Source organism: Amblyomma americanum, chromosome 6 (genome assembly GCF_052857255.1).
Source record: "Amblyomma americanum isolate KBUSLIRL-KWMA chromosome 6, ASM5285725v1, whole genome shotgun sequence".
NCBI lineage: Eukaryota > Metazoa > Arthropoda > Arachnida > Ixodida > Ixodidae > Amblyomma > Amblyomma americanum.
In genome coordinates this window covers 94,193,392-94,334,589 of record NC_135502.1, presented here as the reverse complement: position 1 = coordinate 94,334,589, position 141,198 = coordinate 94,193,392, and the positions used below count along the sequence as shown (strand labels likewise).

Below are 141,198 nucleotides of genomic sequence, written 5' to 3'. Positions count from 1 at the left end.
CAGCGTATCTGCCTGAAGGGTGCATATTATACACGGATGCATCACATTCTGCAGAGAGGGGAGTTACTGCTGTGTATAGTCCATCTCATCCGCATCTCAACTCTCGCGCGACGTATACTGCGGATGCGTGCACTCCCCTGGCATTGGAACTTCAAGCCATTTACAATGCCATTGCTTCCCTTCCTCTCGTTCCAACATTCAATACAGTTCATATTTACACCGACTCCCGCGCCGCCCTTAAACAGCTTAAGGCTGTTCGACGGACGTTCCAGATTTCGCAATCAATTCATGTGCTCTGCGCAAAGTATCCATGTCCTGTGCGCATACACTGGATTCGCGGCCATGCCCAGGATCCACATAACATTCAAGCGGATGCTATGACTCATCTTCATACATTAGACGATCTGCCACCTTCCCCTCTTCCCCCAGATCCGTTCCTGTCCCATGTTTCCGATTCCGAAGTTCTGCGCCAGCGAACACGCGCTCTAATTCCTCCGTGTTCGCACCCTCTCCCCTGATGTCTTACTCGACAGGAGGAGGTATCCGTGGGCCGGATTCGGGCAGGGGCGGCTCTGACACCATCTGTCCGTCATCGGTGGCGTGCCAAAGATCTGCCACTACCTGACAGGTGCCCTCACTGTAGCGCTGCACCAGACATTTGTGATGTGCGGCATTTGTTATGGACGTGCCCAGCGACGGCTGCTATTAGAAAACGGCTCCTCAGGGAGGTGGGGCTGCGGTGGAACCGCGAAAGTGACTACGTGAAGTGGACTATGGACAGCCGTTTCATTAGCAACCTGTGCGACTACCTCAGCGCAACGGTTCTTCACTCCTTCTTTTAACTTTCAATCCCGTGCATTCCTTCCCTCCGCCTTCCTTTTTCAACGTATGCCTCATGGCACACTTCTCGAATAAAAAAAAATACCGACGTTTTATTTATTAATATTCCTTTACTACACGGTTTTCTGGCTTGGAAACAACATATTAAGTAATGTCACGACACATATAAATGGGAAGCGGTTCACGTTTCGGCGTCGATATGGAGGAAATAAAATTTTTAAATTTACTATTTTCACTCTCCAACGCGACAAAAAAAAAAACCACTGGCATAGCTGCAGCCTCATCTTACTTCTCGGTTTAACTAGATTTTTTCGAAAGTAAGCTTCTTTACAGAAACCAAAATAGCCAGAAAAACAGCAACGGAACTGATTTTCCTGAAAGCTATGTCTTGGCCCCTTTTACACGTGCTAGTTATAATGAATTTCTTAGCTCATAGTGCTAAAGAAACGATGATAGAACAAGCACGGAAGACAAGCTGCTATGTGTTTTGCTTGTTCATATGCTTTTCGCTCATAACAGCATTTTAATGCATATTCAAATCATCATTTTCAAAACCGATACAAATAAAATCGTATTAGCCGGGTAAGCAATCGGATATTCGCCCCGCTTTGTTTAGCCTTCGATATTTGTGCAGTCGTCTTTTTTTCTTATAGAAGACGTGAGCGAACTGCGGAATGATTTTATTGAACTCTTCGACTCTGCTAAGCAGGTCATAAACGATGCAATATCAGACCGAGCTTCCAGGCACCTGGTAGCAGTAGTCCTTATTGCAGCTATTGCGGCAACAAATGAATCCCAGCTTGGTGCAGTTCAGCTGTTCGCATGTCGCGTTGCTTCGGGGGCAGCTCTGGTCTAGAAGAACCGCCGTCGGACAGATCTCCGGGTATTCAGATGGGGGGCCGATACCTGCAAGTTGACGCAAGCATCTGCATGTCTCTGGGGCAGTCTTCCCTTGGTGTCCTATATTATGGTTCGACAATTCAAATGAAGTTATCAGCTGTAAGATGCACTCACACTATAGCTTTTCGGCGGCCCTTGATTAATTCAAAACAGGTTGGAGTACGCTGACCTGTGCTGAGAAGCGGGTCCTACTACTTAGCCCAAACCTATTCGCTTTTTAAGGGCACTTCCTACTTTTTTGCAGGCGTGCAAACAATCACCGCGAAAGTTTGACATCATGTGTATAAAAATTAATCGTTTATTTGTTGCAGTAATACTAATTGGTTGAAAGAAAATAATTTTCGTCGCTGCTTGTAATAATTTAAACAAACAGCTGTCGGCTGCTTTTTATATGACTGGCAACAATGATATATCTGCCGAAATTTTTTACAGCCGGTCACTTTTTTTGTCGGCAAAATAACGTATGTTCGGAAGCAATATTATTTTTTGTTTGTTATACTTCTCTCGTTTTATTTATCAACGCGTAGCCGTGACGGGCCCTCGTCCGAGAGCGCATGCTCCCATCGAAGACCCGCCAAACGTCGGTATAGAGTTCCGCGCTGCACCGTTCACTTGACTGGCTTTTGACTGGATTGCCATTAGAGCCACCCGTATGGCAGCGCTCAGCAGCTGTTCGAGGACCTCCGAAACACCCGTTCAACACGGGCTCTCGCATTGGGTCCGTTCTATACATTGCAGTCTATGACACGCGGTAAATCTGGCTTGTCCTAAGCTACACAACGGCCCGAAGATGGCAGCCATGGCGAATGCATGTTGTCGCCGCTGCCTAACGACTGCTATTACCCGCAGTCTTCTCTCTCATGTACGGATTACGATTGCCGCCCGCAGAGTACAGATTCGTCCATCATTAACCCTTTAAATTGTAAATATATGGCATCCAACCTTTTACACTATGAAAGCCTAAGCGTTGTGTTAGATGGCGACTAACATGCAACACTTGTGTAAATGCTTGGGTGCATAAACCATACATTTAATACCTCATTAGCATTTTGTTTCTGGATTTCCCAGGTGGTCGAAGAGAGGCACACTTAGGCGTAAGTGTTGTAGCAACGTTCGTAGCGACACAAGAGTGGCCCTTTTAAGAAAGCACGGCTGACCAAAGGGCCAATGATAAAGCCACTCATACAGCGTTGTGAGGAACGCCACGGCCAATTACGGGAAACGAAACTGTACAACAATAACTGATGGGCACGTTGGTCTGACATGATTTCCAGTGAAACAGCGCAACGGCACAAGGCCAGAGGACAACAAAGGACGATACACAGCGCTGACTAACAACAGAATGTTTATTCAGTGAGCCATGCTTATAAAGGCGCCAGGGACACTGAAAAAACAGAAAAAACACACATAGAACCGTGACAGATATCCCTCCAACCAGGCACGTATTTGATAACACAAGGCTAACACGTGTGAAAAAATCCATGTTCTTTCTGCAAGATAGCGACAGAAGGGGTGCTTACGCACCTCTGACCCAGCTTCAAGATCTCAGACGCTTCGATAACTTCTCTAGTCAGCTGATGTTTGTGTCTATCAACAATTCTGCTTTTGTCATACAGAGGCTGGCACGAACAATCACGACAGCGAACACCAATGTGGCGGGCAGCATTCTTGACATCATTTTTGTGCTCCCTCAGCCTATCGTTCAAACAACAACCAGTTTGTCCAACATATGAACCACCACAACTCAAAGGGATCGAATAAACCAGATTCTCTACGCACTTCACAAATTTTACCTCATGCTTTTTTGTGCAGATGGGTTCACCTTCATTTGACTTTTTGGGGCCATTTACACGCGCGCACAGACTTCTCAATTTCACAGGAGCTGAAAACACAACATCTACTCCGGCTCTCTTACCTATTCTTTTCAAATTATGCGATACAACATGAATGTAGGGTATCACAGACACATTTTTTCTTCTGGTACTATGGTCGACAGCGGCGGAAAGTTTTAACTTTTTCAGCATCCCCTCCGCTACAGCTGCTAAGACGTTGAGGGGGTATCCTGCAGTAACGAGCCTCTGAACCTGATAATAAAAACTATTGGCAGTCCTGTGGGTGCAAGATTTTTTCATGGAGTTACTAAAGCAAGACGCTATGATGCCCCTTTTTACGAGCTTCGAATGAGAGGAACTGTACGGAAGCAACGGCTTTTTGCTCCTAGGTTCAAAAGACCAGCACATATGGGCAACAGTGAAGTACAGGGTCAAGTCAAGAAATTTTATGCAGTCATCAACAGGTACTTCGTGTGTCACTTCAAGAGGCGCGAGGACTTCAGAAAAAACTGAAAGAATGGCATTAACTTCTTGATCAAAATTCTCCGCATCGGATTTTATCAGAATCAGGTAGTCATCTACAAAACGGAAAACTTTTTCAGCATTTGAGCTAATGAGAGGATTTTCAAGGGTCCTGTCTAGCATGGCTAAGTAAAAATCGCTGAGCAATGGAGCAATGCACGCTTCTATGCATATCCCTTTCTTTTGAATAAAAACACGCCCATCAAATTCAGCGTAAGTGGACTCAGGGTATGTTTGTAAGAGGGCCAAGAAGCTTTGTACGGAGATGCCAGAGGCATTCTGAAAAGCAACAGCTCCGTACCTGTCAATTACGTCTTTCATGCACTCTAGCAGTTCTTCATGTGGGATAGAATAATACAAGTCTTTTACGTCAATTGAGAAGGCACGCAGCCGTTTGTCCTGGTTATTCTTCAAAAAGTCATATACATCGTCCGATTTTTTCACCTGATAAGGGTCGTCAATAGTTAAGAGAGCTAAGTTCTTTTGTAAAAACTTCCCCAAACACTTTTGCCACGCGCCATTCTCCGAAATAATTACACGTAAAGGCTTACCTAATTTATGAGTTTTTGCTGTAAAAAACATGCTCAGGCTCATTTTTTTGCACTTATCTATCGAGGAGCACAGGGTTTCTAAACATTCTGTTGTTAGTCAGCGCTGTGTATCGTCCTTTCTTGTCCTCTGGCCTTGTGCCGTTGCGCTGTTTCACTGGAAATCAATTACGCGAAAATATTAAGAAACGCCCGCCCATTATCCCATCATCACAACCAACGCTGTCTTTTCTGGCGCTCCAACAATGGAAAATCACCCCTGACAGTAATAGCCTATGAGAAAAAAATGCGGCTTTATCTCTTGTAAGCAACATGTCAATGATAAGTGGGAAGAAAATGTCAACGAAAGTAAAGACTGACGTCATGGAATCTCATCCTAACGAGTGAAACACGCCAATAAACTACAACAGCGTATGTGTTCAAAATGGCCACAAGAGCCATGGTGCGTAGCACCTCCAAAGGCAACATGCCAGTAAAGGACTAAAGGCACCAAGTTTTTTTTTCTTTTTTAAACTACCTATAAGCGCTTATATGCGGTTTTTCTCTGCCTCACGTGACGTAAAGTTCAACTGCACGGCACAGCCATCGTTTGGTTGATGAAATTGGAACAGCATGAGACAAGAAATTCAATTATTAATTATTTAGCGGTTGTAAGCGAATAATACATGTCGATCCATGTATTCTAATGTCTAACGTACATTTTGAAGAAGAAAACATGCAATAATATTAGATGCCTATTGTCCCTTAAGGTGAATAGAGTTGTGAGTTTCCTTTCTCTTAGTTATGGTTCCCCCGCAGTGGGATAAAGATATCAGGTTCCTTTTTGGTGGTTTCTGAATTGCTCTTATTGGTAGCAGGTACCATTTTAGCAGCGCTCAATTTTCTTCCTGTCAAATATCTTTCACCCAGAAGCTGATTTCTGTCTGTTTGAATTGTTTTTGCCGGGAGTCGGCCCATTTTTGTACTGGTTGATTCCGTTTTATTGATGTTCGAATTCTTCTCAGTGGTGCTTGACCCCTCTTTGCAGGAATCAGATTATTTTGTGTCGGTGCTTAAACTGGTTTCACCGACAGTGAGTCCTATTTTCATGGTGCTCGACTCACTTAAGCCAGCATTCGATTCTTGACTGCTAGTTCCCGATCCCTTTTTTTTTGCCGTAAATCGGTTCCTCTTTTGTGGTGCTGAATACTTTTTCCCATTCGTCAATAACATTGTGGTGGCACTCGACTCCATTCTCTTGCAGCTCAATTTCTTCTTCAAAGAGCTCGATTCCTGGCGCGCAATGCTCTTTAATAGCGTCTGTCGTGCGAGACTTAGAGTGCATTTGTATATTAAAAGGAGGACTTGTACTTTTTTTGTAGATGGCCACCAGTGTGCAACAAATATATGTGTAACTTTCGTGACTGTGCCCACCTTTTCCTTGCACAGTAGTGTTCAAGAGCTCAAGCAGGACTTTAATTTGAGAGTCACTGTGTTACTGTATTGCTAGCAGCTGATTTGAATAACGTGTAAACTAGTGACTTTATATGGAAGTAAGGAGTGACAACTAGCGACTATAAAAGGCAAAACAAAAAAACACCACGCCATAAATAATACGGCTGTTCACTTTAGAGACAAAGAAATAATACACCGTGGCGAATAGCTGCGTAGTGAACCTGGTTGCTTGGAAGTGTGTGGCTTCTCTAACCCGAACTCCAGCACGAAGACGACTCCGTATTCGGGATTTACCGCCGTACTTGTCGAAATCAAGAGGAAGAAATGGGCTTGGGCAGGGCATGTAATGCGAAGGCAATAGAACCGATGGTCCTGAAGGACAATGGAGGGGATTCCAAGGGAATGGATGCGTAGCAGGGTGCGGCTGAAAGTTGGGTGGCCGAATGAGAGTAAGCAGTTTGTGGGGATAAGGTGGCCGCAGCTGGCGCCAGACAGGGTTAATTGGAGAGATAATGGCGACGCCCTTGCCCTGCAGTGGGCCTAGTGAGGCTGATGTTAGGGATGATGATGTTGCCCTTTCTTCCGAACTAGTAGTTTTCAAGCGTCTCTTTCAGCGCCATGTTTCAGGCATGTGCTCGGATCTTGTTCTCATCATAACCAATTAAGCAAAGGAGCCGCCGCGGTGGCTGAGTGGTTACGGCGCTCTGCTGTTGGCCCGAAGCACGCCGGTTCGAGCCCGGCCGCGGCTGTCGAATTTCGATGGAGGTGAAATTCTAGAGGCCCGTGTACTGTGCGATGTCAGTGCACGTTAAAGAACCCCAGGTGGTCGAAATTTCCGGAGACCTTCACTACGGCGTCCCTCTAGCCTGAGTCGCTTTGGGACGTAAAACACCCATAAACCATAAACCAAAACAACTAAGCAAAGCCCACCGCAGGACAAAATGGTTTTCCCAGTAACCTGCACCTGTCTCTGACTTGAGACTCTTGACAAGGGGTCCCGGTAAGTTCCGAGACTTCATCACGGCACCCTATTCTCGGCTTTCTAGTGTCCTTTGCTAGGTTTGATCCCATACTCTCTGTACTTGAAACCTCAACTGAACCTCCGGTTTACTGTCCTACACGCTGCAAGCACTACCCAAACCCACATCGGCCTGTTATCTTCGTCGAGGAAATCACCAGCTCGCGTTTGCTTTCATATGCTTCACATTCCTCTAGCCACCGTTTACTTAAACACAACGCCAGTACCCTACCTTTGACGCACCAGCTGCCTCCGCATGGTTTGGGACAGCACTCGAGACCCTGGGCTGCGCACTGCTGAGGCGTGCATACGGTGTAGGCGCAGTCGCTGTACACATCTGAACGGGATTTCGGACACGCACCGAGCACTACCTCCGTCGCGACGAGTGTCAACAGCGCAGTGACGCCGGCGAATGGTAAAAAGCGGCGAGCGCATCTCTTACTGACAGGTGTCATCGTGCTGGTAAAACAAAACCGCCTGTTTATACAACGAACAGACTGAATCGTAGGCCGCGCCATACTGGGTTATATACGTTGGCCATCCTGTGCTTACGACCAGGAAGGAGGAGAACCTCATCGTGACGTCACGGACTGCAGCTGTGCTCATCTGACGATGCTGTGGCGACATATCTCACATGTGCACGTGCATCGCTTCTATGACCCCAGTAACGGTTGCGATCCTGCACATTTGCTAGGGTGAGCAAGAGCTATAGTCCTGCATTTTGCCGTTCCCGTGGAACGGGAAAATTAACAGAAGAAAAAATTGGCTCATTTTGTGTGCCTCGGCTGTGCAGTAATTTCTGTGGCCGGACATATTTTTCAAGAAAACCATGGCCGTAAACGAGCACATCAGGCACCTTTTGCGCTTTCTTTCCTCTTTTAATATATATGCTCGGAGTACGCGTGTACAATGTCCTGTCCTCTGTTTCCTTGAAGAAAAAAACCACCTATGAACCTGGAAGCAGGTCATCGAGTTCAGACGCAGTCTGTTTCCTGTGGAATGCACGCAGCTTTTATCGTGTTTTTTTTTTACTCCTCTGCGCGAGTAAAGAAAGAAATGTGCACTGTAAATTGTAAATTGCGGGGTTTAGTGCGCCGCAGTGACAGACGGGCTATGAGGGACGCCGTAGTGGAAAGCTCCGAATTGATTTAGACCACTTGGGGTTCTTTAACCCACGTTGACACCACGCATCACATGGGCACTTCTCCATTTTGCTTCCGTTGAAATACGGCCGCCGCGGCCGAGATCGAACTTGTCACCTTGAGATCCGCAATAGAATGCCAACGTCACTGAGTCATCGCGACAGGTGAGGTAAGGAAAAAGTATTGGGTATTTCCTGAATATGGGTAACAGACTTCGACGCTCGCAGATTGGAAACACCGAGGTAACCCCAGGCCCTTAAATAAAAAAAAAAACACTGTGCGGTTTTTCTTTCCTGCATTATCGCAAGAATGATTGTTTCGGTCAAATATGAAAGGACAGTTGTAACCGCTCGAAAGGTCGTGCTTCGTGTCTTCCCCATGCGTGCGGAGGGGAAAGAGAGAGAGACAAGCGGCAGCAACGAGCTGCTTCGGGCGAGCGGGAGGCTGCAGGGATGCCCCGGGCACAAACAAAATGCGCGCGCCCGAACGATTTACTAAACGCTTGCAATGGCTCACACAATGGGAGCACAAGCAGGATTTAATGCGACTCTGCGAAAAAATACGCCGCAATCACCAGGAGCATGATATTTTTACTACGTCCGTGAAACCCCACGCCGAATTATCTGTGAACACGTGAGAACTCGACGAGATACCAGCAACAATGGAACATTCCATTGTTGCTGGTATCTCATCGAGTGCTGCTGTCACTCATTGTGTGCTCTGGAAATCGCTTCTTGGTGGTATGTGAATATCAGTGGTTCACACAAGTGAGCAAGCAAGGTGGGTTAGTGCTGAAACCGTCGTTGATGTGTAAGGTGCAACTAGAAATGCCCATATGGTCAGGCGCTAATGCAGGCATGCGTCCGCTGACGACAGCGCCTAAGCAATGCCGCGTGGGCGCACGCACTTGTCATTTCGCGTCAGCGGATCCCGTTAGCACTTCGGCCTACGATAAAACTCTCCATTGCCACGCACAGTTGATAGGAAGCTTGCTGGAAGGTAGGAGAGAAACTCGAAAGTGAATTTTGCTTCCAAAGGAAGGAACTCGGCGGAAGTCATAGCGATACGCGATGGTTTCGACCATCCGTCACAAGGTTGAAAGCTGAATTTTGGCACGCGTTCACAGTTAAAAGAATAGAAAACAGCGCTATATATGGACACAGGCTCTAGCTGCCACAGAGCAGCTGGAAATTTTTTGCTTAGAATGGTATTTGCCATGTGTCCTTCATTCATGCTACTAACAAGTACGTAGTCTTGGTCAAGAGTATCAAGGCCAAAGGCTTTTCACTTCAGTCGCATAACAACGCCATTATGACGCTATTAAATACCTAATAACCTTGAAATGCTAGCAGGTTTCTTCTTGCGGTAGAGAAGCTTCCTTTTTGACTTGTGTTTTGAATGATCCCTTACACGGGGTATTCTAGGAACGTTTATTTTGCTGCAGCTGGGCGCTGTGGCCTTAAGTCATTTGATCGAGGCTATAGCTTGTATCAATGTATATTTTCGCCTTTAAGTTTTGCTGCGTGCAATAGTTTCTCTTTACTTGTTCTCTTGTGTGTCATGTTGTATTAATTAGCTTCTTTTGTACATTTGTCGTTCTTTGTCCCCATACTCAATACCCTTCTGGGCCCTGCAAGGTATTATGAATAAATAAGTAAATAAAGCGCAACCAGTAAGTAATCTTTTTATTCTGGATACATTATAGTGTGCACACTGTATACAAGCCAACGAAAAAAAAACGGCCATGGAAGTAAGAACGAGCTCGTTCAAAAGGCACGCGCTAAGTTATTTGCAGTTAGTAGTGTGTCACGCGCTTCGCAACGCAGATTATGTGATCGTGCGCTGCCTACAATAACCGTGCAATACAGGAAACAGGCCGGAAAATTAAATCCCCGTGGCACCAGGTGCTCACATCAAGAAAGGCATAACTGAAAGAAAGCAAATGAAACAAAAATGAGTGCTCGACGTTAGCGTATAGATCTGTTAGCGGTCGTAGTACGGTTTCAGTCACACAACACATCACACGCGCGCGCACGCACGCACACGCACACACGGTCACGTTACTCGTTGAAGCATCTAGCGAACGTGTCGCCGCTGGCCTTTTTTTAAATACCGTTCCCTTTTTCGTACTTTGCAATGTCTTCATGTTATTGCACTTGTGTTTACCGATCCCCCCCCCCCCCCCACCGCTTCCAGCACTTCCAGTTTCCTTGCATAATACGATTATATGGGTACTCTGAATATATAGATAAATAACACTCTCGGGTTGCATCTGCAAGCTGCACTGGGGAAGAGAAACCGAGATTAGTTTCGTCAACAATGTTCGGCAGCCTGACTTCCAGCGTGGTCGTAGCTTTCCTGCTACAGAAGAGCTGGAAATGGCACCACCTGCGTTGTTTACTGAACAGCAGTGTTGAAGATCGCGTAGGAGAGCATGGCGTTCAAGCTATGTCCTGTGTCCGCGGTTGACATGCATAGTAAGCATGCCGGCAGAGGTCATGCTCATTCATTAAAGCATGTAACATTGCGTTTTCAAACAGCTCTCTAAGTCACGCTTAAAACAGCACGGTTAACGGGACACAAAGCATCAGACACCACGAACTCTGTGATGTCTGTCCTTCGCGCTGTGAACGTTGATTGACCAATAAACCCAATTCGCTACACATGCTACGAGACTCAACGCACTTTTCTGGCATGTGTTCCAACTGAGCACTACTACTGTTCCTGTACGAACCGCTAATGTTGGCGCAGAGATCCCTCTCTTCTGCTACTCAGCACGATGTGATGTCGTGGGTTCGAGCCCTCGTAGAATGAGGTTTTTGGCGCTTGTCAAGAAACTCCAGCAGGTCGTAATCAGTCGGGAAACTTCTAATACAAAACACCCCACAGCCGTGATGTTGCTTCGGTCCGTAGGAATCAAGCCGAACCAAACAAGCTATCCGTCCCACTTGCTCGCAGTGGCAAGGAAGCTATTCAGGCATGGAGCGACCGCTTCCTGCTGGTGGTTGGCTCGCGACTGCGTGAAGCCGTCGCCTTGCGCTCATTGCTTCCACTCGACTGAGGACAAGTTGTCACACGGGAACCATCACGGCGGCGGCAATATGAGCTTATCCTCGATGCACCACGATCTGCCACACATCTTAGGGCAGCCCTCTGGACCCTTTTAAAAGAGTGTTTCTGAGGTATGCATGTGGTGTAGGAGCTGTCTGAAACCACTTCTTGCTTCGAGCACTCCGCTTCGCATTTGGAGGTTTGATAATCAATAGCCACAGCATGGCAGTATAGGGGCGTATTGTCGACCGTTGAGGTTGCCTATAGTGACCTGATCATCCGACTTTTATGCGAGAGATACGGGAAAAGATCCCAAGCGCCTCCGGGTATACTCACCGGTTTCCAATGAGTACAAGCTTCCATGGCCTTGCGCTCGAGTTCTATGCGGTGAAATGCTGGTAAAATGGGCCTCTGATCCCACCTTGTGTAGAAGACCAAAACAACTTATGCCATGGCACTCCTTGGACAAAGCTGTCCTTGCGACATTGAAATTTGTCACAAGCATCATCTAATATCATCGTGGCGGCCTTAGTTGCCAATGTGCCATGAAACCCAACTCATCTAATATCATCGACTTATCTTCTGCAAGGGCCGCCGTGGTGGCTGAGTGGTTATGGCGCTTGGCTGTGACCCGAAAGACGCGGGTTCGATCCCGGCCGCGGTGGTCGAATTTCAGTGGAGGCGAAATTCCAGAGACCAGTGTACTGCGCGATGTCAGGGCACGTTAAAGAACCCCAGGTGGTCGAAATTTCCGGAGCCCTTCACTACGGCGTCCCTCATAGCATGAGTCGCTTGGGGACGTTAAACCCCTATAAATCAAATCAATGTCTTCCGCAAATGACTGACATCGCGGCTCCGATTCGTGAGCGTTTTTCTAGCACAGCTTATTTTAGTTTCAGAGAATGCGCTCGAGTTTTTACCGTTTTTACAGGACTTTTTAGACAATTTCATGAAGACGTGCATCCTCATTGCTATTTCACCCTGTGCAGGAAGGGAGAAGAGTGAAGCCTGGTTTACGGTCTAAAATTGTAACTGCTAAGCGAAAGACAATGCATCGCCGTTAGAAAACAGAAAGAAGCAAAAGCTGGAAGAAAGATGAAAAAGGTATTTGCTATAAAAACTGCTGCGCATGCTGGAAATATTGTTTTGGACGACACGTGCAGGATCACTATACTGTATATAGCGCTGTCGGTAACGCAGCTGCTCCAGCTGTCTTGCGACGAGCCGCCGGCTGCACGAGTATACCATGCGATCCGCCACGAAAGAAGGCTCGTCTGTTTCGCTTTCTTGTTCCCAAAACTTTGCTGGCGAATCCTGCACCGAAACGATGTTAAAGCGTATGTTTACAAAAGTGTCAATGTGTATCAATGCGTCATTCTGAGCGATGCATACTTATGACATGCCTAGTCGCTGCTGGTGTCAGTTTTAAGCGAAAACATTAAGGCTCCCATTCTGCAGAAAATCTGGCGTCGTCGTTGGCGTTGTGAGCGAAAAACCACCGGAGAAGCAACGCATAGGTTTTCCACATAGGTCATGCGACCTTGTGGCGTCTTCGCAACCTGCCCACTGGATTGTGAGTAAATTGACCACCGTGGCAGGTGGCAGTTAAAATAATGATTGGTCATGAGATGTTGCTTGGGAAAAGCAACCTGTGTCGCGCAAGCCTCACCGGTGGCAGCACCTACCATCGTAGGGCATTGGCGCATCGTTTAACCCATAGAGTTGCTTAGTGTACCCTGGAGGGAAATCTGGCGGCTTTTCACTTCATCCACCATGGACGCCCGAGGCATGTTGGGAAGACAGCAAACTGGATTGACATCTAGTGGCTTGTTGACTGTGCTACGGATTAGGTTTTTCTGTTGTTCGGTTTCGCTTTCACTACTGTAGTTTTCACTTATGTTTTGTGCGCTTTGTGGTTGTGTACTACAGCTACGTACGCAGTTCACTTGAGATCCGAAGCATCCGAAGGCGCTTGACTCGAAGTAAGCTGAGAGCAGTGTCTGGTGCCTGCTAGGCCTACATTCCGTCTGCCCCCTCACTGAGAGCCATTTATGCAGCAAGCTGGGTTTTGCTCAGCGGAAACCTGTGCTACCCGTGCACTGAAATGTGAAAGAGGGGAACAAGTTTTTTTGTGTGTGAACTGAGAACGCAACAGTCCGCTGCTATAACGACTCTGCATGCATTTCTCGCAGGAGTCTTGGAGACAACTTAAAAGCGCAAAATTAAGTATACTTCGACAAGCGCAATTTATGTTAACCGTCCTCGCCGAAGATTGCGTTTGATTCCTTTCGAAAACTGGCGGTGGCCGCGCATTGCGTGCAGGAACGACTTGCACTTCATGAATTAATTCGCTTAAATATCCGCATGTTGCACTTGTCAGCATCAACACGGCCGTCACTTACTTGAGGTAGGAGAGGTTTGCACTTCCTAATCCATGTTTTTTCTTGGCAAAATCTGTATACTGAGAGCCGGCACTAAGCGCGCGCGAACTAGACTCTCATAGAAAAGCGGGGGCTCGGGTAAGTTTCTCGCAGCACGAACATATCCTTATGACCGGACATAGGGCGCCTAACGCATTTGCAGACTTCGTTTCTGTTTTTCTCAATGCAAAAAAAGAAGCTTTTAAATTGCGATATTTTAAGAACTAACAATTTTTTTTTGCAAGAATATTCGCTCTAAAATGCGTGTTTCTTAAACGCAAAAAATTATTTTCCACGGTTCGCTAAAATTTTGGCGGCATGAATAGAAAGCCCTCTCTCGCCATGGGCAAATTCGGTGCTTGTCGGCTTTTCTGCTCACTTGTTGCGATATATAGTTACCATATTTTATTACAGCACATACTAATTGCAAAACGCTTCCTTGCAACATATAATTTGCAAAATTTTGTATTTATGCTGTCGTAGTTACGTTTTAGGGCTAAGCCAAGTGCGCCTTGCTGTCTTCGCGGCATTCCCACGGTGAATGAAGTGCTCGTTCATGGCTCTTTCAGAAACTCGCATAGAAGGTGGCGCCAGCTTTCCCTCTAGATAATATTTAGAAACTGTATGGTTTAACCGGTTTAACCGCTGCACCACTGCTCCAGGAGTGGTATGAAGATTCCCAGTGATCTGTCAATGTGAAGTAGCGAATGCTGAATTCCGCATATATGGCCACTGACCCATTAACGCTATCTCTTCGTACCTTTAAGGCGGACCTTAAGTGTCCCTTTAATTTTTTTATTTTATTTTCTTTAGGTGAGCGCTAGCGGAGGCATTCCTCTTACTCGTTTTTGAGAGCACTCCGCTTGATTTTGAAACGCAGGCGGTAGAGCACTGGTTTGCAGAGGGTTGTCCCAGCTTTCTGTAAGCTCTAATTTGCACATTGGTACCGGAAAGCGTCAGCAAGGACTTCACTGCGATGCACGATGATGGCACAACAGGAGGAGGAGGAGGAGGAGGAGGAGGAGGAGGAGGAGGAGGAGGAGGAGGAGGAGGAGGAGGAGGAGGAGGAGGAGGAGGAGGAGGAGGAGGAGGAGGAGGAGGAGGAGGAGGAAAGGCAGGGAGGTTAACCAGAAGAATAACCGGTTTGCTACCCTGCACGGGGGGAAAGGGGTGAGGGGAGAAAAAGATAAAGGAGAAAAGACAGTTGCAGGAAATTACAGGGCACGCCGTTATTCGAACGAGCCCTTCTTCGAATACTAAGGCGGCTGAATTGAGTCATGGAAGCCCCTTTCTAATTGCAGCAAACTGCGCAACGAAGAGAGTGCTGCGTTTTGCATTTTACGAAATGCATTTTACAATAAACACCTCAGCGACCTATTGTTTCCAGCTGCAAACTGACCAGTATGGAATAACACAGGCGGCGCTAACACTAGGCTTCATTTGAATATTTATTGAAATCACTGCAGAAGGCTTGACAGAAGCATGCGCACACACACAAAAAAAAACGTCTCTCTTCGTTCTTGCTTTATAGTGTTTATTTTTATTCTGAGCAGAAAACATGAGACAAGAGGGCGTCATTCAGGGAAGCCTGCACCGAGAACAAGGAAGCATATGCTTAGATGAGTGGCACGTATCTAATTTTTCTGTGCTTATTTCTTGTCTTTTTTGTTGGTTTGTTTTCGCAGGAGAATTGGAGAAATGGAGTGTGTTTGATGCCTTTTTGTAGTTAAATTTGCAAAAATACTTTGATGAAGAGATACAGAAACTTAAACGGCGCTTAACCAACTCATAAGAGTACAATGCGGTAGCGTTACAGATCTCCCGCGCAAGTGCGCCTTCTCTTTCATAGATTCACATATCAAGGGGAGTCCTAATGAAACTTCAGGCGCAATGTTCATATTAGTTTCATATTGATTTCATAATGATTAGTTTATATTAGTTTCATATTGATTAACATCACAAATTAAAAAAGAGAAACGTTCTTCTATGGTCTCCTTGGTTTAGGTCCTTCATATGCATCTTATTATGAACCCCTCATTACCGCTACACTTGTCTGCTGAGAAGGCAAGGCCAGGTTTTGCATGTGCGCTGGCTACACGAAGCTTGTTTTTTTTTTAATTTCCTCACTTCATCGCGACTTTTTTTTTCCTGTTTTATTGTCACAGCTGTTGCTCTTTCGCTTTTGCCTTGTTCATTGGGCATGATATTTGGTTTCACTTCAAATAAGTAAACTCGAGCCATTGAACGTAATTGTAGGTCGGACCTAACATACATTGCTCCATTGACAGAATGTGTTGTACGAGTAGCCGCTCTTGCCCTCCGGAAAAGTGGGCCGCTCAACTTACAAAGAAATTTGATACAATTACCGCCTTTGATATTCTCTGATTTTATTCGCTGTTCTGGTAGTGGGCCCCTTTAGAAACACCAAAAGGCTAAATGGCATCAGCGCTTCTTAGTGCCCTCCAGAGGCTTTTTATCATGTTCTGCACGTTAGTCGCAAATCTGTGCTTTCCCTTTGTATGTCCATACTATCCTGAAGTACCCTAGCTCGAAGATGAAGCCTTTGTCCCGTTGACACGTTTTGTCCCGCGCGTAACCTGTACCTAATGTAATTCTTTCTTAACAACGCAAAGCGGAAACATTCTCAAACTTTCCATAAGAAAATACCAATGGCGTATTGCACTAACTGTACAATTTGGTGTTAATCCAGCACATTGGGTTGGTTGGGCTGCACAGTACCGAATAATGTGACCCACTCAAGTTCTCTGCTTTTCAATGTCTCTATACCGCTCACCAGGGCTCAGTTTACAATTATAGAAACATCAGTCTTGTCAGTCTTACAACTTCATTAGCAGTGGACACGTGGTGTGTCATACCTGATAAATGAAGAGTTGTTGTTTTTTTCGAAGTGAGCCAAAGCCACCTTGACAGAAATCGAGAAAAATTCAGAAAGTTTTTATCCGCAGCAACGCATTTGGAGCTGTTACATGTTATGCTTTCAAATGCTAGTTATGTGGCCTATTTACTTTTGATACTTTTTTCACAGGAAGCATATGTAGGCAAACTTACAATTACAGCTGAAATTACTTAAATTCGGTGACTGAATTTGGCTCATTTTGAAAAAAAAAATGCTCCTCGAATATTTAATAGCTTTGGTTCTACGTTCAAAAGATGGGCCTTGATAAGTACCAAAATGTCGCATTTTACCTCATGTCGTGCTTCGCCCCACTCTACCCTAACCCTTCAACTGATACCAATATTATATTACGCCTCATTAACGGCTGGGGTAAAAGCATGTTTCTCTCTGCGACAACAGAGTGCCTTCATTGGTGACGTGTTGCAGTACAGCTTTGGTTGTGTTGGACATACCGCAGGGGGTCCGACCTCGAAGCGATTTTATTAAATTTTATCACTAATGTTTTCCTCGACATGACATTGAACATTAAACTGTTTGCCGATGATTTTATTTTGCACCAAGAGGTTCGCACTCAAGACAATCTGACTCTTCTAAATTTCTCGACATCCAAAGAAGAGTCATGGCGTTTATAGCGTGACAGGTTATGGTAAAGGAGATGAAAATATATCTAGCAATTGCAAGAAAACGGGCACCCCTATTTTTTTCAATATTCCATTAATGGTCGCTGTCTTCATTCAGTGAAACTTATTTAGGTGCCATGATCACATCTGATATTTTGAGGAACGCATATGTTACTAGCATTCAAAAAGACGCGACGAGGAAGCTTTATTATAATTATAAAGCTTTATTAGGAAGTTGAAAGGGTCGCTGCGACAGTCGACCAAAAAAAAAACAAGTTACTGGTATATTAAACATTGATTAGACCTATCTTCGAACATGTTTTCGTCCTGTTCAACCCGCATGCTAAAGCTGATAAGAGCACATTTGACGGCTTCCAAAGGAAATCAGTAAAGGTGCTCTGTAACTCATATATTTGGCACGCAACTTTGGAAGAAGAAGACGGCGATTAGTGGGCCGGCTGTCTGACACCGGTCCGTAATTTTCAGCTTTATTTTCTCACTTCAGAGGTTTTCCAGTCTTTTTGGCGTGTGTCCTCGACGTGCGACGACCTGGGGGTCCCTGGCCGCCGGCAAAAGCACGTCAAGCGACCTCCTCGGCGCTGTGCGCCGTATCAACGCCGACACGGAACATCACCGCCAGCTGAACTCCATGCTGCACTGATGGCAACAGCGCCAGCGGCGGGTCCAGCGGCCCCTGTAGTTGCGGCTACAGACCAGGCCCCACCAAACAAGAGACTGCGCGACGACCAAGCCAGCAACGAGCCTCTGACCGACCATCCAGAAGACATGGACCAAGCATCATTTACAGTTGTATCGTATAAGAAAAAGAGAGCTACCGGTGTTCCTGTAGTTTTCAGGCCCACTGAGGAAGGAGGAAGCCTATGGAAAGCCAACCCCAACATTGTGGCTTCGGCGGTTGTAGCATCGGCTCAAGAAAAAGTCCTCAGCCATCGCATTCACAAGGATGGGAGCCTGATGGTTACAGTATCGACGCTGCCCGCCACCAACCGTCTGCTTACGGTAACTAAGCTGGCTGGAGTGGCTGTAGAGGCCAGAGTCCCATACTCTTACATGGCAAGCTATGGCAAAATCCAAGATGTACCTGTCACCTACACAGACGAACATCTGCAGGAATATCTACGCGACCAAGGTGTCCTCTCAGCAAGGAGGCTAATCGCCTACACTCCTGAGGATGGTGGAAAGATAAAAGCGGTACGCCGTCACACAGTTATATTGGAATTCGCAAAAGATGCGCCGCTACCAAAACGAGTAACGCTGGGGTTCTCTAGTTACCCTGTAACTGAATACGTCGGAGCAGCAACTCAGTGCTATAAATGTCAGAGGCATGGCCGCATATCAAGACACTGTAACGGCCCCGTGCGCTGCAAAGTGTGTGCTGGCCCCCACTCGCACAAAGAATGCACTTCGAGAGCGCAACCTAAATGCGCTAACTGCGGTGGCCCACACCCTGCTTCCTATGGAGGGTGTTATAAAAAGAAAGCAGCCACAGTTGCTCACACGGCAGAGCAAACACAAGGGAAACCCCATAAGCGCCATGAACCACCACCTAACCCCGACGTGGTTTTCACGACTACGGCAGCTCTTTCCGAGAATCAGTCAACACAGCGTGGCAGAGCAGCTGACAAGACCTACGCAGATGCGGTAAAAAAGAAGCGTGGGAAGTCCGTTGGTTCTTCTCCTTCATCAAAGCTACTGCAACGCACTACACAAGACCCGACAAACAGCGTCGCTTGCTCTGACCCTAGGGCGCCACAACATGACAAGAAGATCAGCGGCAGGCAGCAAACCGGAAGCTCTGAACAAGATGTCACATGCGTACTGATTCCGATGCTGTTTGCAGCCATCAAGGCTCTTATCCGTGCAAACCCCTCGTCAGGAAGACTCCCAGAAGTAGAAGCTGTCCTTGCAATGGAGCCGTTGGTGTCGGTCTCCTACGCTACGCAGGGGCGTAATACCACACTTCAGTAATCATGGCTTCCACAGCGAGATCTTCACCGCAGCTGACAATCCACAACATCTTTCGTACATGCACCATTTTCCAGTGGAACGCTCGCGGGCTACGCTCTAAACTCTCAGATTTCCGACAGCTCGTGCGAGCGTACCGATTCCCCTTCATAGTCATCTGTGAATCACGCGTCGAGGAAACTTTCCCACTCAATGGATACTATTTCCATCATTCACAACGACCAGCTAACGTCAGCAGATTGCTGATAGGCTTTCGAAAGGATATCCCGGCCTCACCGGTTGATGTCCCGCCTCACAGCGACAATGAATACGTATGCGCTGTCACAGTTATTGCCGGACAACAGTACACTCTGATTGGAGTATATCTTGAGCCAGGCACGCCATTTGATGCTTTGAGACTTGAAGACTTGATAGCAAGGACGCCCTCTCCGCATATTATTTGCGGAGACTTCAATGCTCATAATGAAATTTGGGGCAGCTCACATACATGTGCCCGAGGTGCCAAGCTTGCAAAACTTCTCTCCAAGCATTCAGTTCAGCCATTAAATGACGGCAGCATCACCTACCTCCGAGGCCCGACGACTACCAGCAGCATCGACGTGACATTTGTCACAAGTTCATTCGCCCACAACTTTGGCTGGTGCACTGATTTGGAGACACGTGGAAGCGACCATTACCCAATCCTCATATCGGCTTTCCATGCGCAGAGGAACCCAAAGAAATTCCTTATAAAATCTACAGACTGGGACGCATACAAGGACGCTGTAAGCAGAGGAGTTACTGCGGCAACTCGCAATGAGGAATTAGCATCGACAATTGCATATTGCCTGGGCGCGAGTACACAACTTACAGCTAAAAATGATAACCTACCTTCAAATGATGACACATTCCAAAGGCTTTGCGCTATACGCAGGCGAGCTGAAAGGAAAGCTCTGCGCACAAAAAGCCTCGATGACCTACGTGCATGCCGACGGGCACAACGTCACATTCGACGCTACATGGATAAACTCAGTCGGCAAAAGTGGCGTGACTTTTGTTCTACGCTGGATGTGCGCAAACCAGTAACCAATATTTGGCGGATAGTTAGAGGTATGCGCACGCCACTTCAACAACTCCACCCCTTCGCTGCACTCTCCCTTCACGAACAAAAATCTATAAAAGAAGTCTCAGAAGAATACTGCAAGCTGCTGTCGGCAGGGTCAGGGCATTCGACACTCTCCGCAGATGGTCAAACAGGCATCCCAAAGGCGGCAGTGCCAGCGTTAGACCTGCCTTTCACTATGGAAGAACTATCCACAGCTATCGCGGAGACAAACAGGCACACGTCTCCGGGTCATGATGAGGTGACCTATGACGCCATTGCAAAGCTACCCCACACCTCCCGTCTTCGACTCCTGGAGTATTACAATTCTTCCTGGATGGCTGGTGAGGTCCCCACGGAATGGAAGCTGGTGAAAATCGTGCCCGTTTTGAAACCCTGTAAGCAGCCAACAAGCTACGCATCATTCCGGCCCATTGCCCTACTGAGCTGCGTAGGTAAGCTCATGGAGCGCATGATCTGCAAGCGCATAACTTGGTTCCTAGAAAGCCGAAATGAGTTCCCCCAAGAAAGGAACGGGTTCCGTCAAAACAGGTCTGCGACTGACAATATCATCGCCCTCGTCTCATCAATTGAGGAGTACCTTCATGCTGGGTACATCCCAACAGCCGTTTTCCTAGACATCAAGGCCGCTTTTGACTCCGTCTTTCACCATGCCATTCTCGCAGCCTTTGGCAGTCTTGGCCTTGGAGGAAGGCTATACAAGTGGATTGGGCATTATTTAAAAGAACGACAAATTTTTATTACCACTCCAAACGGTCCAACACGCTTTCACGCAGTGGAGAGGGGCGTACCACAGGGAGCGGTGCTCAGCCCTCTCCTGTTCAATATTGTCCTTATTCACATAAGAAGACACCTTCCGCGAGGGGTCCGCATAACAATTTATGCTGATGATATCTGCATCTTGACCGCGTCACGTTCGCGCTCTATTACCCAGCAACGTCTTCAGAGAGCACTATTGCACATTTCGATGTACCTGGCTTCCAGAGGTCTTCGTCTCTCGCCAGAAAAGAGTGTTGCAATGGCGTTTACAAGAAAAACGATGACCCGATATCCGCTGCTCCTAGGCGGACGATCGCTGCCATATGTACGATCTCAGCGATTCCTGGGTGTTGTAATCGACTATAATCTGTCTTGGTCACCTCAGATCAAAAAACTCCGTGCGAGGATTACTGCAGCATCGCAAGTGTTCAGGTTCATGGCGGGAACAAGGTGGGGTAGCAACTGCCGATCAATGCTTCTGCTTGAAAAAGCCTACGTTGAAGGAACCTTGCGCTACTGTCTACCAGTGCTTCAAAGATTATCTACATCAAGCAATAAGACTCTCAATGCCGCACGGAACAACTGCCTGCGAATATGTCTTGGCCTCCCAAAGGGTTCCTCTGCATCAGGAACAGTAGCGGAGGCAGGATGTCTCCCACTAGAGGTAATTGCCGCCCAGGAAACTATGCGTACCCATCTCCGCCATGTCCTGCAAGGGAAGAAGCACTTCCTACACCGTGTCCACCTAACTCACAGCAACTCTAGCTTTGGCCAGGCAATGCAGCTCCTGCCCCTTCCTACTATTAATCAGCCTCAGAAACTACTACCTCTTACCTTTCCTCCATGGACACTCTCTCCTCTAAAGGTGAAGAAGTCTGTTCCAGGTGTGAATGCAAAGAGCCGCATGCCACAGGCAGCACTTCTGCAAGCTACTCTCGCCTACTTAATCGAAGAATATACGCAGCACACCCATATCTTCACCGATGGTTCAACTACTAAAGAAACTTCTTCTTGTGGCCTTTATGTGCCCTCAACAGGCCATGCCCTTTCTTACCGGCTGCAGCGGAGGACCTCCTCTACAACAGCTGAGCTTCACGGCATTAAGGAAGCTGTTTCTTACATCCTGCGCCGAAACGCCGGCCGTTGGGTTATCTTCACCGATTCAAAAGCATCTCTGCAGATCCTGGCCAACCTACTGAAGAAAACGAATCACCAGCCAGTTTCCCTGGACATTGGGTATATCCATCATTTAGCTATTGCCGCAGGCCACTGCATAACATTTCAGTGGGTACCTGCTCACTGTGGCATTATTGCTAACGAAAAAGCAGATGAAGCGGCCCGTAAGGGCCATCAACATCAGAGATACATTCGAAGTTTTCTCACGAAATCTGATGCGTCCCAAATGGCTAAAAGTTTTGCGTACGAAGAAACGTATCGGCTTTGGAGTTTGCCGACACATCAGTACCAATTTCTTCACTCAATCGACCCACATCTTATATCAAGACTCTCACCCAGAATTCCTCGACAACTCGAAACACTTTACCACCGACTTCGTCTGAATGCTGCATATACAAATGGCCTGCGATACCGTTTTGGACAAATGAACAGTCCGCATTGTGACAACTGTGCTTCGATAGAAACTGTGGAACATATCCTGCTTGAGTGCCCTGCGTATGCTAACGAGCGTGCGTACTATGAACATTGCATGCAGAAGCTCTGCCCAGTGCCCCTAACAATGGACAAAGTTTTAGGCCCCTTAGCCTGCTTCAGGCAACAGAAACTTGCAATGAACTTTCTTTTTACATATTTAAAAGACATTGGACATCTCGATAAGCTCTAAATTCACTTGCAGGTTACCTTCATGCATTCTTCTTGCAGTGAACTTCGTCAGCCCATTCGTCGGACTATGCACTCCATCATTCCATAGGTTACATCAATACTCGCCACTGCATCCTTAGTAGCCATTTCATGGCTGCATTTTATCTTCGTCTTTTTTTTCCACCGCTTCCACGCTGCTCTCCTTCAGTCTTTATCTCCCAAATTCCTCTCCCTACGCAGAGTAGCATGCCAGCGATATTGAAACGCCGGCTAAATTCTCTGTTTCATCTATAAAGAGTCTCTCTCTCTCTCTCTCTCTCTCTCTCTCTCTCTCTCTCTCTCTCTCTCTCTCTCTCTCTCTCTCTCTCTCTCTCGCACGCATTCACCCAGTATCAAGTTAATTGTGACTTCGTCACTACAAAACCTCACCATGTTAGACTAAATATACCTTTCTGTCTCCTGCATTCCATTCCACTTTCTCAACTTATGCCTCATGGCACACTTCTTGAATAATATATATATATATATATATATATATATATATATATATATATATATATATATATATATATATATATATATATATATATATATATATATATATATATATATATATATATATGTCCCCAATTTTTTATTGTATATCCCACAAACCCACATGTTAAAAGAGGCTTCAATATCTAACAGGTTACACTGCTTACTGCAAAAGAAAATCGCTGAAAGGGTTAAAAAATTCACATGCAGTACGTAGCCAAAGGAACCTTCCACTGCGGAGGAAACTTGGTAGACGTTCCACTGTATACGAAGCCCGACAGCTTTTGCCGACATTGCAATATTTTTTTTTTACTCCGTCAACACTGATTTGTCGCGTGGATGCCGTATTACGTGAGCCATCTCACGGATCCATGGCAGCCGATTCGTGTTCGACGTCGGTGCTGAGAAAACGAAAATCTTACTTTTCACTTTCCCAAGCGACGAATTGACTGCCCCAGCCGCACAGACGACCCCTACACTACGTAGTAACCTTTGTGTAGAAACCTATTCCACAGAATCGCAGCAGCGCAAATGAATCTTCCGAAAACCCGAAAACCATGCGTTGGCATCTTCTATATCAGGTGGTCGGGACGTCTTTTTTGCGAGCAGTAAAGCAAAGACACGTCGATAGAAAATTCAGGGAGGGAAAATTCTTATGTTTTTTTTCTTGCGACATCTTCAGCGCCATTTGCAAAAACTGTACTTGTTTCGCTGTTTTGCGGTCTGCATTGGAAGACACCATTTCAACGAAAATGCAAATCGTCGTTCTCAGTAACGATCTGAATCAAATCATCTAGTTGAGTAGGCGATCAGCCATTTCACCTTAGATATTAGTACGCACACTCTCAACAAAGCCATGCACGATTTGCTGAATGCTTTTATTGAACCGTTCGACGGTGGTGCGCTGGCCATAAATGATGCAATATCAGACCGAGCTTCCAGGCACCTGGTAGCAGTAGTTCTCTTGGCAGCCATTGCGGCAACAAATGAAGCCCAGCTTGGTGCAGTTTAGTTCCTCGCAAGTCGTGTTGCTCCACGGTTCGGGACAGCTCTGGTTTCCAGAAAGCGCCGTCGGACAGATCTCCGGGTATTCAGAGGGGGCACCGACTCCTGCAAGATGAGCAACATTGCTTAAGAAACGTGGGAACAAAAGCATCTTCATATCTCTGGGCAAGCAATCAGTTAGCGCATTCTTCCCCCAGTGTCTATGTTCGAGTTCGAGGATTAAATGGAAATGTCCAGCTGTGGGATGCATTCACTGCACAGTTTTGTGATGGTGCTTGCCCAATCCAAAACTGCTCAGGATACGTGGTCGCCAGTTCAGAGCAGGCTCCTGTAATTTTTCTCACATGCAAACAATCAGTCCAAATCTCTTGATGAAATGATTATTCGTTATAGTAACATTAGTTGACCTTAAAAATAAATTTTGTTTTGGACAAGATGCACTCGCATTTACACACTTTTGAGCAAGCATATGTCTGATTTTTTGGCGTGACAAGCAAAAATGATGTTATTCATACAGTGTTTTGAACCTGGTGAATCTTCTGTTCACAAAATAAGTAACAATTCTAAGCTAATTATTTGCTTGTACTTTTTCTGGCTTCATTTTTCAGCGCCCAGTTGTGAGCACATGCTGTCACTGCTAGTATCGAAGTCCCTCGATATCTCGGTAGAATTCTGCACAGCTCATTTAACTAGGAGCAGTCTAACAGTAACAGTTATAAAGCTAACTATTCAATATTAGTTAACCAGCCTGCTAGTTAGCATGTCTTGGCTGCATTGCGACGTACATACTAGACCGTTGGCAATGCTACGCCGAAAAAAGCGCTCTTCTAACTCAAAAGCCTAATTTTTTTAATTGTGTAAAGTCTTAGTTCAAGCACCCTGTATATACGAGGTTTTTCAGGCAAGCCCACCGCTAAGTTTTAAAAATAGGGATCTTGAGCTAAAGAGAAGCTTTTGCGGCATAGCAAAACCAGTGTTGGCGGACGTCAAAAAAAAAAACAGGCGAATCATATTTTTTAACTAGTAATGCGATTAATTAAATTCTAATGGTTAACTTTTCAACTATTGTAGATAGGCGCCCGATTGCATTTTGAGATTTGCAGCGCGCCGTTAGTAATAGCTAAGCCAGTTTTTTTTTTATAATTTCTAAAAAGCGATTACCCTCGCCGAAGTAATCTGGGCCATTCCTAGAACCATTCGAAAATCGCGCGCCTGCGGTATGCGCAAAGCGACGTCGATCAAATCGCGTCTCACCGCATGCACTACGCGACAATCTATGCCCCGCCCACATTGGGGCAGCGAAGGAGCAAGGATCGGAGAGCAGCGCAGCACGGGCAGTGCAGAGATTTTCGTGTAGCACACGTACCTCGTGCAGTGACGCGATTTATTTGAATCTTTGAGTCTTCCCGCAGGTTCGCTCTTTTCGGGTGGCTCTAAAAATGGCCCCAAATTAGTTCAGTCACAGCAGCGAGGGTAATTTTCAAGCAGCTTGTCAAGTGGCTCAACGCAACTTCCATCTGCAGGTAGTGGCAATAAAGTTTTCACACAACTAACTGAGTCGTCATTACCGCAGTGTAGTGAAAATGTGTAATCTTTTTACTTTTCCACGTGAGAAACCTACGTAGAAAACAGGAAAACTATGCTTGTTGCTCAGTATTTAAGAGTAATCATGGATTGGATTATCACACTGTGTTGCCTTTAATTTTGGAGCACCTGTACGCATTGAAACTGATCGCTGTCCCAGTGAGAACAGCCGCGGTGTAGTCCGGTGTTCTGTTAGTGAGCCCGAGGTAGCGGGTTCGTGTAGCTCGTGTACTGAGGTTTGGGTGCTTGTTGAGAAACTACAAGCGATCATAATTAGTCCAGATTCTTCCACCACAGCTTACCCTGTAGCGAGCGTACTGCTTGGGCGCGTAAAAATGACTCCAACAAACAAACTGTCCTTCTCACAACTCGTTGGTGAAAAACGCTATATACGAGAGTGGGGCGACAGCTTCCTGGTGTTAATTAGCTCGCGTCTGCGTGAAGCCGTCGCCTTGAGCTCGTAGCTTTCACTCCACTGCGAATGCAAGTTGCGAGACGGGCGTCGTGAATGCAGTATAGCAGATATGAGCTTACCTTTGATGCACCAGGATCCCCCGCACGGCTTGGGGCAGCACTCTAGGCCCTTCAGAGCGCATTCCTGTGGCGTACATGCGGTGTAGCGGCAGTCTGAAGCCCCTTGTTGCTTCGGGCACACAGCTTCGCATTCGGGAATCGGGCAGCCGGCAATCACGAAAAGCGCGACGGTTAAGAAGGACGTCGACATATCTTCTCTCCAGGTGACTGACTCGCGGTTTCTATTCGTAAGCGTTTTTTTTTTTTTTGAGGACAGCAAATTTTTTGTTTAGCCTTAAAGAGCACACGTGAATTTTCTGGGTATTTACCGGCGTGTATAGAGCGTTTTATAAGCAGTGCGAGATTGTTACTTCGCCATATGCTCGATAAGAGCAGAATGTAGTCCGGTTAACGGTGTACAGCAGGAAGTATGAACCGAAAGGAAGATGAAAAAGGTATGTGCTACCAACAGCTGCATGCACTGGAAATGCTGTTTTTAACGACACGTGCCGGCTCTCTCTAGTACAGCGCCGCTGCAGAACCTGCTCCTGCCTATGAGCCAGGGGATGTGACACAACCAGCGATCTGTCAAAGAAAGGATGCTCTCTGCTTCCCGGTTTCTTTATCTGTTTCAAAAATTTTGTGGTGAATTTCCTGCACCGAAACAGGGTGAAAGCGCAGGTTCACAAATGTATCAGGTTGTGTCAATATGCTGAGCTCTGCTATGGCTACTACGACGTGCGTAGGTCAGCTGTTTCTCTGGGAATTGAAACTAGGTGTGTTTGTAGAATTCTAGGGAGGGTGTTGAAAGTTGAGGAGAAGTAGTAGTAATTTTTTTACTTTTTATTTGAATAGTTGATGCGTCGCGTAGGGCTTGCAACGTTTGGCTCCAACACTGATGACAAAGGTTGCGAATAATCACTTCATTTTACACAAGGTCTAAAGTCCCATTTATTCACGGACAAAACTAGAAGAACAAGGACTATGTAAAATGTGTCGAGAAACTACGCGCCGGATCAGACTACCGGTAATGTACCTTATAAAAATATCTAGCTGTTCAACGTCCCTCGCGTAAAGCACACGTGGAAAAAGGTGTAAAATGCGCGCCTGTGCACTATATAAGCATAAAAGATCAACTCAATATATTAAACACGCACACCAGCAAGTCTAATCTATGTTCAACACTGCACACACAGGCGGAAGGTGTATATCGGAGCTTTGATATCGGCCACGACGATTTGCATGACCCTGACACATCTAGATATGACTTTACGGCTATTGCATACATTTGCTTGAATACGTAGAAGCACACACACTTTGCACATCCTGACCATTCATTCAATAGCTAAACTAGTAAAATAAATAAAAACCAAGACGTGAGCATCCATGTACTTCCCACTAACATAGAAACCTAAACACCAGAATTATATGCGCACATTCTCACTACATTCCGAATAGTTACGTCCGCCTGGGCTTCTTCCTATAACATCCGACCACTTTCACGATAAAATCCATAAAACACATCGGTCATCGTCAGTGGCATCTGGGATGTCCGGCAGTTCCGGGCCTTCAATGGTGGTGCTCAGTACCTCGTTCGCATATACTGAAGCCGTAGCAGCCATTGTGGTTCCTTACAAAACTATTACACTTTGTTATATATATCTTGAGCCACACATCGAAGTAACACAATATGAATTATAGAACCCTTTAGAACAGCTACCGGAGCCATACCTGGTAGTTGGAGATTTTAATGCACACTCTTGTTGTTGGGGCAGTGAGAAAACTGATAGCAGAGGTCATGTCATAAAGGATTTTATACTATCCAACAATATTTGTTTATTGAACACAAGCAAACCTACTTATTGCTCTACTAGTTCCGGAAAACTTAGCGTTTTAGATTTGTCTTTTAGCTCTACATCAGTTTTTAGCGACTTTAAATTAGATGTTTTAGACAACCGATATGGAAGCGATCATCTCCCTGTTGAAAGCTGACTGTCATCCCCACCATCAGATACCCCCCCAAAACCACAACGTTGGAAGCTCAATTTAACAGATTGGCAAGTTTTTAGAACAGAAGCCACGTTAGAAAATATTGCGTTAGAAAATCCTAATGTCAATAAAATAAATGAAAAGTTCAACAATTGTATTCTTGATGCCACACACTTGGCTATCCCTCAATCTTCAGGAATAGTACGACGAAACCATAAAGCGTGGTGGACACGAGATTTCAAAGAAGCAAAAAAAAAAACAACAAAATAAAGCTAGGGATATATTTCGCAGATATCCCACGCAAGAGAACCTTATAAACTTTAAAAAAGCAATAGCTAAAGCGCGGTACGTACGTCGAAATGCCAGAAAATCATCTTGGCAGAGTTTCATTTCTTCGATAAACAGCCAAGTCTCATCGAAACAAAAATGTGGAAGTCAGTGCACAAACTAGATGGTCGCTACTCTCCGTTCACGGTTCCTCTTCTTACAGCCCCTGGTGTACAGACAAATATAAAATAACAAGCAGACATATTAGGTGAACATTTTTTCACTGTGTCTAGTTCCCCTCACTATGCAGAATCATTTATAAAATATAAAGACACAGCCGAAAAACAAAGACTGCCGACAACGGGCAGTGCTCACGAAGCATATAATAGCCCATTTACACTACAAGAAATTAACAGTGTACTTTCTTCCGGTAAACAGACTGCGCCAGGACCAGATTAAGTCCATTACGAAATACTCGCCCATCTGTCCGAACCCACTGTGGACTCGCTTATGAAATTTTTTAACAAAATATGGTTATCAGCAGAGATACCGGAGGCTTGGAAAAAAGTCATTATTGTACCATTGTTGAAGCCGGGAAAGGTACCTACCTCCCCTGGCAATTGCAGGCCTATAGCCTTAACAAGCGTACTTGCAAAATCCTTTGAAAGCGTCCTTGACATCGGAATAATGTTTCTATTATAATCCCGTTATCTTCTTGACGTCCATCAGTGGGGGTTTAAAAAGGCGTGCCCTACAACCGACCATCTAGTCCGCCTAGAGAACACGGTCCTAGATGCATTCATACACAAACAACATTGCCTTGCGGTGTTTTTCGATTTAGAGAAAGCCTATGACACCACTTGGAGGTTTCGCCTACTTCGGGACCTTGGAGACCTCGGCATCCGCGGTAGAATGCTGAAATGCTTGAGTGACTTTCTGACCAACCGTTCATTACAAGTACGCCTTGGTGCCACTCTTTCTAAGAATTTCATTCAAGAGAATGGCGTGCCTCAGGGGTGCATTTTAAGCACCACGCTTTTTATAGTAAAAATGAATTCCCTACAGAAATAATTTCAAAGTCTATCATATATTTTCTATTTCGATGATCTCCAGATTGCTTGCACATCATCTAGCGTTACATCGTGTGAGAAGCAAATACAGCTGACAGTAAATAAGCTGATAACATGGGCAGATAAAATCGTTTCAAGTTCTCTACACAGAAGTAAGTAGCTGTTCTATTCTCGCTTAGTAGAGAACTGCACACTGATCCCTCCCTGTATCTAAATGAATTCACACTACCAGTTAAAGATGGGCACAAATTTCTATCGATGGAAACACATTTAGAGGAAGATTTTGTTACACATCACAAGAATGGACCATTACCTTCAATATTTCCATGACAGTAACTTAAAATTTAAGAATTTTATCCGAGAATTTTGGCATTATAAGGAACAGAATAGGGTAATATTCGCGATATCAAAGTCCACTTTTATCTGGCGCGTATATACGCTGAGGTTGCTCTGGAAACATCGATTCTGCGCGTTGACGATCATGGTGCTGAATTTGGCAAATATGCCTGACGTAGGGCTCTATAGGTCTACCACAAGTTCTTATATTCTTCAAAACGTTCGCTGTAGGCGATTGAATCTTCAGCAATTTTGTTCCCCTTCCCACGTGTAGGGTAGCATACCGGGCGCTGCCTAGTTAACCTCCCTGCCTTTCCGTCTTTCTATCTCTCTCTCTCTCTCTTGTTTGAAGCAAGCTACAGGGCCTTCAAACATTGGAAATGTGCAGCATGCGATGCTTCCTTTTAACGATGGCAGGATTGCCCGAGCCGACATGTTCAGGTTGTTTGATGTTTGACTAGGACCCTGCACGGCGCAGTGGTTGTCTGAGGATGAAGACTGGGGGTTACTTTACTTTGCGAATGGGCTACAAAGCTGACCTGAAAATTCATTCATCGGCGTGAATTTGTTGAATGCAATTTTATAACCAAGCTCTTCTTTTCACTACGAAGCAAATTATCTGGAAACATCAATTTTCGGAACATTTGAAAAAGTAGCTACTTTTTCCGCTTGGAAGTAAATTTTACTAAAACATCAGTTTTCAACATATTTGACCTTTTTGTTCAGGAACCGCAAGAAACACATAACAAACACACACCTAACCTAACAAACTCAGGTAGGAGTCTACTGAATTGCAGAGTTATAGAAATGAATGCAGGGAATTGCGTTCCGCAGAATGTCTATTGCCCATAGGGCTTGAAGATAGGGACGGACCAGTGAAAAAAAAAGCAAAAATAACCAATTGGTAATGCACTATGATTTGCTTCAGTAAAGACAAGAACTCTAGTAGTAGTAGTAGTAGTAGTAGTAGTAGTAGTAGTAGTAGTAGTAGTAGTAGTAGCAATAGTAGCAACAGTAACAGTAGCAATAGTAGTAGTAGTAGTAAAATTAATTAGAACTACTACTACAAAGTTATTAATACCAACATCGCAGACCGTAGAAGCTCCCTGTTCCGAGCCAAGTTTCCTTGAAAGAAAATTCGTGGGGTGTGAGTGAGTGAGTGAGTGAGTGAGTGAGTGAGTGAGTGAGTGAGTGAGTGAGTGAGTGAGTCAGTCAGTCAGTCAGTCAGTCAGTCAGTCAGTCAGTCAGTGAGTGAGTGAGTGAGTGAGTCAGTCAGTGAGTGAGTCAGTCAGTGAGTGAGTGAGTAAGTGAGTGGACGTTTACTGATGGTGGCTTACTGATGGTTTACGGATGGGGGCTGGAGCGCATGCGGGTGGACCCTCAGTCCAAGCCTGCGGAGACCTCTGCCGGCGTTCCGGCGATGAGAAGGAGCGCTGCCTGATATGCACTGGCAAACTTCACCTCCCACGGCTGTCTGTAGATGGTAAGGTTTTTGGGGACATGTACACGTGATATGTGTTAGGGCTGCGGTGTCGCCGCACCATGGACATTTGTCTTAGTAAAGTGTTGGGTGTAGGCGATATAAATAGTGTAGGTTGGGATAGGTGTTTTTTGAAGACGCCGTAGGAGGAAGGAGTCTTCAGAGGAGAGAGAGGGATGAAGGAGAGGGTAGAGGCTTCTATTAAGGCGTTTTGTTTCGAGCCGGGCGGCGAAGTGGGATGATAGGGGGTATAGGGCAGCAGGAAATGACCCCGCTCGGTGAGTATATTCTCGAGGTAAAGTGTCCGCCCTGACGTTGCCATCAAGGCCCTCGTGGCCGAGGACCCAGGTGATGACGGGCCTTCCAGGACATCCTGTAGAAGGGCGAGACCGGGAGGCGCTGCGACGATCTATACTGCAGTGCGTATACGCCATGGTGGTCCAGGAACAAGAGGCGCTGTTTCACGGCGGACTGCATCAAGTCGTGACCAACCACCTGGTGAACAAGTTTCGTCCAGCCGACTTGGCATGCGCTCACGACGCCTTCGTGCAGACACTAAATCAGTCCTGGAACGACCATGAGTCAAGAATGAGGCAGATCAGTGACATAGCTTGTACCTAGAGCAGATATACGTGCCAGACAACTATGTGTGCAGTGTTCAAAACCTCGGGCTGGTTCTTTGTCGGGACGAGGTGGCGGGCCGCGGAGGCATACCAGACAAGCTGCAAGCGAGTCTGCTTCAAACGATGAGCCGCGAACGCGAGGGCGAGATGGTCGACAGGCTGGCAGTCAAAAGCGCCTGCCAGATGCTGGAAAAGCTGGTCTACGAGATCGTTCTACGAGGAAGACTTCGAGCGTCCCTTGTTGACCGAGTCAGCAAAATTCTACGCTCTCGAAAGCCAAAAGCAGTTGACAGAAACGAGCGCAATCGACTACATCGACATGGCGGAGCATGAAAGAAGATTCGGAGCGGGCACAGCTTTGCCTGGACCCCGGCACCGAGCGCCTCATCTACCAGGAGTGGTCTACCAGGAGCTGGTTGCCAACCACATGGAGGCCATCGTGGAGAAAGAAGGCTCGTGGCGTCGTGGCCATGTTGAAGAACCAAAGGGTGGGGGACCTCACAAGCATGTTTCGGCTGCTCAGCCGTGCAGAGAACGGCCCCAAAGCCGCAGCAGTACCTGCGATGTAGCTACGATGGCTGGGCCGATCTCTCATGGTGCAGGACGGCGACAAAGGAGACTCACTGTGCTTAGTTAAGAAGATGATGGATCCTAAAGATCACTGCGACCATCTTCTGAATAGCTCTTTTAACGACAAACGCTTCGTCAAGCAGATTATCACTACTGACTCGACTCTGCCTCTTTTTTCCATGCCCCCAAAGGGCACATAAAATTAAGGTAGGATGTTGCAATGACCTCCGGATTAGTGATTCCGCACTAAAAAAGGCGGTCTCGCGTGCAGCATCTAAGCGCACACTGGCGCAGCCGGGCAGCTCCGCGCCGAGCATTGGCCGAGCGCGCAACCGAAGCCGAATCTTCCGCACGCGGCAAACAAGTGTCTTGGCCACTCTCTGCCAAGTTCGCCGAGCGTGCTACCGGAGCTCCTGTCGAAAGATAAACGCTAGGGCGACCACCCGTCCCGCGACTCGCGAAACTGTCCCGCATTGAGGGCTATTGTCCCGTGTCCAGCAAGAGATACGAAGATGTCCCGCATTTCACACTGTTGTTATTGTTCACGGCGCCTTAAGTTCAGCTGCATCTGGTGTTTGAGGACGTACGTGTTAGCTGCAAGCACTCCAAGCTTCCGAAAAAGTTAGCTAGCCGCGTGGCTCAAAACTGCGACGAATGCTTTGGCGCCAGCTGCGTCGTTCCCTCCGATGTGGGCCCCATGTTGAACACGCGCGCGCCGCCGCGTCTTAACACCGGTTGGCAGTGGTACGCGCGCCTCGTGTCAACAACTAGGAGGTGACCCCCTTCGCCATCAGATGAACAAGCTGAAAACACATCCGAGCTCTACATCTACCTGAGGTTTCTGGAGAACGTGATGGAGATCTTCCACGACGCTGTGCTTTTGGTCGGGGGCGACGAAGTGAGTCTGTGAGCTGTACATCATGAGCACTGTCAACGAAGCAGAACCCAGCAGAACGAAGCAGCGGCGTGTCGACGACTCATTTTTTGGGTTTCGAAGCTGTCAAGCCCTTGTGAACCTCGACGGGCCACAAGCGACAATGGCGAAACAAGACTTCCTGATATTCTTTTCACGTACTTGGAGCAAAGGTTTGACTACAGTGAATCCTGTCCAACGAAGCAACTCCAGTGCTTTGTCTTGCAGCGCGAACTAACGTTCAGTGACCTTGCGAAAGTTATAGTGTTCCAGTTGACATCGCCCATCAACATGGACTAGCTGCATGATGAATTGTGCTGTCTGCAGCCAGCAATCAAGCAGCTAGTCGCAGCGAAATGGAAATAATGTTTAGGAAACAAGTGGCGCAGTATGCTCAAAAGTGCATGCTTTTCCAAATATAACTAGTGATAGCTGTGCTGAGCATTCCAGTGACTGCTTTCTCGGAGCGACCCTTTTCACTCATGACGGGAGCTTGGAGCAGTGAACGAAGCCGATATGCAGCATGGACCTTATCAAGGCCGATATATTGGTAACTTATGAGCAAACCTGCCAGGAGTCCTACCAGTTCGTGCGATCAGACCGAGCCAGTTTAGAGGCTGTTCGATCTGACAATATGGCTTCAAGAAAGTAAAACAAGCGGCGTCGAGTACTACCCGGGCTCGTAATATCAGTAACATGTGGAAACTAAGGCACAGCTCTTTTGTGAGTGCCTCTTTTTTGAGTTGCCTAATTTTTATGTTGATATTTGTTTCGTGTCGAAGCATATTACAGTGATGCATAAAATGGTTTTGTTTATTCAGATATGCATTTGAGCTTCAACATGTATTTGTCAATTATTCTGTTTCCCCGTTTCAGAGGTGACAAAATATTGTAAGAGAAAACTCGCCAAAATTTAAAAAAATGGTTGCACTTTAGCTCAGCTAAGCGTTGTTTAGAGAAATCGTCCCGACGACGTAGGCGGCTCCGGCCGACACCCTCTTATCCCTTCCCTTACGGCGCGGTTCAGCTGTCTGCCGAGATGTGAGACAGACACTGCTCCATTCCCTTCCCCTAAAAACCAATTTTCCGACTCGTTCCGTCCATAGCGAGAACTGCAATGCGAATGCCACGAGAGCGCCGCCGGGCCTTTTTCCTGCAAACGGCGAGTCACGTAGTTAGTCACGTGGCCACAACTGCCAAGGCAGGGGTAGGCGCAGCGGTCGGCACTGCGGCGGCGCGCGGTTGCAGCTGCGGCGACTGACGTGGTGTCACGTGGCTGCCACACCTCCACCGCTCCTCCTCTTGAAGGTCAAATTGCGGCGCCGATGACCTTTGGCATGACTAGGCCAATAAAGCTTTCTCTGTAAAATACATACCCCCCCTGGCCCCGATCAGAGTGTCCCGCATTTCGCTAGTAGGAAGGTGGTCACACTATGTGCAGCATCTTTGCACGCTGATAAGGTCTGCAGTGGGATGGAACGAGCCAAGTAAAGCTAACGCTTTAAAAAAAATGTGATCTTGTGTACAGACACAAGTGGCAGTCAGGCGTCCTCACGTGCGTATTTCTGTGTCGCAGAGTGAAAATCTGGTGTGCGATACAATGAAATTCGTTGCACTTTTCTTCTTACCTTGAAAAACGATTGCACGTTGCAGTCGAGTAAATACAGCAACTGAAAACTACATGCCCGCACGTGATCAGCTGCCAGCTTTAGCGCACAGATACTTTTCAATGTGCCCAATCCAACCCGGAATTCACTGTCGCATTTCACTAGCAGGAGCAAGTCCGCGATGCGGCCTGTTCAATTTAACTGTTATATAAATTCATGCATTCCAATTGAAGGGAGCGAAGGCTAGTTCAGATAAATGGAAGCTTAAATTAGTGATGCATATGGCTCATTTGTTGACATACCCTTCATAATTCTCCTTATCCGATGTCCGTCATTAACGCCACTGGGGAAACAATGAACACGAAATGATATTCACTATGAACCAAGGATACAGGGAAGAAGTGCTAACATATAATGAACGGAGTTTATTAATGTACATAATTTTTTTTTAGGAATGACAGCATATATGACGGACAGTAAAAAACTAGAGTGCTCCTCTTATAGCACATTCATCATGACTCGCTATTTCGTCAGTGGCGTTCCATTCACAGATTAAAATGTAGAGCTGCGGCAGCTCTGCAACTGATGCAGTGCTTGTCTAAGAATCACGAATGTGGTACTTCTACTGCTGTTGCCTCATCTGGAACTCCAGGAGGAGTTTTTGTGGGTTTATATAGCGAACGGCATTCAAGCACCGTGCAGTTTGTCTCCCTAACTTAAGGGCCACTCGGCTGAAAAATTCACTGCATTCAAATAGTGACAAAAGCAGGTCCACCAAGGTTACCCTCCCCTTTTCAATATATAGACACAACATACTATATATCGGTTTGCATCATAGTGCCAGTTAGACACTGGACCTTATCACCGCTAAATGGCAGCAGCAGTGCTGTCGTATTCCACATGAAAACTCTGATTGTGGCTGTTTGTTGGCAGGTTATCCGAGTGGGCTTGGAAGGTTGCTTCTCTTGCGATGATAAAATAGTTACCATTGCACATTCATCTAAATGAATGGTGGAAAGTCTAGTTTTATGATCTGCTAACTAGCTACTGCTATAGCTTTGGCAACAAGATGGTTTTTTGTTTTACAGGGTTTAAAGTCTCAAAGCAACTAAGGCAATGAGGGATGCTGCAGTGGAGAGCTCCGGATAATTTTCACCACCTGGGATTCCTTAACATGCTCTGACATGACGCAGTACATGCGCCTCTAGCATTTTGCCTGTCGAACTGCGACCACCCTGGCGGGATCAAACCCACGTTTTTTGGGTCAGCAGCTGAGCACCATAACCACAGAGCCACTGCAGCGGCCTATGGCAACAAGACGTAGGAGAATAAAGAAATACTGTGATGACTAATAAGTAGACTGCTTCCATGTCTTCAACAAAAATTCTTGGCCGATTTTCTTTTCCATTCTGCAATGCTGCTTCATCTTCCTCAGTTTATATCAACCTCTAAATTTGATAAATGTTTTTGTTGTGAAACTCTCATCAAAGAATTTTGTTACTTTGTTACACTCGCACCCAATTTGGTATTTTTCAGAGCCGAGAATTAGTGCAGCACTCAACTGAGCTACATTATTTCTTCATTAGCTTTCTTGGTTTCATCTTTGCATTCAGAGTATTTTCCACTCACTTGTACTGGACCACATGCCTTTCGTAATGCTTGCTATAAGACTGTCAGGTAACGCAACTATTGCAGTGCTTATGTTGGCAACATGTGGCTCAGCGTAGTCAAAGCTAAAGTCACTCTCAAAACATGTTTTAAATTTGAAGGACCTTGCGCACGATGCAGAATGGCTCACTGATCAGAATAGACAGTGTGTGAGCAACACTGATAAAGAAGACAAAGTCGTGGTGAATGGGGCAAACAGCACAGCTTTAATAAAGCTACTTCAGTATGGGGACAAAAACAAATAATTTATGAACTGCTGTTGCAAGTTTGTATACACAGGAATTGCACTTTGATAAGGCAACATTGGTGACATTGAAGCTGCAACAACGCGGCAGTAAAATGATAAAAGGGCAGTAATGAAACATGGCTCAATGATACAACAAATGCATATGCCGATTTTTTGTACACCTATTTACAAGTGCAACAGTACTTCCTGAGTTTATAAGAAACTATAGGAGTCAATCTTCACCACAAAGCTGCTGTTCACGTTCAGGACACACCAGGCACCTGTTGACAGCTACGTCATTTTTTGAATACACAGCCACACTAAAAATGAACATGCACACAAATCTACACTTCACTGTAACAGCTGCAGACACTTGGTCTCCTGCATAAGGGATGATAGCGTGGCACTCATGTCGTTGATCACCATGTTGCTGGTGCACAGGAGAGGGGAATGTGGATGTGGTCTACTCTCCCTCGCACTCAAAGCCCTGGCCGAGCTGATGGGGCTCTTCTGGGTGGTCGCCTTGTTAGGTGAAACCTTGGGCGATGGCACTGTGCTGCAGTTTTCCGTCGCACCTGGCTGTGTTTGCTGCTGCTGTTGCTGCTGCAGTCCTTCTAGCAGGGGACACTGCGACGCCTCTGACTTATCCGTGGTGCTGGTAACTTTGTTACATCCAGGAGACAAAACCATTCCCACCTGAGGTGGAGCCTCAGAAGGCTGGAGTGCAGTGCCAGTTTGCTGTGCTCCAGCTACAGGTGGCACAGGCACAACTGGCTGCGTGGTAGCCGGCTGTGCAACTGGCGGCACAGGCTGCACAGGAGGTTGCGGCAAGTCCTGAATTGCAGGTCCATCAATGCCATTTGTGGCAGCAAGCTGCTGGCATTGCTGCACATACTCCAAGGTTCGTCGATACGTGTCCGGAGGCATGGCTGCACGTGAAGACTGGCTAACACTGCGGCACTGAATCTCGGGCTGCGACCTTGAGCAGTTGCTGCACCTTGAGCATTTGTGGTTGCTGAGGCTCTGGCTGGCTTGGCTATATTGAGCATGCTTTTCAAAGCAGCTATTTCTAACAGATGCTGGGTAGCTGCTGCACTGGTTGCTTTGAGATCTGTGCAGGCATGCTCCCTGGCAGCTGCTGGAGTGCGACGTTCCGTATGTTGCTACAGCTGATTGCACAGATGGTGTCTGTGGGGCTGGTGAAGGAGGAAGCGGAGCACTCATGGGTGAAGCAGGTGGGTGGCAGACTTGCTGGGGTTGTACTACAAGATTTGGTTGAGGCATGTGGACTGTGTTGTTTGGCATAGCCCTGTATGTGCCTCGATTCTCTTGATAAGGTTGCACAAGATTTGTTTGGTATGCACCATGAGAAGGCGGCTGCTGATGAAGCAGCACATTTCTACAGGTGGTTGCACCACACTGGCAATAGGTGGCATACTGCTGCTGCTGCTGCTGCTGCTGCTGCTGGCAGTGGCTTGGCTGGTATGGAGGAGGAGGAAGAGGTGGTGGTGGTGGTGGCGGTGGTGGTGGTGGCAGTTGCTGCATCTGGTTGTATGCTGGCGGGGGCATGTGTCTGTTCACCTTGTGCAAATGGCAGTCTTGCGGCAGCTGATGGTTTGCATGCTGCTGGTGACAACAGTTGTTCACTGGCTGGCTTTGAGCATGGCTATAGCTGCCTGCACAGCCACGGCGCTCCACCTGTCCAGTAGGTAGCATTCTGTGCTGGTCACCACCATTGTGCCCAAATTGGCTTCTATCACAGTAACTAGGAGGCTGCACATTGTAAGTAGGCTGGAAATTGGAGTGCTGTTGCTGTTGCTGTTGATGATGGTGGTGATGATAAGGTACTGAAGCTGAGTATCCTGGCTGAGAGATGTGGCCTGGTTGCTGAGCCTGTCCAAAAGGCTGCTGCTGCTGTTCCGGGCCATAGCTGGATGCTGGCAGGTGCATGTGTTGCGAGCTCTGGTGATTGTGATGGTGATGACCTGGAGACTGTGGAGCTTGGTTTGGCATTTTGCTGTGCTGTGGGTGAAGTCCCTGCTGGTGCATGCCAGAATGATGGCCAGGCTGGTGAGGAACTTGGTGTGGCGGTGGAGGTGGCATGTGGCTCATTGGAACAGTGTGTGGTTGCTGCTGCTGCTGATGGCTCTGCTGCTGCATATGCCAGCTGTTGACAGGCTGGCAGCCTGGAACAGCTTCCTGACTAGGTTGATAGAAGGCCTGGTTGCCTGATACGGCAGCGGGGACCTGCACAGGCACTGGACATGCACCACTGCTACAGCTCTTGAGCTGGGAACCAACTGAACATGCAGTGCTTGGCTGCACGCTGGCTGGAGCTGTGTGTGTCTGACGGGAGTGCCTAGTGTAAGAGGAGTTGGAATAGCAAGAATGGCTGTTGCTTAGGGGCCCACTGGCATTGGTTGCTCCGCAGTTCTTGTTCCGTATTTCATCATACTGGCTCACACTGGACACAGCTTGACTCATAGCAGAGCCTGGTCGCTCTCTCTGTGCTAAGTAGTTGATGAGTTCATCTGGTAGCACCAGGTCATCCAGCTCTTCCACTGGCTTGTCAGTGCCGCAGTTGAGCACTGCTCCCTCGTTTGGGTGTTGATGGTCCCCTTTGTACTCCACAGCTGTGGGTGGTGCACAGCTCGGCACCCCAGCGTTTCCTTGAGCACAGGCGCCAACCTGAGTGCTCTGAGAGCCAGGAGAGCCCAGCTGCGACTGCATGCTTGAGGAGTCCTCCTGCTCATGCAGAACTTCCATGTTCTGCGGTGTTGCTGGTGGTAGCATCATGCTGGCAGTCATGGCTACATTCTGGGGCTGAACAACGAGGTTCGACGTGTTTGCTAATGTTGGTATATGCACTCTACGAAAATGAGTGGAGAGGCTGCTGATCGGGTCATGAGCTCTCCTCGATGAGCAGCCGCTGGCAATAGGATCGCAAGAGGAATTGGTAGCAAGGCTGCGTGAAGCTTCGCTGCCAGTTGATGCTTGTGGGCTAGCATCAGAGCACATGCTGCTATAAAAGGAGCTGACCGTACTCGTACTGCTGCCTCTGCGGCTTATCAGCAAAGTGGTTTGGCGAGGAACACAACCTGGAACAAAATAATAAACATCTTCAGAAACATGTCTAATTCATATGGTTACATGAATACAGTTGTCAAATTATTTTTACTTTGGTAAAGCAATGAAACATGCCATAATTATGGCTTCAGATTAAATTAAACCACCTAGAGTGGAAAACACCAATGAAATCTCAGTACCAAGCTGCTTTTGCATTTTGCTTCCATAAAGGTGTGGCCACTGAGGCCACTGAGGCCATAATGCCATGGCCCCTGATCCAGTGAGCAAAGCAATACAAGTTTGATTAACGACCACTGAATCTCAGCTTTCACAAATTTTCACATTGCCTACATAGACCCAACCTTCAATTACCCAATGTACACCTTCCCCTTTGTACAAGATATGCATACATGTTGTGCAGGGAACACATATGCATCATGCAAGATAAAGATAGATACAAAATTCATACATGAAATGCATAACATTCCTTGTATGCAACTTGTGTGGCTCATGAACTATTATGTGAGGCTATCATCCCTGCTTTGCCAAAAAAGGGTACAAGAACCATGCAAGTTTTTCTTATAATAATCTTTTCAATGTTATGATGTCTTGGTCACAGAGAAATGAGCCACTAAGGAAGGCACTGACAAAATTTTAATTTCACAAAATGATATCACCTTCACTGCACAACATATTATTTCTCAAGTGCACTCACCACTAGCTAGAAGATCTCACAAAAAGCTTTTTGTAAACAGTTATTTTCAGATATTACGCTTCTCTTTTTGACAAATCTCCAAAACTTAGCACCAGCCTTCCCCTCCTTTGTATTCTACTTCCAAGCAGGGCATTAGCGGCTAAACATAAGAAGCCTCAATATTTCACCTGGAGCCTGAACTGAACTTGCGGAGTTGCATAGGTTGGCCAGGTTCTTCTGATCACCACTGTACAATGGCCGGCTCCCACTGTGTCTATGTAAATGCGTTCCTGTGAAAAAAAAAAAAGGTTATTAGCATGGTAGAAAGCATCATCTTGATGGCTCAATCCTAGCATCTACTAATCTCTTGACGAAATTTATATAAGTGATATTACAGAATAGCATTTGCATTGCACAGAAAAATTTGGTGTTCCATTTCAATATACATTCATTTGAGGAAGAGAAATCATGCTTTTTAAACAGTTACGCATTCACAAAATTAAAAACATCTGTTTTAGAGGTCAAGTAGCTGTCATTTCTATAGCCAAGGACTGAACTGATTAAATTGGCTGCAGTCTCCTGCTCACGGCTAAATAATATGTAGAGAAGAAATGGAGAGCTTTGGGCCCACTAACTCGTTGAAATGTTTGTACTGTGCAAGCTCAGTTATGACCTCCGCATCTCTGGGCAATGATCTCACCACAGATGCAGTATAATAATTAGATAGAAAACCACTTGTAGAAGCCAGCATAAGAAACACAGAACTGCTACCATTTGCCATTGCACTCCCCTTTGCAAGTGTCTCACCCTCAAGAATGAAAATCCTGCATTAAAATAAATTTAACCTGGATGTAACAAACCTCCATGTGGTGAATTCCTGAATATTACTAAGTTCCTCATTCCCCAATGCTGCCCCCTTTGAACCATGTATATTTGTGAACTCCATGTAACAAAGGTGTTTCAGCAGCTGACCTTGATATAAAGAACTCGATGTGATATAAAGAACTCGAACTGGTGCCACGTTCCTTGTTTGCGAAAAACTACAGAGAATGTTTACTACATTCGAATCGGAGTGAAAGCACGGATTTGCGCTACGTAGAAGACGACGATGAGCAGACAGTGCCATGGGACGGAAGTTGATGAAGACGACGCTCTACAATGCACAGCGCGAGAGTGTGGTGCAGTATAGCACAAGGCGTGCTGGCTGCGGTGATAGGCTAGTGGTCTCGCTAAATGGCCCTTAAAGGAGATCTGTTCACGCAGCCGTGGGTTCGACTCCCGGTCATGGATATTGATTCAATTTCTTTTTCTCCTTTTCATGGTTTGACCTCTCACTCAGCCGAGGGTGAAAACTAGGCACACAACGATCGAAGCACGAGGTCCTGTAGTGAAGCTTTCGCTTCAATAAGTTTCATGGCGACAAAATACTAACCATCATAGCAGGGACGCTTACAACCACAAGTGAATGTAGCTAAGAAAATCCACCGTGCTCCAGGACAATAGGCATGTTTCCGTGTCAAACACAGAAGTCACCACAGATTTCCCTTTTGAAGCATTACACAAAGCGGTGCCAAAACAGTTCATGTTCATAGGCAATTCAAAGCAACAGGACATAGCAAAAAGACGCTGGACAAGCAACATGTGTCGAACACCACTGCTCATTTGTTCTCATGATTCTGGCGCAAACACAGCAGGAGCGGGGAAGGTGGGAAGACATAAGATTCGATTTCCTGGGCCAACGGCAGCGGGGCGTACCGAGAGGAGGGACACGCAAGAAAAGGAGGGCGCCTCTGACTGCTGCCTACATCACTCTCCTCACCCACATGCACTGCAGTCTTGTGTGTTATAAACGCAATCACAAAATGATTTTCCGTGTTTATGAGTTCAAGTAACTGCGGTTTGCTGTAACGTTTCCTAGGTAATTCCGCCCACTTTTTTTTTGGATTTCCATCCTGCATTGTGGTCTTCAGGCAAGAGCTGTGAGTAACGGAAACCTCCACATAACGTAAAATTGTGGACTTTTCTCAATTTTGTTTCATCCGGGTTGAACTGTATTTAACTGTACCATGTACATGCTATAATTGCAGCGTAACTGGGTATAGCTGCAGCATTTACATGCTACAGTCATACCCGTGCCATATGGTGAAATTTAATGCCATGAAGTGTTTACTGCCTTAAGGGCATCTTCCATCTTCCCATTTTACAACTGTGAAGCTTATTTTTCAGCATCTTTACAAGCTTAAGAAGAGGATGAGGGTCTTTAAAACTTGATTTTTTTTTATTTTTTGACACAACTTGTTGAAACTTGGCATGCAGTTGTATCATAGAATGCTGATATCAAATATGTATTTAGATTTCAAATATCTCGCCTTGAAGGAAATTTATGGCAATAGAACATCCTAATTAGGCCATTTCTTACAAACCTTTATGATAATTTCTCTGTTAAAAAAGCTTTTTTAAGAATATCCAGAAATCTCCGAAGGTCCACCGCATATCCAAAAGCTTTCCTTTTTCCTTTAAACATTATAGATTAGCAATTAGGCCAAGTGTGGGCTAATTACTGTCACATTGTTTTCTTTCCAACTTTGTTATTTATGATCAACAAAAAGACTTTATAGGTACTTTGTTACATTTAGAATGTGCTGTCGGCCTGTGCAAATGTTTGACTGTTCTTAAAAACGCTTTTTATAATTGATATATTATTATAAAGGCGCATAAGAAATGACCTAATTAGGATATGTTACTTTGGATTACATTTCTTTCCAGATGAGATATTTGAAATCTTATTGAATATTCGAAATCAGCTTTCTGTGATATACCTGCACGCGAAGTTTCAGCAAGGTATATGAGAAAAAAAAATTTTAAGACTCTCATCTCCCCTTAAGTTTTAATGGCATTTGTGTGGTGCCACATGGATAAATTTAATGGCATTAGCCTTACTGCCGTTCCCGACCTACTGAGTTTGCGACAACTCATTCGCCCAAGCAATGTGTACCTCTTAGCCATCATTGCACACACAGTACAGCATGCAACTTTGTTAGTAACAACTTCCTAATCAGGACCAAATAGTTAAATGGTTAGCTTTTAGTCAGATGAGGCATCTCTACTGCATTTCCGATGTGAAGAGCATCATTTTTTCCAGCAATTCTGGCAGATACTCTCTGCTTGTGTGCTGACACGCAAGTTTGTGGCTTCCTTTTTGACTTGAGAAGGAAGCAAAGAAATATTTTCTGCAAAATAGTGTTTATATTACACTTGAACAACATTCCTGAGATAGTGTGCTATAAGCACCGTTTATATTTAGGTGAAATTTTTACTGCCTAGCAAGCGTTATCTTTCTTATAATGAAATGAAATGTTGACATGTATCACCAGCTCCGAAAATAATGGCATTAATAAACCAAAGACCGTAAGCATTTACTGCCATTTCTTGTGTGGGTGCGGCACGGGTATTAAATGTATAAGCCATGTTAGATGTCTATGCAGTTTGTAATGAGAACCACTGGCTAAAGCACCGACCAGATAAGTGGGAGGTAATCACCATTTTCACCAACGTGCGGTCCCGGCATGAAAGAGCCTCCACCTCCAATGTTCTTGAACGGTGCATGAAGTTTCCCTCTGAGTCTGTTGTGAGCATTTCTTTCAGCTTCTGTGTGGTTGCCTGATGATGTTACGGCACAAGTGATCGCAGCTGCAAACTCGTCAACCTGCATGTGAAAAAGTACACGGTAAGTGTCACGTGGTCACAGTAATAGGAGACAGTAAGAAAATGCAATACAGTTTTGTACCTCTTTTAACCTCTCATGGCACCAAATGCTATTCAAGACCACATTGCAAGGCAGGTCTTGACAGTGGACTAAGTTCTGGCAACACATCAAGCTTTAAAGCAAGGCAGAATAGCACCAATAAATTGCATCCAGGACTCCTTCCAATCCCCCAGGTACAAGCAACATTTGTACAAACTTTTTTGCAATTTACATTCAGGGAAGATTACAATATAGTACATACTGAAAAAATGGCAGCTCTCAGCTAAACATCTGAGGATCCTTTAAAACTGTTGAGCTCTCTTAAGTTCCTACTTTTGAGAGACCCCAAATTACTTGGCTGTGTGATGAAATCAAATGGAGCCGTCAGTGCATATGCGTCTAATAAAGCCAAACCGCGTTATAGCAAATGGGTAAAAAATTGAAAAATAGTTCAATAAAGCCATAATTCGTAATAAAAAATTTCACCAAAAACTTACTTTAACTAGTGAAAAAAAAAAGCAATTGGAAAAGTCCTTTCCCAAAGTTTCAGAGCTGTTTCGAAGCCACCCACTACAGTTGCAGAGGTCACAAAAAACCAACGGCAAACGTCAGTTAGATTGACATCCCCACACAGCACTCCCGGCATGTAGCAACAACAGGTCAACAACAGCTATGGTGGCTACTACCAAAGGCAGAGACTTCCTCAGCGAATCAGGAGAGCCCATCAAATGAATTCCTCCATGCCCAGTTCTCTGCTTGCGGTGTACACAGATATGTTAAGAAAGGAGTGCAAATCAACGCGTCCTACATACCATAAGTGTAAGCACACTTACGCACGCTAAACGCATGCATGTTGCGGTATGTTAGCCATTTGTCACATTTACACATTTAGTTAAGCGTATGCAAATGGAGGCCAAACGACAAGTTCAGTCCAGTGGTGCGGGAAGCATTTTTGTCAACAAACCAACACTCCTCTTTAGGACTAAATGCGGCAGAATCGCCCCTCTAAATAAAAATAAAGCAAATTTATCGGTCAAGCATTTTGTTATAGACGAGCTGAGATGAAACAATAGCTTGGTGCCCCATTTATGGCCAGTGAACGCACTGAAAACAGAAGCACTAACAATGATGAATTCAGCCCAAGGTGAGGGGTCCTGCTTCAGATAGAGCTGCCATTTTGGAAATGATGTTTTAGAGCACGCAGGAGTCGCGCATGCTAAACTCGGGAAATAATGTACGTAATGCGAGCATATGTTAAGGCTCGAAATGAAATAGCGTTTGGCGTATGTGCACTTTAAACAATGCTATCCCATATGCCCGTATACCTATTTTATATTGGCACTATATTCCGCAGCATCAGAATTTTGGTGGTGCTGTGAGGAACTACTGGGACAGAGTATAGCTACCAACTGTTCACTCCAATAACTCTGCCATTGTGCTCTTGGCGAGTGTGAGATATGGTGCGTTGAAGCTGTATCGAGGCACCCTAGAGTGAGACAAAGCGTGAACTATGGTGCCAATGCTTGCGGTACGGCCACAAGTCACTCGTGTAGCGAGGCAAAGCCTGATCCCTGTCATCCAAGCAAGCAAAGCTTGACATTTGGCAGTTCGATATATCTGTTTTATGGAAAATTGCGTTCGATACTTAAAGTAAGAGTAACACTTGTTTGTTAAAAATACTTAGGAACAGTCTGATATAGCTATAATTCACAACATCTGCATCCATTATATCGAGGTTTGTCTACACTGCAGTACCCCGTTGTTATGTTCCCGTGTGGTGCATTTTCCCGGCCGCTACATTTTTGTGACCCAGTCCTGTCCAAGTTGCCATAAAAACCCTTGAAATACAGACTTGGCTGTTATGTTGCAACTGTGCAGTGTTCATGCATGCTACATCGCAAATAACACTTCGCAACAGTAGTTTACCTGCATGCAGGCAACGCAACACCCACAAAAATGGAACTACATAGGCTCCTCTGCCACTTGGCTACTTGGCGGCTTCTGGCATGTTGCACACCGTGCTGACGCTAAGCACACTCACCATACAAACCCATATACCTATACGTTGCCATACAAACCCTTGCAATGCAGACTTGGCTGTTACATTGCAACTGTGCAGTGTTCCCGCATGCTACATCGCAAATACCATTTCGCAACAGCAGTTTACCACATGCTGGCATTTTGATAGCTAACATTTAGTGCTCACGAAATGGCAATGTATCACCCACAAAAGTTGGACAACATAGGCTTCAATGATATTTGGCCATCACCGTGTTCGGCGGCTTCTGGCGTGTTGCACGCCGTGCTGACACTGGGCACACTTAAGCGGCGTGTAAGTTGCTGTGGACATTGGTGCACTTTGACTGCCGCGATGGCGCAAAAACAAGATGTGTTACAGCTGGTTGGTTCCAAAGTATAATTCTGTCACCTGCATTTTTCCTGTCAACTGCTACTTGAAAACACAATTTCTGGGTTGCAGTAGATGAGGACTGTGTAGGATTAAAGCAACTGCAATGAAATGAGAGCACAAGTGTGTGCACATGCAAAAACTTTGCCCGCTGCACAAGCCCTCCCTCTTCGCTGCTGCCTCCCTTCCACCAGCAGCCGCCCAGGTAGCCATCACAGGGAATCTAGAACATCCTGTGCACGCAAAAGACCACAACAGCCACGAATCCTTGCGATTGCAGGATAAGCATGAACCCTTACTAGAAATGCAACCCTTAAAGAAATAGCAGATAACAATGTACGTTTTTTTTTTTCACGCACACTTCCCAGCTCGTACTTTTTTTTGTGTGTGATAGCACTTATAGTGGGCATTCCACACATTTAGCCGTAGCATGCTTGTTTGTTCGTCTGAAGCCTGCTTTGTGGCAAGCTTGTGGGAAAGAAAAGCAGCAGCGGAAAGCGCTTTGAACTGGTCGCTGACGATCACAGAAATGTCTAATCTTGTTACTGCCTCTACAATAACTTCATACTGGTATGAACGTACAGTTTATTTCTCTTCCCTAACGCCTTCGTCAGCGAAGTGCGTGGAAAACCGGGCCAGACGAGCTGCCTCGCATCAACGGCCGCGTGTCACACATGGAAGCCTTCAGCAGAACTGACGTTACAGGCCATCATGCACTTGATCGAACTGTCGCAAGCATGTCTCTGTCCCAATTCTGATATGGAACAAACCTGGTTGACATCACGTCTGCCAACAAAGTGCTCTGCCAGCGTCTCTCATTCCGGAAGGCTCCCGTCAGCAGTCGTACGAAGCGGGGCGTGCATATTTTTCTGTCGTATAATGAAGGCTTTTAATGCATTATACCTACGAGAGAATGACCGGGACCGCGCCAATTCGACGTAAAATGCGGGTCGTCGCATGAAGGGGCAATGCATATAATCTGGGTTCCCCCGTAAACACATGTATGACCACTAAAAAAAATGGTGATAATCGTCAATGAAAATGTTGGTCATGTAGCGAAATGGTCAACTATGAACAATTACAGAACTGACAAGATTCCATGGTAAAATGAGTAACAAAAAGGAGGGGGAGAAGCATGTACAGGTGAGTGGTTGAGGAACCCGAAAAGATAACCCGTGGAATTTAAGGGTCTGCCAAACAGAGCTGGAGAACCTCTGTCACATAGTATAACATCTTACATGTACTGCCCAGGAGCTAAAAATCCCCACTGCTTCAAGAAATGATAAGGAATAGAACTCAGAAGCCTCCCTTTCTAATCAATATTCTGATGATTTCTGTACATTGGTGCTGCAAAGGAGCAGAATACAATTACACAGTGTGACAGATGCAAGGTTTAAAATGGATACCTTACCTCAAGATCTGCAGGGTCCATGACATCCCAGCCATTGTCATTGGTGTCGAGAGCTTCCAGCTGACCACAGGTGGTGGAGACACTGTTGTCACTGATGGGGGCATCTAGCGACCCTTGATCAAATGAGCCCAGGCCGTCCGTGGTGCTTTCTTCACAAGGACTACTGTCATGCTGTGGTGAGCCTTGGTCCTGAATTAGGACAAAAAAAATGTCATGGGAGCACAGTTAAAAAAGGCACCTGTAAGTTCCAAAAACACATTGGAAAGAAATAGAACTCAAGTCGTTCCAAACCTACTGTTGGAGCAAAAGCGGTGCACTGCATTATGAGTTTCGGTTAGATTGCATTGCCAAGCTGCTTTCCAGCAGCACTTTATCTTCGAGACAGGTGAGAAGGTGCTGTTTTTATCTAGAGACATGCCACCTTTGCCCACCCATCTAGCAAGCAAAAAATTCAATAGTATGTGTTATAGACTACTCTTGCCCCCAACAGTACTTTCATGACTTTCCAAATTTTCAAATCTTCCTCCTTTGTATTTTTTTATTTTTTTCAGCTAGAAAACGCCAGTACTGTGGTAACCTGCAGTTAAAGATTTCATTTGATGAAATGTCATCAAACAAAGTGTTCGAATGACAATGAGCCAGAGTTTCTTTCTCAAGGTTTATACTTATTAATGCGAAAAAATTACTTGGCTATGTCAGTGAGGTCGTGTCCGCAAAATGTGTCGGCAGCCGTTGTGTCGTTCTCCGAACAGTTAGAATCAAACGAATTATTGTAATCAATAAAGAATGATGTGAGGGTAATGTGCAACAAAATTTCATGTCAATAGGATGATTAGTTAATTAAAGCCAAAAAGTTGAAAAACTGCCGAAATAGCATGGACATCGATATAGTGAGTGGATGGGAAAACATACGTGGATGGCAAAATAGTGGAAAAATAGGCAAAGATGGATATAAAGCTTGAAATCGATTGAAATGAGTTTGATGAGTGACAAATAATTGAAAAGGTTTGATTGACGTACAGTAATTAGTTAATTAATTCGAACCAGAAGTCGTTGGATGGCCAAATAGGCTGGACGGGAAAGCAGCAAGGGGCACCAGATTTGAAAAACCGAAATGTGTGATTGAGACGGAAACGGTTTATATGGTAAATGCGACTTCTGTATGACTTGCTATTTTTGACCTAAATATAAGAAGCCTGCTTCCTACAAACTTCGAATACAATGAACATAATCTGTGCAACCGTCAGGTTTGCTGTCAGTAAGCTTAGATTTAGTATAGTCAAATAACGCAAAATTTTAGCATGCAAGAATATTACAGAGGAAAAAAAAGGGAGAAAAGAAGGAAAAGACAGACAAAATGAAAAATGAAAACAAAAAGTACAAAAAAAGAAAGTGAACTGTTTCAAATTATGCGCCTTTGCCTCTCAGACACAAAACACAGTGCCACTTCATTCACAGAAACAAAACCAAGGTTGCATGCAACTTTCAAAAACTTTAGACCCACCTCTGACTTGACGCTGGGACTTGAAACACTTGCAAGCTTGCTGGCACCATCATCGGACCGAGGACTGCCTTCACTGCTTGCAGCTGGGTCCATGCCATCTCGGAGTGCCCCACTGCCATCTCCAGAACCGCCCTCAGAGCCCTTGTGCTTTTTGTTGGCGTAAAACTCTGCCCCATGCACTGTCTTCACGTGCTTTCGTAAGGAGCTCGGATCTGTGTATCGCTTGGTACAACCAGGGGCCTTGCACACATAGGGTTTCTGAAGGAAAGACAGGGGACACTGTTCTTAACACCCCTTACACAAACACCTCTCTCCCAGCACAACAGTAATGCATGCAAGGATATAAACACTGTTGGTCATTTTACTCTGAATTTCCTTCATCCAGTCAAATAAAACCAAATCAAATCAAACTCGTCCAAAAAGCCAGCAGAGACACTGAAGGCTGCTTATGTGAGAGAAGGCTTAAGCCTACCCGCTCACTTTATGAATGCAGTCGCAGTGCAATGCGGTGCAGCTGGCAATTCTACATCTGCATGGCTATATGTAGCCAATGCTGAGACACCGCCGCACCCGGTCTGATCTACAGTCTAACGTCGTGAAGGCAGTCGCTGCTGCACCGCGGCCCGACTCAAGGGTATGACGCGATGGCTAATGCGTTAATGTCCATATGTGCAGAATTTGTCTTTTCCTACTTAACATCTATAAATCCCTGAGAGTCCTCATACCACTCCTGGCACAGTGGTGCAGCAATTAAGGAGTGTGCCACTGCCCTGAGATGGCAGGTAATGGCAGTGGGACTTGTGTGATCCGGGTTGTCACGAGAAAGCTCGCATGACCAATCATCAATTTAACTGCCACCTGCCAGATTCCATGAGGACGCCATCTTTTATGGGCACTATCGAGTGTTAACGCACATGGGGAGGGAGAGAGAGAGATGGGTTGTCACTCAGAGACTGCACAAGGACCCTCGATAAAATTTTATAAACAAAGAAATATAAGCTAACATCAGACTAACAACAGGGAAGGCGATGTAAATGCTAGATAATAGAATGCGAATAAGAACTGGAAGAAGTGGTTAACATGTGCACCAAACAAAAAAGTTTAGTTTACAACAAATCTTCAAGGGAAATTAATTTTTTACTCTTTTAAAATGATACAGGGATGACAAAAAGGACATTGACATGTTAACAATGTGGAAAAATTCTGATGAAAAAGTTTCAGGATAAGAATAGACATAACATGTAACAAAGCAAGACCACAATGAAATTACAATAAACTACCTGCCCACAGCTAACACTCAACTTAGAGTTAGGGTTTTTCCATATTTCCTCATGTTAACAATGTGGAAAAATTCTGATGAAAAAGTTTCAGGATAAGAATAGACATAACATGTAACAAAGCAAGATCACAATGAAATTACAATAAACTACCTGCCCACAGCTAACACTCAACTTAGAGTTAGGGTTTTTCCATATTTCCTAAAGCAATAAAGGCAGCCGTCACTGGAATGACAGGAAGTGTGAGCTTGCATGGCTTGGACAGTGTTCAGTAAAAAACATGGCTTTGGCTAAAAAATTGCAGCTTGCACCACAATTCCAGTAAATGGATATCTTGATCAAAAAATTAATACATGTACAAATATTAAAATAGCAGTTATATGGTGATTAAGTCTGAGATATTCATGCAGCCTGACAAATTTCTCAGTGTGCACGGATAAAATTCATTTCAGTTATTTGTTTGTCACTTTAGCATTACATCTCACATGGTGAGATATTTGTTACGTGTGCATTGAAATTGAAAACATAATTGATAATAGCATTTTTCTTGAGAAAAGGCTATGTTTCTGCTGCCAAATCCATGTTTTCAATGCATGCCCACTTTCAAATCTAGTGAAACTAACAACAGCGAACTGAAAAGCTCTAGAGCCATATTCAAAGGTGAGGTGAGGAAGACTGCACATTCCCTTTGATATCTAGAGCTAAAGAAAATGAAACATACTCTATCAAAGCAAGCTCAAGGTACAATGGCGCAACAGAACGGGTGCCCACCTCATTGGAATGGGTACGATTCTGGTGTTTGGCTCTGTCTGATGCATTGCTGAAGGCCTTGGTACACCCTGGGAACTCGCACATGTATGGCTTCTCACCAGTATGTGACCGTAGATGTGTCTTGAGGTTCTCCAGACGAGAGTAAGCTTTGGAGCAACCTTCAAACTGTTTGGAAATGAGACACAGAGAAGGAACTCCATTTAGATAGAAAATACAGTGCAATACACATGCCACAAGAACAGGTTCCGCGATCTTTACGAATTAAGGCAAAAATGTGCAGAAATGAGTGTGTAACACAACATAGCACCAGCACATTTCTAGCTGCTGGAAATGCAGCTACAGGCATTTAAAGCTACAACCATTTAAAAGGTACAGGCATTCTCATAAAAAAAAATTTATTTCCTCCACTATCAGCGTCATAGGCTACACCATTCTCAACAGCACTACAACAGTCTTGGTGAGCGAGCTTTAGGTACCGTGACAGAAGTCATTTTTTCAAATGGATGCAGTCAGAGTGGCACAGCTAACAACATGGGCAACTCGTTAAAGAGAAGCCGGTTCTTCAGAATTCTACGAGATTCAAAGATTCGAATATGTGAAGCATGTGGATAAGGCATGAACGTTTTTTCATGCTAGCATTTAAAATAGTGAGATAATCACCAAATAAAATTTTGGCTTATCCTCACACTGCCGGGGGAGTGCAGAAAAGCTCAATGATGAAGTCGCGGGTGGGGAGGTTTCAAATTTTCATTGCCTCCACACCCATGCTCTGATGTGTGTCGTCGGATACCACTAAACAAAGTTCTGCTTGCTTTGTGTTCAGTGGCTTTGGTTTTGCTCATTCAAAGCAAACATTTCTGCATTGGAAGTGGACCGTACCCACAGATTACATCATTGTATGCCTCTGAACCGGTGCTATATTCTACAGAGAAGCCTGAAAGCTGTCGCGGCTTTATCCGGCCATTACATCACCATTTCAAATGCTAGCACAAAAAGACTTAGCATGCTAATATCACTCCTTCGACCTGTTGAAGCTCATAAAATTCTAAAATCTCTTCAGTCGTTCTTTAAGTACCGGCGATGCTGCCAAAGATTTTTTGCATCTGTGCATCGTATAAAACGGAGATTTTCAGACTAGGTACCAAAGAGTCCGTCGGCTCCTAGGAGTGCTTCTTTGGTCCCACGAGTGCCTTAAATCATTTAAGGATTTGTGCATTAGCACACTCTGTTTTGTATGCATATTAGGTTAGAAGCGACACGAGGCAAGACACGTTGGGTTTCTCAGCATCTTTCGAAAGCCACTGCGGCAGTACCAAATGTTCAATACTGTGCCATATTGTGCGATATATACAACATGCAGTCGTAATCAAAATTCACAGGAGCGTCCCTTTCAAAGACTGGAGCACTTACAGTGCACTTGTGAGGTTTCTCTCCCGTGTGGCGACGCATGTGCACAACCAGCATGTACTGTGCCTTGAACGGCTTCTCCTCACGAGAGCAGTCTTTCCAGTGGCATATAAAGGATTTCTTGTTGCCATGGATGTGGTCGTTGTTGATGTGCTGGAGACAAATGTAACCATGATGAACACACTGACAATAGAAATACAACGTGTCAGCCACTATACCTCAGCTGCATGTTCCCTTTTTATGTGCGTTTGTTGTGCAACATGAAAAACTTGAATAACTACAAAGATTGAACAGGACAGGCGGCCACATAGTCCGTTAGTTTTACAATTCATATCTTCACCATTAACTTTTTTTCCATTATTTCTAACTTTCATGCATCAAATTAAAATAAGGAAACTCTTCTATTATTCAAAAGGCACAATCAACTGCCAGTGATCACTGTACCAGCAGACAAACCGTTCTCTTACAAAATTACAGGTGCCTTGGCTCCCACGTGTTTTCACAAGTGCAAATTTAGGACAGTGTCAAAATTTAAGAGATGATGAATGGAAAGGAAAATCCGTACACAATTTTTTACAAACTAACTTCTGAAGCGAAATCTTGAATCACTGATTTGCCGTCACCGTTAAAAAGAGTACCTAAGCAAGGAAAGTATGAACTCTGCGTAGGCAAAGCGTATGCAAGGCAAAGCGTATGAGCTGGCATAAAGGTGAGGCAAGGTGCATGGCTCAAATCAAAACGGCGCCCCCTACCTTGACCAGATCATCTTGTGTGGGGAACTCGCGAGTGCATTCCTTCCAGTGGCAGTTGGTCTCAATAAAGTCGCCTGGTTCATCTTTCATGTCCCCTGAGCCATCTCGGTCATCGTCAACTGATGTGCCATCCATTTCCTTCTTGACTCGTCGCCGTGCCTCCTCTGTGTCCACTGTGCTGCTTACAATGTTGCTGGCTGTTTCCCGACCACTGGCAGCATCCTGCAGGACAAGGCAAGGCGCTTGTGTTACATATAGAGGACAGCATGACAACAAATGTGTAGTAATTTTATCATGATAAGAGAGTTTGCTTAAGGTTAGAAAAGCCAGCTACAAAGCTCGCAGACTCAAACGGCAGTCCTGAGAAAAACATTTAATGAAATAAACATTGCAAGCAGCTTATTCCCTAGTAGCACGGACTCGAAAAAAAAAAGTGTTTCTCACCTTTGTGTCAACTTTTCCCGGCGGGGTTCCCAAAATGACTGGTGCAGACAGTATCGTCTGAGGTGTGAAGGTGCTAGCACCAGGCAACAGCAAGGGCCTCATCAGCTGATTCAGTTGATGCAGTTGCTGCAGGTGGGTAGCCACAGTGGGTGCACCCATATTCATGGCTGGACTAAGTGTTCCTAAGGAAGGCAATGATCACATAACAATGAGACTATTACATGATGCTCAGGTATCCTTAAAAAGGTTTGCATAAGAGAAATGAAACTGACCCCTTTTAAGTAGTGGACTAGACAACTGTATACTTTGCCAACACAAAACAACGATACAAATTCTGCTGCTTTCAAGATAAGGGTGACCAGCACAGTGACAAAGCTTTTGACATTCTCTGTTATGCACAAATACAGTTGTGCCCCATTAATACAACCCCTGTTAAATAGACAACTTGAATTGTCGAAAAAAATTTTCCTGTAAACAAACTTTTTCAATGCATTTATGCCCCATTAATGCGAAAGCTCACTGCTCGGGCAATGCTGAGTGAAAATGCACAGAGCCCATTAAGGCCCATTCTTTTGTGTCACTTTAAAATGGACAGGATCAAGAACAAACCTCAACTGCTCGAACCAGATATTTCTATTCCTGTAATTTGAGTGCACGACGCCAGCAAAAGGCAGTGCGAAAGTAAAAATGCTTGAGTGATAACCTATTTTTCCGTATTACACAGCCAAGGTGACCAGTCAACATGCATTACCATTTGTCATATTACATGAATGCTATGAAAAAAATGTTCTCTGCAGCTTGTGCAACCGTTGGTAGGCAACTGAGCACAGATATGTACTAAAGGTTCATGGGATGTGGAAAACCGTAGCAAGAGATATGTCGTCACACCATGAGATGCCATCAAGTGTCTCATGAACCACTAGGTGCTCCAGATTGCAACACAATATTTTAAATATAATGGCTACTAGAATAATGCACTTGCAGCCCCCCAAGAATATGTCTAATTTCCACCTAACTGCTGACCAGTATGCACAGAGGCATACCTTAGTCATAATAGGTTTTCTTTACATTTCTTTCTGTTCTTTCTCTGATTCATTATTATATGCAGCTTTCTCTAAGGGGAGTTTCACTCTTGCAGGCTATAAGCTACAGCTTTAAATTATAATATATGCATGTCATTTACCTTTGTGTTAATTAACACAAGGAACACCAAAGCATATTACTATATAAACACTGCTCTATGTAGAATTCCAAGCACTTACCCATCAATGTTTTTCCAACATGAAAGCACAGTAAAAGAGTGGAAAATATTACAGTCAGAACAATAGGCTGCAATTTAGTCAAGTCCTTGCAACTTAGCCCTAACCCTTAGCCCTATTGTAACCCTTAGCACTTAACTTAGCCCTAATGTATGACACAGAGCAGGACAGAGCCAAACCTGACAATCTGTATATAGTGATACAGACAGAATCATACACGCAAGCAGTGCTTGTTTTATACATGCACAGTGCAAGAGCTGCGATCCCAGGTGAGAAAAATCATGAGGGTTGTACCCGCTGAGAGGTGACCATAGGAGCCGCTGGCACTGGAACTCCGAGAACCGTTCATGAAGGACACCAAGGAATTTGGAGACAAGCGGATCATAGAGCCAATGTCAAAGCTTTCCGAGTAAGGTGAGCTAGAGAGCGCCCGCTTGCGACCTCGCGCTCCTGCTCTGGGACTAGCGAGCCGAGACCCTGCAAAGATATTGTGAGAGAGCAAAATAATTGTCAAAAACAAACATGAAAGTCACTACAATTAACAACCATCACAAGAACTAAAAAATAAACAGATACTAAAATAAACTTCCCAATGCACAAGTTGACCAAATGTTGCTTTAAAATATGCAACACTATTTATGGATGCCACTTAGTGATGTCAATATGAGGTTAAAAAATTTGCTACAAGCTATCAGTGGAAACCGCAAATGTGCAGAAAATAGTGCTTAGATTGCAGTTTTTTTCTCACCAAACCACTAGCAGGTTGGAGCACTGACAGTAATACCAAAACCCTTATTTGTGCTCCTCTATTCCACCATTAATTTTCTACAATCAACAAAGCGTATGAACACTGGTTACACTGCCACTGTTCTGAACTCCAGAATGAATACTGAATTCCCAAATTCTGTCTTTCTGGAGGCATGCCTCATGTTACGCTGCCATAGTCCTCTCTGCCACCATTTTAATAACTCGCTTAGAAAAGCATCATCATGACAATGATAGGTCATGACAATCCTGCACATGCCAGTACTACTAAGATTCATGCAGTTGTGAATGCAACTGAACGACCGTACCTTCAGCTGAGAATGCAATGTCTGGTGTGACAGCTACGCTTGCATTATGGAAGTCCATGAGGCCCCGTTGGCCCATGGCTGCCATCTGGTGGCTGATGTACTCCATATGGAGTCCTGAAAAAATAGAATAAGAGGAGAAAGCATTGCATTTATTCGACAACTTCCAACGCATGCTTACCACCACCACTAAAGTGTAAAATGCTTGCTTGTTATGAAATGAAAATACCCAACACTGGCAGGTTACATGTCAGTGGTTGATATAATTTTCCCATTCAGGTTGAATAACAAACCCCAGGTGAAAAAAAGCCATATTTTCAAATGGGCTTTACAAAAGATTCCAGTTGGTTTTAGTTGAAACTTCAAATTGGTTCCAACTGGAAATGTTCCAGCTGGGGCTTTCAATTTGTTAGAGATACACAACTGGAACCAATTGGACATTCCGACTGGACACAGTCAATTTTTTCGCATGGGGCTTTATTTTCCAATGACAAGTTGCGTATACTTGTCAGGAAACACCTATCACTGCACATCCAAAGTTATGAGGCTTGTACAAGCACTAGAAACTTACAATGGAGATGAGATAAACATCATTACTAATAAGCATCAATAGTTTATAGTTCATGGGGGTTCAACGTCCCAAAGCAACTCAGGCTGTGAGAGACACTGTAGTGAAGGGCTCCAGAAGTTTTGACCAATTGGGGTTCTTTAACGTGCACTGACATCACACAGTACACGGGCCTCTAGAATTTTGCCTCCATCGAAATTCAACCTACGCGGCTGGGATCAAACCCGCGTCTTTCGGGTTAGCAGCCCAGTGCCACTGCGCCACCACAGCAGCTATTAAACATCAATAAGAAAATAAGCAATTATCAGACTGATAGCCACATTTTGGTTGGAATCTTATTTTTTAACACCGCCAATAGCAGTGAGTGCAACGGTACTAGCTTAAGAATTGCCTCTGCTTCTACAAATGACACTCATCTGCTTTTCAGCTTTGCTCAGTCTCCCACTTTCAAAAAAGAAGATGTAAACAATACCACAATTGCAAGTGCAAAGTTATTGCAGCTGTTCCAGCTGTTTACAGCCAACATTTCATCGCTAATTGCAGGCTAAGATGAATGAAAAAATGCTTTAACGGTGCCAGGAACACCTTAAGCGAGCCCTAAATTTTGGACACTGCAAGACTGCATACTTGTGTACGCAGTCTTGAAGCTGGGCCAGCTCGACTAGAAACGGGACCAGCTCAGTTGAATGGTGAAAAATCTCGTCTGTGCAATGGCTCCTTCCCGCAACGTTTGCGGCAGCAGGCCGTAAATGGCCATTTGTGGGGACCCCCTATCGTTCAAAATGAAGGAGAGAAAAACACAAAACAAAGAGATGGTTTTGAAACGAAATCCTCGCCACCGGCGCCACGAGCGTTCTCGCGGGCCTACAATCATCACGCAGCTCTCGCACGCACTGCAGCGAGCGAGATTGTAGATTGCAGGGGCGGCGGTATGGCTGCCTAAGCAGCGGTGCACATTCGCGCCGAGATTCGACGGGTTTTGTCGCGACAGTCCGTCGCGCGCAACAAAAAGGGACAACGGCAGTATATATGGTACACCATAGGAAAGGGCAGTATATGGTTGCACGCGCGCGCTCAACTGCTCATTTGCGACTGGCCGGTTCACCCGAAATTGGTGCGTTTTATGTAAAAAAATAGGGGACGAAACGCTAACCTAGATACTGAGATCATTGTTGGCGTCCAGGAAGCAATCTACTTCGGCCGTCTTTCCTCCATAAAAACGTTCTTCTATACTCCGTGCTTTATAAATTCGCGCATTTGATTGGTGATTCCTACCGCAGGCAGGACAGCGTGTGAGTGGGCACGATACGCACGCACAGCACGCGCGCAGACACTAATCCTTCCTTAGTTTTTGTAACAAGCAACCACTGTGACTGCCATTGACGAAAGGAGAAAATAGCGCGCAAAGTGCAATCCATCCAGCAATCATTGTCGTCCACACCGCTATTTTGTGCCACTACATGACGAAACTATGCTTCGTTGGGGTTGTTTCCAAAGGCTTTACTGCACTGTTTTTATGAATTTTTGTCAGCGTTTCGTTCAAACGACGAATTTCGCGGGAAACTCGGCAAACACTGAAAACGGACGTTCCCTGTCATCCAGGGCCTTCGCACTAAGCAGTCAAGAATTATTTGTCGCCGTGGAGGAGGTACCACGTGGCATTGCACAGTACACAGGCCATTTCGCGTCCAACGGAATGCCGCATCAGGGATTCCGCCGCAATAGAGAGCGCGATCCGCTTCCGCGAGTCGCCACTGCGCGTACGCAGAACAGCACGAGGGCCCCAGATGGCGCCAGCTGTCCCTGTTTAAGGACAGTGAAGGAAAAGTTGATTTTATGCGGGTAGGAGCAACCAAGCGAAGGTTATCTAAAATCAAGACGAGAGTAAAATTTCACAAGTCATGGCTAGGTGGCTTGAACCACCGCAAGATTTAAGGGTTCAGCCTTCTCCATCCATCCTTCCATCCTACGTGAGTGCCTGCCGCGTCGGGACCAATCAACGCGTATCAGTGGTGCCCCGCGGAAGTGGATGACGGTAGCGGATCGCGGATAACGCTATGCTATAACTCTCTAATCATCAGAGGCATTTAGCACAGCGCGTACCGCGGCCCGCCGCTATGCACGCGCTGATTGCTACCAACGCTCAAGGTGCACGCGCTGTTGAAGGGAACGTGGCGCCATCTAGTGCCCTCAGGGCGATCTGCACATGCGCAGTGGCGGATCGCGGTAAGTGGTAGCGGTACGTGCTATGCCAAAAGTATATGGTAGACACCTTTCGCGTACCGTGTTACCGTTACCGGAGAACTGGGAGCCCACGCGCCGTCACTGCGCATGCGCAGGTCGCCTTGAGGGCGCCAGGTACCCGGAAGCTGCGCGCTCGCCTGTCGCATAGGGCCCAATCAGCGCGTGCGCACTGGTTGGGGGCATGCTCTTGGTACTCTGGTAAAGGTAACAGTAACACGGCACAAGTCCTTCAATGCTTTGTCTCTACTTTTAGCATAGCGCGTACCGAGACCAGCCACTGCGCTGACCGCCCTGAGGGCGCCAGTTCAAGTCAACAGAGCGCCTTGCCGCGTCTGGACCAATAGCGCTTGCGCAGTGACAGGGCACAGTACGCGCTGTGCTAAAGGTATCTAGTATCTGTTTGAGGCATTTAGCACAACACGTACCGCTACCGCATGCCACGCGCCTCCAATAAGTTTTTTCACGAAGCTGGCCGGCACGTGGTGCCATCTGGCGCCCTCGGGGCGATCTGCGCATGAGTATGCTGACAGCGTGCTATGACGCTTAAGAGGTAGTGGTACGCGTTACGCTAAATGTCTCTATTGTAGGACAAAATGCCTTCTCTGCCGTTCTGCCCAGTAACGGCCGAAATACGCTGTTGATGGTACTGGCAAGAATTAACCATAACTGACGTGTCCACCACCTCGTCCACTTACGACTTGGATAGACAAATTAGGGCAGTCCAGCATGTATACCGCTGCCGCTTGCTGCAAAGACCATGGGATTTTGCACAGACTGGGCAGTTCCAGCTGAAGACTAGAGATAAAACTGTCTACAAACGCGCTACGCTCTCATATTCATTGCGTCCTCTCAAATTTCTGCCCAATTACTTCTCAGTAAAGCAAAGGCTCCGGCCTCGGAGGCGTATCAATTGTAACCCGAAAACACGGAACAAATCCACTACGCTCCGCTCCGCTCCGGCGTAGACACAAGCTGGAGGGGTATCTAACGCTAAAATGGCGAGAATAGGGCCTAGTAGGTCGTTCATGATGGTTCCACGCGCTTAACTTTTTTACCACGCTCTGTGTTGGTAGTGTTGTCTCTCTCGTTCTGCAAAAAAGTTAAGCGCCTTCAACCATCAAGGTATCTAACGCCGTGAAGCACTGCATATTTAGCTGAAAATTGGTTATAAGGGAGCCAAAGGCGCAATAATTGCCAGTGACGATGTCAGTCAGGAAGAAGATCCGTATAGTGGAGAACAGCCACGAGTAGCCTAAGGGGCAGAATTAGGACATCTGAATGGGAACGCGAATCCCTACGTGATATATCCGAAGGCCCCAGGCTGCGCGAGCACGCGTTCACAGTCCGTTCCGTATCACTTCGTAAGCACAGGCGTGCGACGCCCACGCGGCGGACATTCGCAGGGCGCGGAGCGAACGCAAGCGTCAGTGAACTGCGGCGCGCGCTCTTTCGGTCATCAGCCGTGGGCGGCGGACACAAGCGCCGCACTCACTGGCTCCTCCGAAAATAGACACGCGGCCGGTGAAGCCCGAATGGAACGCTTGTTTTAGAGTCACAGCCGTTCTGTTCTCTCCGTCGGAGCGTGCTGCTGCGCGCGCCCGGTTGAGGAGACGCGCATGCCGGATGGGACAACGCAGCACGTCTCGCTCACCAGGCGCGCTCGGAATGGGAGCGATGCCGCGAGAGAGAGGGTCGCGGAATGATGATGCGCCGGCAGCGGCTCCTCAGCGATCAGCGGCGCGGAGAGGAGACAGATCGAATAGGCCGCAGCAAGAGTCGGGAGGGTGGTAACGCGATGCTAATGCGCGGAAACACGAGCTGAGGGACACCGAAATCAGGGAGCGAAATAGAGGGCCGGGGATGCCGTTCCGGGCACCAGCGTTGGGCGCCGACACTGGGGAGTCACTGGGCGCGTAGTATTCCGGGGCTCGCAGGCATCGCTGCTCACGAGCAGTTGTTTCCAAGCCCGTATATATCGGGGGCCTTATCTGGACCGGCTTCTCAGTCTGCTACAACGGCTACACCCCTCTTCACAACTGCCGAGATTGGAGGCCCCGATGGAAAAAGACGTTCGTCACGACGTGGGATTCGGGACTGAGGAATTCCTTCACAGAGCGTCGGAAGAAATGAAAGGCAGAAAGCCGGGCCTTCACTAGCGTCTGTGTGTGTCCGAGAACATTCTTCGAGTCGCAACAGGGATCGCACACAAGCGACTGAGGAATGCGTTTGCAGCTTAAACGAAGCAATCGCCGCTCCACATCAAAGGGGCGCGTGGCAACAAACGAGCGTGATGAAAACTTTGTCGCTACACACGCGAAACTATGGACGAAACTGCTACACAAAAGCTTTCCCGCCGATTGCTCATAGAAGCCCCTGCATTCCAACGATGCTATCTTCGAGGTCTCTCACATCGTGTACCCATGCATGACTCCTCACCTGAGTGGTGATCATTGCGAAAATCACTCCTGGTGTTTTACAGGACAATGAATGGCCTTGTGGAACAGTGGCAGAGCCGCAATCATTTAAATCAGTGATTTAGGCGCAGCTACTGCCGACAGGCCACTCTAAGGCTAATGCTGCATCTACATTAACACCACAACCCCCGCTACCATCGTCTTCTCCTTCTGTTACCACTTCTTCATCCCTCTATTCTTCATAGCTCGCCTGGAACACACGTACTGTAAGCTAATTTTGGGGACAACTTCATCCAGTTTTTTGTCGCTCAACGGTGTTACTCTCGCAAAAGACGCATTTATTGCTGAGAAAATTGGATACGAGAATAGAGCGTTTTTTTTTTCCTCCTGCCACTCCATTGAAACTCATGACGTCCAAGACCGAAAATGACTCCCGTACCAGTTTCCAAGCAAATGACGATGTAGCGTAGGGGTGGTGGTGGTGTCCTCCAGAAACCTAATGAGTACTTGTGACACTGATCGCCGCTTAAATCGGGAGCCCTCAGGGGACACAATGCGAGAGACGTCGTCCAATGGAGCGTTAAATATCCTCAGGTTGACCAGGAGTGTCTCACATCACATGACTCGCATCACCCCCAACGTCGCACTCAACGCACATAGGTGAGGCGGCGCGGTGAATCTTGCACATTCATACCGGCCCAGAGTCAGGAATCAGCGCCCAAAAAACCTAAGTCAACGTGCGCAGTTCATTTGCAAAGTATTCAATTGAAATTGCGTCTTCGTCATTATGGTAATCGACCGGTACAGCCAAACTTTAGTTTGTTCTCAGTGTCGCCTTTGAAGGCGCTCGTGGCCTCTATTATGTAAAAGTAGACTAGGAACCCCCACGACATCGTTACGGTAGTGCCGAAACTATAGGTCATTCGGCATTCGCCATCGCAGCATTATGCCTTCGACGTATATGATTAGCACACAGCGTGTCAACTCTCTCTCTCGCTCTTTTACACCATAACACCGATCAAAAACACGTTAACGCTTCTCAAATGGTCAGAAATGGAGTAACTTTCCTCTTTAATTATGCACTTCTGGAGGCCTGCCAAGTCGCTTGATTGATAACCCATTGTGTTAAGGCCAAAGTTAGCGTTATCGGGCTGAGCGAAGGCTCTGGTTGAAATAGGGACGCATTCTTTCTATAGCGGATACGAAAATCGCTAAGCGGTGGCCTAGAGTGCCTTATGTGGGTCACACAAGGAAACTTCTTGCGCAAGATAAACAGTTGGAACCCTTTACGCGAACTACTACGGCAAGAGGTGCGGTAAAAAGAAAAAAATCTGTATCGCTATCTTATAGAATGCAGAGGGCCTGTGCAAAGCAGTGACGGCAAGAACGCATTCTTGAGGGACCCCCTTCAGTCCATTCACGCGGGTATTTCGATGCGAAAGCTATGGCTCTCACTTGTACTATCTCGTGCGTGAGAAGCTCGCCTCCAAGGCATTCACAGTGGACCCTTGTCCGAATCGACAGCCTGCACCTGGGCTTACTTTTGGAAGAGGAAATAGATTCTTCTGGAGTAACCACTAATGCAAGTAATCTGCAATGGGTGACTAAGTGTCCATTTCCAGAGCGAAATATTTACGAAACCATCAAGCACATCAGTGTGTCGCTGTTAATAATAGTCGTGCTTTAGAGCTGACTTCAAAGAGCAAGTCTTGACGAGCGGTCTCCAGACATCATTCGCTGACATGTTGCTGAATGAAGGGAGAACACTAAGGCGATCCTCATGGATGTACAGGCGCCCACATAAGTTTGCGAAACACCGAAACCAAGAAAAAGTTGAATTCTCTGACTACCTAGAGGTGCGGCCAGTAATTGAGGGGTACATTGTGCATGCAGGTCGAGCAAGCAGGAGCAAAGCACATCCTTCAGTTCGTGTGTGCATGCCTATACAGACTGCGAAGCAGTTTGGGATTTTTCTTTAATTTCCGTGTTCCGAAAACTTTTGTGGGCATCAGCACGTACCCAAGAAGACACTTTACGACACGACGTAAGGACCAGTGGGACTGGTAGAACGCAGCAAACACCCAGCCCCACTTACCCCTGTGTTCGATAGGGCTGAGCACCCGCATGGCCAGTGGAGAGCCCGGCTGGAACGGACTGTACATCTGGTCCATGTATGGGCTGAGCCGGTACTGCGACTGCAGCGCCGCCGCCACGGCCGCAGCGTCGGCGCTCTGACGACGCTGTTGTTGCTGTTGCTGCACCTGCTGCTGCACTTGTTGCTGTTGCTGCTGCAGGTAGGCCATGTCCTGCAACCCCGCAGTCGAAAGGCCAGCCCCTGGCAGTCTGGAGAAACAGAAACAACAAAGACACGTTAGCAACCTTCAACAGGCGACGAATACAAAGAACAAAACACGCATCACGAGAACTTCGCTGAGTAGATTATTACACGCCCGTGTATCCCAAAGTGTGCCTGCTTAGTGCCTGTAACATAGGCAGGGAAAATAATCACGAAGTAACAGAACTCGGGCACAACCAGAAATACGCGATATAGCGCTCTCAAGTCCCCAAGAGTGACCCAGCGAAACGTACTGAAATTGCTTGAACTTCCCACAAGACACGTTTCGAAGCACCTCCCGCATTGGCGACATGGTAGTGACGGTCTTGACATCGACCTCTTCCTCGGCGCTTAAGAACAAACTGCTTCAGAAGATCCGCCTGCACCACAAGACATTGCAGGCAAGTCCTTTCTTTCCTTCATCTTGCTCTCGGGCTCTCATTGCAGGGTGATGCAACGCGAGGCTTAGCCGTGTTTAGGGGGAGTGGACTTCCCCCAAGCAGCACAGATCATCGGCCCAATATTGCAACAGGACGGTCCCATCCTGGTCCTTTGTAGGGCCAACTTTGTCAATACGGCTCCAATGTTGGGCCAATTACTTGTGCTGCTTGGGCCGTCTTTTAGGAATCCCAAAGCGAAGAGCGGCAGCCCTTCATTTGCACGGAAGTTCATTGTCCAGTCGTTGTTCGACGCAATGAATGGTCAATGAAGCGTCATTGAAGGAACGACGTCACCCACATACTAACAGGAGGGTAATTTGCTAACCTAGGCGACACAAGGGGTCAAAACCGCTTACGGGAGAACACATTTTCCGAGTGGTCTTGACATCTGTGCTTACTGCGTGCTGCTCTCACTGCAGCCGCACAGTACAAAGACAGAATACGCACGCCGAGAGAACAGACCCTAGGCAGGGCTTCAAGGCAGCCAGCTTGGGACACGCCACTGACTGGCAGTCCACAGGTCAGAGGGCAACCGCACCATGACAGACGCGATAGCCATCCGTTCATTAAGCAGTGAGCGAACATCAGACCGAGGCATCCGCATCGCACCGCGAGGGTCGCACGGAAAGCGCGCGTCTCACGAAGCGCACGATTCAAGGCGGACATGCGTGCCCGAGGACCATTCATCAGCGTAGGGGGAGTAAGACACAGCGCGGGAGCAGGGTGACTGGACGCGTCGGTCGTCACGTGTGGTCAAGGTGAACAAAAGAATGCGCGGACAAAGAGGAGGGTTGTACGAGGGACAGGTGCGTTGGTCCCGAAGTAGAGGCCGGGACAACTACGAATTGGACCATTAGTAACGCAAACAATGTCAGAACCAAGGATCAGCTGCTGAATTCGTCTTTTGTAGCTCGCATCCTGCTACAAAGAGCGATATAATGCGTATTGTTAGAGCGTGCAATAAGTGTGGACGCAAGTAGAAATGTCTTGGTCTCAGACATTTCTATTGTAGCGTCATAGCAGCCCATCTGTTCAAAAAAAGAACTTCGAAACACGACTATATATCCTTCAGACGTCAAATTTACGTCGATGCGTCACCAAGATCGCAAGATGCGGATCACAATTCGTCAAGGACATCGCCAGATGCGTGTGGTAACTCGCAGACCCACGTGATGAAGTTTGAAAAGGAAAAAAAAAACAACTGGCACGACATATGAAAGGCCGTAACTGCGCACTGCGACCCGTGTTCAAGCCCCAGGATTCCAAACCTCCGGAGTGCGAGGGCAAGTTTAGCTTTCAATCATTCGCAGCTCTAGGGGGACAAAAGGTAGTACCAGAACCCTGCCACAGTGACCATTCCCAAACCTGACAGTTCGCGCTTAGTCCTGGCGCTTTTTAAGTGGTCAGTGCATGATAGTAGTGGCTACAATTACGGCCCAGTTGGCCGTAAGCTCTTAGCAGTATCTAGCGGTTGTCGTAGTAGGCGCTTTTCTCAAGAGGTGTGCAGCAATATAGCTATTATAGATGATTGGGTGCAACCAGATCCCAGTTATCCAATACATGCAACACACGCTCACCACCACTACGACGTTGGCGCGCGTAAACCAAAGCGCCACGCTGGCGAGGCTAACATGATTCGAATTTGTGATAAAGAATGCGTCATTAATTAGCCTAATGTGTTCGGCCTTAAACACATCAAATTTCAGTCGCCAACTCGTTAGCGTTTTGGTCCTACCTTACGTGCGGAGAAACAACGCTGCCATGGCAATTATATGTGGGGAGGCACCTTGCGAAGGAGAAAGCAAATGATCGCACTAGAAAATAGCACCCCACGTTCGCGCAAGCGAACGCGCACCCCTCCAGCAAATCTGCGTCAGCACAAGGTCCACCGAATGGTCAGCAGCTAGCGTCCTATACCAGTCCGCTCCGGACCGGCCCGAGCAATCGGGCGCACGCCGGTGTCCAGCGACGGCGTCGTCTATGCAAATAAAACGCATTGAGTAACAGACACACGGGGTCGGCGCAGGACAATTTAACAACCGCGTTGATAGCGCGCCCCACAGTCCGCTACATGGGTCGGGTCATTAGGAAAGTTATTACGACCTGCGCGTGCACGGCGTGCAAGGAATCGGACGGTCGACGTTGCTGTTTCTTCCCGTAATGAAAACAAGGCAAAAAAAAAAACGAGTTTCACTGCGTACTCAGCCAAAGAGCCGGTGTGTTTCCGCGCAGTGCACCTATTTGGCCCTCGGGCCGTGCAGTGACCAGGACCCCAAAGACTCGGGAAGATTAATATCGCAAATATATGCGCATATGTGGTGCCGGGTCCACCAGCCCGGTTTATCGCGGCGCAACATCGAACCCGGGAAACGCTTCGATATGCGGCGAGATTCGTGAAAAAGCGGAGCGCGGAGAAAGCGGCCGCTTGGGGGCAGACTGGTTGGTTGTGTGTGTGACTGGACGCCGTGACGAGACAGCGCGTCACGATGAAGTGTGTGTGGCGGACAAGTGGGGAGACAAATGCGAGACGGCTATGAGTCGCCGCTTCAAATAAATAAATATTGACAGCGCTTGAAAAGAAAACCACAATATAATCACACAAATTAGTGCACCGGTAGCACTAGTCACGAGAAAATGGAGTTTCATGGCGCATGGCACGACGTCTGGTCCGGGAACAATGGTGACGTTTACATTTTAAGCCACCTTTCCAGAAAATATGGAAGCCCTGTGTCGGCATTAATGACGCAGGCTGAGCAAGTGAGAATGGGTGCTACTCGATTTACACCTTCGACACACCAATACGTACACTCATCTAAGCTTACAGCTCAAAGTGTACCTCGCACTGTGCCCTAACATATGCCCACACTGTTATGAACATGAATACCATTCCCTAGCATACCACGCCTGCTGAGAGTGCCAACCCAACCCGGCGGACCGCCATGTACGGAAACTCCCCAGCCGCCCAAATGGGAAGCTGTGCTGTCCAGCTCGGACCTGGTGGCCAGCGTCAGCTGGATGACCTGGCTAAGATAACGTCAGCTGCTGCAGGAGGCCTGGACCGAGGGTCCCACAAGCCCGGACGGGACTAATTTCTCACTTGATCCAATAAATGTTTTACATAATCACCAATGCAAGGCATGCAGATTCGTCATAGTTGAATAGATCAGCATATGAAGAGTAGCAAAGAAATCTGTTCCAAGAGTATCAGACTATTATAAAAGAAAAAAAACTCGGCGCATTGGCACAGCTGTTTAGTACAAAGAGTACTTCAAGAAAAAGATTATTCTTGACTGAGATTGCTATTCGCTAAAGGACATGTTGAAAAGCACGCAAAACATGACTACAAGACCAGTGATTTGTGAACATCTGTCCTGTCCCTGGCTTTTCTTGTTGTCGCCTCTCCTTGTACTTGCAGCTTCACTATTGCTTATCTTGAAACTGCGGGATTCTTGGCACGTAATTTGCGTTGCGGCACATATTTGGCGTCTATCGACGGTCAATGTGTAATTCGAATGCGTGTATTTAATTTTAATTAAGCGCTGATCGCGACCTCACAATCGCGTTGGCAAGTTAGTAACCATGTGTCTTCAGTCAGCACTGACGCCAAGTCACCACAAACGGCTCCACGTACGCGGACAGCTAAACTAAGCAGACCGCGCACACGACCAAGGTGTTCGAGAAAATGAGCGTGACCGCCCCTTAAGCGGAGGGCGGAGGTGCGACCTCGCGCCCTCCACAGAATGGCCGGGACGAGCAGTCTTGCTTCTAGGGGACGCGTTTGAAGGGGCGACAGGCAGCGCTCGACCACGACCACGCCAGCGTTCATGACCCGAAAAGCGGTTCCTGACGCATCGTCAAAACCTGACCCGACAACCGGCGCCCTCGGCGAGGAGGGCAAAGTGTCCGCGAGACATTAAGACAATGCCAGAGGCGGCAACAACCGAGTCCACCTGATCGTCGCCAGAGGAGAGACGTCGAGCCCGGGACAAGCCAAACAACCTTGCCCGGACACTCGAATTCCGCGCAGGCCAGCGAGAAAATTGGCATGCGCACGTGCGCGCGCGCCCAGGCTGCCCAGCCGTCGGCGGCGCCAGACCAGGCGCAAACGGAGAGAAGCAAAGCTGCCCAGCAGCAGCAGCAGCAGCAGGGGCAGGGAAGCAACAATCCGCTTCCACCGAACCCGTAAAGGTTGTGGAGTGGACTCGCGGTGAGGCACCACGCTGTTGCCCTCACCCAACCCCCGAAGCAACAAACCCCTCTACCTGCCAGCCTTTAACAAATGGGCAACGGGGAAGGGCACACAGGGGGCAAGCACACGGATGCAGCCAGGGGCGAGCAAGGGTGTAGAGGAGGCAAGAAGGAGAGAGAGAGAGACACTCGGCTATCGGGCGAGGCGAGCCGCTTCGGCGGAACAAGAGGATGGCGGGAAGGGGGCTCCGTCTCCGCGAGAGCGTAATGGGCGAGGGGGTGGAGGCGAATAAAGAAGCCTGACCGATATATAATGAAATATCTGCGCCGCCGCAATTGCAGGCCGTCCGGCCGGCCGGCCCTTGGCGAGCATCATCGGCGAGATTAACCTGTCATTGTAAGCGGCACGCCTTTGCGCGCGCCGCGCGCGCCCGCTCGCCCCTCCGCCAACGCTCTTCAGAAGAGCGCGCGCGGGAGAGTCCTTGCCGGCCGTGGAGGGGGGCTTCGCGGCGGCCCGGCCCGCGCAATTGGCACTGCGTGCCTTCTCCTCTGCGCCGGCGTCTCCCCGAGTCGTCGTGTACGATGGCTCCGCTGACCGTTCGTGTGAGCACGTAAGCGGTCCGGCTCTGGAAGGAGATGCGAGAGGGCGATAGGCGACCCGAAGGAGCCTCGGTCATGGCACGACGACTCGCGATGATTCAGAGCGCGCTCACCTCACTGCTCTCATAAATTTCCCGCGGCGTAGTGGTAAAAAAAAGCGCGCGTCGCCGGAGCTCGATGGAAACGTTACCACGTGGAGAAAATAACTCTACAGCTGCTACGAGGTTGATACGCATATAGGTCGTCCGTTGACACCAGCCTTTCAAGACGGTAGGGTGCCCCTTATGGACCCTGTCTGGGGCGTCCGTAAACATCGCCCACCGAGTTCGAGAAGAACGAGAGAGAGAAAGATGAACAGAAAGGCAGGAAGGTTAACCAGGCTACGCCCGGTATGCTACCCTACACGTGGGATAGGGAACAGAGAGAGAGATAGAAAGGGGAGAGAGAGCAAAGGGAGATGATCACTTTTCCACACGTCCGTTGACCATTACTTGCTGGGTAGACATGGCACACAATGATAGTTCGCAGCCTTGCACTCAGTCCTGTGTCCTTCAACAATTTGAAAAGTGCCTTCAAAGCTGTCCTCTGCGATAAAGGCTTAGTTTAAGGGCCCAGAATCTTGGCTTCAGTAAGGGGCCGAGGACCTAAACGGCGGAGTGTTGCAGCCAGGAGTGCACGCTCACGCTGAAACCGAGGGCAGTTACGAAGAAGGTGTTCTATAGTCTCGTCGCACCCACACATCTCACGCGCAGGAGAGTCTGCTATTGCAATTAAGTGGGAGTAGGCATTTGAGAACGCCACTCCCAGCCACAGGCGACACAACAGCGTTGCATCGCAGCGGGAGAGGCCAGACGGAGGACAGAGTTGTAGTAAGGGGTCTATGCGGTGCAGACGGCCAGTCGAGTTGCCAGAAGAAGACCATGAAGCTAAAATCTCTTTTCGGCCAAGCATTCGCAGATGTCTTGCTGCGTCGGCTCTTTTCAACGGTATCTTGACAATGCTGGCACTGCCATGAGCCGATCGAGCAGCAGCGTCAGCTGCGTCGTTTCCGACAATGCCACAGTGTCCCGGTATCCACTGGAAGACGATGTCATGACCCTTTTCCTGCGGCTAGAGTTGGAGATGTCTTAATTCAGCTACGAGTTGATCGTGATCGCCATGGCGTAAAGCACAATTAAGACATTGTAAGGCTGCTTTTGAGTCACAGAACACAGCCCATTTGTGGGGTGTTTGTGCACCGATGTACTGCACAGCCGCACGAAGAGCGGCCAATTCTGACCCGGTGGAGGTTGTCCGATGCGAAGTGTGCTGGACAATACTGGTCTGTCTCGCAGGAATGACCACGGCGTAGGTTGAACTTGAACCTGAGACCGAATCATCTGTATACACATGAGTTGCGGTCACTATATGCGGCGTTGAGTAGGCAGAGTGTCAACTGTTTAATGGCCGGTGTCGATAAGTTCGATTTTTTCGTTATGCCCGGAATTGTAACGCGCACGCAGAGAAGGAGGACATCTCCAAAGCAGAAATGAGGCGTCCGACGTTTTTCGCTGTACCGGCTCGTCGTTTCCTCTTGACTTTTATCTATAGAGTTTTTCACGTCCCGGCGTCAAATCCCCTATTCTTGAGCGCTCTAATAAAGAAAATGTTCGCGGGTCGGTGTTTTGAAGTCCCTAATTTGCTGGGGTGTAGACGGTCCGGTGATGGTTAACACGTCATGGCATACGCAAATTGTGAGAGAGAAAGCATCCTGCACACGAAATCCTGTCTGAAACCCTATTCCTGAAATATTCGACGGCACTCATCGATGTAGGTTTTACCGGACACTGTTGCGCTACAGAATCAAGTGTTCACGGGTATGATTTTCAGCCGCAGCGGTCGGATTTCGGCGCACGGCGTAAAATCGCCCCGAATAATGACTTTCCGACAAAGGCTGCCGTGCATCAGGTGGTCGAAACTTAAATATGACCCAAGCTAACGGCGTGCCTCTGTCTTCATGACGCACTGGCTCGTAAGAGCTGTAAAAGGGACTTGTACAGGCGTAAGGGGAAAAACTGCCATTACTTTTTGCCTCCCGAGAAAGGGCGATGTGTGCAGTAGTTTCTGGCGCCAGGAAAGAAGTTTCTTTTTAATTGGTCCTTTTTGCGAGGGGGGGGGGAGGAAATGGCGCAGTATCTGTCTCATATCGTTGGACACCTGAACCGCGCTGTAAGGGAAGGGATAAGGGAGGAAGTGAAAGAAGAAAGAGGTGCCGTAGTGAGGCTCCGGAATAATTTCCACCACCTGGGGATCTTTAACCCGCACTGACAACGCACAGCACATGGGCACCTTAGCGTTTTGCCTCCGTAAAAACGCAGCCGCCAAGGTCGGGTTCGAACCCGGGAGCTCCCGATCAGTAGTCGAGCGCCCTAACCACTGAGCCACCGCGGCGGGTCCAGGAAAGAAGACAAAAACGCAAACGAAGAGGACGACCAGCTAAGTGCCCCTTTCGGCCGTGAAGAGGCTTCGAAGAATGACCTCCAGCATAGCATAGCAACCACACTGCATGCGACCAAGTGCGACATGATTAGCGCAGCATGCACATTGTATCTTAATTATTCCAAGATTGTTATTAATTCCAATGATGCTGTCGTCCTGTTCCGCACACACCACACTGCTATGGAAGGGGCGTTGTAACGTGGCTGTCTACTGCTATACGTGCCGAGCGTGTCTTCTTAAAATCGCACACCTAGTGAAAATTAAAGCACATTTAAACGGCTGGAATCGACTAACAATTCGCGCTCTTTTTCTTTCGCCTATTCAGAGGAAAGCAAACATAATAGGTAACAGTAAATCGTATATACAACTGTGCCGAAACTACAACTTGGTGCAAATGAGTAATATAGAGGCAGGAAGTACACCTTCAAAAGCAAGGTCAGAACCAGGGTCTTCAACCGACCGAGACAGCTTCGCAAGCTATAAGTTTGAAACGATTGCAGGAGCCGTTAAACCTGCAGTCGGCCTTGATGTGCAAAGCGTTCGTGTTCCTTCATGTCTTCTGCCTGACAAACGCCTACGCAAAGGGCGTGCTCCGCCGACAATGCATCCTGCTGCCCGTTAATGCACCGTCCTTTATAACTTTCACCGTCGCACGCCATATCAGTAACTAGTTGCGCGCAGAACTGACAAAGCTAGAAACCGCGCGGACGAACTACCGTGCCAACACGGCACAAGTCGCGATGGAAGGAAAAATAATTCGCCAGCGACAACGCTGCCATCTAGGGGCGTGTCTCAGTGCTTAAAGCAGCGCGTATACGGTGCAGTGCCCAACCTGCCGTCTTCTCGGCCGCGCCTCTCATCATCACCGCTTTGCTTCTTGCAGCTGCACACGGCAGTGTCAGGCAATGCGTCTTGCCTGACTGCTCACGGGCGCATTTGGGAATGCTCATCACCCGCGGGAGAAGCGGTTGAGGAAAGCTCGACTTATTTACGGCGCGGTCTTGCGATCTTTTGTTTCGTTCCTGAGTCGGAAATTGTTGTGAAGCAGGCGTTACAGTTGCTTCAGTCACGGTGTCCCTAACGGTGCGAAAACACTGCTTTTAAATTCTCAGCGCAGCAGCAGCCTAGTAATTGAAATGCAACTGTTTCTACTACCTGCGTACAAAAAGAAAAAAAAAGGTGTTTTATACCTAGCCCGTAATGCACGCTTATGGAAGCAGCTTATTTCGGGACCAACCATGGTTTTTAGCATTAAGATACAAAAAGAAAGCAAGAATGTTCTCATTGCGCAACCTCTGCCATGATTTCGAATCCAGAACTTCGATTAGATTATCTACAACATTATTAAAAGATAGTAAGCACAAGTGAGTTCTGTCAATGTGGAGGCCTGCAGCCCCATTACCAAAACAATTGTCGACATTCCGTAAACTACCTTTCATAAAGGTGTAGAAGGGTAAAATTTACGCCCTAATTTTAATTCTATGTAGCGGGGTTATGCTCAATAAAACCTTTGCGAAACTCCGTAACCCGCAAGTTGAGTTTCCCCTTCCGGTGGCGATGAGAGGAAACTACTTGATGATGAAATCGGGGTTTCTTGATGACCCGGTGGTTCTACTCGCAAACATTCACATTACTCAAGGAAAGGAGAAGGTAAACTATTTATTTACAACATAGGTAAAAAAACGAGAAGAAACAAAGCAAGGAGAAAACTATTTACATGACTAAATCGTGGATCAGGCGACTTCAGCCCCCGCTCAACCCAGAGCGCTTGGTTTTAAACCCTCTGTCTCCGCCCTTAGCGGGGACAGCAACCAATAAGATAACAAACGACCCATCTCGCCAATCAGTGGTTAGGGTAAGGAAAATAAGGTCCGCCCACTGATCAGATATTGGGGAAAAAGTTCTGATTAGAACATTTGGGAAGGAGGTTTCAAATAACCACACAAACAACGCAAATGCGACTTCCGTTCCCCACGCCACCCACGGCACCACAGATGCTAGAAACATGTGCCGACGAGGCGATGACTCAGGTTGTTGACAGCAACAAAGAGAACAGAGTCGTTAAGGGAATAATCCGTTTCCTGGTCACCCAGCACTCGGTCCCCACCCAGCTGTATCTCTCCGGCATCGCCGAAGTCTCGTCACCCCTTGACGACGCACACATGTCGACAGCTGTACATGGTTAGCGTTTTTCCCGGCGGGTCATCCCCGAGGCGGCGCGGCGTAAACGAGGACGTCCGCCGCACGAAGGGGAGGCAGGAACGGGACGGGCCCCTTTGTTGGGGACTTCCGACCCCACTGGAGCGGCCTTCCTTGCGAACACAAGATCAACGAGTTCGCGGAAAGGTCAGCGAACTCCACACCGCATTTGTTACAAAGACGAACATTGTCAAAAACGAACTTTCAAATTGTCGAGCAATTTTCTGAACTTTTGGACAAAGAACCTTTGGATAAAAAACTTTTGGATAAATGAACTTTTGGATAAATGAACTTTTCGATAAAAAACAAAATTACGTTCGCAGTAAACACGATGTCTATAATTCCCCTTTTAAAAGCAACAAGCTTTGATTCCAACCGGTTCCGCGACTGTCGAGGAATATCGTTTATTCGTTCCCACGTAATCGGATAACAACCAGTTCGCGGCAATGTTTCGCCCTTTGTCAAAAAAAACATTCAAAAAAGCTCCGCCTTACAACCGCCACTGTGAAGACGTGCCGTTTACAAAACTCAGCCAAGAGGTTCTGTGTTATCCTGTCCTACCCATCATTTCTAGAACTATCGAAGAGACCTCCCTACGTAAGGAGGCTGCATCGGGTCCCAAAGTTCGAAGTCGCTCCGCTAAGCGGCAGCCTCGTAACTACCGCTCGACGAAACGAATTAATCAGATGAAGTACAAGGCCGGCTCCTGGGACGCCTAATCGTCCAACATTTGACTGATCTGCCGACACCCGAAATCACTGGCAGAGAGCAGTGCGTTTGGTGCAGACGCGAACCAGTTACGCCGACGGAAACGGCGTCCGAATGCAAAAGGCGTTTTTTCGTACCCGATGAAACCACTTCCCAAAGACGCCAGAAAAAAACCTGCAACCACCGTGGACGCTCTCCCTCTCCCAACTGTAAACGACGCACAGAAGTACAGTTTGTTGTGAAGCTGTACAGAAGTACTCACGGACAAGGGCGCTCTGCGCGACTCGGTCGTCCAACGTCCACCCGATCCTCCACCCTAGGTTGCCCATCCTAAAGGAACACCCATCTACTCCGCCTTTCCTTTCCTCATATCCAATGAATGTTATTATTGATATTAAAAGCGAAAATTGCATTTTGTCTGTGTACGTGCTATGGGCCAGTACTCGGGCCCTAAGGTTGTTCCAGGGCACCTGAGTAGAACGGCTGACTATTATTTTTATTATTATTATCAACTGCGGAGGAAAGCTGAGAGGGATGGGTGAGAGTCAGCTTCGAAGAAGCGCGAAATGACGACGCGCAGCGCTCCCGCGAGACGCAGCGCAGCCCAGCGGCCGGAGGATTAAGAGCAGCGCGCAGAGAAGCAGGCGTCATCGTCGGCGCTGGAAATCGCGACTCGCCCCTTCTCCCCGAGCAACAAGGCGCGCGACAGCGTCTCTGCGGGTCAAAGACACCCGCGCCGCCGGCGGCGAGGGACGCCCTCGCGGCAACGCCCCGCACCACGCCAGCTCCCATTAGACGCAATCACGCGACACTGCTTGTCGGAGTCTAGAGGGACTCGAGTCAGGGCAGCGCCGTCGCCACGTCAGGCACGCGCGCGCGACGCAGCGGGCGCGCGAGGCGGAGCACCCTCAGCCGACCGAAGGAAGCCTGCGGGCTATGCATCAATCAGAAGCGTACGCCTGTCCACGGCGTATGCCCGTTATCGTAAGTAGCAGCAGCAAAGCGCCTTCGGCCTGGGTACACAGCCGACTGTCGTCAAAAGGGGAGTTAATAGGCGGGAGAAAAGATTAGATATAATCGGCCCTTGGAAAGGCGGCCGAGAGTATACTCATAGAGTAACAGTAGCACGGTACCGCTCGAAAGGCGCAAGAGCAATTTCGTGATAACGGGGACTTAGCGTGTTTTCTAAATTACTCTGCTCACAAACGAAAGGCGTTGCTTTCCTACCTGGATCTATTATTCATGCTTTGCAACTTCTGCATGTGTTTAGATCTTTGCGCACTTGTACATATGCGCGTGCATGTAACTCTTTTTGATACCATGTACGTCCTGGTACATGGTTAACCGGAACTGTCAACATATCGTTAGGCAGCGCCCTGGTAACTTTCGTTATAAAAAAACGTAGTCGTCAACACCCCGTGGCCGCTCTCGGCCGTCAGTCCACCCAACTTGGAAGGCCCGGCGTGCAAGGAAGGGCAATTCCATAGACTCAACCACACAAAAAAGGACAACTGCATTAATTCCGTGCCAAATGCGCGGAGCAAACGCGAAAAGGGCAAAAAAAGTATAAGACAGTATGGCGGCGGGACAGAATGAAATGAGGGGGAGGGAGGGGAGGGGGTGGTGAAGTGCGTTCTATATTGTACACACTCAAGCGCCGCATACTGCTGCAGCTGCATGATGCTGAAATTAATCATACATTTACGACACATCTTTGACCACTTACAAACACCACCTCTGGGTAGTTTTACTCGACGACGATGATGCTGATGATGATAGTGTCACCTCTTTGAAACGGGCGGGCGCCTAAAAAAGTGCCCTGGTGGGATACGCACAGAGAAAAATAGGGGGAAAAAACTATATCGAGAGCGAAGCCGCAAGCACACACAAACAGCGACGAAAATATCAATGAAAACTGTTGGCTAACGTTACCATGCCCTGTGCGGTGGCATCAAGAAGCTGCATACATTTCAAAGCGAAAGCTTTACTACTCCAGCCAGCGAGCCATTTCGGCTCGTGGCGCCGTATGCCGTATGTCATAAGCCTATCCCACGAACGACCTTGAGCAGCCGTTGCCTAGCAACACCGCAGCAGCGCTCCAACAGATGGCGCCGCCGTCGACGCCGCTGCCGTCGCCGCTCGCTCCACCAGATGTGCACCGCTGCGGTAGAGGGAGAGGAGGTGTCCCTCGCGGGGGCTATGTATATATGCGCTTCGCCTCAGTGTATTGTAGTCGTTATGGAGAACGCGAAAGAGACGCAAACGACAGGATGAAGCGAGGAAGAGACAACGCGCTCAAGAGACGCCAGAAGAGCGCGCCGCACGACTCGAGAAGCGTCGTAACGAAGATGCGGCCAGAAGAAGTCGTGCCACGTCCCGGAGTGACTGTTCAACTGCGGAAGAGTCCGGTTTGAGTTCTCGAGATCTTCGGAATGAGACGCTGCGTAGACGACGTGCCGAGGAAACGAAGCTTTCGCAATTCAACTAGGATTAACCAGAGCTAAACCGCAGCCAATTTTTTTTTTTTACAAGACATTTCGACTCAAACCGTAAGCTAATAGTTTAGGATTGAATTGATGGCCTAACTGGCCTCCTTAGAATCTATCCGAGCACCTTCGTAATCTCGCTTTCCTCTTCACATTCTTGACATCACGCACTGTGGACATGTTTGACAATCTTTTTCCTTGCATTTCAGTGGATTTCTTCGGGTGGTTTTTGGAGCACTCAGAGATGCTCATTGGTCCTCATTGGCCACGAGGCCAACCAGGCAGTGACCAATTCTCGTCCGTCTGAAGGTGACCGCGAGATGCCGAGAAGGTGGCGACATTGACCTCTGGGTGCTACGACAGACATACTACAACTGCAACGCCGGAAAGCTCCGAGAGCCCCTCCCTGACGCAGCTGTCGCCGTAAACAAGTGAGATTTACCGCAAGACCGCGCAACATCCCGACCCCGTGCACGGACGACATGTCCGCATCGTCACCGTAGGGTTGAAAAGGCCCGACCGGCGATGGCAAAGAGGGAACCGCCAGCAGCGAAGTGCTGTAGACATCGCACTACGCCTCGAGGTCGGCCGCGGCTTGCCCAAGGAGCGGGTTCCCCCTCCTCACATCACGGCGGCGTGACAGAGAGGAGCGGGGCCCGCAATTGAGCCCCTGCCAACCAAGTGGATCAAGAGACGCCCGCCGACGGACGAGAACAAGATGATGGGTAACCTCCGCGAGAGCGAGGCGCGCACGAAGCTCTGCGCCGTGCCCGTCCGCGCCGCCGCCTTTGAAGAGGAGCCGCGGTCGCGCCTTCGAGCGCCGCCGCTGCCGCAGCGTGAGTCTCGCAAGACGCCTCATCTTGACTCCCTGCGCAATGGGGGCCTCTCTCTCTCTCTTTCGAAGGAGAGATTCCTCGGCCCTTGCAACCCCCTTTCATCCTCCCATTATTCTTTTTTCTTGCTTGTTTCTGGGGCCCTCCTCACAGTGTGCACCGCCGCCGCCGACACCACTTCATAACCTGTCAGCCTGAGGAGCAAGGCAGGCGGGCCGTCGCTGCACGGCCAGATCTCGACACACAGGCGCCGATGATGCTGGCGAGCGAAGAGGAAGAGAGGCGCGCAAACAACGCCCAAACATTGAGGCCGCGCGCTTACAGCCCACAACCGGAAGGAGGTTCTGCGGTTTGGCAAACCGCTCGGCTGCTGTCGCTGACGGGGCATCCCATGGCTTGCCGTGTGCGTTCTCGAGGCATCTTTTGTTATTAGCCAGAGGTTAGCAAAAAAAGACCGAGCCGGAGGGTCTAAGCCTGAGTTAGTGAGCCTTTCTGGTTGTTCAGTACGGGCTCTTATATGGTTATCTTGGTGTCAATTCGTGGTTAGTTTTGGTGTTCGTTTTATTTCGTGCGGTAATTGTTATCACCAACAGTGTGCCAGGTCTCCGTAGGTTCAATGACTCTCGAAACGGTGCCGCTTGCCGCAACGATGCACCTTTGCAGCAACGATGCTCCGTGGTAGCTACGGAACTCCCTGCTTGCTACGATACTCCCTGCTATCTACGATACTCCCTGCTAGCTACTACACTCCCTGCTAGCTACGATACTCCCTGCTAGTTACGACACTCCCTGCTTGCAACGATACTCCCTGCTATCTACGATACTCCCTGCTAGCTACTACACTCCCTGCTAGCTACGATACTCCCTGCTAGTTACGACACTCCCTGCTTGCTACGATACTCCCTGCTATCTACGATACTCCCTGCTAGCTACTACACTCCCTGCTAGTTACGACACTCCCTGCTAGCTACGATACTCCCTGCTAGCTACTACACTCCCTGCTAGCTACGATACTCCCTGCTAGTTACGACACTCCCTGCTTGCAACGATACTCCCTGCTATCTACGATACTCCCTGCTAGCTACTACACTCCCTGCTAGCTACGATACTCCCTGCTAGTTACGACACTCCCTGCTTGCTACGATACTCCCTGCTATCTACGATACTCCCTGCTATCTACTACACTCCCTGCTAGTTACGACACTCCCTGCTAGCTACGATACTCCCTGCTAGCTACTACACTCCCTGCTAGCTACGATACTCCCTGCTAGTTACGACACTCCCTGCTTGCAACGATACTCCCTGCTATCTACGATACTCCCTGCTAGCTACTACACTCCCTGCTAGCTACGATACTCCCTGCTAGTTACGACACTCCCTGCTAGCTACGATACTCCCTGCTTGCTACGATACTCCCTGCTATCTACGATACTCCCTGCTAGCTACTACACTCCCTGCTAGTTACGACACTCCCTGCTTGCTACGATACTCCCTGCTTGCTACTACGATACTCCCTGCTAGCTACTACACTCCCTGCTAGCTACTACACTCCCTGCTAGCTACGATACTCCCTGCTAGTTACGACACTCCCTGCTATCTACGATACTCCCTGCTATCTACGATACTCCCTGCTATCTACTACACTCCCTGCTAGTTACGACACTCCCTGCTAGCTACGATACTCCCTGCTAGCTACTACACTCCCTGCTAGCTACGATACTCCCTGCTAGTTACGACACTCCCTGCTTGCAACGATACTCCCTGCTATCTACGATACTCCCTGCTAGCTACTACACTCCCTGCTAGCTACGATACTCCCTGCTAGCTACGACACTCCCTGCTTGCTACGATACTCCCTGCTATCTACGATACTCCCTGCTATCTACTACACTCCCTGCTAGTTACGACACTCCCTGCTAGCTACGATACTCCCTGCTAGCTACTACACTCCCTGCTAGCTACGATACTCCCTGCTTGCTACTACGATACTCCCTGCTAGCTACTACACTCCCTGCTAGCTACTACACTCCCTGCTAGCTACGATACTCCCTGCTAGTTACGACACTCCCTGCTATCTACGATACTCCCTGCTAGCTACTACACTCCCTGCTAGCTACGATACTCCCTGCTAGCTACGATACTCCCTGCTAGTTACGACACTCCCTGCTAGCTACGATACTCCCTGCTTGCTACGATACTCCCTGCTATCTACGATACTCCCTGCTAGCTACTACACTCCCTGCTAGTTACGACACTCCCTGCTTGCTACGATACTCCCTGCTTGCTACTACGATACTCCCTGCTAGCTACTACACTCCCTGCTAGCTACTACACTCCCTGCTAGCTACGATACTCCCTGCTAGTTACGACACTCCCTGCTTGCTACGATACTCCCTGCTATCTACGATACTCCCTGCTATCTACTACACTCCCTGCTAGTTACGACACTCCCTGCTAGCTACGATACTCCCTGCTAGCTACTACACTCCCTGCTAGCTACGATACTCCCTGCTAGTTACGACACTCCCTGCTTGCAACGATACTCCCTGCTATCTACGATACTCCCTGCTAGCTACTACACTCCCTGCTAGCTACGATACTCCCTGCTAGCTACGACACTCCCTGCTTGCTACGATACTCCCTGCTATCTACGATACTCCCTGCTATCTACTACACTCCCTGCTAGTTACGACACTCCCTGCTAGCTACGATACTCCCTGCTAGCTACTACACTCCCTGCTAGCTACGATACTCCCTGCTAGTTACGACACTCCCTGCTTGCAACGATACTCCCTGCTATCTACGATACTCCCTGCTAGCTACTACACTCCCTGCTAGCTACGATACTCCCTGCTAGTTACGACACTCCCTGCTTGCTACGATACTCCCTGCTATCTACGATACTCCCTGCTATCTACTACACTCCCTGCTAGTTACGACACTCCCTGCTAGCTACGATACTCCCTGCTAGCTACTACACTCCCTGCTAGCTACGATACTCCCTGCTAGTTACGACACTCCCTGCTTGCAACGATACTCCCTGCTATCTACGATACTCCCTGCTAGCTACTACACTCCCTGCTAGCTACGATACTCCCTGCTTGCTACGATACTCCCTGCTATCTACGATACTCCCTGCTAGCTACTACACTCCCTGCTAGTTACGACACTCCCTGCTAGCTACGATACTCCCTGCTAGCTACTACACTCCCTGCTAGCTACGATACTCCCTGCTATCTACGATACTCCCTGCTAGCTACTACACTCCCTGCTAGTTACGACACTCCCTGCTAGCTACGATACTCCCTGCTAGCTACTACACTCCCTGCTAGCTACGATACTCCCTGCTATCTACGATACTCCCTGCTAGCTACTACACTCCCTGCTAGTTACGACACTCCCTGCTAGCTACGATACTCCCTGCTAGCTACTACACTCCCTGCTAGCTACGATACTCCCTGCTAGTTACGACACTCCCTGCTTGCAACGATACTCCCTGCTATCTACGATACTCCCTGCTAGCTACTACACTCCCTGCTAGCTACGATACTCCCTGCTAGTTACGACACTCCCTGCTTGCTACGATACTCCCTGCTATCTACGATACTCCCTGCTAGCTACTACACTCCCTGCTAGTTACGACACTCCCTGCTAGCTACGATACTCCCTGCTAGCTACTACACTCCCTGCTAGCTACGATACTCCCTGCTAGTTACGACACTCCCTGCTTGCAACGATACTCCCTGCTATCTACGATACTCCCTGCTAGCTACTACACTCCCTGCTAGCTACGATACTCCCTGCTAGTTACGACACTCCCTGCTTGCTACGATACTCCCTGCTATCTACGATACTCCCTGCTATCTACTACACTCCCTGCTAGTTACGACACTCCCTGCTAGCTACGATACTCCCTGCTAGCTACTACACTCCCTGCTAGCTACGATACTCCCTGCTAGTTACGACACTCCCTGCTTGCAACGATACTCCCTGCTATCTACGATACTCCCTGCTAGCTACTACACTCCCTGCTAGCTACGATACTCCCTGCTTGCTACGATACTCCCTGCTATCTACGATACTCCCTGCTAGCTACTACACTCCCTGCTAGTTACGACACTCCCTGCTAGCTACGATACTCCCTGCTTGCTACTACGATACTCCCTGCTAGCTACTACACTCCCTGCTAGCTACGATACTCCCTGCTAGTTACGACACTCCCTGCTTGCTACGATACTCCCTGCTATCTACGATACTCCCTGCTAGCTACTACACTCCCTGCTAGTTACGACACTCCCTGCTAGCTACGATACTCCCTGCTTGCTACGATACTCCCTGCTATCTACGATACTCCCTGCTAGCTACTACACTCCCTGCTAGTTACGACACTCCCTGCTTGCTACGATACTCCCTGCTTGCTACTACGATACTCCCTGCTAGCTACTACACTCCCTGCTAGCTACGATACTCCCTGCTAGTTACGACACTCCCTGCTTGCTACGATACTCCCTGCTAGCTACTACACTCCCTGCTAGCTACTACACTCCCTGCTAGTTACGACACTCCCTGCTTGCTACGATACTCCCTGCTATCTACGATACTCCCTGCTAGCTACTACACTCCCTGCTAGTTACGACACTCCCTGCTTGCTACGATACTCCCTGCTTGCTACTACGATACTCCCTGCTAGCTACTACACTCCCTGCTAGCTACGATACTCCCTGCTAGCTACTACACTCCCTGCTAGTTACGACACTCCCTGCTAGCTACGATACTCCCTGCTTGCTACGATACTCCCTGCTATCTACGATACTCCCTGCTAGCTACTACACTCCCTGCTAGTTACGACACTCCCTGCTTGCTACGATACTCCCTGCTTGCTACTACGATACTCCCTGCTAGCTACTACACTCCCTGCTAGCTACGATACTCCCTGCTAGTTACGACACTCCCTGCTTGCTACGATACTCCCTGCTAGCTACTACACTCCCTGCTAGCTACTACACTCCCTGCTAGTTACGACACTCCCTGCTTGCTACGATACTCCCTGCTATCTACGATACTCCCTGCTAGCTACTACACTTCCTGCTAGCTACGATACTCCCTGCTAGTTACGACACTCCCTGCTAGCTACGATACTCCCTGCTTGCTACTACGATATTCCCTGCTAGCTGCAATACTCCCTGGTAGCTGCGAAGCTACATTGTAGCAACGATCCCCTCTTGCAGCAACAATGCTCCTTGGTAGTAACGATGCTTCCTAGTAGCAGTAATAATCATTGTAGCAACCATGCTACCGCGCAACGGCGCTGTTGTTAAGAAGCAACTAGCTACGCCGCTTCCGACACTCCAGGGGCGTTGTTAGGAGAATAAAACACCCAAAAGCAAGCCAACAAGCAGTTTCCCAGAAAGGCCATCAACTTGCGACAACTCGGGCCGGTCGTGAACGCTCGAAAAAAAAAACGGCTGACTGATTTTGTGCGAAGGGAAGTGCTTCGAAGAACGCGGAGAAAGCACGCAAAAATGCAGGCAGGCGATACAACGCTCGACCCCTCGGAGATCGGGGCACGCCGTACTCCGCTTCCAGGGCGAGGGCGAGGGACCATGTCGAAAGAGACCCTGACCGAGTGAGAAAAGAAGAGGAGAGATGGCCAGGCGATAGTACCCACCCACCCCCTTTCCCTCACCCCAAAAACCACCCGAACGGCCCGTTCCCGGAACGGGCCACGACGGGCGAAAGGTGTTCCGACCAGCGCGACGAGCACATCCCCCCCTCTCTCTCTCTCTCTCTCTCTCTCTCTCTCTCTCTCTCTCTCTCTCTCTCTCTCTCTCTGCCGCGTCTTCTTCCCTTCGCCGAAACGGTTGCTTCCTGTTGGGAACACCAGCTGACGCGCTTCGCACTCGGGGAAGGCAGGCGCTGAACTGCTTTCGTTGCTTGCTGCTGCTGTTTACTCAGCAGATGAGGCGCGCAAAACGCCAAAAACCTCCCCGCTGAGTGCGTTCCATCACTCCACCCTGCCACTAAGAGCCTTTCCGCTACTGATAGTATCTATCCCCTGCGTTCGAAGAGCAAATGAAACGAAAAACATTGCGATTTCGTCCCTCTCAAGGGCCAGGAACATGAAGATAGAGGCGCTTTACAAGAACAAGGGCAGCAGTGCCACCTACTCAGAGGATCCACAACTTCGTACCCAGAGACCACAGGAGTAGAGATGTGTGCGAGCTGGTATACAGCTGGCACAGTAGGACCAGTTGGAATGCTCTGATACAAACGAAATACTACCGCTACGTTTACACCCGCGACAAGGAGATGGTAAATTCATGCGCAAGTTATCCAATACGGCTACCAGCATAAAACGGTAAAAATAAGTCACATTTACGGACAAAAACGGCTCCAATCTAACGTCAAAGGCCTTCAAGGCTTTCCTCTACCGCGTTGCTGAACTGTCTACAAGTAATCTTCCATGCATGCTGTACATGCAACGTGAAATCCTATTATGAGTTCACGTACCGAAACCTCACCTAACCACTGCAGGAATCTCTGTGTTCATGTCGCGAAATACCTAAGTGGCTGCACAAGATCACGACAAAGCGCGCGTTCACGGCGCGCTCCATCGTGCGTCCAAGTCCTTCCCGCTTGTCAAACATTACGGCCAGACTTCGTGAAGCTCCGGAGGACAGGCTACAAGGGACGGCTCGCGAGTGAGTATACGCGATGACAGACATCGGGGAAGCACAGCCAGTCACAACGTTTTGCTAGCCTCTTTCTTCCAACTTTTCGCCTGTCGGTTCGTGACGTCATCGATGACGGCTGTGCACGCTATGCACGAGTGAAAAAAAAAAAAGGGGGGGGGGGGGGGGGGGAAATGAGAGCAGCTAGCTTCATCAAAGACGAGTTTGAATGATCTCTTTCGCTAAGTCGGCGAGAATGAACGCGACGGACAGCTCTCGACAACTTGAAGCGAAACTAAAATCCCGAGGCGTATTTTCGGAAGGCGGCAATCAGAAAAATCCAGAATTTTCTCGCTAGGTAGAGCCACAGCCAGGCAATAAGAGGTGCGCCGTGCTGTTCGCGGAGGAAGGTATACGGTGTTCATCCGTCAATTCGTGGATGCGTACTGAAACTGCTCAGAAATTAAGTTTCGTTGTAATTTTCGCGTTCCGAAAACTTTTGTCGGCACCTGCACGCGCCGTTTTACTGCACGAATTCGGGTTCGCACGCAGTGGACCGCCGAGAACTCTTGCACGGCTGTCCTCGTTCATCCTGCAAGCGTCACGTCACGCTGGAGGCGGCCTCGCGTCCAATGAGCTCAAGTATTACACACTCGCAAAAGCTCACGCCAAGTAGTAAAGAATGCTTCTACTCGCACTGCATGGACTCAGCTGGCGGCAGTTTCACGCGCCAAAAAAAAAAAAGAAGAAGAAGAAGAAACGAGCAACCCGTTCCTCTCGAGGTGTGCACGCACGCTTCGCAACAGCATGATCGGTCTCGCGCGTCGTTGCACCTGTCAGCGACGCATAAATCAAGCTCTAGAAGAGAGAGAGCCTCCAGAGTATGCTACGCGAGCAGCAACAACGCAGGTCTGCCCCCGGGTCTCGCAGAAGGAGGAGGAGAAAAAAATGAAAAATTCTGGCATCGTATACAGGCTGTAAGTGGTTCGACCGCGCAACACAAGTGGGCTGAGTAGCGCCGCAGCGCAGGGTGCTCTCGCGTTATCGCCGGGCCATCGCGCGCGCCTGTCCATGCAAACACGCCCGGCGCTTAACCACACCGCCGCAGCCGCGATGACGCGCGCGCTGATCGGCGCTCCTCGCAAGAAAAAAAAAAGGGCGGCACCGGGTAATTATCGCTGTCATGACGGAAAATTGAAACAACAAACAGACAGGGAAAAAAATGCGCGGATATCGCACGGGTTGCGCGACAGGCGCAGTTTTAAAGAAACTCTGCAGCAAGAAAACCGCGCGGCGAGGTATAAGGAAGCGGATCTCTGTTTATACACTACTGAGAGGGACGGCTTTTCGGGGCGGGTAATCAGCAACCCTTTATCAAAATTTATCATCCGCGCTGAAAAGTAGGCTTTCGGCGCGAACCCACCCGCCCGCCCAGCCGCACAATCAAGCACGGGAGAGAGGGAGGGGGGGGAGGGGGAGGAGCACGCAGGAGTGCTTGAGAGACTCCTCAATCTACTCAATCTTGGCGAAGAGCCCTCGAGGAGCCGCTTTCGACGGAACAATGATCCCCTATCGCAAATTGGCGCGCCAGAGATGCCGTAATCTCTTCTCTCCCGTACAAACCATCACACAAGCTCGGCCCGGGTAGCACCGTTCAATCTCTGAAGCGTTTTGCCAAAGCGCGATCGCGCTCGGCGCCGGCTAACATAGCGCGTTTGTCCAACGAGGTACGCAAGCACTGCCTGAACAGCGAGCCAGCGCACTGAGGTAGTACTACAGCCGATAAGGCACGACCAGACAAAGCTGGCGCCGTCGTGCTGCTAATCCACGGAGAGAAAAGCGCGCGCTCTTTAAAAAAAAAAAAACGCGCGAGCGCTGCAACTCAGCGCCGAATGCAAGTTACGAAAGCTTTTTGGGTTCGCAAAGCGGCCGCGGCGAGCTTCCGCGTACAACCATTTAGTTGGACGTGAGGTCACGCGAAAAGTTCGCGCGCGCGCGCTGGACACGAAGATCGTGCATCCCGACCCCGATGCACAATGCCGCAGGGGAGGGGGAAGGGAGAGAGGGTATGGGAGAGAGGTGTGAGCGGGAAGAACGGTCAGGCATTCTCCGAAACCGAGTGAAAACGCTGCCACGAACGCGCGGCTAAGGTGCCCTGGCGTGCGCCCCGAAAGCACCTTGTGCACGTTTGCGCCGCGTGCGATGGTTGGCTGTCCAGAGGTTCGAAAAACCTTCCTGCCGGCGGTGGCGCGAGGTCGCTGCCGTCGTGAATTGGTCCATTCCTCGAGAGAAACGATGGCGCCGCGGCACAATTCTCGACGGCTTTTATACAGCGTCGTCGAGTGGGGGAATTGGCGCCTTGTGTACGGTCGTAGAGCGACCGCTTAGCCGAATTTTTATGGCCGGGCCATTTCAAAAAGGGGCGAATACACCAATGTGCAAAAGGACTCTGGAGAGTCCGCGCCTCATTCTCTTTTTTTTTTTTTTCCCCGACAACTTTATGTACTGCCACGGCCATTCATCTTCGAGCGGTGGTGGTACTGCGCGGGCGCTGATCCGTTAGAGCTTAAGTTTCGAAGCATTTCTCTCATGGAGCTTTGTTCGCATTAAGTGCGACCTATATGTCCCGAGAGTTTGGCGTGGTTTACCAATCGAGTAATGTCAACCACATGTTCTGGGCTTAGCTACAGCTCGCAATTTGTGTGGTGTATATAGTTTAGGGCAAGCTGACACTTCTCTAAGAAAGCCTCGAAGCAACCCCGGGTACCAAGACAAGAAAGTACACAGAGGAAAAGGTCTGAGCTTGTCTTCATGAGTTCCGTTCTTCTGCTCCTTCAATAGCCTCGCCGAAGATTGCATTTTAAAGCCGCGCAAGCAATTCATTTGGCACACCGCAAAGCGGGTACCCACATGGCATACTACAGCGTACCAGTGAGCCGAAGTCTGCCTTGATGGCGCGGCAAAGTATCAGTATGATGTGCGGATAGACACCTTTACCGTTACCTTGACCGTAGTACCGGGAGGCCGCCCACCGCCAGTGCGCACGCGCTGATTGGTCCCGACGCGGCAGGCTTGCGCGCAGCTGCCTAGGGTCACTGAAAACTTATCCAATGACTCTACAGCTGCCTAGTGTTCCTGTTCGGCAGCATATATAGGAACACCACAACTTCCGTGTACCTGGCTCCATGTGGCGCCCTCAAGGCGATCTGCGCATACACACCGACGGCGAGCCGGCTACCGGTATTCCGACAACGGTAAAAGTAACACGGTAAACGTTATGCTAAAGGTGTCTAATGTAGTACAGTAAGGAAATGTAGACGCACCGCAGCATATTGCAGACCTGTGCTGTGATGATGATGATGATGATGATGATGATGACTTTTTTATGGTGCAAGGGCATCTGAGGCCAAAGAGCGCCATGGCACAAGGATTTTTCCTCTAGTCAAGGCGGGGGTCAAAGACCCATTTCCCAAACATATCACCCTAAAGAAGCCGAGCACCAGACCAGGGGAAAGCTTGTACCCATTGTATCACCGGTGGGTACCCGGCGACACTGGGGATCGAACCCCGCACCTCCCGCATGCGAGGCGGATGCTCAAATGGCTGGGCCACCACTGCGGTCGGCCTGTGCTGTATCCATATAGCTCATTAATGAAAATCAGCGTGGACATCGACACCACTAAGCGCAACCGAACCAATTCGTCTTGAAGCTCTCGGAGGTATAAACGGGCGTGCAGCAGTGCTAAGTTAGGGCGCGTCACAGGTGAACGAACATGCGACGCAGTCGCCAACAGTGCCCCATCGTAAGAGCGGGAGCCGATGGCACCGTCCTTCGGAGGCCGTCCGCTCCAGTGGCGGAGATGAATTCCGCCGACGGTCCCGCAGGAAATGGGCGTGGCGCTCGGACGGCCGAAAAGGGGAGCCGGTGCCAGCCACGCTCTCACAAGTAGAGGCGGCTAGACGGACACCCGAGCAGAGAGAGAGCTTCTTCACTTGTTGCCATGAGGATCCTCAGAACAGCTGTGTATTTCTTTTTCGTTAAAAAAAATGCTGAAACGCATTCTGGGGATTCTATGCAAGATCAGTGTCGACCCAGTTTTGCGTCAGCACTGTGCAGCTCATTTAGACGCCAGCCCAAGACCAGGCTCACCTGGAGAGCAGTAAAGTGCTCGGATGTATTTTACAAGCGCTGTATATACGGTAACGTGGAGCGTAAACTACGTGCATCACCGCGTGAATAGGAGAGTGCTGTTCAGCCCAACTTGTAGAAAGAGCAGGAAGTAGAAAAGAACAAGAGCGGCTTCCGTTTAGTGAGGCCAACAACAACATAGAATGCCGGTGAGAATGCATTCCGCTGCAGTAGCACGCACACCCAGCGTTTCGCGGATGTATCTATTTGCTTGCTTGCTTTCTTGCTTGTTTGTTTGTTTGCTTGTTTGGACGCATCTACTTACTTGTTTGTTTGTTTGTTTGTTTGTTTGTTTGTTTGTTTGACGCACGGGCTTTCGGTACCCCGCGCCTCCACGTCAAAAATTCAAGGGGACACTAGAACACACTCTACGGCTTATCCGCTGGTGTTCCTTGCAAACCTCCGCGCGTCATCCAGCGTCAAGACGGCTGCACCGACACGCAAGGGCGTTCAGCGCGTCGCGTTAGGGTCGAAATGCTGATCGTCTTTGAATCATGGTAAACACAACTCACAGTTATCTTCCTCAGAAGGAAGATGCGAGCGTAAACTGCGAAAGAGTGTCATGTTATATTCGAGTCTGTCCGCGCAAGCTCGCGCAGCTGCGGAGCCGCAAATTCCCTTAAACTGAGCACACAGTGGCGACAATGCGATTGCTCTTGTTCGGAAAAAAAAAATTCGATGAAGACATCCGTAAATGCTGCATGTGTCGTGAGGGCTGGCAGCTAGCAGGCAATGTCTGTCGTTGCTCTATCATCAGATGCGGGACTGCCAAGACGACAGACAAAGGAACTAATCCAGAAATAAAAAAAAACTGCGCAAAACATGGTCTCGAAAGGCCCTCCTAGATGTATCATAAACTGCGCTGAATTTGTTTTTTATTATTATTTTTTTTTTACCATGACTGCTTGCTACCCTGAAGAACCATCTGCTGTTTTCTCCTCATCGCACTTCTGCTCTAAGTAAACATAACTCTTCCTCTAGATTTCATTCATTACCTCGCCCTTAAAACCACGCCGCCTTTTGTCTCTGATAAAGCTAACCGTGCCATTATCCCGTCCGCAGAACGCTCCCGAGCCCTTAAAGGGCCCCCGGCCCCACCCTGGTAGAAAATGTGTTCTACTTCGCTGATTGTGAGGCTTCGTCTCCGGAATGCCCGGCCGCAAAACTTTTTTGAAAAAACTTAACAGCAGAGTAACTTTCGGAAACCGCACCCAATGCCAACAGCCTTGCTTCGGTACCTAACCAAATACGAATAGTTTAGCTCAGAAACAAATCGAATCGGAATCATAAATGAAAGAACCGCGTCGAATACATACGTTCGTACAAAACGAATGCTAGCGGCAGGGTTACAGCTCATGGAGCTAAAGCTGTAGGTGTCTTCAGGGAATGGCACAGGAGGATATATCCTATTCGATATTCGAAAATGGATAGATTTCACATACTCTTGCTTAAGAGCGGAGTTACAGCCTTTGTAATCATGCGACTTCGCCAAGCTCGTCTCCTGCCGTTCCCTCTCCGAGGTTTTTCCCCCTTCCACCTAGACAGCTAGCCTCCTCGAGCGAAATTTGGCCCCCTCCCATTTCAGTGGGAGGCGTGGAGCCCGATGGAGCACGTTGGACGCCTACGTCATAGCCCCGCCTTGTCAAGTATTTCTGTCTAGTGTTTTGCCACCCAGGCTATTTCCAGCTGAACTGCCGGCGGCGTTTCCGACTTCCGTGCGCTTAGCTTGCTTTGTATTTATTCAGCACTGCACCCGCAGCGCCCGTAGGCATTACAGGTGAGGAAGGTGTGTGTGTGTGTGTGTGTGTGGGGGGGGGGGGGGGGGTATAAAAAAATAGTGAACGAAGTTGTTGACGGACGCGATGTTCATCTTCGGGACAGGGAAATTCGCGATCGTCTTCGCATTGAAATGGACCTCGCCATGCGTGCGAGTTTGGAAAGACTGGCTGCCCCTGCCGCTGCGCGAAAGCTGCCCTTTTGAATACGGGCCACGCCATACCCAGAAAACCCTGATCTAGCTACACTGGATAAAAATCGCGAAGTACATATTGCGGAACCTCCAGTAACCAGTCCGTTCGGATTAAAGCGCGTCCGTAGCAACCCCGACTTCAGCTGCGGTCGAATAACACTGTACACTTCCTGCCGTACCCTCAGATAGTGGACGAAGTCATCCGGCGCGAAGTGCTCCCACAAACCACAGCACGCCTGTCCGCTGTTTCTGGAAGGCCGCTGCGTTGAAGCCAGACACAACTCAAGGCATATAGTCCTTTTGGCAATTTGACCCGCTGCGGTGGCTCAGTGGTTAGCGCGCTCGGCTACTGATCCGGAGTTCCCGGGTTCGAACCCGACCGCGGCGGCTGCGTTTCGATGGAGGAAAAACGCTAAGGCGCCCGTGTGCTGTGCGATGTCAGTGCACGTTAAAGATCCCCAGGTGGTCGAAATTATTCCGGAGTCCTCAACTACGGCACCTCTCTCTTTGTTCTTTCACTCCCTCCTTCATCCCTTCCCTTACGGCGCGGTTCAGGTGTCCAACGATATATGAGACAGATACTGCGCCATTTCCTTTCCCCAAAAACCAATTATATATTTTGGCAATTTGCGCCGAATCGTGGTTGGACTCTAAACGGTGCGCATGCATCCAACTACGAAACAGCGTTGGGGCATTTTCTCAGCACACTGAACGATCGAGATAAGTGATCAGCTCAACGCAGCCCCAGAATCTAACCCGATGAATTAGTCAGGCGGCCACCTGAACTTGTTAGCGAGCGCCCTTTCATTACGTCTGTTTACGTCAGTGCAATCCCCTGCCAGCGAGCGTCATTTTCATTGTGCTACGTTTGTTTCCGCCAGGCCTCCCCTCCGTTTTACGAGCGTAGTGGCAAGCGTCCTTTTTGTTCGAACGTCGGGAGGCGAGTTTTACGGTGTGCGCAAGTTATACGAAGCCAAAGCGAGGACATTGCGTAGCTAAGGTGCGCGGAATTTGGCAGGTGTCCAAAGGAGGCACCTCCCGGGTGTCCGGACTGATCCGCCAGGGGCGCTGGGAGGTGTAGGCTTTTCGCTTTTTGCGGGGAACCCGACGCGGGGAACGGGCCCGCCCAAACACACACACACACACACACACACACACACACACACACACACACACACACACACACACACACACACACACACACACACACACACACACACACACACACACACACAGTGTAGCCTCCGTGCTAAGTAGCCGCCACCTCGCCACCTCCGCGTGAGATTTTCGACAAACCACGGCTCTCGCCGAACCTTTTCACTAGTCCGTAGCATGTACCTCATCTCACAAGTTGTATGCAGCACTGTGGAAACAACGGCTCTCTCGTCCATTCAGGGCAGCAGGAATGCAATAAATAGTCCCTCAAATATTTCAACCGCGTTGAACTATTTCTCAAACCAATTATTGCAGTAATTGGAACAGTTAAGGCTTTTCTGGGGGAGGGGAGAGGGGTGAGTACGGCGAGCGTTTATTCACCGATTTAATTAGCATAGAAAGGCTGCGCGGACAAAGCAATGGCGGAGGCCTGTTGAGAAGCTGTGCGCCACGATTTGTTAACACGGCGTTCGCCGAGTCGGCCGAGTCTCCCGAGTGCAGCAGCTTATCACCGATGCTCTTTTCTCCCCAGTGACGGCGCCACCAGTCACGGGATGACGGGTGCGGAGGAACACATTTCTCCAGCGCACGCCGTTCTGATAGACTCAGACCGTCACAGCAGCCGCAGTGCTTCAAACGACTTGTTTAAATGGAGCATAGTTAGTCAACAATTTTCTGGTGGCTCGGCCCCGCAGCCGGGTGTTCGAGGTCAAGGGACGTCCGGAGCGCAGACCCGGGAACCCTCCAGCATTTCTTGAAAAGTCGAAAACCAGTGCAGGTGCGGATTTATTCTGAGCGCTTTTGTCGTTTCATTGTTTCTAAGTGCGTGGTTGCCAACGGCTCTGAGAAGAAACAGAACATTCGCAGTGAAGACCAAACGGACGTACGAGAACCAGAGAGAGGGTGTGTGTGTGTGTGTGTGTGTGTGTGTGTGTGTGTGTGTGTGTGTGTGTGTGTGTGTGTGTGTGTGTGTGTGTGTGTGTGTGTGTGTGTGTGTGTGTGTGTGTGTGTGTGTGTGTGTGTGTGTGTGTGTGTGTGTGTGTGTGTGTGTGCGCGCGCGCGCGCGCGCGCGAACGACGGGAAGGCTGTACGAGAAGCTAAAGATATTTTTATGCGCGTCTATGAGTGCGCGAAAACGAAAGATTCGAATGAAAAACGCGCGCGAATCGAGCAGACGACACGACGTCGTCGAACGTACGTCAGGAAACACCGCCGTATGCAGGGTACAATGATCACTCCGAGAGCACTTTAACCACTCGGCATTGTTATTTTTAAATTCCACCGCACAACCCTCAGAAGCCGAAAAAGACTCGCGCTATAAAAGCATTCCTGCGGCAGTAGGCGCCGACAGCAAACGGCAGCACCGAAGCGATTCCCGCGGCAAAACCTCAATAGCAACTTCACGTTGTTCTGCGGTATCACGACCAGCCCACTAGAGAGAGAGAAAAAAAAAACTACCCATCATCTACTAGCCGTCGCAGGCGGAGATTGCTTCTGCCCTCCCGCTTACTATATAGACGCCGGCAGCTTAACTTCTACGAGCAAGCCCCCTCCCCCCAACCTCTTCATCCTCCCCTGTAGTTCCCTCTCCCGCCGCCAGGCGCATGAGCGCGGGGAGCGCTCCATTACGCCCCAGGATTTATGCGCTTCGTGAGATGCGCGAGCATTCGCCAAACTAGCGGCTGCGGCGGAGAGATGATCGGCGCGCGCGGACAACGATGGGATCGACCTGCCGGCAGTTATACACTGGCGCACTGAGCAGGCAGCGCATGTATACCGCACATAAGAGTGTGTGTGTGTGTGGAAGATGCGCCGCAGTGATAACCAGCGCCTCTCCAGTGGAGCTGTTAAAAGCGTGTGAATGCCGACCGCAATTACTATTGCCTTACGATGTCCCACCCTCCGCATTCACTCGGCGGTTTCCGAACGTGAGAGTTCTACGGTCGGAAGACGTACATATCTTTTAAGGAGAAGCCACTGAGCGGAGGAGGAGGAGGAGGACTGAGAACACGCTTCCGCGCGCGTTCGGAGAGGTCCTTGTAGCGGAGCGAAATTTATGGCGCGCTTTAAACGTGAGCACTTCGGTGCAGACCATACCTAGCAATGACATCGGCAGGTGGACGTGGGCTCTGTTTTTTTTTCTCATTCTTATCGTGTGTGTGTGTGTGGGGGGGGGGGGGGGGGGTGTTCACGCGCTCCACAGAGCTCTTTAGGCGATCGAAGTGATCAGCTTCTTTCTCTGGTGAGGGAGTGTTAGCTACAGCGCCGATTTTTTCGGGCAAGCTGACAGAACGCGATTACAGCGCGAATTTATCGCCGTGAATGCGGTGAAAATTGCGCGCGATTACGCTGGATCCCGATTACCTCGGCGATACCCGTTTCTGTTGGGTGCTGCGCGTCCTTACGTGGCAGTGTCCGCAGCCGTCATTATTAATCTTGACGCCAGCCAAGAACGAAGCTGCAGGGGTACTCGCTCATTACGCTGCTCTGTGCGCCCTGTACTACAATGTTACGTCCTGAAAGTAGCTGGCGCACCTTTGTGTCGCAGCTCGCGCGGGATTAAATCGCGCCTGAAGAGTTCACAGTAGGAAAGCGAGTCGCCACGCAATTACTGCTTCTGTCAGCGGCCCAATAGTACACACAAGGATGAACAGCTCCACTCTACAGACGAATAGGCCTATATGGGAGTAAAAAGAGAGTAGGCAGCCCCGTAGCTCACTCCCCTGTATAAATGAGAGTGCACTAGAGGACAACTTACTCCCTTGTTACTCCCTTTATGTTTAGAGTGTGTCTTGTTATTCCAGGACTTCGTATAGAGCCTGGACAGCTCGAAATCTGCATACTAATGCCATGTGGCCGAGTTTTGCCGCAACGGATTCTATGAAACTCGACAGCGCGAAACGACTAGCACAAGCTTTAAATAATCGATGATTACAAAATTTACCGGCAGCAACCATCGAGTTTTGGGTAAATTTGTAGAAAATCGTAACAAAATTTATGCAATGCCAAGCGAGGACAAACTTCGGGGGAAAATTTCAATGAAGTTCGATTCTGAGTGCAGGCGACAAGATAAACAACAAGAAACGACAATTTTCACGCCGTGTTTCATTAATGCTATCACACTTTTAGAGGTATAAACGCGGGTGATTGTTGCATGCGAGAAGGTTATTTACTCTAAGACAGTGCTCAGGATTGCAAATCACCGTTTCCTTGCTACCAACCGCACCAAGCGCGCGAAGCTGCCTTTCTGCCCACGCCTAACAGGAGTCGTATCGCAGTTTGGTTAAGAGCGACTTCTGGCCGCACGTTCAAGGCTGCTCTTAACCAAACTGACCAATGTTATTGCGGGAAGCGTCGTTCTCAGATTTCAGAACTAGCGCACTGGCTTCGACTACGTAACGAGTACACAAATTTACGCAACGCCAAAAACCGCCGCCCGAATATTTCTCCCACAAAACAACCAAGCCGCCTTCTCCACAGCCCTATCGTGCAGAAAAAAACCGATTCATCCAAGTTGTAATGAGTACGCAGCCCGCTCCATCCTCCCAGAGTCGAAGAGAGCTATCCTGTCGAGAGCGCTATCTCGCACCAACATTCCTGGCCCCCTCCTCCATATCGTCTGTTTCTCTTTCGAGTGCGCCCAGTCTCGTGAAGAAAAGAAAAAGAAAACGAAGGGAAAGGGAGAAGGGAAAAGATGAGCAAGACGAAGCGTATATAGCAGGCACACGCAAAACATATTCCGGTCGACCCCGCGCCCGCGCGACGGACCTCCGAGAGGGGCTGCGCCATTAATCTTGCGCGGGGGGGCCCAAGCAGCCGTCGCCGCGTCGGGTGCCGGCGCGCAGCTGCACAGTCTACGGCGGTCTCCCACCACAGCACCCGCGGGGCTCTCGGCGCGCGTGACCGGCACTGGAGGCGCTGACAGGCGCGGTTAGCGCGGCCGCTCGCGCAAACGCCGACGCGTCTAGCCACTGAGCAGTCCGTTCGCACTAACGGCAGCAGCAACATGCATTGCGAACCAGCAGAAACGGAGTCGCTGTGGGGAACAGCTTCGGGGAACGGTCACGTCGGCGAGTTTAGGACGTCGCGTGCAGTTTCGGACGAAGATCATTACGGTCGGATAGCGACTGGTTTGGAGCTCCGCGAGCGTAAAAAAAAAATCGACCGAACTCCGTCGTGCGACGTACCGGGCTTGTTGGTGTGAACGCGCCTTTCGCGGGAGGCTGCATGCTCTCCTCAAGAGCAAAGTGCGCCGGTAAGCCAAAAGTGTATCAAAAAGCCGTGTACTGGTTCACTGGTTCAGTACTACAAGTCACGGAAACGTGTCCTTTTGCAGTACAGCCACGTCTGTGGGCCCGAACCGCGGTTCCATGCCGCCAGCCGCAGGTGTGAACGGGTTTTCAGAGCGATACACACCGCATCCGCATCGGGTTCCGCTGTCGCCAGGGCCCGTTCACACTGCTTCGAAGTCATACTTCGAAGACGCGGTACGGCGGGGCGCATGCGTGAAAGCGCAGCACAGACACAAAGGCTGAACGAATAAGCTCGCAACAGATAACGAATAAGCACTGCAACGCAGAGACTTGTAAAAAAAAGCTGAGACAGGCGCTGCATAGCCTGTAAGAAGCGTGTACGTTGTAACGACCGGAAACGAGCAAACTGCACTGACCATATGCTTTTTGAAAGCGCTATAAATTTTTTAAGGCTTGACAGCTGTGCATATTTGCAGCAACAACGCAACACAGTATGCTAATACTGCAGGAGGTCTTACCCGGGCGCTAAGCAAGGACTCGAGTTTTTGTTCGCGCAGGAATGGTCGTCTGCACAGTTGCAAACGTGAATATCGCTAGAAGCAAGAATGCAAAAATCAGCCTGGTTGTAAATGAACACACGTTAATTCATTGTCACCGAAAGCTGCTGAAAGCGAATGCATTAACGAAGCAACGCCCACGTTTTGGTTCACGAAAGCAAAGCTTGCTGCTTTCAAATACGCGGAACACATTTCCCAACACGCAAAGCGTCAGCGGAAAAAAAAAATGGCGGTTTATAAGCACAGCCTCTACACCACATCAGAGTGAACATGCGAAGCACAAAACGAAAGAACGGTGCCGGAATGTCCCTGCACCTTTCAACCTTGCATCGTGCAGCTTGAATGCTTCATTTCTCCTTTTATTCGCTACTTTCTCCACCAACGACAACCTTGAACACTCTCTCCCCTCGGCAGCGCCAGAACAGCACTTTTCAGCGCGCCGTGATGCACGTAAACCGAGCCAGACTTTCTCCGTCTACAACGACGACCTCACGACTGGCACGTTAGCCCCGAAGGAAGATGAATAAACGTGTAACTACACTCCGTGCGTGACCACGCGGGTCAGCCAAGTTCCTAAATGGCTGGGTACCGCTATGCACGGAGCCCGCGCTCCCCGTTCCAGTTCCACAGCGGCGAGTTTTCTTTCCCGGGCGAGACTGACGCGTAATGACAACCTCATAAACTCACTCAACTAGCCAGAAGAAAAACGATCAAAACAACCCCGCCAGCTGCCCAGTTGCGTAAGCAACAACGTAAACGACGTCAAACATCCACGTCACGGCATCCGTCAATTCCGTTGGGCTGCAGGCTTCGTTTTCCGCCCCGCTAGTTTCAGGAAAGCGCTGGTTTCCCATGTGGAACGACGACTTCACCCACATTAGTAAAACAGCGAAGAAAAAGACAAGTTGAGACAGCTCGGGTGGATATTCGCTACATTAGGGCACAAAACAAACAAAGAAAAAGCGCCCCCCCCCCCCCCCCCCATCTCACTCTCCCCTTTTCCTCGCGTAAACGGGGCGAACCGTGGACTTCATCACTGGGCGCCGTTGAAGGAGCACGCATTTTCCGAGGCTGCTGCTGCACCCATCGCCGGGCTGCTCCTTCCCGCAGCTTCGCGTGATTGAAAACAACAGCCCCCAAAACAACGGCAATTTTCCCCTCCGTCCGGGGTGCGCCCCTCTTGTTTACCTCGAGAGAGCATGCAGCGGCACAACTATTACTGAGGGACGAGCTCTTTGCGGTGCAGCTCGCTGTGCGGCTGGCGAGCGAGAGACGGTGGTGCACGGCGCAGGGATGAGCCGCAAGGAGGGAGTGGCCGATGGTTTGTTGCGCATAAAGTTACCTCCCCCCCCCCTCCCCCCCCCCCCTCAACCAATTCTCGTACAGTGACACAGTATACACTCCACCCCGCCTTATTACTGTGCAGTGATGTGGAAACTGGAACCCGGGCTCGTCCAATCAAACGGAAAAAGACGCATGCAGCCAATCCGCCGAGGCACAATTATCAGTAGACCGCGCATTAGTGCTGCAACGCATGAAGGCTTAGAAATAAGTACCATCACCAATTTCAATGTCCTTTATTTGCTGCGCTAGGGAGGACGCCATTTCGACGACGACGATGTTTTAGAACGTCTGACACATGCGCATGCCAACGAACACGCTCTTCACGTCCCCAGCTTCGGCCACATTGCACGGAATTATGAGGCCCGACATCCGTACTGAAGACTACAGGCATTGTCGCAGGGACCGCGCGGGAAGCAAATTGCAGGGTCGGTAGCGTAATGCCAGTCGACGAAGCAAGCTCAGCGCAGGAATGAGCTGCAGTGGTCTCCGTGGCAGTCAGTGCTGTCCTGCGTAAATGCGTCCGCGAAAGACCTTGCCCCTGAAATTGGGGACGGAAAATAAATGCCCATTTCCCTTCTGTTCCGAATCTCCCCGCTCCCAAATGTGCGCACTCTCATGGTTCGACACCGCATGACCACAGATTGCACTTTTTTTGGAAGCCCCCACTCCGATGTCCCACGTGTGCAGTCTTTGTCAAAAATGCACAGCCCACTGAGTAGGCTTATACAAGCCATGCTGTGCGGCTCGTTTCGCGTCGTCGATGTTCTCTCAAATGTGAGGCGAATCCTCGTCCGCACTGCTCCGAAGCTTAGGGTCTCTATGAGAGCCTCGACTGTCAGAGTGCCTGAAAAGCAAACTCCATGGCCTGTGTATTTTTTACAAAGACTGTAGGTGCGACTTCAGCCATCTGTATACCTTAGGCTAGGCCACCCAGTGGAGAGTGGAATTTTTCAGCCTGCGACATGCTACGTCAGCGCCATGGGCATGGCGAAAGTGCCTAATGGAGCTGCCACTGGAAAGAAGAAACAAAGACAAGAGACGAATAACAAGCGTAGACACCTAACAATAATGTCTTGTAACCTGAACGCGCTTAGAGGCAGAATGCCTGCCTCGGCACACGGCCCATCGCAAGCATCGGGCGTACGGAATTACATGTCTCTAAGGGGCGCTAATTCAGCGCCGAGAAATCTGGACGGGCTGCCGAGACGGCTACGCCCAGCATCAAGGAGCAAGCACGCCCTGGTAGCGAAGACCACAGCCGAGGAGGAGAAGAATCAGCAGCAGCGAATGACACACGAAACCGGCGCAGGGGCGAAGGCCGCTCGCATCTTGGGCGAAGTGCCGGGCACAAGAGGAACCCTTGTACCGCGCGAGTTCATCGGCCTGTTCAGCGCGTGCAGAGGGAGGGGACGCTACACGAGAGAGTGCTATCCGTGCTGACACAGCGCGCGAGCCGGCGAGACTCCGCGCGCCCCCCGAGCCGACTGGCGGGTTCGATTCGGAGTCGAGAGGAGCGAAATGCATGAAATTAATTTCCAGGGTGCGCCTGCCCTCCCCCCTCCCCCACCACAGCTGGGAGAGGGGGGGGGGGGGGGGGAGATACACGAGTGCTCCACGAAAATACTTGGTGATGAGCTCGCAGTAACGTGAGGAGTTTGTTTACGGGCATGTTGTTGCAAGGGATATATTAAGTGGATTACGGCGGCGTAGACAACTGCTCGGGGTCATCGGTACTTCTCATCGACGTCCGTGAACACACTTTTTTTTTCAGCACGAGCTGTATACGGCACTTGCTCACGGATAAACGACGCCACTGCCGCCAGATGTCATCACAGTGGGCGTGGGCCTACATGGACCGCAAATGTCCCGTATGCCGGTACGTCTTGTGTGCTTGAGATCGCAGAGTAATGAAGAAATTAAAGCTGACATAGCTTCGTTAAAAGGTGATTAGGCACCTTAGTGGAATGTTTTAACGCCATAGCATTAGAAGCCTCATCTCGAAGCGGGGAGAGGGCGGATGCGTCATCGATCACGTAATTCCCAGGATTGGAAGTTACGTCAAAATACCAGAAGTGACAGATATACATTTCGATGTATCCTGACTGCGTCCGTGTCGCCACGTCAAGACACCTTCGGTGAAACATTTAACCTCTAGCTAGGTGATCCGAAGAGATGTCTGGCTTCGTGCAGAGAGACTTGTATGGGGTCCGTAACGCAGCCACGAAAGAACGGCACAAAACTCGATGTAAATACAACAGCTTCTAATGCCATTGCATTGGCAACACATAATGTGATCAGGTCTCCCTGTGAATTTTTTCGCGCTGTCTGTGTGCTATTCGTAAAGGTTTGGGGAACATGCCACTTACTTGTTACCCCGGCACCTATACATAACAGTGAGTCCGGTAACGAACACACTGTCGCTTCCCAGCGTTCCCTTACGCACGCGCACGTCACGTGACAGGGCTACTCCTGGGATGACGCATCTGGCACTGCATATCTGGGCCCACCTTTGATAAATGATTACTGCCGCGCGTTCTGTGTTAAACAAATAAATTACATGAAGTGCGCCGACACCCTTATCGGCCTGTTTTAGTTCAGAGCTTTCCTTCAGTATCGCAGGGGGCTAAAAAAGTAACCCGTCCTTGAACCCCAAACACACCACAGACGACAGCATTTTCGCAGACCTGTCCCATACATAATGGCGAATGAGAGCTGTTGTTAGACGTCAGTGTTTCAAGCGGAGGAACCTGGCTCGCCTGTAAAGCAGCTCTCAGCGCAGCTCTATATATAAATGGTTCGCCTTCCACGCGAAACAGCGGACCGAACAAGCGAATGCAAATGAGGCATTAATATTGCCGCCGCGGCGCGGCTAGCAAAACTATGATATAGATCGGTGCCGCAGATTCGAGGACAAGGCGTGCACGGCTGCTAAGAGTACACACGTGCGCTTTCTAAGCGGCGGCGCAGCACGAGCGATTAATAAACGTAACGCGACGAAACCGCTCTCGCAACCATGTTTTAAATTCTAGCCATCTGACACCGATCCAGTCTCCGATACCACTGTGGGTGCAGCTAACAAAGATTTCTAAAATATGCCATTGTTTCCAGGTCCTTACCGAGGCTTTACCGACAGGAAAGTTTTACTTTTAACTCGCTGCAAACGAGACATAGGTGCTTTTGAAATCTACACAGGCCCGGTGTGTTCCGCCTCGGAAGCACGTAGATCTGTAACATCGAAGAGACAAGACACGCGGGAGCAATGCCCAGAAAGACATACGACCCGGCGCCGCCTCTAGTCCCCGCCAGGGGATCGGCCGTCAAGTGTGCGCGGGCATCCATTCTCAGTCCGGCCACGCCGAGCACCGTCAACGTCGTGTACGCGTTGTCGCTTGTCGTGATCCCCAAGAAGAAAGACCCTCCATCCTCCCTCCACCTTGTCCCCCCCCCCCCCCCCCTCACTCGTTGTCCGGCGAACGATGAAAGGGCCGGCGCGGGAGGAGAGAAAATGGCTGCACCTGGATCGAGTCTTCTCCCTCTGTCTCCGAAGGCTATGGGCCTCTTCTTTCCGTCTGATCGGATCTGGTCCTGCAAAGACGGACGACCTGTGGCTCCCTCTAACGAGCGGCCATTTCGCAAAAAGAACCGCAGATAGCGAGGGGAGGGAAAGTGGAGATGGAAGAGAGAGAGAGGTGCGCTTTGCTTTCCTCCACGTCCCAGCCGCTGCGAAATGCCTCGGCGGCGCGGCCTCATTGCGCAAGTCGGCAGCAGCAGCAGCAACAGCAACAGCTCAGTGTAAGCGAGTGCTCGTGAACCTCTCGCCTATGTGCGAGAGAGAGGGGGAGAAAGCAAGTCGAGATAAGATGCGAGATCGTGATGCAGTATGATCTATGGCGCTCGAACGCGATTACGACGTCAGCGCCGTCTCCGAACACATAGACGGAAGAGAGGGAGGGAGACATGTCTTCGTCTCCCACCATGCTGCCGAGCCAGTTTTCAAGCCGGCCGCGCTCTTCGGGAAAACACATGGCTGCACCTTTCTCCTTCCTCACACCACCCTTTCCCTCTCCACAACCTAAAGTCTCGGAGGCCAGTGCGGAAGGGTGCAAGGAGAAGCGCGGAGGGAGGGAGAGGGAAGGGGATGCACCGAGTCTTGCTTCAGAGATGCCGAAGTCGACGAAGGAGACGCATTTCTCGGGGCTAGCCGCCCTGTCGACCCTGACAAGGAGCGGCGATGAGGGGCCAACACGCGCCAGTTACCGCGTCCACACGATGCACCACTCCTCTTTGTCAACCGCTATCGCCGATGAAATATTAACAGAGTGGCCCTGCAGCGGCAGCAACGCCAACCGGAGAGTATAGAAACAAAAACAAGCAAGGCAGAGAGGGCAGGCAGCAAAACGGAGAGGAGCATGGGCGCCTCCCGAGAAAATAAAGAAAAACTGCGAACTGTGCGCAGGGTATCGCGCTCGGAGTGGGTATATATTAAAACGCCGCAGCTCGCTGATGTAACCCGACTATGCGCGCCGTGATGAATACGCCCGCCCTTTGCGGACGTTGATCGTATCCTTTGTGTGCAGCGCATACACCGCACCCTCGGTGCGAGCCGGGTTGCGTCCGCTCCAGCAGCGTTATTCGGAAGACGAAGTCGCCGCTGTAATTGATCTCGAGAGGCAGTACGTACAAAAAAAAATTATTTTGGGACTAGGAAGAAAAATTTAAGATGTACAGAGCGCGATGGTTCCTGGGAGTTTTCTGGTTTTCTTCGAACGCATCCCTTCTCAGTCACGAATAATTGATTCTGCCGATGACAGGAAGATTCCACCCCCCCCCCCCCCCCCCCTTGCCAGGTTTATGATTCCGGAGAAGGATGGTGCTGCGGAAGATGGAAGGCAGTGCCGTACCGGCTTCTTAATGTCCAGCAGCGTTCATTCAATAATTTGCCGCGAAAACTCTTGCACACGCACACAAAATACAGAATTCGTGTAGCACGAGTACGTATCTGCGTTCTAACATTTTTCTTTGTGCTCTTGTAACGCCGCACCCCCAGTGAAGCCAAGCACGAAGCGGACGCGAGTGCGAAGTGATTTTTATACCTGCTTCGGCAATCTCTGGGCATACTAGACGCAAGCGGTTCCTACAAGGGGAAAAAAGGAACAGTAAACTTTACACCAGTGCTAATTTTGAGCACCGTTCTTCGCAGGTAAATTAGAGCTCCTAAAGCTTTCGACCAATCACACTGCAACGCAGCAGTATATTTTGTTTGTTTGCTTGTTTGTTGTCTGTTGGTGCACGCTGCAAGCGGTTCTCCGCTTTTCCGGTATACATGTATGCTCCTACAAACCGCTGCTCACGTGCAGGGCTCGCTCAGAGATATCTGAGCATGCTTATGAACGTAGAGTCCACGGCGGGCCCAGTGCTTAAGACCGGATGCCCTATGTTCCGCCGCTTTCCATTAACGTCATTGTTTTTCGCAAGCTTCTCAGTTCTTCTTTGTTTTGTGCTTCCTTTTGCCTGTGCCACATTAAAGTCCTGCATGCAGTGAACAGCCTCCTCAATGCACGACACGTTGGCAACATCTACGCACAAGTGGTTTTCCCCGTGCTTCTAGCCTCCAGACACAGCGACACAATATATTACCATATCTCCATATTTCGTTCTAGGCGCCGACGGAATAACTCGTGACGGCCGTGTAAATCACCCGCCGCTGAGGATAAGCTTTCATGATAATTGTTTTTTTTTTGGGGGGGGGGGGGAAGGAAATGACGCAGTATCTGTCTCATACATCGTTAAACACCTGAACCGCGCCGTAAGGGAAGGGATAAAGGAGGGAGTGAAAGAAGAAAGGAAGTAATAGGCGCCGTAGTGGAAGGCTCCGGAATAATTTCGACCACCTGGGGATCTTTAACGTGCACTGACATCGCACAGCACACGGGCGCCTTAGCGTTTTTCCTCCATAAAAACGCAGCCGCCGCGGTCGGGTTCGAACCCGGGAACTCCGGATCAGTAGTCGAGCGCCCTAACCACTGAGCCACCGCGGCGGGTTAAGCTTTACGAGCAAACTCCTTTTTGCGTACGCTAGTTTCGCGAAAGAGTGAGCAACGGCTGAGTCATTATTTGCATCACCGGCATCGCATCTGGCACGGCCTTACACTTTACTTTCACTTAGAAGTCTACTTTGTTAGTCCACCATGGTATTTATTAGTGGCATCGCTTTGCACCGCAACGAACTGAAAATAGTTGAAGATGTGGTCCCAATATCTCCTAAATTACCTTCTGGTTGGACAAGTCACAGAAAAGCAGTTTAATTGTACAACCGTAAACGTGTATAGTCCAGCCGTATAGAAACGCTTCCATTAACTACTTCGTTCTTGTTCTCTGTACTTGTTCTTGTGGTAACTGCCCGTATTCGATAGCAATAACCCCAATTATCGTTACTTCAAACCATTTTAATGAGCGCAATTTTTTTTTGCAAGTGCGTTGCGTTGTTTTGTTTGTTTGTTTTTTTGCAAGTGCAACTCTTACGGGTATGCTGCTAGAGTTATGAAATACCGCCAGGTAACGATCTCCGAATCAAAATTCTGAATTGACCTGTTGACTGTTTCTGGACGTTGACAGCGGAGGCGCCTTTATGCAGGGGCCACCTTAAGCCGCTACGCTAATGCTATTTCCCGGCTGCGTTTTGCGCATGCGCCCTCTTCATCCGTTATTCCGCTAAGCACGCAAAAACCCGGTATACTAGAACTCTAGCGTATATCGCTTACCGCCACCGCACGCCGCCAGTGCGCATGCGCTGACTGGTCCCGACGCGGCAGGCGTGCCTGCACCTGGCGGTCACGTGGTGCCATCTGGCGCCCTAAATGCGACCTGCAAATGGGCGCTGCCTGGGCTTGGTACGCTGTAGCGGTGCGCCCTATGCCAAATGTACTTAATGTCGTGCGCACTTCGGACACGCCGCTTCGCTACATCGGCAGCTACGGTAAACGCGTGCCGCTAAATGTGCAAATGCATTGCATCATCAGGCTGACAAGCCTGTTTTCCTCGACCAGCATTTCATGCGTCCTACGCCAAAAAAACTTTGCAGCGTTCTCCTGCCGCTGCACCACAACGAAATCGGAGTGAAAGAGAAAAATAAATGCTCGGCTAAGCAGGCTCTGTAAACACATCTGTCTAAACCGCATTTTCAGCAGCGCGAGGCTCTCTTTATACCCTGCATTTTTCAATAAGCTTTTTTTTTCTGCTCCACCAGCAGTGGACGTTAGGTGAAAACAAAAAGCAAAGGACTGATGCAACTCGATAGAAAATGAGACCTAGTCAGAAGTGACGCGTGTAGCTTTTAGCCACGAAAAATACGCGCGAAAAGAAAAATCTCACAAGAGAAAGCAATTGCCAGTCGCGCCGATGATATGAATAATAGGCGCCCGCATATTACGTGTCTCTCGACGCGTAATCTTTACGTACGATCTCAAATATATGCATACAAAAACAGGCGCCGCACGGGTAGGCACTACTTCGGGAATTATCCACGCAAGAACGGAGAATTTCGAGGGCAAACGATGCGAGACGGAGATTGGAAAAACCGGCGAGGAGGAGGAGCAGGTCCCGTCGATACCCGACAGATGCTGCTCTTTCGCCATTTCGGCGATAACGCCGTGTGGGGAGTGTGTTAGCAGGCAATAGGCACGTAGCGGCGCTCTGCCCGGACAGCGACGGTATCGAAGTGACACCTTAAAAGGGCCCGGCCCACAGCGGAACCGATCCAAAGAAGAGCGGAGGGAAAGGAGGTTTCGACGCCTCCCATTGGCCGCGCTGATGAGAGCCGACGGCGCGATTGGCCGCCGCCGCTGGAGAGAAAGCCACGTTCAGAGGGAAGCCGTAAAAGCCAGACAACGATAGGGCGCCTCTCCGCAGTTGGGTGCACTCGAGAGGAATGCGGCGGCCCACAGCCAGTCCAATCCGAGAAGCGAAGATTATCTAAGCACACCAAAAACACTCCGGCAACGAACTTCGTATCATTTTTACTTAAGAGGCGCCAAGTTTTCTCTCCCGGGATTCATAAACGAAGAATCGTAAAACGAACAGTCAGCGCCGTAGATTTAAAAGGTAGCCCGAGCTCGGGGTTACGTTTTCTAGCATAGGCACAAGTGATGCGTCTACGAGGACGTAGCACCGGCAACGCTGCACGCAACTGCGACGGGGCGTTGCTCCACCGTCGCCCAGTCAGCCGCAAGGTTGGCTATCACTATCGCGGACCGGCCCGCGAAAGTCACGTAGCAAATGGCGATTCGTTGTGGGAACGTCGATACAAATCGAACTCTCCCTGTCAAATGTTCGAGCCGTGCTTTGCTTATAAAAGCCCGGAGCGGCATACTTCCGCGCGTGCTATTTTTTTCTTTTTACCTCCCGGGTCTGGATGAAGTTATTACGGCTGACTGGCGACGGCGCGAACGAGCTGCGCCGTCATCGCCGCACAGATTGAGGAGGTCGAGGCAGGGGTTAGATGGCCCTTAAAGATGGCGGCTGACAGAGCCCGCCAATTAGAGATAGTAGCAGCCGCGTCCTGAACGGCGAAGAAGCTCGCCGCCGGGTCGGAATGTTTGAATTCGAGTAAATCGGAGGCCTCGCCGAAAGCGGAGATATAAGGCAAGGATAAGGGCCCTTTTTTGTCAACGCGCGGTCTTTCGTGCTCGGGACGTCCGTTCGCAGAGGAATGGAGATCGCTTGGCGCTGGTGATTGCACGCAGGTGTATTGGCAACATGGTGCGAGCTTTGAAAGCAAAAGCGCGCCAAAATGTGTGGAAAAGAGAGCGCGCTTGCCAAGCAACGGTTGTGAGAAGTTGGCTCACAGAAGGACTGCTGTCAAAAGCGACAAAAACAACGCGTAACGGAGCAGCAAGAACCTGCTCTGGTAACGGTCGAATCAGTACGCTTGATTTGATTGCACTCCTGTTGACGATGAGAAATGGGTAACAGGTTTCTGGACAATATGGAGTCAGTATATTGTAGCGGTAGTAGCAGCAGTTAGTGCACAGATGACAGAGAGCGCGCACTTTGCGTACTCGCTAGTGCGAGCTGTTCAGGAAGAAAAAGTTGACCATATTTTAGTGTAAGACAGGGCGAACGGATAATTTGTAGCGAAAACTGGCCCCTTACTGATCCGTGTAGTATGTTCACAGGCCATGAGTAAGCAGATCTTACTGCTCCATTTCACGTTCTCGCCTTTTAGAACAAGATAACGACGCCTGGAATGCCTTTGGATACAGTGAAAGTTTTGAACACTGTCACCAAAAACAGAGATGAGGAACTAGAGTGATGCAAGGCCAAACGATATCCTAGCAAACCAAGGTCAGTGCATCGTATCCTAGAAATAAATTGTTCTTGCTTTATTTACGTTTCATTAGTGACCGTGACATTCACCACGATGACCGCAGCGAGGAGATGACGTAAGAGTAAAAAACAAATGATTCGCTCCTTTATAGTTAGCTTCTCGCCGTTCATTTGTTGAACCGAAAGAAAACACGCCCCGCTGATTCGATTACTGCTAACAGAAAAAATTTTTGGCGCCAAATCGCACAACACACAGCAAGAAAGACTGGACAGGAGCATTTAGTCTTTCTGCGTCTGTCCAGTCTTGCTGTGTTGTCCGATTTGGCGCCAAAATTTGTTTCTGTTTATATGCACCAAATAGACCCCCCAGCATGTTCTACTCGGTTACTGCTGACTGACTGCGCGCACGTGCAACTTGCGCGTAGAAGCGATGCGCTTCCACGGATAATGCGCGCAGTGACGGAACGTATAGAGTGTGTGCTACTCGGACGACATGCGGCCCCACCCCGGCCGCCTGTGTGCCGCGCGCGCGATTAGTTAGTAGCAATGAACTACGCGTGCGGGGCTTCTATATGCGGAGTATTTTTATGTCACGTATACAGTTGCAGTAATCGCTCGTGTGCAGTTACATTTCGCGCAGTGCCTGGACACTCGCATACATGCTCACTTTCTGTACTTTGTAAATAGGGTACGTACCTCTCCCTGTACCTTCTCGCTATCACTCTCCTTTGTGCTTCTGCTCGCTATCCTCTCCCTGTCCTTTTTATTTCCGCCGGCAGCACCTCGGGTGCTTAAGATATTAGATAGCAAATGCCGCGACTGCCAACAGCTTTCCCTTCCATTATTGCTTTTTTTTTTAAATAAAGCCACTACGACTCCTACTATGCACTTCCCATAAAACAACTGAATTACGACGCACAGAACACGCTCCTATCAGTGTGACCGCAATCTCGACATGCATTACTTGCTTCGCCTGTGAACGTAGCTGCACTGAGCTTTATACGCGCGCCGCACATGCATTAAAAAGAAAACACATTAACCGTACAATGCCTTAATCTTTAATGGCATCCGTACGAAGCTACACGGATTAGCTTAATGGCAATCGCAACTCATTGGCCCACGAAATGCGCACTCTCGTTACCATTTCTTAAGTGGCTCAGCGTACCATTTCGTCAAACAACACGGTATTGAGTAAGTGGTCAGTTATGATTGTTATGCCAGACATCTCTACCCGACATTCTCAACTCGGTACATGCCCTTTTTTGCCGATACACCTGACTGGCACAGCTTGTTCACATTGGCAATTTTTGACGAAAAATTGTGGTTTTGCGGTCACTTTTTGGACTCAGCGAGGAAACGTCATCCTGTGCTAAATAGATTTTACAACAAAATACAAAGAAAATATTTGGCGCTTTAAAACAGTTTCACAATTAAGAAAAAATTTACCACTTGACCGTAACGACATTCAATCAAACTAAATCTGAACTTTTGGCAGCGGTTATAAAAATCATAGAATTAAAAAACCTGTGGCATTATCATGTCTTATGAGCCTATAGTATTAGCTAATTTCCCTGTTAATGAGCGATGCATGGCGAGTTTGTCATTGGTACTGGCAAGCGTTTCTTGTTTCTGATATGCAGCGCACATACATGACACCGTTCAGGAGAGAAATCTTCACACAGTCTCACTATATAGAGATCTTGTGAAACGTGTTGAATAAAGGTTTTTAATCCTGCATCCACCTAACCCCACATCAAACTTGAGCTCGAAATCGTGCTCTGAAGAACTCAAAATGAGCAGTCGACGGAGTCAAATTCACTATTAAAACCTTTGCTCAGACGACCTCGGGACTTGTCGGAGCGCTTACCATGCCGGCCACAATGCAGCGAATGCATGCGGCTGCGGTTATGGAATTCACTCTCTGGAATTTATATCCGTAAGGCGAGTCGACATGCACGGCAACCTTACTGGTGAGATTTTTTTAGAAACAGAAACAAATCGAGAATGTCGATTGTGAAAAATACGTTCCGCAGGCGTGGCTTGCTGCGGCGAGCAGCGACGCAGAACGCGATGTGAATACGGATCTCAACTAACAAGCATACAATCATGCGTGTCATAACTTACATCCCGGACTGGTCAAAAGGAGAAATACGTTTCGCCACGGTAGGCTTACGTAACTCACGACAAGGTCATTCTTTCGCTAACGCTAATTTGCGCCACGGCGCGACTACGAGTAACTCCACGTGCTAGACAAGCCAATCAGCGTAAAAGAGCAGATTATAATTGCGCATTTGGTTCGGGATGACGTGGCTCACTGATAAACCGCACGACGTAGTATTGCTGAACTAAAGTTAAGCCAAACTACCTCACATTCTTTGTGCAGTAATACTGATATGGAACGCCCAAATGCGTACATATCTTTGCCGATGCGTGAAGTGGATCCAGATTTCTCGGTACCAGCGGTCGCGGACGGAGGTGTGTACTGCACGGTTTCAAGAGTTGACGTACAATAAACTTTAACCCAACAAAAGTTGGCACTAAGGCACGCAAGTGTAGTGGAACCCGCGTTAATTATGACCACCCCGGATTCCGTCACGTGAACGGTCATCCTATAGTGCGCCGGTGTTTTTGCATTTAACCGGAGTGGAACGCAGCAGCCCGGTTGCGAACCCGAAACTCACGCAGAGACCAGTACGCATGGATTCCGAAGTCACCAACTAAGCGCGAAGTTTTTTGTTAATTCTGTTTGGTAGAATTCGCCATTTCCGCGCGCAAAGAGAAGCAACTGGTCGAAAATGAAACGCTGGCAACCCCAGAGATGTAAGGAATTGCCGAGCGGTGGCGCCAGCTAGGAGCGGGCAGCGGCAGTTGCGTTTTTTTCATCATGGATATAAGCGACACTACATAATGAAAGTTAAGAGAAACTGGTGTCCAGCAAAGTCTGAATAAGTTCTAAGGCATTTAAGGCAGAAAAAAAAAACTATTTTTTCCCCCGCACACAGCAGCAAGAGAGGGTGGGCACGCCTTTCAATTGAACCACGAAGGACTCTTCACCAGCTATGTGTCAGTTACGATTACGCTTATCAGTTACGATTATGCTTATTGTGTAGCCAAGCGCGCCCAACATATCGTCCATTCGTCGTACAAAAATTATTCCGAAGCCATCAACGTGAAGCTTCAAGGTTTTACGGCAATAAGAAGGAGCAAAATATAAGAAAAACGATCGCAGCCCGCGTTTACTATAGTCCAATTTCATAATCGCCGAACAGCAGCACGAACCCCCGCAGTTCCGTTTAACGAAACATTTAAGGAAACATCTGCCATAGCAGTCAGTATCCGTGCGCAGTTGTACGTTTTCACTCGGGAGCGCCAAATCCAGGAGACGGCGAACTGAAGGAGAGTCTGAACATCAGCACGCGAGCGGCGCGAACTTGATTGCTTTATGTATTTTGTAAATAGTGCACAAAGCTCTCCCCTGTCCTTTCTTGCTATCGCTCCCCTCTATACTTCTCCGCGCTATCCTCTCCCTTTCCCTTTCACCTCCGCCGGTTGCAGCTCGGGTGCTTAAGATATCAGATAGCAATTGCCGCCATCCGCCGTACGCTGGAAAGAATACAAGCGGCGCTGGTAGCGACAGAACGCAGAATTAATTATTTTTTCGGCGAACCCGGACCCTCCAAACTTTTGTCCATGACTGCAAACATTGTGCGCAGGGGTGACGCACAAGTTCGATCGCCTGTCACTATACTCAATCCCAGCAGTTCCTCGCACCACTGCCAAAGCTGCGATGATTGCACAGGCAACGTTCTGACGCTGCGGAATGTAGTGCCACTATAAAATAAGCATACCAGCATATGGGACAGCGTGCTTCAAATTGTGTATGCGCCAAACTTTATTTCATATCGAGCCTTGACGTACGCTCGCTCTACGCACGCTATTTCCCGAGTTTATTGTACACGACGTTTGCATGCTCTAAGACACCTTTACCAAAATGGCGGTGCCCTTCGAAGCAGGACCCCTCGCCTCGGACTGAATTCGTCATTGTTACTGCCGTTTTCAGTACGTTCACTATAGTCGGATACAACTTCAGTCTGCAGTGAAGCTCCGCCCACATTCAGAATTCCTCCACGACAAAAAAGTAGCCCGTTGTTAAAACTTCTCTCCTCACCTAAACAATACGTTAGTCACGAGAAAAGAGTTATATGCTCTAGAATTTTGATACCTGGCTTGTTTAATCAAGTCCAACATTAAAAAGTTAACTTCGAGTACTTTTATGTGGCACCGGGTATTCGCTTCGTCTCATCTCGACTAAAACAAAAGGAATGAGAGATAAATTTGCTTTATTTTTTATTTAGAGCGATGATTCTGCACCTTCTAGTCCTAAAGAGGGGCGTCGTTCTGTTGACAAGGCTTCCCGTTCCGACAACCAGACGGCGCCACTAGGCCGAACTTATCGCTGCGTCTTTGTTTGCCTAAATGCGAATGTAATAAATGGCTTAACTTTCTGCCCTGTTGCCTCTATATAATTCTCGTTCTAAGAAGACAACTCCATCATGACAGCCCTCAATAACACGTCAAGCGTCTTTCTCATAAAAAAAAAAACGAAAATGAACCACTGTGCCGTTGACCGCGCTAAGAGCAATGGATATGCTCAGCTTTACCTCTACCTTCCCTTCCGTTTTCCCGGGTGTGGAGAGGCAGGTTTGGGTCCCGCTACCACCGGCCAACCTCTCCACTTTTACTCTCATTAAAGGTTCTCTCTCTCTCTTCATCTCCTGCTCAGCGAGAGTCAGATTCTGGCGCGGTGCTTTCTGCGTATTCGGGATTTCGGGTAACATTCGGTGGGGCAAGCTAAGGCCCGACTGTGATAGCAGCTATGCGCATTATCACTTCCGAAAGTTTTGCTCGATTGTCGGTAAATTTTCAAACCCCAACCTGCGTTCGATATCAGAGTTGCCTTAAACAGACTGTATCCTCAGGTTTCAGGTTTTTCGACTGGAACCACCAATCAACAAGGTAAATGATGAACACTTCATTGAATGACTGGAGCTAGAACTATTAAGAAACCTTAAGAAGAGCTCAAAGCACACCGCAGCACAGTGCAGTGTCCGTACGTCAAGGCGAGAGGAAATCAGTGTGCAAAGGACTACAGAATCAAAATCCAGTATATACGTATCACATTAACGCTATAGCACAGAAGTGCCGTCACGCGGGAGGTGAACCAAGGGCTTTTCCGTTTAGGCTGGACACTGCACCTCACAACAGACTCAACCTACCCCAGCAACAATTGGACAAACTTGTAGGACTGCAAAGACAACAGCTCCAAAATCAGAGTGTTCACCGCCAGACATAGGCTTTAAATAATTGGCGGCGGTTTAGCTTTGGCTAAACCTGGAGTGACGCGATAGCTACAGCTGGCCGAGTGGAACTTGGTCACGTGATCAACCACGTGACGAATCACGTGATTAGCCACAGCGCCGCGCCGCCGGCAGCTGTTCCGCAGCATGTGACCAACCACGTGACCGTGGAGGCGCAGCCACGGCGTGGCAGTGTAGCCACAGGGTGGCGGCGCCGCCACCGCCACGGCGCCGCCACGCTGTAGGCTCGAAATGCTACCGTAATGTAGCTATCGCTACAACCTGATTTACGATAGATGTCCTCTGCAAACGTTATGTTACGTAACGACATGCACGAGTTATACTTACGAAGTAGTCAACAGAGATTTAGGGTTCGAACATGTTAATTTTCAGTTGGCCCCTAATCAGAGAAAGTCCAACTTATTACACGAGCGCGAATCATAACTTCGTCCCATCGTACTAGCAGATGCCGACAGGCGGCGTTAGTAGTCTCGTCATTGCTTCATACCGATGCGCACGTACGTAGGATCGACGCATCTTTTCCTTCACGTTCTTCGGGACAAAATACGTTGCTTCTCAACGGGAAACTAAACTTATAGCAAGCTAGAATGGGAACAAGAACGCATTCGATTTCAGCCATAAACCTCGGACCACGGAATGAGAAAAACAAACATTTCGCCAGTGTGCGGAAGCCGGAATACACAGCAGCTAGGACGACTTGTACGGCTCCGGCTTTGTGATTTGGAAGGCACAGGAGTACAAAGGCGGACTAAACCATGCCTATCTGCAGCCTAACAATAAGAGTTAGGCGTCAGGAAGGGTCGAATGTCAGGACAAAGCCATATCCACACAATGCGGAGTTTTGAAGAACGGTGGAAAAAGAAGAGCCAAGGTATGAAAGGCCTCCCGAAGCCACGGCGACGATTTTTATCTGTCCCTGAGAGAATAATAATAATAATAATAATAATTGGTTTTTGGTGGAAAGGAAATGGCGCAGTATCTGTCTCATATATCGTTGGACACCTGAACCGCGCCGTAAGGGAAGGGATAAAGGAGGGAGTGACAGAATAAAGGAAGAATAGGTGCCGTAGTGGAGGGCTCCGGAATAATTTCGACCACCTGGGGATCTTTAACGTGCACTGACATCGCACAGCACACGGGCGCCTTAGCGTTTTTCCTCCATAAAAACGCAGCCGCCGCGGTCGGGTTCGAACCCGGGAACTCCGGATCAGTAGTCGAGCGCCCTAACCACTGAGCCACCGCGGCGGGGCCTGAGAGAAGGCAGGAGCTGGTTTCGGTACAACCACGGCGAGATACAGAAACGGAGGCGCGGACGCAGCTCTCTTCACCACGAGAACGGCGTCACTGATTCAAATAAGAGTTTCAGAGTGAAGTCGACAAAGTCGCTGCAAAGCAATGCGCGGAACGTGCCGCATATGAAAGAGCTATCGAAATACGCACGCCGTCAACTGCGAATGACCGAAAGGACATCGAAGCAACCGAGGCTCTCTCGGAAGAAACCTTCGAAGTCGCAAAGAAAATGCATGCAAACTCAGAGGGAATGGAAGACAAATGCTTCACTATGGGCGCACAAAGGTCATGTTTCCACGGCCATTTGTAATGCAATGGGCCACTTTTGAAATTCAACATGTGGGGTGCGGAACAGTCTACCGGCTTTAACTGAAATTTATTAAATCGTCACATTTATCGCCCCTTTTGAAAAAGAGAAGTAGTACTGCATCTCGGTCACTCACGCAGATGTAAAGCACCTGCTCTTGCGAACAGGTGCGGCGAGCTTGAGCTACTGCTTCCATCGTGTTTGCGCTAGATGCACACAACAGCCCAGCGAAGAATATGGCGACGCCCACGGAAGGCCAGAAAGAACAATATCACATTACTGTGCAGTATGGTGAAGTGCAGCTACGCATAAATTTATCGGTAACATGTAAGAGCCCGCATATATACACAGCTTAGATCGACGTCACAGCGTCCTCCATCTTTGGGTCAAGAAAGCGCGGCTGTTTTCCTAATCAGCTTGTCGCCAACATATTAATTTTTACGGCAGCGCCAGAGGCTTCGTCTAATGTCGCCTATAACAACGCGTATGGACAATAAATTTGCTTTATTTTTATTATTTAGAGTGACGATTCTGTCGCTTTTAGCCCTAAAATAATAATAATAATAATAATTGGTTTTTGGGGAAAGGAAATGGCGCAGTATCTGTCTCATATATCGTTGGACACCTGAACCGCGCCGTGAGGGAAGGGATAAAGGAGAGAGTGAAAGAAGAAAGGAAGAATAGGTGCCGTAGTGGAGGGCTGTCCGGAATAATTTCGACCACCCGGGGACATTTAACGTGCACTGACATCGCACAGTACACGGGCGCCTTAGCGTTTTTAGCCCTAAACGGAAGCGTCGATTTGTTGACAAAAATGCTTTCCGTTCTAACCACCAGATGACGTACTAGGCTGACCTTATCGTTCTGTCTCCGTTTGCATGCGCTGAACTAAAAGTACTAATGTGATCAATGGTGTAACGTCATACAAAATGCTTGCTTTTAGCGTTCGTAAGGGAGCATAGGGAGCTGGTACGTAGACGGCACCGATTTATACTTTTTTTTTCTAACCATAACTGTGCACTTCGCGATCAGACGGCTAGGCGCGGAAGAACACGCCTAATGCGCTCTACCAATTGGCTGAGGGGCCTTTGGTAGTAGTGCTGCAAGTTAGTTACGGGATGGAGTACGGAGTGTGCTGCAGCCAAAGATGGCGTCCGTGTCGTCACGATGCATGCCATCAAAAGGATGCATGTGATGACTTTCATTGGGCACGTGGTTTTAATTGAATGCGTTGTAGTGCATGGAGCGTGTTTAAACTGATTAGGAACGACTAGATGTCTTACTGCTGCTGTCTAGCATGCGACGTTTTCTTGGTTAAAGGCAATTCCGTTATGCAAAGGTCCAGCACTCCCTGAATACCAACTGCCAGCCATGTTATTATACATCGCGCGCCAGGAAAGTTCGCCATGTCTTTGCTGGGATTTGAAATGTCAGCAATACGCTAGTGCTGTTCGCGTCCTAAGCTGATCGGCCATTCGTTGCGTAGTATGTGGTATCAATGATACCGCTGACGAGACGGACCATTTGCGGAAATCTGCAAGTCAGCTTCTCGGCGAGACTTGTTTTCCTACCAAGAGGTCTCGCTCCCAGACGACACTCTCGCATTCTTTGTGGAAACGAAAAGGATCTAATTCTCCCTTCTGAGTAAACTCAGGAATGTCACCAGTTGACTTCAATAAGAGCAATCCAAAGAGTACAATGGTACCTTCTGTTGCGTTGCAGAAGAGGATAGGCAGGAAAGGAAGAATGGGCCTTTGTGCCCGTGCCCGCAGAAGTGGGCTACCTCTACACTTTCTTAAAATTTTCCGCTCAACGAATTAGACTGACCTGCACCGTCGCTCCAACTTTCACCCTTCACCCCTAGCCAGAACACCCCACGCCCCACGGGGACAAAGGCCGGCCTCCCTCCTTTTCCTGCCTTGCTGCATGCAGACAGTGCGCGATCAACCAGAATTTTCATTCGCACGACGAATGTGATAGTGTCCCCTGGGTTCGAGACCCTTTGGCTTCAAAACAAACCTTGGAGAGAAGCTGACAAACATATATTTGCAAACCGTCTATTGTTCGAGTTAGGCTTAAAACTGCAAAACGTGGCGCGTCATCGTGCATATCCCACCACGGAGAATCCTGTTAGAGTCATCACGAGGCAGCTCGTAGTTTTTGGAAGCGTCTCGGCATTGTCTAAGAATTTTTGCACGTATTACTCAGACACGAGGCCTAGCCAACAAATCTAAGCCTCATATTTCTAGCATCGCACTCAATGAAGTGAGGCGAAGACTGCGCCTGCCTTAAATTTGTTGCTCAATTCTGTGTGATTTGAGTCTATACGGCTTTGTCAGATCTTAGGATTACTAACTGTACCCATTGTTTTCCCAAATCTACCCGCCTTTATTCGGAGATGCTGCGCTGCGCATACATCGTCCACGCCATATTCTGGGTAAAAGGAGTTGTCAGTCTAGCCCGTGAACGTTTCGTGACAGACTGGCGGCGCACAAAAAAAATAGAACAGTAAAACCCATAAGCGGCCCGTGTGCAAGTAGTATATGCCGTCTGCGAATGCCTTCTCGAGCTCCACGCCTCCGCTAAGCATCGCAAACCGGTATTTCGCCTATTCGGACACGTTGAAGTGGACGGCAGATGGACCGAAGCAACAGAGAAGGAGCTCCTACGGGTACAGATCCGGCTCAAGCAAGCAGCTGAGGACAATAATCCCGGCGAAATTTGTTCCCAGAAGTGACTGGACGCCGTGACGGTGGAAACAGGAAAGTCCGAACAGACGGATCGTGTCCGTCACGTGCATGCGTTTCAGCTGCAGGCAGGACCATTCCCGCTTTCGTTAACAAAACGTTTCATGGGCGCTAGACCATCACTACGTCGAACAGGCATATAACGATGTGCTCGATATAACAAAGGAGGCCTACTGTGCGCGGTTCACCTCGTTTTCTTCATGGCCTGCAGTTGGATGACAGTGAAGGCCTCATGGCCGCTATACCCGGCATTCATAAGCTGGCGGAAAAAGAGCCAAATAATGCGCCTCGACTTCGTGCCATGACGATAGCTTGCATGAAGTTTCCAGACGACAGGCCTTGACAAAACAGAGATATAGGAATAAAGCGAGGCCCGCTGTCATTTTACAAGCGACGCTCTATGGCGAACTTTACCGATGGGACACAGCACCTGCGGAGCTGCCAGCCAAATGCTGAATATTTAGTGAAAGCCATCAGGCGTCGTCGGGGGAGGGCTCATGAAGGCTGCACAAAAGCAAATTTTATGAGAACCGCTTATTCGTAGCACGGGATCTGCGCGGCAGTAGTCATGTTGCGAACTGAGTTGAGAAGCTCTAAAAGGGCTGCCTTTGAGTGTGGTCAAGATTTTCTCGCAAGCCTCCAGTCCTGGTTAACATGCGAAAGCCATTTTGAAGCGGCACACTGCAAGCAGGACTACCATTTTATGCGGTGGATAATTACGACGAAGCTACGGCTAGGCAAAGGCGACAAGCTTATGGGACGAACACGTGCATGTTCGCAGGTTTTAACGTCAACGTGCTGCACGTGTTTTAGCTGCAGATAAATGGGTGCGGTATCGTGTGGATTAACGCACACGTAAGCATAGCTTCCACATTAACGTGATGATCTGCTCCGCAATGTCGGCGTACAAAACAGGCATAACTAGCAACATAACATACCCGCAAGACAGCAAGTTGCTGTTGTAACGAAAACTATGCGTGCCTAGTAAAATGGCGGCGAGTAGTGTCGTAATTCTAAACCTGTGCGCGATGTCAGTAGCGTTCTGGCTTTCCAGGTCCACATACAAGCTCTACTTGCACGGAAGAATGGCGCGCTAAAGGACTTGTCAACTATTCCTTGAAGCAGAATGCCTGCATAAGGAGAGTTTTGCGGGTTTTCCATAACACCGTATGAATTATGAAGGATCGTTTTCCGTTCATCTTTACGCCCACGATCAAAGGTGCTTCATAGCCAATGCGCGAAGCACATCGGCTCCTTCCAGCACAGACTATAAAGAGCAGGTGCCATGTTGTCAGATGCTGAAGCGTATCGCGATTCATAATGAGTTAGTTCCACGTGTTCACAACGTTCGCGTGCGAACACAACAGCCGCAACGTAGATGCATGACAGCACAGACGCAGGGACGTCGTCACAGGGACGATGTCGGAGACGAGGGAGCTAAAAAGCGCAGACTCACCCAGCTGCCGGGGCATGGGGGAAGGCGTGGAGCCGCGGCTCCCAGACATAGCGTCCTTCGTGCGTGCGCTGGTCCACGGGGATAGCGGCGTGCACAGCCGCGAAGGCACTGGGGAACTGCAGCGGCAGGCCCGCGGCCGCCAGACGCGGCACGTCAGACATGGGTCACCAGCTGGTGAGGCATCCTCAACGCGCACGGCACGGTGGTTTTCAAGGGGGGCCCGCAGGAGCCAAAGCACAGCCACACGCCGACGAACACTGCAAACCGGCGCGCGCGCACGGAGTAGAGATGCGCCGGACGGGAGACGGCAGAAGAGCCAGCCAGCGGGCCGCTTTCATAACAGCGGGCCCGGCGGACAGCAGCAGAGGCCGTCCCGCGCCAGCAAGCCCGGCCTGTCGTCGTCCATCGAGCCGTAATCCTCGTCGACCGTGGCAAGTATCCTGAAGCTAACAACACGGGCCGTTAACGACACGGCGGCGGGCGAAACCCGCGCAAGCGTTTTGGAGCAACAATCCGCGCACTCGGAGAGAACTGCGCGCACGTGCACTCAGCGACAGCAGGAGCAAATGAAGACGCCAAGGCGTTTCGCCGCGATGACACGCCACGGGAACGAGAGTATGCGGCTCGCTCTTTCTCGCTCTCCCCTAGCTGGAGCGCCTCCTCATCCTCCTCTTGGCTCTCTCCCGGGCGAGCAACCTCCTCGCCGATGCTTTTCCTGCCGTCGTGCGTGGCTCGGAGGAGTGGTGCCCCCTGCCTACCACCACCGCCGCCTCTCGCTTCGGCATTGCAAGGGGCTGCGATGCTAGCGGAGGGCGTCCTCCTCATGTTTTTCGCGAACTGCGAGGAGGACGTCCGCTCCCTTCCTCTCTTTTTCTGTATGACTCTATCTCGGACGGCCATGTTGGAGGGTCCTCCGTAGTACCACTTTTTACCTGGCGGAGGTAAGCAGAGAGCGCGGGCCGGCGTTTGTGGTCTAGTCATGGCGCTATGACGCGGAACGCAGTTGGGAGAACCGCGCGTTCTCCCACCGGCAAGGGTGCCTGGAAAACGCTCACCGCGGGCGGCACATTCACGGCGAGTCTTGTACGCGCGGACACGGCGATTGAGTCGCTGGACGTTGTCATCGTAGCGAAGAGCAAGCTGCAAGTTTTACACATTTCTTGTCTGTTGATACTAGCAGTAATGAATAAAGGCACCGTGACTTCGTGTAAGAGCAGACGCGTAGCTTGTCGTGGTAAACGGGAGTAATTTGATCTTTACAGCGGGAAAGCGAACTTATCGGGTATGGCGAGGGAGTAGAACGTGTATTCCCCAGGGCCATTCTGAGACGAGAAAAAAAAAAGAAGGTCCATGAGGAGATATCAACTACAGATGGCTGAAACGGCTGTGTTGCATGACGGGCGCTGAGTATCTTTGTCCCTTAACCAGTTGCTGCGTTTTTAGAACGTGACCGAGAAGGGCAGTTGCGTTACAGGGCTTCTTTCTTGGAAACCTGCATCCAACGCCGCTCCAGAAAAAGAAAGCTCTCAATCACACTGACAAGGTGCGCATCGAGCAAGTTCCACACACCGGCCTGCACATTAAGATGCCGAAAGTGCTAACTGCCTGAAATTCGAAAACCGCCAACACCTTGGCCAGGTGCCCGAAATGCCAACAGCCGTTTCCCGGTGTTCTGCCATCGCTTTCGAGTCTTCTGAAAAGCTCGACGACACCGTTTCCTGTCGCCGAAGCCGTGCGAGTGTGAAAAATTGCAACTCGAGAAATTCCATCTTCCAGAGAACCTGTGTGGGTCGGCGGCGACGAATTTATTTCGGCTGGAGTTTTCGCGCCGCAGCCCCTACTTCCAGCATCCTATTTGTTAACGCATGCGCTGGGCGGTTTAGTTATATAGGCGCCGGAATCATTTCTCGTAGCCGGCTGTAGAAGCAACGTGTTGAGAGCAGCTGCCTTACAGGTGGCCCAAGAAAAAAGACGACCACGATCCGCGGCCGCTCCTCCCTACGGGGTCTGAAAAACGCCAGCTCCGGCGAGAGAGATGGCGGTGCCCATCGCGGTGAGTGGCCGGTCCGGGCGGCGGTGTAATTAAGTTTTCACGGGGTTTTCGAGAAGAAGCGCGCGCGCGCACACACGCAGGATCGGCTCTGGCGGGCTAGCTACGAAAAGAAGGGGAGGGGCAACCGCGGGGGCCGCTGCCATGCAGAGTGCGCCGGGCTCGGCCCGCCGTCAGCCGCACGATGGATGGCCGCTGTGTGCAAGGCGCCGTGCATTGAAGCTCGGGCATGTGTGCTCGCCAGCAGCCGCGGCGTGCTTCTTCGCTGGGCCCCCTCTCCTCCTTGCATCCCGATCTGCAGCAGTTCATGCGCAAGCAGGCCCGCTGCGCTGCCGTAATTGAACGCCGCAATCCGCTGGCGCGGGCACGACCGGGCATCGGCGAGGATCCTCCTGCCGTGCTTTCTTCCCCGTCGACTCTGGTAGTGAGACCGGCTGCTGTTGCGGCTGCGTGGTGCATCTTGCTTGTTGCTTCGCTGCCAGGTATACCTTGCGAGAGTCAGCAGCCACGAAGGCAGTACGTGTGTGTGAAGCATTCGGGGCTGCTAGCTTTGCTCCGAGCGAGAGGCGCCCTCACGCTGGGTCACTCTGTATGGAGCCGTCGTGTGACTCTGCGCGCATTCGCGTACTGAGCACCCGCTGGTTCCACGGGCCGCGCACTGTGCCCGAGCACAGCCCTGAAAGCCTGACAGAACGAGTGGCCGGGCTTTCTCTGCGCTCGGTGGGACACGTTGTGACAAGGCGCCTGCGTGCCATGCCTTCTCTCTCAGTCGCCTCCGTCACTCTGTCTAGTCCGTCTCCCATTCCGTTTCTGGGTTCAACCTCCGGGCCAAAGTTAAGCACGGCGCGGCAGGAGATCCCGTTTGCCTGCAACGTCTCACCTTCCTTCTGTTAGTATCTTGCCGCTCCCTTCCCCGCAACACGAGAGGCAATATTTGGAGCAGTTGGTTGTAAACGTGTTCATTTTGATCGTTATCATACATTGAATGCGACCCCCGTCTGTGCACTGCAGCCGATGACGCCAATTCTCCAGCGGTACCAGTGTCGCAGACGAAGACAGCACTACAGCCAGCCCGTGTTCATGAATGGATTGATTAATTATTTAAATGAGATCAAACGTGCCCTGACTGTCGTCTTTATTACGAAAATAACTGACGTAAGCGAGAAAATCACTGCCGGCAGTATCGGCAGCAAAACGTATGCGTATAGTAACTCAAGCCAAAATGGCGTATAAGATACACCTTTCTTGAGAGTACAAAGCAAGAGTTTGTGGCTCGCTTTCAACCAAACAACGGCGACATTTGTCGTATCGTCCTCTCGCATCCCAATGGGGTAGATTTTCAGGGCCAGCCACGGAGTCTCATCCGCTTTTTGCGTCGCGAAGCTGCGTTCAGCTGGCAGATCGTAAGGAGCGAACAATAAAAATACCCAGCCAGCGCGACCTGCCGCGTTGGGCGCGCAAGGCGAGGAGCGAAGGAAGAAAGCAGCTCCCGCGACGAGCAGGCCGGACCGATGCGCTGATAGAGGCGGCATGCCGGGCGCATCATCTCACGACGATGCGAGCCGCGGCGGCGAGACAGGCGAGCGTCAGCGCGAGTGCCCGGCTTCTTCCCGTGTCCGGCTTTGTGTTCGGCCACGGTAATGATGACGGATTCGCCCCAGCGCGCGATCAGCGAGGGCCTCCGAAAGTTGGCGCATTCACTTCGCCAGCGGCGGTACGTGTGAACAGCCCCGGCTGCGGACGAGGGCCACAACCACTTCGGTGGACACGGAGGGGCGCGGGCGCAGACCACGTCACGGCGCGTGGACCCTGCACGGACGCGCAGGTGATAGCGACCTCGGAATGAGCGAGCTATTCGGGAGGCGATTAAGCGTGTTACTTGATGTTGCGCAGCCTTGTTCAGCGTGAATATCGTCACGTCTCCTCTCAGAAGCCAGTGAAGACCTGCCTCAAACTTTGAAAGTCACGCTTAATCTTCAGCAGGAAAAGCGTTGTACGGGCTTCTGCAATCGGTGGTCGAACTTGGGATTGTAATCTTCGGTTGAATATCAATGAGGGAGTCCCCAGCTCCAATTGAACCATGTTACACACAGACGGCTACTTTTGTTCCAGCGCCCATGGTCCAACAGACGAAGCGGGAAAACAGTTTGGCTCATGTGGAGAGGGACAAGTGATGCCACCTGAAGAATTGCTTGATTGGGGAGCGTATGGGCGTTCCGGACGGATAAATGCATGGGTCTTGGAACTTGAACACGACTACTCTGTTGAAAAAAAATTACATTGAAATAACATGTTGAAGGATCCTTAAAGCTGCTCACTCACCGGCTGACGTCTATGAGCTTCTCAATCGCGAACCAGTCTTGCGAAAGGAAGCTTTTCCCCCTGGTCATTAAGCAATTTCTCTACACGGGTGCACCCTTGTAGAGAGAGAGAGAGAGAGAAATACAAACGGAAAGGCAGGGAGTTTAACTGGGCAGCGCCCGGTATGCTACCCTACACGTGGAAAGGGTAGAGAACAAAGGGAGATGATAACTTTTCCATATGTCCGTTGGCCGTTACTTGCCATTACTGGCCATTACTTCTCCTTGCAGTTTTCACATATGGTATCCATGTGGTGTCCACATGTAGAGTCCACATTTCGTACCCACATGTAGGAAGCAGTTGTCCGAAACACACTGTCACGGGTAAACAAATGCTTCTGGACAAAGACTAGACAGAAAGCAAGGCCACAGAGCAGCAGGTCAGTGGTATACTGGAATCGTTACTCGACACCTCCACCACCAGATGTCACGGCTAAACAAATACGTCTGGACAAAGACCAGAGAGGAAGCAAGACCACAGAGCGGCAAGCTTGGTGCGGCGAACGGCTGACCCTCAGCTGCCCAGTTTTCACTTCAGCTTCTTCGGCTCGGGGAGACGTGCACTCGAGAACAGCGCAGAGGCGAGGAATGCACCGTTTTCTCCATTCACACTTGTGAGTCGCAGAGGTCACGCGACCGTTTTGGTCCAAAAGCGACCGTCGCAAACGGTCGTGTTGCTCTAAAAGCGACAGTCGCGGTCCAGTCGCTCGCTGCTCGATTTTGCAGCCTCGCGACTGCGAGTCGCAAACCGCTGAACTAATCAGCGAGCGAGATGAGTTATCGGCAACGACGCCGCTCGCGGGTGCGCCGAGCTGCCGTAGTCGTCACTAAGCCTAGCCGGTTTCACATCGATGCCGCATCTGAGGGCGTTTCGGAACTGACCAGCGCTGTAACCAAGATGCTACTTTCGTTACGGCTTTATTGTGAACCCCGTCTCATGATAATATAAAAATATGATCGATTTCCGCGACGCCTTCAGCAGCGGAGAAACAGGCGGCAGGCGATCGAGCCGCTTTGGGCAACAGCAGCAAAGCGGCTATGAGAAGAAATTTGCTTGTATCCAGCAGCTCGGTATTGGCCAACGACCCTCGAAACTGATTAATTTCTGAATTTCGACTTCCCAGAGCATGGTATGAACGCGAACAAACAACATACTAGCGCATTTTTCTGATGCTAGCGGCCGGTATCCAGAGCTGGCTGGCAGGCCGCTTGTACGGCCGTGGTGCACATTGCCGCTATATCTTCCTCTTCGCTCAGGTCATCGCAGTACATTGCTAATATCAAGGGACAGAGCACTTTCGAGGGCCAAGCGCGAGCGCAGGAGACGCGGCCAAAACAGACGAAACTCTCGAAAGCGCGCGAACGGCGTCACTCACAAGAGTTCTCATTTCAAACGAGAATGGAACGAGAAGGCGACCCGCAGGTCGCCTTTGCAAGTGTGAACATCGGCGTTGTCGAACTGCGGTGTAGTCGCAGGCGACTGCTGGTCGCGCGACCTCTGCGACTCTCAAGTGTGAATGAGCCCTTAATATGCTGCGGAGGCGTTGGTAGAAAACGTACGCGAAGTACGCTTTCCCGTGAGCATTCCTTCTGCCGGTGTAGGTGTATGTGTGCGCAGGTCCAGTAGATGCACAACTATTGCTGGTGTTCTCCTTACGTTGTATGCATAAGAGAAACAAAGTGTGCGAGCTAGGGAAAGCATAGGCACAACTTTAGGGTTTTACATTTTTCGCGGTTTCCGATTTCCTTGCCCTGCTTCATTTGGGCTAGCAAGAAATATTCACAAGTGCCTTACGCTGCGAAAAGGCTCGGTATTTGACCTGCGTGTCCGTCTGCCGCACAGAGGGCTGGTGAAAAAGACCCAGAATTCTATAGGACGGTTGTCAGGAGAAAGAAGTCCAGCCTCTGATTGTCAATTACAATTGTCAATATATATTTAATAACACCGTCTTACTTTTGATTTCTGAATTGCTGAGAATTGGAGGCGTGAAATCCTAACATTAAACCAAATGTTATGACTTATACAGCTTATACCTCCGCCTCAAGGCACTGGACCCTGGACTGCGCCTTCGTCTTCCACGTAACTTAGCACGTCGCGACGCAACACTGTTATGCCGTTTATGGATCGGTGTTTCATTTGCCAATTACTATGCTTTCCGGATGGGGATGGCCGACAGCCCTGCCTGTGAGAGCTATGGTTGTGAGTAGACCATAGCTCATCTTCTCTGTGAGTGCCCTGCATTTGCGAGTGCAAGACATACACAGTGTTATGCCTTGGACGGCCTCGATCCTCGCCCATTAAGAGAGCAAAAGATCCTCGGTCCGTGGCCACAGCAGTCGACTGCCCTCAAGGCATACAAGGCACTCTTTGCCTACTTGAGAGCGACTGGATTGAGTGACAAATTGTGACAGCGTTGTGCGTGTGTGTGTTATGCCTTTTTTCCCTTCTCTCTTCCTCCTTCTAGTCCCCTAATCCCTCTTCCCCAGTGCAGGGTAGCCAACCGGAACCCCTTTCTGGTTAACATCCCTGCCTTTCCCTCCTCCTCTTTATCTATCTATCTATCTAGGCTCTTGTTTAGATAACTGCGAGACATCTCAAATCCAGGTCTAACTTCTTCTTTACCTACTGAGTATATAGAGGGAGAGCACACAAAAGTAAAGACTTAGTATCAAAAGAGATGAGATGATGCAGGTTAGCCTCTCGTGTAGATAACCTCTCGAGACATCCCAAATGCGAGCAGCGATAGCAGGATAGGGCGGCCTCTCGTTCGCGACCCCGCGTAGGAACCGAGGAGCCTGATACGCGGCAGCTTCGATTGGCGAACAATCTCAGCTCGGCTGACGGGACGATCAATGTGCCGGAAAGAAGGGGGAGGGAACGGAGGGAGTGCACAGGGGTGCACCGCGCCGGTATCCTCGCTTGTACAAAGACGTTACAAAAATACCGGTTTTTGTGCGCCAGGTTCATGGGCAATCTACGGCGGGTCCGCCGGCGATCGGGTACCGCGTCTTCTCGAACACAAGGCGCACGGGCCTCTAGCGCGCTTGTTGTTGGCGCGATCTTGATTGTAGTGCTTATGCTACCCGCTATACAGCAGTAGTGCGGCCGAGGTTCTTCTATAACCTCAACTTACTATCTGTACTGTCAGTGCACCCGCGGTACTTAGGTGAAGCGGGGAGTCCTCTTCTATCGGACTCATCTACTATCTGTAGTGCTTGTGCAGAATGCAAGTGTAAGAGCTAGTTCTTGTGACTAGCAGGGTGGGACACTTAGGATGTCCTTAGCTAACGCAGGTCATGCGCCATTGCGTGAAGAGGCACTATCTGCGCCGTCCTCCTTGCCGGGAAGGTTGTTAATAAAAACTAAAACAGCAGTCCGCCTGCATTTGAAGTGTCCGTAAAACAGGATTGTATGGCATGGTGCGAAGGGTTTAACGTTCGTAAGTCGCACATTGGAAATGAAGGTCGCTTTAGTGGAGGGCTACGGATTGGTTTCGATCACCCATGATTCTCTGCACGAAAGGCTCAGTCGTTGGAGCATTTTTAATGCTCCACAGAGAGCTGATCGCAAGTTTTGTACCTTAAATAAAAAGGGGATTTTGGTGTCATGTCGATGTTCCAAAGAGGGAGCATAGTCCAGAGAAACCAAACTGTGGAGCATATGCGGGCCTTTCTTCACCGAGCACATCGCGGACCTTATCTACCTAGAGCGGCCACAACTCGTCGCCACATCTGTATACACCGGGCATCGATGAGGCCAAGCAGCGAGCCTGGTTATAAGTCAGCAAACGCAGGACACTGGCCGTCTTCTTTCGCTCGCACGCAACCAGAGAAAGAGAGAGAGAGCGGTGCGAGAGAACAGAATAAAGGACAGGGAGGACGTAGAAAGCAAAAGAAGTGTGCATAACGGCCTCGGCTGAAGGGCGAGAAGCGAAGATGGAAGGGCAGCTCGCCAAAAGGTCCAGAGGCGGCTGCGGGGCCGGAGACGGACGGGCCTCCGCCGAGCCGAGCGAGCTAGCTCTCTGCGGCGCTGTTCTCCCGGAGGAGCGCGAGCCGCGCGGCGACCACTTCTTCATTTGGCGAGCCGCGCCGGGTTGGATGGCCCGAGTGACAGGCCGTCATGCGCCAGGCGCCTCGGGCCGGCCCCGAACAGGTTCGCCGAATTCCTGCGTCACACGCGCTGCAGCAGAGGCGCCTGCTGCATGCAGCGCGTCTCTGTACAGCGCGCGATGATGAAATCGTGAGCCGAGGGCTACCCCGGTACCCGCTGCGTCGGACGCGGCCACGTCTCGCCTGCCCCTCTTTCTGCGCGAGGGGGTCGCTTCCCGCGTGCCCCAAAATCACTGCGGTCAGCTTGCGGGTCGAAGGTGTCGGTCTACTATCGGGGACAAGTCTCCCGGACGTGCGACTTGCGTCCGAAGCGGAGAGCTTTGTTAACGGCTGGGAGTACGGGAGCGACCTTTCGGAGCTGCACTTGGATTCTCCAACGTGTGCTAATGAAAGGAAGCGATCCCTGGAACGTTCCACACCAGTACGCCGGGATGCTTGGTCGCGCGTTCTGGAGACATGTGTTTCGTTAGCCTTCTATTTACTACGCCTCTTCGTTCGTTTACCAGCAGGTTCTATCGGGGCTTAACGTCCCAAAGCGACTCAGGCTATGAGGGACGCCGTAGTGGAGGGCTCCAGAAATTTCGACCACCTGGGGTTCTTTAACGTGCACTGGCATCGCACAGCACACGGGCCTCTAGAATTTTGCCTCCCTCGAAATTCGAGCGCCGCGGCCGGGATCGAAACCGCGTCTTCCGGGTCAGCAACCGAACGTCATAACCACTAAGCCACCACGTTGGCTGTCACCCGCACGTTCTAGCTGCATATTTAAGTGTGTGTTCAAATCAACGTGTCCCTAAGAGGTTTTAGGGGTCAAGGGACTTAAAACCAGGCGTGCAGCCTCGTAGGCAGTGCACCCCTACAAATGCGTACAGTAGCTGTCCTTATCTAAAGACAACCGTAAAGTAAGACCGTACCGTGCCCTCTTCCAGCCTACAGCAGCCGTGGTCAGCGCAGGGAACAGAAGGCCGCGGCTTAGAAAAAAGGCTGCCGAGACGTACTGTTCGCCTTCCACGGGGCAACAGGCGAGACGACGGGGAAACATATTTGCCTTAACGACCAAAACCATGCGTGTGTACTCAGAAGCAGTTTATCTCAATACCTTCAAACGAACGATGCTCGAACACCCGGAAAAAACAGGCGTGCTTAACAAAGAGCGGCTTCAATGAAAGACGGTGGCGGCGGGCCTTTTCATTTCTTCTAGACGACTACGAACATCCCTCCCGTCTCTGAAGTGGTCGTGTAAAGTTTTTGTCTAGTTGGTCCCTTCCCCCCCTGCAGCCCTGCGGCTGGCAACACCTTGCTTTGAAAACCAGCGGAAGTTGTCGCCGAATCTGTTACTGGCTCGTAAAAAAAAAAAAAGAAAGGGAACCCATGTGCCCATCACAACCGAGAAGGCAATGACCCGTCGCATTATTGTTTGCGAGAACTCCATGGCTGTCTTTGGCTGGGCGCCTGCTGGAAGCATTTCTTGTCGCCGCGTGTACATTGTAGCCCAGGGCCACGACTCGCAACCAATTCCTCCCGTCTTCGAGGAAAGAATACGCGGTGAAGAGTGAAACGAGCGACCCTCCCAGTGCAGTTCCCAGTAAAAGAAACAGCGCCAGAAGTTGTTGACCGCGTGGGGACAAAGGAGCAAGCCCTTGGATACGATGCCGACCTTGCCTGAAGAAGAACGTGTAGAAGGGACGGGTCCTGTGCGCCGGCAGCGGCGGTCGGGTCATCCTCGTCTTCGCCGACTCTCCCCTCGGGAGAGGAAGGCGCCGTGCGGGACAGGAGTCGCGCGCCGAAATTGATGATCACTGGAGGGCACACCAGCGTCGTGAAAAGGACGCAGCTTGCTTCCTTTTTTTTTTCTTTCTCGGCTCACCGGCCGCCGGAGGTTCTTCTCTTTGTCTAAAGGGGCGCGAAGAAGGAAGGAAGGAACAAACAAACTTGAGGAGCGGCAAGACGCGAAGCACCTTGGGCGTTGGCTGCGGCGCGTTGCCCCGCGCCTGCGGTTCTTTGTGCCGGGGAGCTGCAGCGCCGCTGCCATTGCCGTACACCTTGCTCGGATCCCCGTGAAAGAGCTTTACTCAGGGATTTGCGCGAGGCTTTTCTTTCTTGTCGCTTCTGCCTATCTCTCTACTTTTGCTTTCTCTTGGTGCAGTCAACGGTTCGCGAATACCTGTTCAACTGAGGCACAACGCCCTGCGCACTGCCGTCGGCCAAGTCCTGTCGTCTTGAGCACTGTATCCACTGCGCAGGAACCCAAGCCACTGCCTGCAGTGTTCAGCCACGCATGAATACGGCTCCGGCGGCAGGAGTTCCTTTGTCTCGACAGACTCTCGGGCCAGAGAAGGCAGCGTTGCGAGAGAGAGAGAGGTGGTGACGTCGGGTGGGTGCCATGGGGAAAGGGGCGACACGGTCTGTGCGCATGAAATGTATTTAGCGTCGCTCGGCGCTCGCGGCGCGTGCACCCTGTCCCCGCCCCACTGATATGCAAATAAGTAGCACGAGACGCGGCCTGGACGCGCACGCAACCAAGCTCGGGTACTGGATAAAGGGTTACGAAAGCCACTTAGCCGCCGTTGTTATACGGTTACTGGCTCAGTCTCTAAAGTGGCGTGCACCGGTAAGTAAAACGGCTCCGACGCTCTCACCCATGCATTGCTTTTAACTGTAAGTACTGCCTCCGAGGCTGTGGCATTTTAATAAGTGATTGGTTTATGGTAAGTGATTAGTTTCGGGAGACACAATCTCGCAAATGCTCTTCATCGCCTATTTACAGGAGCTGTTCCGCGGCCTGGATTGGGAACAGCTGGGCATAATAGTTAATGGAGAATACCTAAGTAATCTGCGATTCGCTGATGACATTGCCTTCCTAAGTCACTCAGGAGATGAGCTGCAAAAGATGATCAATGGGTTAGACAGGCAGAGCAGAACCCTAGGTCTTTTAATTAACACGCAGAAACCAAAATAGTACTCAACAGTCTCGCAAGGGAACAGCAGTTCGCAATTGGTAGAGAGGTACTGGAAGCGGTAAGGGAATACGTCTACTTGGGGCAGGTAGTGACAGCTGATCCGGATCATGAGAGGGAAATAACTAGGTGATTAAGAATGGGGTAAGCAAGACAGCAATGTGGGCTAGTTGGTTGTACATTTGATGGGAATAACGCGCTACACAAAGAAAAATGACAACTGAATTGATTGTCTTGAGCATGTGAATGAAATATATTTATGTGCCCTACTTCGTATACCAGGATAAACCTTAGTTGTATGTGTGCGCTTGTCCTGTGTCCGTCGTTTAAGTTGTCGTTTTTTCTTGTGTAGCGCATTATTCCCATCAAAAGAATGGGGCGCAGCTCATATGACAGGTTCACTCAGACTATGAATGGCAGTTTACCAATACCCCTCACAACAAAAGTATACAGCAGCTGTATCTTACCGGTACTCACCTACGGGGCAGAAACGTAGAGGCTAACGAAAAGGTTTCAGCTTGAGTTAAGGACAAGACAGGGGGCTATGGAAAGAAATATGATCGGTGTAACGTTAAGAGACCGAAAGCGAGCAGAGCGGATGAGGAGACAAACTCGGGTTACTGACATCCTAGTCGAAATCAAGAGGAAGAAATTTGGCTTGGGGCAGGACATGTAATGCGAATGCAAGACGACCGCTGGTCCTTAAGCGAAACGGAGTGGATTCCAAGAGAAGGCAAGTGTAGCAATGAACGGCAGAAAGTTAGGTGGGCGGATGAGATTAAGAAGTTTTCGGGGATGCGTTGGCCGCACCTGGAAAAGGACAGTGTTAATCGTAAAGACATGGGAGAGGCTTTTGCCCTGCAGTGGGCGTAGTCAGGCTGACGATGATGATGGTTTATGGGGTTTAACGTCCCAATGTGACCCAGGCTATGAGGGATGCCGTAGTGGAAGGCTCCAGTTATTTTTGACTACCTGGGGTCCGTGCACTGACATCGCACAGTATACGGCCCTCTATCATTTCGCCCAGGCACATGTCCAAGGAGCGGCCCGAGGGGAGCCGGCGGGTCCCCCCGAAACCATGCTCACCCCCCCCCCCCCCCCTCCAATAAAAGCAGAATTCTCTGTTTTGTGCAAAATGACTGTTACCTTCAATACTGAAGATTTCCCCACCTCGCCGCTGATAACTATATTTCAATGTCGTGGGTGCACGAAAAGGTGGCATTACAAACTTTCGTTTGAACGTATTTTCATTCCACCTCTTTAACAGATGATTCATAGCGCAGAAAACAAAACTGAGCCACGTCGTTCGAATTCCGCGTGGCTACCGCGTATGCAGCCTGGGCTCTCCCGGCCGCTTCTGGGTAGATTCCGCCTGAGTTTTGTTATCTGTACCAAAAGAAAAAAAAAACAGGCAAACACAAAACCATCATAAACGAGGCTGAACTAGTCTCAGTGCGGCCGACGGATGACGAATAATCCGCTGTAAGTCTGTAACCAAAAATATCTGATACGTCCGTAAACAAAGCCAAAAGAATCGCGCATACTCGGAGGCATCTCGCGAAGTGGAACGAAGTGGTATTCTCCTCCACTCGGGCAGTGGGGCTTGGCCGACTACCGCAGGGAGGGAATCGCATCGCACGAGAACGCGCAGTACCGCGTCCGTTCTTCCGTGACTGCGCATCGGTGGAAAAAAAGACAGCAAAACTGGACTACACGACTCGACCAACAGACCACGACACGCGCAGAACAGGATCAGGCCATCCCACGCATCTAAACACGCACGCACACGCACAAAGAACTACGCGGTAATCTCCGGAGAAAACGCCAGCGATGTGCGATATACCGCCGAGACAAGGGGCAGGAAGCAGGACTCCGGCGTACAGTGTACGCCTCCCTCCATTCGTGCGTGCAAGTCTCTGTTCATTATGTGTGCGTGTCTGTGCGCATGCGCCGACACGTGTCTGGTCGAAAATAAAGCGCTGCCAATGACGCCGCTGCTGCAGGAAGTCAAAGCATGCAGAGAGACGCGCACCAGGTGAAAAGATGAAATTAAATCCGCTGCTGCAGACCTCTGGGAAGAGACGCGGCGATATAAATAAGGCTCAATAGAATTACCCAGAAGGGATCTCCGGGGCGGGGGGAGGGAAGACGGCGCCCCTCAATCGAAGAAGCCCGAACGAGCTTCACGTACCACGCAGTCTGCAGCACTGGCAGCAGGCGGTGCTCCACAGCAGGAGGAGAAGGGAGAGAGAGAGAGAGTGCACAGAGGAAACGAGGCTCCCCCCATAATTACGGCTGGCCTGTCATTAGGGAGACGAGGGGATAACTGCTATCGAGCAGCCGTCGAAAAATAACACGTACACCGCGAGGTGACAGCTAGAAGATGGCCGGCCTTCCGTCGGCTTTGGGCTACCTCGCCTTCTCCCGACAGAGCTCGGAGCACAGCCGCGTCCGCAGCCGGGGCTCTCTCTCCCCCTCCCCCTCTCTTCCCATTCTCGCCAGCCGGCGGCGCTCGGGGCGCCACCTTGATCCCGCCTACTCGCGGCGCGCGCGGCTCTGGCTTGTTTTGGTTTTGCCTCGCTTTGCGAATGTTGCTTTGTTCCGTACTGTCTTCCTGAGACGGACAGGCGTCAGATGCCGACTCCCTCCGGTGTGGGTCTCCCGCTCACCTCGGTCCGGCGGAAGGCATGCACTGATCACGCGCGGACAAAGGAAGCGTTGAACGAGGCCTAAGGTGTGTGTGCGCCACGGCTGGGTTCCTTGGATGAATGCGCGAGTATAGAACTCAGGTCCCCACAAGGACGACCTGTGTAGGACGGCGCGTTCACCTTTCTGCCACAGAAATTATACGCTGTTCATGGCCTCACAAAATACAGTCGTAAAGGTGCGAATGAGCGGAATCGTAGCACAACGCGGCATGTCTTTTCAACGCTGTCTGTATGTATGTAGTGACATATCGTGGAAAAGTTTTGCCGAGCAACGTCCATTACGTTAATAGTGGACTCCCAAAATCAGCCGGGCAGCGTACAATTGCTTCGAAGGAGGTGCGTGCTCAAAAAAATACAAATTCAGCGTCTTATTTCATTATTTATCTGCATGACATGTATGTAGGGGTGAACCTCGTTATAACGTAGTTGAAGGGACCCCGCGATTACTTCGTTATAGCCGTAGTTTCGTTATAGCCCGTGCTGACGGATCTTGCAAGGGCAACTGTCGTTCCTTCGTTATATACATTATTTCGTTTGCCGAGCAATGCCCATTACGTTAGTAGTGGACGCCCAAAATCATCCGGGCAGCGTAAAACTACTTCGAAGGAGGTGCGTGCTCAAAAAATACAAAATCAGCGTCTTTTTTTCATTATTTATCTGCATGACACGTATGTAGAGGTGAACCTCGTTATAACGTAGTTGAAGGGACCCCGCGATTACTTCGTTATAGCCGTAGTTTCGTTATAGCCCGTGTTTATAGATCTTCCGAGGGCAACCGTCGTTCCTTCATTATATCCATTATTTCGTTATAACGAGGTTTCACCTACATCTAGAGATGCCAAAAATTATCTTACCTTGCGCAAAGGCGGAAGATTAATCCTAACTGACCATTACCCGGCCGCTTTCCTCCAACTTGAGTGTATACCACGAGCAGGCAGAAAACACGGTACGGAGAAAGAATCAAGGTCAGCGCAAGAGACGGCGTGACGTGTTCTCGTCTCTTAGCGTGCGCGGTACGAAAAGGCGTGTCCAGTCCAAAGGCAGTAGACGCGAAGTCGGCCTGAAGAAGCCATTTCGAACGAATGCGTTCCGCTCCTCCGACACAGGGGCGCCCATAGAGTGCATGCGGCTGCCTGTCTGGCAGCGTTTTACGCTTCCGGTGTTGCTCGGAGGCAGCCCCGCGGGAGGCCGAGCTGTCATGGCGCCCGTTCTCTTAGCAGACATCTTGAAAAGCGTGAAAACTGCGTGGCTTGTCATACTATAGAGACACTGAGAGCATTTGGCGAATGCCGTGTACATCGCCGATAAAGTGCTTCCTTCGAGCGTTGCTGTCGCGACGCTGTCTTTTTTGCGATTAACTTTAAGCGTGCTTGCTCTTCGTCTTACTGGTTGCACCTGGTTTCACGAGGATTCAATGTTACCATGAAGCCTAAACGAGGGAAACGAACAGGTGTTGTATATCATAGAGCATTTGGATCATCATGTAGAGGCAGTACTCTATTTAACACCGCCGTGGTGGACACTTCAACACACTGGACTAAACTACAGGATGCTTTAGTCGGATCCTACTCAAGAACAAAGCGGCTTTTCCCCGCCAAAGGACCCCCTTCCAGCCAATGGCGTCGGTCGATTCTCATAAGCCAACTAGCGTGACAATGCAGGCAGGGGTCTATCCCTTTTCATCTGAGACTCCCTGCAATGTCACACTAGCAGGGTCGTGAGAATCGGCAAACGCCGTTGGCTGGAAGGGGGCTTTTGACGGTGAAAAGCCGCTTCGTTCTTGAGTTGTATCCGACTATAGTTTAAGAGCCAAACTACAGGATGCGTTGATTAATGTGCTTGTTCACAGTGTCAATTAATGATCTTTTTTTATTAACTGCCGTTCTGTGACGGGATCATCGTGCTCACCCTACTAACGTCGAATACAATTAAGCTGTATACAGCTATTCCGCCCAAGCGCTTCACCTGATTGAGCCATTAGGACGCGTCCTTACAACGTGTTCATGCGAAAGAAACAATGTCGGATTAAAAAAACAACGGTTTCAGCAAGATTTCCGACTCGGATGATGCGTTAACGGAGCAATCAACAAAGTATTAATTGGTCCTCTTCATGGAGAACTTAATAGGCAAAAAGATGTCTTCGTACATTGACAACATAGAAGGTTGTCTCTCCCTCTACAGCCTTCCTTTCCCATGTATTTCCTCTCTGGAGCAGACAGGTGTTCCTCCTTGTGGTGGCAGTGGCCAGCGTTTCCATTTCTTGTGTTTATTTTTGCCATCGAACCAACTTATATTAAAATATAGAATGAAATGACATTATAAAGTAATAATATGAGAAAGTGCACATTTTCTGTCTATTATTGCCGGGCAATTTTTCCGGCAACAAATAGCAACCTGCTCGTGCTCATACCGATGCCCCCGTCAGCGCTGATCGGCGCAGAAATGAATACCCTCGGCCGGCCGAGAGCCTGTGTGTGTGGAACGGAGGCGACCGCCGGCGCGGCGTGTGATGAACGTTATCCTCTTCTGCTGTCTGCGCAGAACTCCTCGGTAAAAGGCGTCGAAAATAAATAAACAGACGAAAAAACGAAAAAATAAAGCGGGTGTGTGGTGTGTATATGCTGCTGGCAGTATGGCGCCTTTCGTGGCATGAAGCCGACCCAGCGGGAGGCCCGAATGGGTGGCGGCGGCATCCTGTCCTCTTGAATGCCGCCCCATGGAACCCCTGCATGCAGTGCGGAGGCCTCCCGAGTTCTGTTCGAAAGGCACCGACCCGTCCTCACTCTTCGGCCCAGCCAGCGTCTGAGCATATGCCCCGTGAGAGAGGTGCACGTACACCTGAGGGCCTCTGGGAGTGGTCGTGCGTTACCTGGGCGGCGAGAGGAATTTATATTCGCCGGTGTGTCAGCGGTGCTGGCGCGTACGTCAACACTAGGGCTTCCGAGGAAATGCTATTCTCTGCAGTTCCGTAATAGTAGTCGTCCTTATGCCGCCGAACGCGAACTACGGCTCCGTGCACACTATGGTGGAATGACACACCTTCAGTCCATAGTCTGCACAAGACTAACTAACTAACTAACTAACTAACTAACTAACTAACTAACTAACTAACTAACTAACTAACTAACTAACTAACTTACTTACTTACTAACTAACTAACTAACTAATTAACTAACTAATTAACTAACGAACTAACTAACTAACTGACTGACTGACTGACTGACTGACTGACTGACTGACTGACTGACTGACTGACTGACTGACTGAGTGACTGACCGACCGACTAAGCAACTAACTAAATAAATAAATAGCTAACTGACCGACCGACTGGCTCGCTCGATCGCTCGCTCGCTCACTCACTCATGTACTCACTTACTCTCTTACAAATGTGGAGGAATTGAATTAGTGTAGAATTTACAGTTCCTACATTTCTACTCTGCGGAGTAAATGCAGAAGAAGCAGATGTTGGAAACACCCAGTGGGCTAATCTTATTAAATAACACTGACGTCGAACGGCAGCAAAAAAATAGTAGAGCACAGAAAGCAACCGTACATCTGTGTCATCGCAACTGGTTTACAGTCAGCACTATTTATTTATTTATTTATTTATTTATTTATTTATTTATTTATTTATTTATTTATTTATTTATTTATTTATTTATTTATTGATACCTCACAGGCCCCGAAGAGCATTGAGTGAGGGGCATCAAGGAAAAGCAATATACAGAAATAATAAACAGCAATAACAATTTCTTCCAAGGAAACCGGTCTCCTAAAGAATATCGAAATTGTAAACTATGCACACGAAAGGCACCTATGAGTTAAAGAACCCACGATATGTGGCGCCGTTGTGACAGTTGTAACAGTCAAACCACCGTATTGGATTATCAAGTCAAAGAACCACGGTTCATTCCCCTGGATGAAACTTCAACATATACTACGTGAACCAGTTTTTAAGTGTTGCGTTCAACGGTATATACTTCAAGCCAACAGTTCCTCGCAACAGAAAAAAAAAGGCATTTTGGTTTCTGGCAGCCAGTCGTACAGAACAATCGGCAACTACAAACTAACTGCTTTTCCTCCCCCACGCCTTTCCAATCACAGCTTTCGTTCTTCTGACCTCGTCCTCACTAGCTAGCTACTGTCCCCAGTCGAAGGCTGCTGACCGCTGATGAAGGAGCTGCGCCACTGCGTACGTGTGAGGCCCGTTTCACATGGATGCGATTTTCGCTTGAGACGCTGCGAATTCCGTCGGTCTAGTCGCAGACGACTTGCGATCGAGTTCCGTCCAGTTGGAATTCAGTCGCAGCGTCGGTGCATTCGCTCTGTGACTGACCAATGGGGAGCGCCGAGACGGCATGCGACGAGCATGGGGTCATGTGAATGCTGTTGCCGCGGTGGAAGCAAAACTGTTTATTCTAATCAAAACATGCGAGAGTGCAGCGACTCTGGGACAGCTAAGATATGATTCCGGGAAGCTTTTTAGGAGGTGGAGGCCGTCGTTACGAGCGGCCCCAACACGTGCGCGTAAGTTGTTAGGTGTGGCTGTAATAAACTCTGAGGGGTGAACACGAGCCGCGACAGTAGCAAAGGAGGACATGAAAATAAAAAGAAAATAAAAGAGGGAAAAGGGCAGCAAGAACTGAAAAGAAGGCGATGCACAGACATGCCGCTACGAAGGAAACAAAACCAGAGACCAGCAGAACTCAGCGACGTGGTCAAAAGGAGTCAAGTGTAATGGGAAAGGATAAAGGAGTTTTAGAACAGCGGCGTGTTGAGGACAGGCAAATTGACGCCTGCGAATACTGCAAGGAATCCTAGGTCGAGGTTCAAGTCTGTCTAGTTTCATGCACGCCCGTCTGGGCAGGTTCTCTTTTCGTGGTGCAATTTTTTTCCAAGATGAACCTTGGAAATATGAAGGAAGGAGTCTTGTCAGGGGCGGCAGTTCAAAAAATGCAGAGAAAAGAAGCGTTTGGGAAAAAAAAATTCTTAAGGTTGTTAATACGACGTCGCCATCGATGGGACACGTGCAATGCGGTGAATCCAAAGCTTTCTTGAGGTACCATTGCAGCCAGACAGGATCCTCGCCCCTGAGTCGGCACAACTGTAAGTCAACTGTTTAATGTTCGAACATCATTTTTTTTTTTTGCTGAAAATAAGTCCAGAATTCCGGCAAACGTTAAAAAAGATCCTGACAGTTTGATTTTATAATGGAGAAAGTTTCGTTAAGCTCAGAGAAAAATTGACTGAAATGGACGTCTGTTACGGAGATGCCTTGCCAGTGGTCTGCTTCTACATCCAACACCTGTGCCTCGTAGGCAGTGCATTGCGAACCGCTATAAAACTTTCCCTTCGGGCCGAGCCGACCGGCACGGGTGAGACATGAAATCAGTGGACCCGGGCTGGGTCGCGCCTCCTCAACTACGCCCGCGCAGTGCTCTACCCCAGGCCACAGACGTAAATCTATAGCTAGAGCAAATTGGCACAAAACCAGTGGATGGCATCACTGCACGTGTTGTTCAGAGATCGTGGCTTCGTATCCCAACGGCGGTATGTGGCTGCCTCTTCTGCAGGTTTCTGTAAAATGACTTCCTATTTAAAATGATCGCGCAGATAATTTCCCATTTTAAACGAATGCATCCTCAAGAGAAAATCTATATTTACTTTCCTTCATTTCAGACGCAGGCTGGATACTCTGGCTATTGATCAGATTAAAGTTATTGATTGGATCGAAACTATCTCTTCCTCGCTCCGGGACAGGCCAAAATACCTCAGACCTTCTTTGCTGCTTCTCACCCCTGGTTTCCAAAAACCACTAAATGCTTCATTTCATTTCTTCTAGGCATCCAGATCAAAAGATTTTGGCCAAGGGATGCATTCGGAATTCCTATTCATTCCGAAGACATAAGTATCGCGCGCGGCGCGACCTTTCGGCAATCTTCGCCCCGGGCCACCATTTTCACTCACTTCCCTGAGTCGGGCTACACAGCGTCCGAATGGACCGCACGGGGCACCCAATATTTCACCCGAAAACGAACCAAGCAAAGCGAAGACGACACGCTTAAGTGCCTGAGCATGAGGGGCCTCGTAGCACCTTCTGGACGACAGAAATCTCGCGGCGCCAAACGGCCTGGAATCGTTAAACGGAGGGATAAACAAACAAACAAATGCGCCGCAGCCAATCGCCGCGAACAAGACAATCTTTGGCTGGTCGTAAAAAAACACAACCTCGAATGGCCGCGGCGTCGGGGTCGCAGAGGAGACCGGCAGCAGTTGCGGGCGAAGCGAGTGGATCACGCGACCTCCTCTTCGCTCGGCTTCTGCAGAAGGAGGAGGAGGAGGAGGAGGAGAGAGGAATGAAAGAAAAGAAGCAGAAAAAGAAAGAAGCCACGCGAGCCCTGCAAGTTCAGGCGTGAAAGTCCACTCGTTGGCCAAAAAGAAAGCGTACGAAATAGGCGAGCAAATCGGAAGATTTACGCGTGCGCCCTAGGACCGACGCTTTCATCTTTTTCCATCGTACCCTCTTTCTCGCTTCCCTCTCCCTCTTACTTCTCCTCTGCCTTGATCATATCCCGCCTACTCTCTCTCTCTCCGGTGGTGCCGCCAGTTACAGCCAGTGGACACGCGGGGCGCCCCTGCGGTGACTGGAGTAATGACCAGTCGATCTTAGTCCGTGGTAATGACTTTCGATACGGAATTTCGCCAGCCTGCGCGCGCCCCCTACAACCGATCGCATATACATTTCAATCGAAAAGCAAAAACTATATTTGCGGGCGCGACCAAGCTATGAAAGTACCAGAAGTTGCTTTTCGCCGAAAGTGAATCGTCACACGTTTGTAAGCAGTGATGGTTTTGTGATAGCACCTTACGAAGCTTAGGCGACTTCAATTACTTCTGGGTGGTTTCGCGAAGAATTAGGTATGCAGCCGCGCGTCAACTAAAGCACTTTGCGCCCGAGTACGTGTCTTCTAGTCTGGTGTTTATAAGCCGATAATGTAGTTTTGTAGTAAGTGGGCATTCCCTCCTCCAGCCTGCCATAACTCAATTATTTCTGAGCTTCCATGCACTCCACAACAGCACGCGTAACCCATAGTTGGACGGCTTCCGATCAGCTTCAGTATACTGTAAGTTTGTTTCTACCACTTCCACATAGAGCAATGTGACCGCTGCTTGCACTACTATACTATCAATTCACTTCTGCCCCTGAATACTTAACAGCAAAACAACCCTGAACCACAAGGCCTCCGACCCTATCTAAACGTTCGGATGCCGTATAAACAGAATTGGCAGTAAATAACGTCCACGAAATAATTGATTATTCCAGTGAGGAAGTCCGGGCGAGAGGAATTACGTTCTTAAGCGGAGTTAATTGGGCGCGAACTACATTATCCCGCGGACGACTCCACCCCCACCGGCGGCAGTGATGGGGTCACCTCCCCACGGGGCGAGGCGCGTCCTCAGGGTCGTTCGCTGGCCTGACGGGCCACGAAGAGGCAAGAAGCGCAAACACTTCCCATCTGCGGGAGGGCGTAATTGAAGCGGCGCTTCTGTGTCGACGCCTGCGGCCGCGCCGCTCTTCCTTGGTGTCTTTGTTTGATTCCTCTTTTGCTGCGCATGCACTCAGTCGGGCGCTTCGGCACTTTGGGCATCGGCGGTGCGCAGCCAAGCCGAGGCAGCAGCGCCGATCGCAATGGGAGTGGCAGAAATGAGGCGTGCATAAAAAAAGAAGGAAAGAATGTTGACGAGGGTGAGTCGAGGCAAGGTGCACAGTGATGGGGG

At 49.3% G+C, this 141,198-nt stretch overlaps 2 protein-coding genes across 2 annotated transcripts; both read right to left on the bottom strand.

The window, feature by feature from the left end:
* Positions 1-24,307: 24,307 nt before the first annotated feature.
* Positions 24,308-26,975, bottom strand: LOC144094837 (uncharacterized). The gene is made up of 2 exons (XM_077628722.1): positions 26,567-26,975; positions 24,308-24,553 (listed from the first exon to the last, which is right to left on the bottom strand). The coding sequence occupies exons 1-2, from the start codon at positions 26,754-26,756 to the stop codon at positions 24,369-24,371; spliced, it is 375 nt and encodes a 124-aa protein (XP_077484848.1). The 5' UTR covers positions 26,757-26,975; the 3' UTR covers positions 24,308-24,368.
* A 10,277-nt stretch (positions 26,976-37,252) lies between these two features.
* Positions 37,253-119,808, bottom strand: ci (transcriptional activator cubitus interruptus). The gene is made up of 13 exons (XM_077627595.1): positions 119,235-119,808; positions 64,423-64,670; positions 57,105-57,218; positions 56,326-56,508; positions 54,773-54,954; positions 54,329-54,550; positions 53,580-53,729; positions 52,170-52,334; positions 50,122-50,379; positions 48,618-48,806; positions 44,595-44,760; positions 41,243-41,344; positions 37,253-40,392 (listed from the first exon to the last, which is right to left on the bottom strand). Exons 1-13 carry the CDS (start codon positions 119,393-119,395, stop codon positions 37,646-37,648), a joined length of 4,887 nt encoding a protein of 1,628 aa, XP_077483721.1. The 5' UTR covers positions 119,396-119,808; the 3' UTR covers positions 37,253-37,645.
* Between the last annotated feature and the right edge of the window lie 21,390 nt (positions 119,809-141,198).

What these genes read in the sequence shown, in the direction of transcription:
- ci (XM_077627595.1), bottom strand. Translation starts at nt 119,395, where the DNA reads ATGTCTGACGTGCCGCGTCTGGCGGCCGCGGGCCTGCCGCTGCAGTTC. An exon ending in CTATGGTCACCTCTCAGCGG is followed by an intron (nt 54,955 to 56,325) that starts GTACAACCCTCA and finishes TGCCTTCCTTAG; the next exon opens with GAACACTTAGTCCAGCCATG. An exon ending in AGAAACCTCACAAGTGCACT is followed by an intron (nt 52,335 to 53,579) that starts GTAAGTGCTCCA and finishes ATTTCCAAACAG; the next exon opens with TTTGAAGGTTGCTCCAAAGC.
- LOC144094837 (XM_077628722.1), bottom strand. Translation starts at nt 26,756, where the DNA reads ATGTCGACGTCCTTCTTAACCGTCGCGCTTTTCGTGATTGCCGGCTGC. An exon ending in GGGATCCTGGTGCATCAAAG is followed by an intron (nt 24,554 to 26,566) that starts GTAAGCTCATAT and finishes CTCATCTTGCAG; the next exon opens with GAGTCGGTGCCCCCTCTGAA.